The 144179-nt window shown below is 37.1% G+C and overlaps 2 protein-coding genes across 2 annotated transcripts; both read left to right on the top strand.

Annotated features, from left to right (window-relative positions):
* Positions 1-77767: 77767 nt before the first annotated feature.
* LOC126766124 (uncharacterized) lies at positions 77768-137007 on the top strand. The gene is made up of 5 exons (XM_050483974.1): positions 77768-77908; positions 83343-83944; positions 130632-131060; positions 135231-135327; positions 136225-137007. The coding sequence occupies exons 1-5, from the start codon at positions 77842-77844 to the stop codon at positions 136995-136997; spliced, it is 1968 nt and encodes a 655-aa protein (XP_050339931.1). The 5' UTR covers positions 77768-77841; the 3' UTR covers positions 136998-137007.
* On the top strand, positions 136998-137891 carry LOC126766068 (zinc finger protein castor homolog 1-like; the record flags this gene model as incomplete). The annotated part of the gene is given in 1 exon segment (XM_050483768.1): positions 136998-137891. A coding segment is annotated over 1 exon segment (894 nt), but the record flags the coding sequence as incomplete, so codon positions are not given.
* Between the last annotated feature and the right edge of the window lie 6288 nt (positions 137892-144179).

The following is a 144179-nucleotide window of genomic DNA, read 5'->3' as shown; positions in this document are numbered from 1 at the left end:
CCGTCCTGCTACATGATGCAGAGGCATGAACATTGACAATATATGATAAGTCGGCATTAGGAGTATTCAAGAGAAAGGTTTTGCGGAAGATTTATTGTCCTTTGCGCATTGGCGGCGGCGAGTACCGTAGTCAATGAAACGATGATCTATACGAGATATACAGCGACATTGACATAGTTCAGTGAACAGGAGATAACGGCTGCCATGGTCAGCTTATGCCGTTTGGATGGAAGATAACATTTCAGCTCTGAGAATAGCAGTACGTGCCGAGAAAAGCAGAGGAAGAGGTAGACCTTTAATCCGTTGGAAAGGCCAGGTGGGGAAGAACCTGGGTACACTTGGAGTCTCCATTTGGCGCCGGACAACGATAGGAAAAACGACTGGCGCGCTGCTGTAAGCTCGCCTATAACCGCGTAACCGGGGAAGTATATCTTTCAAAATACTGCTTGCGTCAGAGACATAAGACTTTATATACAGAATGGAAAAAGAGGGCTCCATAAGAAAAAAAGTATGAAAGATGGATGATGAGCGCGGCGGCGCTCACAAATCTCTAGACATTCCTCTTCCTGTTTTATCATCTACGATTCCAGTTTTCCATAATGGTCAATTCACCTCTTTACAGATGTATAAATTGTATATAAATACCTTGTAGTCCTTTTATAAGTCCATTTGGGTAAGTGTTTGAGAGATGGTAGAAGATCTTGACATCTCTCGCGAGTCCGTTCAAACGATTTTGGTAGATATTTTGGGTATCTTGCTCGACTCGCTCCGATAGAGTAGAATTTTTTGTAAAAGAGTATCGTAGACTTCTTGTGGGGTTATTTGAAGTCATTGACCTTTGGTAATGAACCAGACAATCTTCAAGCTTTAGTAGTCAATATTGAACGTGCTATTCATAATATAAGATTTGATTTAATGGAATAAGCACCCGAACATTGGCTTCATCGAACTCGATTCTGAAAAAACTGTCGTGGAAGCCATTTAAATGTTGTTATATTTAGAACTGAATTATATCGATTGTATTTCACATTAAATAAAATCATATGAATTTTCTAAACAATTAGAGTTTTGAAAAGAAATTATACCACTCTTATTGGAAAACCTTGTATTTTGGAATTAAATATCAACATTTCAATATTTTCCGGTTAAATAACTCGTTTCTAGTATAATTGTGTTGCAAATTTTGTACCAAATTTTTATTTATTAATAATTGTGTATCCGCATATAATTGAATTTTACCATTGCTAATATCTAACAATTGTTCGGATAATCTTGACGTTAAAGGATCATTTTGAAGTTGAAGGCGCATATTAAGAGTAAAGCATAATTTAATAATTTAGTAAATTCTTGTATGTTATTGTACATTCATCGCAGATAATAATTTTGTATTTGCTCAATACTTCAGCAATGCCTGAATGCTTCTTTATGTTACACACTGCTTCGGGATTTGTATGAATATCCAAAGGATATTTTAAGAATGTGTAGTCTGCCCACCTTTTATTAAGGTAGCTTCAATGCCTGATGAAGTTATTGCCAATGCAATATAATTTTGAGATCAAACATTTACTACAGCTTCGCTCTAAATTTGCAAAACACTAACAAAAACTGTAATTATACCCTATGGTAATAAGTCTTATCATAAACTTTGAGTGAATGTCATTTCCGGGGTGGGAGGAAGTGCTTGACCTCACGCTATCAACAGACACAGACAGTCTCGTTGTGGATAACTGGAGGGTATTCGATGAGCTTTCCATGTCGAATCACTCCTGGATACTCTTCAGCATCCGCGAGAAATACAGTGCTCCTCTCACGTACCGGAACCCTAGAAGCACAGCATGTGAAAAATATACCAGAATAGCAACCAAATGCCTCGAAAAGGGAGGCAATAAGAGTATCAGAAATCCTCAAGAACTAGATTCAGAAGTAGAGAAGTTGGAAAAAATCTTAACCACAACTTTCAATAAATCTACTCCGCTAACAGTTTTGAAAAAGAGAAAGTCTCTCCCTTGGTGGAACAGTGAACTCAAGAATTTGAGAACACAGCTAAGGAAAGCTTTCAATGAGAGTTTTAGAACCAAAATATGGCAGCCACATAAAGATATTATGAAAAGATACAAAAAAGCAGTCAGGAAAGCTAAAAACGCCTCTGGGCGATCTTTCTGCACATCGATAGAAAGTTGCAGAGAAACCGTTAGGCTGAGTAAAATGCTATCCAATGATCATATTAACACTGCCTACATTAGGACGGAGGGAAGTGATTGGACCTCCTCGGCAAAAGAGTCTCTGGAGGTACTAAATACAACACACTTCCCCGGGAGTCAGAAAACACCTTCAATGAGGGTTCAACCAGAACCACCGTTGAACGCAGCTGATTATCAAAGTCACATATGTAATAGACAAAAGCAAAATCAAGTATGCCATAAATAATTTTGCACCATTTAAAGCGGCAGGTCCTGACGGGATTATGCCCATAATGTTGCAAAAACTGGTAGAACCAATGGCTCAAAGACTTGAAAATATATACAAAGCTAGCATTCTATTATCCTACATCCCAAGAAGTTGGAAAAGAAGTAAAGTTGTGTTCCTTCCAAAACCTGGCAGAAGAACACACGAAAATGCCAAGGATTTTAGACTTATAAGCCTTACCTCCTTTATGCTGAAGGTACTGGAAAGACTAATAGATCTACATGTAAGAACAATAATGGCGGAGAAGTTATCGCAGTCCCAACATGCGTACATAAAGGGCCGATAAACCGAAACTGCTCTCCACGAGGTGATAAGTGTAATTGAAAAATCACCACACCACAAACAATACACCATGGCTGCTTTTCTAGACATAGAGCCTTCAATAACATAGAAGTAAATGCGATAATTAACTCTCTGGCACATGGTGGCATAGATGACACTGTGTGCAGTTGGATACTATCGATGCTTGAGAATAGGAAGATTATAGCTTCGCTGGCGCTGCAACACAAACAAGCTATGTGAGTAGAGGGACGCCTCAAGTAGGGGTCCTCTCTCCGCTCCTATGGGTTGTAGCGCTGAACGAAATACTCCTCCAACTAAACGGTGGAGGAGTGAAAGCAGTGGCGTATGCAGACGATATAGTGTTGTTGGTATCAGGCATGTTTCCTTTAACAGTCAGCGAGATTATGGAAAGAGCACTGCGAAGGTTAAACCTATGGGCTAAAAACAATGGTCTAGGAGTTAACCCGAACAAAACAGAACTGATGCTATTCACAAGCAGAACCAAAATACCTCAGTTTCAACTTCCGGTACTAAACGGTACAACACTTACTCTATCCCCCACAGCTAAATACTTGGGGGTGGAGATTGACACCAAACTGTCCTGGAAAATAAATATAGAAAAAAGAATAAACAAAGCATATATGGCCTACTATACTTGTAAGAGAATCGTCAACAAGAATTGGGGCCTCAAACCAAGTATAGTCATGTGGATGTATACGGCGGTCATAAGACCTATACTTACATATGGAGCTCTGGTATAGTGACCAGCGCTAAACAAACAATACAACATTAAAAAATTAAATGGTATACAAAGAGCAGCATGTGCGGGTGTTACTGGGTCAATCAGGTCATGTCCGACTGATGCGCTCAACGTGATCCTGCATCAACTACAAATGGACATTTTTATTAAAAAAAAAAACAGCAGCTATTGCGGCGACAAGAATAAAAGAATTGGGAGGTTGGAACCAGCAGAACTACGGACAAAGTGTAATCCTAAACAAGCTCACCATTAATAAATCAGATTACGTTCTCCCAAAGCTGGATTTCAATAGACACTTGCAGGTGAGGATACCATCTAGACGAGAATGGGGAAGAGGTTGAGTAGAAGAGGAGGATACCATCTCAGTCTATACCGAAAAAGCAGACGAGTTGGCAAAGGCAGGAGCTTTCCTCAACGAATCCGAGGCGGAGATAATACCAAGTCCGCTAGGGTCAATCATAGGAGATCTCAATAGACAATTTCAACAAGTTGCAAATAACAGGTGGAAAAACATTACAAAATGCGTCATAACTACACAATTATGGCCAACATATGACAGGAAAAGAACCAACGACTTATAACGACTTATTAAATAGGTCAAGAAAAAGTATTTACAGAGTAACAGCTACCACAACGGGGCACTGGCCATTTGGGGAACACGCATCCAAAATGGGTATGCCCTACAACGACATCTGCCGTGGCTACGGAGTAGCAGGGAACAAGGAAACAATCTTTCACTTTCACTTTTCAAGAGAAGATGAAACGTAGTAGCAGATACAGGAGGTTCAACGAACAGTGCATCAAAATGGCACATCAAGTGCTAATTGAGCCCGATAGGGCTGCACTCCTACCTACCTACCTATCTACATACACCACAAATAAGTTATGCACTAACCTACATATATATGTGTTAGATTTGTTAGAAAAACCAAAATCATTATACATAGTCATTATACAAAATCAGCCGGATGTATGAAAATCCTGGTATTGGTTATATGGGGGCTAGGTCAAGTTTTCGCCGAATTGTATCCATTTCAGGCACAATGATATACGTACAGTTATGAATAAAATATGTTCTGAAATTATCACTGAGATATCACAAATATTGGCCGATATATCCAGCATAAAGTCACCAGGAAGTTCGAAAATCTTTATATTAGGTTTTTGGTGGCTCAGGGAAGTATTGACCTGATTTCACCCATTTGGGATACACAGAATTACTACTGCAGGAAATTCTATTGCATATTTCCCACATTGATCGATATTTTCGATCAAAAGTCAACTATAGGTACTTGGTACATATTCGGTACCTAGGGCCTTCAACAGTTTTGGTTGGATTTGAACATTTGTTTGTCATAAGATGGCATACACCAAAGGCATTATTCGTGCAAAGTTTAATCCCATTATATTAATTGTTTCTTGATTTGTGAACTGGAAAGTAAAAAAATTAAGTGGAATTTAAACTTGTGCTACATGAGAAGTAGGCGTGGTCATTGTCCGATTTCAATCATTTTCACACAGTGACATAGGAATATGAAAAGAGTGCCACGTTCTAAATTTTGTCGCAATTGGTTAGTCGCGTCCCGAGATATAGGATTTCACCAAAAAGTGGGCAGTGCCACGCCCATCGTCCAGCTTTCATCCCGGCCCCTAGAAAAGCCTTGTCATACTATCATGATTTATCGCGCTTTTAGTAGTTTTGAACAGTAGCGTTATATGGGGAGTGAGCGGGGTTTTCAACCGATTTCATCCGTTTTCACACTATCGGTAGTAGTTCTTGAGCACGGCCCATCTACAAACTTGAATTTTTTTTGTACTAAGGAACTTGTATACCAAGTTTCATCAAAATATCTCAATTATTTCTCAATTTACAGTTTGCCCCGACGGACGAACGGACAGACAGACAGTCAACCGGATTACGACTTTCTCGTAATTTTGATCGTTTATATACAGCCGTTGACAGGTAATTAGAAACGCTCCCTTTTTGTACGTGGCTGATGAGTATAATGATAAAAAATTTTAATATACCGTTATTTATATTCCTAAAAGTCTTGCATTGTTGGTGTTACTCTATTTACTACAAAATTCACTCTGTTTTGTAGTTCTGAAGTTAAAATTCTTTTATTTTTTTCCCAAATAGTAAATGCGTTACGATATACATAGAAGCTGAATTCAGTGCGACAGCTTATTAGAAACAGTTGTTTAAAGAATTAAAATTCCTCAAGGTGTAAATTTTTTTAATAATATTATTGATTTCTGGTAAGGGTGCGTTTCAAAGTTAAGGTTTAAAATATATTAAAATGTATTATTCAAGTTTTTTAATGAGTAAACGCTCCCCGCCCTTCGTAGTTACATTTTTGACTTTCGTCAGTCTGGAAAGATGTGCTAAGAAATTTCAAATAAGGTCAAATGCTCAAAAGAAATTGTTTTCAATGCCCGTAAGCATACTTATAAAGAATTTTAAAACTATTTCTAACGTTGCACGCGAAGAAAAAACCCGAAAAACTTCAACAGACCCAAAAAAAGAGTTCCACTGACATTCTACATAAAATTCAAGACGAATATAATGTTCCAAATATCCAAGAAAACAATTGCCCGGGGTTTAGTCGAATTTGGATTTCACGGCAGAACAGCACGCATGAAACCACTTCTAACTAAAATTCAAAGGAAAGAGTGTGAAGACTTTTTCAACTATTATTCATCTTGGACAACAAATCAATGGCAGTATGTTGTTTGGAGCGATGTAACCTAAGTTAATCGCATAGATCCTGATGGTCGAAGGTATGTTCGCCGACCAATCTACCAAGAATTTGATCCTCGCTATGTTTCACGCGTAGTGAGGCATGGCGGAGGATCAATCATGGTGTGGGAATTTTGTTCCTGGGGGGGGGGTGTAGGTCCGCTCCATATGATTGATGGAATTTTAAATAATGAGAAATACGTCGACATCCTAAAAAATTTCATTCTGCCAAAGACTAAGGACAATTTGTCTGTTATATGGAAATTCCAACAAAATAACAATCCAAATCACATGGCAAAGCCAACACAAAAGTTTTTTGTTGAAAATTCCATGAATGTTTTGGAGTGGCCTGTAGAGAACACTTCTCTGTTGATGTCAAAAAAGCTGTATGTAACAAAAAATATCACATGTATGGATGTCCCTTTTGATGAAATTAGGACGGCATGGCAAGCAAGACTAGTGGTGTGCTGTCAGAGTCTTACAACGTCCAGTATGTGAAGCAGTATTATAGTAAAAGGGTTAAGCAACAAAATATCAACTGAAAGTAAGCAATATTTTTTAATAGCAGTATTTTTTTGATGATAAAAAATTTTCGTTTCTAATTGATTTCACACATTTTTGTTAAAATCTTAAAAAAAAAACGGATTTTTAATTAAAAGTCTTACTATTAGAGTTTAAGTTTAATGTCAGTTTCAATAAAATGAGTGAAAACACGGTAAAAATCAGTAATTTATTCGAAAATAATTTCAGTCACTTTAAAATCAATCGCGTTTCTAAATAGCTGTCAACGGCTGTATATAAGTTAGCACCCCAAACATTCAAAATGTATCATATGATGCATTAATATCATATGGTACAAAGTAAAATAATATGACACCACTAAATCGCTGAGAGTGCGACACGTGTAGTGGCAAGCTGTGGGAAGCGCAGCGTCAGCAAACTCCGTACCCGTTGCAGTGGCAAACATAGGTCTAGAGTTAAGTATAATTAATTGTAAATTTTAGTTCTTAAGCGGAATTCAATAAAGGAGCATAGCTCCCAGAAAACATTTTTTTTATTAAAACTAACTAAACGTTTTTCAACGGGCCAGCGCAAGTAGTAATAGCCTGAAAACCAAAAAGTAAGGCTTCGCGAGTGGCGAACGGTAGTGATTATGAATAAAAAAAAGTAAAGCTTGACAATAAAAAAGTAAGGCTCCGCGAGTTAAAAACAAAAAAAAAGTGTGTAAAAACAGAAAATACAATAAATACTGTGCTAACGAGCGGCTACAACGCACAACGTGGGATTCTTAAACGCCGAGGGACCTCAGTACTGGTAAAGAAAAGGGACAACCCCGGAGCGCATCACAACATCCTATGGAAAGCTGGAAACACCTAATGTAAGATTTATAAAATATTATATTTTAAGACTATTATAAAGAATATCATAAAGAATACGGAATTTGAATTGAAAGAAAATAATTATTCGACACAAAAAAGAAAAAAAAAAGAAATTATAAAGAATTTTATTATTATAAAGAATACGGAACTTGAATTGAAAGAAATTAATTATCCGACACAAAAAAGAAAAAAAGCCTTAAATTAACGTAAGCTTTACAAAAAGATTCCAATATTGTCAAAGAAAGTACTATTACAAAGAAATTAAAAAAAAAAAAACTAATTAACTTAAAAGAAAAGATTGTTATAATGCCGGATACCTCCGAAGAGCTAATTGAACAATTAAATCAAATGAGGTTAGATTATGGGCAAACTACCCATCCTTCAAATCCTTCAAACCATCCTTTAAACCCTCCCACCCCTAACCCAACTTCCATAACGACAATAGTTCGAGAAGTACTCGAACGAATGAGTACTCAGATCATAACCGACTTTACCGAACCCGACCACAGCGTGACACTGAACGCGAATAACATAAACGAACTAGATAAAATTCCGGATATGGTTAAATGCCTTAGAGAATTTTCAGGACGACCAGGTGAATTTAACTCCTGGAGGAAGAGCGTAGACAGAATTTTTAAAGCTTATGAGGGAGTCAAGAATACTCCTAAATACTGCGCGATACTCCATACGATCAGGCATAAAATAATTGGCGATGCCGACACCGCATTGGAATCGTACAATACTCCACTTGATTGGAGTCAAATTCGAAAATGCCTTATGATGCATTATTCGGATAAAAGAGACATAGGTACCCTCGAATACCAGATGACCACTCTGGTCCAACTACACGGCGACATTCCAAGCTTCTACCAAAAAGTTTACCAACACTTTTCCCTTATATTAGACAAAATTTCATGTCTCGAGTTAAGCGACGAGTCCATACGGAATATGACCAATTCATATAGGGACAAAGCGCTTGACACCTTTATTAAAGGACTAAATGGTGATTTACCTCTTCTTCTCAGCATGAAAGAACCGACAACCTTGCCCCAAGCACTACATTTACGTCAAAAACTTGACAACATGACGTATAGAATAAATCATGCGAATAATATGCACAAAGTCAATATTCAACCACCACCACGACCTCCCCGAAATAGAGGGAACTAGAGAAAATACCTCCTTTAATAACAGACCGAATCTACCACCTAAACCATCGACCCCAATGGAAGTAGACCAGTCCATACGGTCAAGACAAAGTAATTATCAAAATAGGCCCAATATATTCCAGGACAATCGACCACCGAAACGTCCTATTTCCGCACAACTGACTCACCCTCCAAGCAAAATACAAAGAAATTTTTGTACTAACGCAGTCGAATTAGACCCGAACGGGATATACGATGACAATTCCCATAACAATTATGATAATGCAGGTAAAAATGAGCCTGATACTATTAATTTTTTAGATTAGCGCCGTCTTCGCTGCCTTATTACGAATTTAGAAGAAGTAGGGAGAATAAAATTTTTCATATTACCAACTTTAAGGTCGTTCCACGACATAGTAGGCAACGACACACTTAAAGAATTAAAAGCAATTATTCATACCGATAAAAATTTAATGTCGATTTGTCAAAGTATAAATGTAATGTTAAAACAAAGAATATCACACGAAGTGAATAATGTGGCAATCAATATTCCACACCTCTCTTTACAACAACAAAACAAAGTTAATTATATTGTTGATAAATGCCCAAACCTTTTTTCTGATCCTGATGAAAAACTCACCTACACCACTCTCGTAAAAGGTGAAATCCGGACAACAAGCCATACCCGTAACCGATGGCATTCAAATACGAAATCGAACGCCAAATTGAAGAACTCCTAGATAACGGAATAATAAGGAGATCGAAATCTCCATACAACTCCCCAATATGGATAGTTAACAAAAAGTCAGATGCCTCTGGTGAAAAAAAGTATAGAATGGTCGTTGATTATCGTAAACTTAATTCGGTTACGATCCCCGATAAATATCCCATACCAGAAATTAACGAAGTCCTTGCAAATCTGGGAAACAGTAAACTATTTACTGTTATTGACTTAAAAAGTGGGTTCCATCAGATTCCACTCCGCGATACAGACATTGAAAAAACCGCATTTTCCGTAAACAACGGAAAATACGAATTCCTCCGCTTACCCTTCGGTCTGTGGGTTTTTTATGGTCGTCAGCTTATGGTTGCTTCCGATTCTGTTGGCTTTTCTTTACCTTGATTAAAACACGTCCTTCAACTTTTATCTATACTAATACTTTTATTTGGAAAGTGGCGTGTTTTAGATGAATATGCGTAAAAAAATAAAAGTGGTGTGATCTCTGTAAGAATGCGCAGAAGAATGAGAATGAAATAATAATGACAGTTCTGCTAACTGTGGTGCAGATAAATTAATGAGTGCTGCCAATCCATTGAATTGATGGTGCTGCCCTTGTCTGATAGGTGTGCTCGCGTACTACACTGCCACAACCAGCCCTCCTTTCAATCTGTGTGTGCTTACAGACACGTTGAAGAATGGATTTCAGTTCACTGTCCGCATTCTGTTCTGCCGCAATGACCTCGTAGTCGATAGGTTCGCGTTGCATTTCATTTATTCGTGAAAGGAAATCGGGTACTGTGTTTTCTTTACCCTTTACGTAACTTACTAGTCGTAAATTGGCTGACGTAATGCAAGGAGGATGGGGTCATGTGTAGAAGTTCACGCAAGTGAGGAAAGTTCTCTGATCGCCATTCACTCGGGAGTGGCCAGAAACGATTCTTTTACATATGACTCAAGCAGCTCACGACTTCCGGTCTTTGACCAAGTATCCTCTGGGTAGCCTAAGAACATCCGTTCGAAGGTGAGCTAAAGTGAGAAGGCGAAACATCCCCTGCATAGGGTTGTGCGCTGGGTTTGGGACCCGCCACGTAAAAAGCCTACCCCAATGAAAAACGACAAACAGCCTCGGATGAGAAACCCTTCTTTTGATGACGACCATGGCAAACGAAATAAGGACAACGATATCAGGACATGCACCTGGAATGTCCGGTCCCTTAATTGGGAAGGTGCCGCTGCCCAGCCGGTTGATGTCCTCGTGAAAATAAAGGCTGACATCACCGCCGTCCAAGAAATGCGATGGACGGGACAAGGAGAGAGACGAGTAGGTCCTTGTGACATTTACTGCAGTGGCCATATAAAGGAGCGCAAGTTTGGTGTTGGATTCGTGGTGGGAGAGAGACTCCGTCGCCGAGTACTATCATTCACGTCTAGCCACAATCCGCATCAAAGCGAGGTTCTTCAACATATCGCTGATCTGCGCCCACGCTCCGACGGATGAGAAGGACGATGTGACCAAAGATGCCTTTTATGAGTGCTTGGAACGCACTTATGAGAGATGCCCCCTCCACGATGTCAAAATCGTGCTTGGCGACTTTAACGCCAGGGTGGGCAAAGAAGGTATCTTTGGCACTACAGTCGGTAAATTCAGCCTCCACGAGGAAACATCCCCAAATGGGTTGAGGCTGATCGACTTCGCCGGGGCCCGAAATATGGTTATCTGTAGTACTAGATTCCAGCACAAAAAAATTCATCAAGCTACCTGGCTGTCTCCGGATCGAAAAACTACCAACCAGATCGATCATGTTGTGATAGACGAAGACACGTCTCCAGTGTTTTAGATGTGCGTGCGCTCCGAGGTTCTAACATCGACTCGGACCACTATCTTGTTGCAGCTAAGATTTGCACCCGCCTCTGTGCAGCAAAAAACGCGCGCCACCAAACACAAGGAAGGTTCGACGTCGAAAAGCTGCAATCACAACAGACTGCCGAACGATTTTCTACTCGGCTTGCACTCAACAACTCGGTATAAGGGAACTGTGGGACGGCATTTCAAACTCCTTACGTACAGCTGCATCCGAAACCCTTGGTTTTCGGAAAGTGCAAAAGAACAACTGGTACGACGAGGAGTGCCGCGCCGCAGCGGAGAGAAAACAGGCTGCCTACCTCGCAACGTTACGATCGACCACAACACGTGCGGGATGGGATAGATACCGAGATTTGAAGAGGGAAGCGAGACGCATCTGCAGACAGAAAAAGAAAGAGGCCGAAATGCGTGAGTATGAAGGGCTTGATAAGCTGGCCGACAGGGGTAATGCTCGAAAATTCTACGAAAAAATGCGGCGGCTTACAGAAGGTTTCAAGACCGGAGCATACTCTTGTAGAACCCCCAAAGGTGATCTAGTCACCGATGCCCAGAGCATACTTTAATTATGGAGGGAACACTTCTCCAGCCTGCCGAATGGCAGTGAACGCACAACACCAGGAGAAGGAGAACCCGATTCCCCAATCGATGACGATGGAGCAGACGTTCCATTACCCGACCATTAAGAAGTTCGAATAGCAATTGCCCGCCTGAAGAACAACAAAGCGGCAGGGGCCGACGGATTGCCGGCCGAGCTATTCAAACACGGCGGCGAAGAACTGATAAGGAGCATGCATCAGCTTCTTTGTAAAATATGGTCGGACGAAAGCATGCCCAACGATTGGAATTTAAGTGTGCTATGCCCAATCCATAAAAAAGGAGACCCCACAATCTGCGCCAACTACCGTGGGATTAGCCTCCTCAACATCGCATATAAGGTTCTCTCGAGCGTATTGTGTGAAAGATTAAAGCCCACCGTCAACAAACTGATTGGACCTTATCAGTGTGGCTTTAGACCTGGAAAATCAACAATCGACCAGATATTCACCATGCGCCAAATCTTGGAAAAGACCCGTGAAAGAAGAATAGGCACACACCACCTCTTCGTCGATTTCAAAGCTGCTTTCGACAGCACGAAAAGGAACTGCCTCTATGCCGCGATGTCTGAATTTGGTATCCCCGCAAAACTAATACGGCTGTGTAAACTGACGTTGAGCAACACGAAGAGCTCCGTCAGAAGCGGGAAGGACCTCTCCGAGCAGTTCGATACCAAACGAGGTTTCAGACAAAGCGATTCCCTATCGTGTGACTTTTTCAACCTGCTTCTGGAGAAAATAGTTCGAGCTGCAGAACTAAACAAAGAGGGTACCATCTTTTATAAGAGTGTACAGCTGCTGGCGTATGCTGATGATATTGATATCATCGGCCTTAAGACCCGCGCCGTTAGTTCTGCTTTCTCCAGACTAGACAAGGAAGCAAAACAAATGGGTCTGGCAGTGAACGAGGGCAAGACGAAATATCTCCTGTCATCAAACAAACAGTCGTCGCACTCGCGACTTGGCACTCACGTCACTGTTGACAGTCATAACTTTGAAGTTGTAGATAATTTCGTCTATTTAGGAACCAGCATTAACACCACCAACAATGTCAGCCTGGAAATCCAACGCAGGATAACTTTTGCCAACAGGTGCTACTTCGGACTGAGTAGGCAATTGAAAAGTAAAGTCCTCTCTCGACGAACAAAAGCCAAACTCTATAAGTCGCTCATAATTCCCGTCCTGTTATATGGTGCAGAGGCTTGGACGATGTCAACTACTGATGAGTCGACGTTGCGAGTTTTCGAGAGAAAAGTTCTGCGAAAGATTTATGGTCCTTTGCGCGTTGGCCACGGCGAATATCGCATTCGATGGAACGATGAGCTGTACGAGATATACGACGACATTGACATAGTTCAGCGAATTAAAAGACAGCGGCTACGCTGGCTAGGTCATGTTGTCCGAATGGACGAAAACACTCCAGCTCTGAAAGTATTCGACGCTGTACCCGCCGGGGGAAGCAGAGGAAGAGGAAGACCTCCACTCCGTTGGAAGGACCAAGTGGAGAAGGACCTGGCTTCGCTTGGAATATCCAATTGGCGCCACGTAGCGAAAAGGAGAAACGACTGGCGCGCTGTTGTTAACTCGGCTATAATCGCGTAAGCGGTGTCTACGCCAATTAAGAAGAAGAAGAAGAATGCAAGTATTGGAGGTATCGTGGCTCTGCCTTTTCGGGTTTCTGTTTAAAAGCGAAAGTGATTGGTTTGTGGTCGGTGTAGATCGAGCAACATCTACCTTCGAGTTGGTCGGCGAAGTATTTAACGCTTTTATATACGGCGAAAAGCTCTCTTGAGTATGTACTCCAATTACGTTGAGATGTTGTTAACTTGCGGGAAAAAAGTCCTAGGGGCTGTGCCTCGTCGTTTTTTATTTGGTGCAGCATGCCTCCGATACAGTTGTCTGATACATCGACTGATAGTGTGAGTTGTGTGTTTTCTTGTGGATGCGCGAGCAGGGTTGCATTAGCTAATTTTAGTTTAAAATCATTCAATGCTTTTCGCGACTCTTCGGTCCACTGAATTTTGCGTTTGTCGTTTTTGATGTTGCCCCGAATAAGCTCTTGCAGGATATTATGAGTATGTGCAGCGCGGGTATAAATCTTCGGTAGAAGTTGATAATTGCTATGAAGCGTCGTAGGTCCCTTGCGATGGTCTGTTCCGTGTAAGCGTTTATTGCCTCTACTTTTTCTGGCAGTGGCAAAATACCGTTGGGTGTGACTAAATGACCGAGATACCTCACGTTTGACTGACCAAAAACACATTTATTGCCCTTAACGGGTAAGCCGTTTTGCTTTAAACGCTCGGACACAATTCGAAGGTGTTGCTTATGTTGAGCTTCGGTGCAGGACGCGATGCAGATGTCGTCTAGGTATGGTACGACAAAGTCTAATCCTCGAAACACACTGTCAATGAGTCGTTGAAATGTTTGGCCAGCGTTGCATAACCCAAATGTCATGTATCGAAATTCGAAGAAGCCAGACGGAGTTGTATGGCCGTTTTTTCGATATCATCGGGATGCATGGGTATCTGGTGGTACGCCCTTTCTAGGTCGATAGTTGAAAATATGCTTTTGCCCGCAAATACTTGATGAAATGTCTGGATATTTGGAATGGGGTTCCTGTCCTTTTCGGTGACGGCGTTTAGTGCCCTATAGTCCCCGCACAGTCTCCAAGTATTGTCCTTTTTAGGTGCCATATGAAGTGGCGAAGCCCAGTGACTTTTGGGCGGCTGGCAAATACCAATGTATGTAATCTCGTCGTTTTATCGATTAGTAATTTGTTTTTTAAGTCTACTAGCAGGTCGTAGTGCGTTAGGAAGTCCGCGCCGATAATTGGCGATTTTACGTCGGCTATGCAAAATGTCCATTCAAATGGGCGACGGAGGCCGAAATTTAGTTTCAGAGTTTTCTGTCCGAATGTTTGTATTGGCGATCCATTCGCCGCGTAAATTGACTGGGTAATCGTCGGTTTATGAGTGTTGTTTGTTGCTGGTATCACCGATATATCTGCTCCGGTGTCGATGAGGAAATTTTGATTGTCGTAAACGTTTTTTATGAAAAGGCGGAGGTTGTTGTTGCCGTGGCCGAGCTGGCAAGCGCCTCCCATGGCTTGAGCTCGGGGTACTTGTTTTTTGGGTCCTCTTGTGTGCTGCCGGCCGTACGGTCAAACTTGCATGGTGGCCTGCACTTACGAGCGCTCGTCCCGTATTTGTAGTGATACCAGCATGTATGGTGGTGTTCGCGACTTCGTGAACCCGATCGTGTAGGTGTTGGTCTTCGTTGGTTGTCACGGCGTGGCCATTTGATGTCTCGGAGATCCCGTGAGAGCGCATTGATCTGGCGTTGCATTTCTAGAATTGCTTGACTTGCAGGTTCATTGCCGGCGCTTTGCTGTGGGTGTGTGTTTATTGTCTGCTGAGGGCTTTGTTGAGTAGCCTCCATGATACGATCGGCCATCGTTGCTGCGTTGATGCTCTAGCCACATTCCAAAGAGAACTAGACTATATCCTACGACAACATATAGGAGTAAGATGCTATGTTTACATTGACGACGTAATTATATTTGGCAAAAATGAAGAAGAGCATTTTAAAAATATACAGTTAGTATTCCAAAACGCAAATATGAAAATCCAATTAGACAAATGTACATTTGCTAAAGAGGAAGTAGAATTTTTAGGATATGTAAGCAGTTCAAATGGGATAAAAACCAACCCCGAAAAAGTAGCAGCGGTAGCTAAATTTCCAGTTCCACAAACTCTCAAAGAATTAAGATCCTTCCTAGGTATGTCCGGTTATTACCGACGATTTATCCAGGATTACGCAAAAGTAGCTAAACCATTAGCAGCACTATTAAGAAGAGAAGCCGGTCATGTCTCCAAACGGAACTGAAAAAAAATAGAAATAGAATTAGACAACGAGGCCTTAGAGGCATTTAATAAAATAAAAAATGCTTTAGTATCCAAGGATATAGTTTTAGCGCACCCAAATTTCGATAAAGATTTTGAACTAACGACCGACGCCTCAGATTTCGCATAAGGTGCCGTGCTATCGCAAGACGGTAGACCAATTACTTTCATATCGAGAACTTTAAGCAAAGCCGAAGTGCATTATGCTACCAATGAGAAAGAAAGGCTTGGTATAATATGGTCACTTAATTCATTTAGAAATTACCTTTACGGTTAAAAAAATTTTAAAATTATCGCCGATCATCAACCTCTTACCTATGCCTTAAGCCATAAGAATACTAGTAGTAAAATGAAGCGATGGAAAGGCATTTTAGAAGAATATAACTACGAACTAACTTATAAACCTGGTAAAACAAATGTAGTTGCAGACGCCCCTTCAAGGATACCAATTCAAATAAATTCACTCACACCTACGATTCATAGCGATGAAAGCTCAAGTCATAATTTAATCCCTTGTATAGAAGTTCCAATTAATGTTTTCAAAAACCAAATTTTTTTCAAGATTGATGAAATATCTTCATATCAATTTAAAATAATTTTTCCAACAGTTCATAGACATATAATTACAGAACCAGAATACAACGAACAGTTATTGATTTTTTACATGAAACGATACCTTAACCCATCTGTTATAAATGGAATTCATACAGAAGAAAGGATAATGGGTATGATGCAAAATATCTATCCTTTTCATTTTAGTAACATTAAAAGCCGATATACCCAAAAATTAGTTGAAGATATTAGTTACGAACAAGAACAGGTGAACGTCATATTAAAAGAACATTTAAGAGCACATAGGAATGCCACTGAAAATAAAACAAAAATTCTCGAAATAAAATATTTTCCAGGTATGTTAAATAAAATAAAACGAATAATAGCCAACTGCACCGTTTGTAAAGAAAATAAGTATGAGAGACATCCCAATCAACCGAAAATTGCAGAAACTCCATTACCAACATATCCAGGGCACACAGTCCATATCGATATATATTTAACAGAGGAAAAAATAGTCATGACAGCTTTAGATAAATTTACAAAATACGCAATAACAAAAAGCCTAAATAGCAGAGCAATAGAAGATGTCAGAAAACCTTTAAGAGATATTATATTTTTCTTCGGAGTACCAAAATTAATAGTTATCGACAATGAGCCATCTTTAAACTCAGCTTCTTTAAAATTTATGATGAAAGACGAATTAGGAATAGAAGTTTACACTACTTCTCCATACAAAAGCCAAGCTAACGGACAAGGTTCCACTCTATTTTAATCGAAATAATGCGTTGCATAAAAGAAAACGGTGGACACAGAACTTTTAGAAAGAGCAGTAACTGAGTATAATCATTCAGTTCATTCCACAACATTTAAAAGACCAGTAGACCAATTTTTTCATAGAAATGTTACATTTACCCCTGAGGACATAGAAAGAACTAGACAAAGCAATTTAGAAAAATGAGCCGAGAAACAAAGAAAGGATCTCGAATACCATAATAAAAATAAGAAGGAAACAAAATCATATCTACCAGGACAAATAATATTTGTTAAGAAAAATTGGAGATTAGGAACTAAGTTAAGTAAACCCTACAGTAAGGAAATAGTTAAGGAAGATAGAAATAGTACCGTGTTAACTGAAAAAGGACAAATAATTCACAAAAGTAGAATACGTAACTAAATATGTACGATATTTTTTCCAGAATACTACTACCGCTATGCCTGGCGGAAGTACAGATCCTCGACTATTCAAACTTCCAACTAATAACAATAGAAAAGGGAACGGCTAGACTACAAACAGGAACATTTAGGATAATACATGAAATTGACATAGAAAAATACACGGACACACTCGACCACATAGAATCGACTGTCAAAACCGAAACTATCCGCAAAAACCCTAATTACCCCTTCATATCCCACTTGATAACACAGATCAGAGCCCAACTTAACAATCTCAAAGTAGGACAAAAAATAAAAATATCAATAAATTTCCTGGGTAGCGCATGGAAATGGATTGCAGGAAGTCCTGACCATGAAGACTACGAAATAATTTCAAATAAAATAAAGAATGTCTTACAAAATAACAATAATCAGGTATTAATTAACAAACTTACAATTGGCAAAATTAGCGAGATAACCAATATTACAAATAATATAATTAAAACCATGCAAAATGAAAAAAGTTTAGAAATTGAAGCATTTTTACAGCTAAAATATAAATTAGAAATAATTAAGGAAGAAATTTTAAATATTGCATACGCAATACATTGGGCAAAAGCCAACATAATAAATTCTTTTACTTTATCAAACGAAGAAATAAATATTGTGAAAGAAGTAATAGACAATGACAATATTCCATATGTAAATTTAGACGAAGCATTCGAATTTTCCGAAATAAAAATTGCAACTAATGGCAAAATTATAATTAATATTGTTAGCCTCCCAACCGTAGATAACCAAAATTGTAAATCATTGGATATTAGATCAGTAAACAACAACTGGAGGATCAACAAGATCAATTCTAATACAATTTTAAACTGCGAAAAGGGAATTTATGGAATAGAAAATAATTGTAAGAAATACAATTCCCTACAAATATGCTTAAGCAATAATGTAGTAGATTTAAGTAATGATACTTGTACAAATAATATTTTAAAAAGTCGTTTGCCTAACTGCACGGAGGTCAACAACCAGCTTATCCCAACTATAGAGGAAATGGGACCAGGAATTTTACTTGTAAATAAAAACAACGGAGAAATTTTAATAAACAACGAATTTACATTTCTAAACGGGACCTTCATCATTTTGTATACTAACGTAACCATTGTTATCAATGGGAAAAAGTTCTATAACGAAGAAAGAACAGCAAGTAAACCACTACCAGCAATCCTACAACCATCATCCGCACCACTCAATATAGAAGAATTCCTCTCCCTGGAGATGCTGAAACAGCTTAACTTCAGCAATACAAAGGAAGTAAGTCTGTTAGAAGCAGCAAACAGAGTCAAATACGGAATCAGCATCACTCAAATCGTCATTTTAATAATCACCGCCTTAATTTTCGGGAAGAATCTTCTGATGAAGCAAAAAGAAGATGAACCCAATAAACTGTCACAACCGGCAATAGAAGGGCTCAACCAAATTTTCAATACACCTAAAGATTCAAACGAGGACGTTTGAATTTCAAGGGGGGACTAGTTAGCACCCCATAAATTCAAAAAGTATCATATGGTGCATTAATATCATATGATACAAAGTAATATAATATGACACCACTAAATCGCTGAGAGTGCGACACGTGTAGTGGCAACTTGTGGGAAGCGCAGCGTCAGCAAACTCCGTACCCGTTGCAGCGGCAAATATAGGTCTAGAGTTAAGTATCATTAATTGTAAATTTTAGTTCTTAAGCGGAATTCAATAAAGGAGCATAGGTCCCGGAAAACATTTTTTTATTAAAACTAACTAAACGTTTTTTAACTTATATAACCCTATATCTACCTCGATTAGTATTAGGTGATACGTACAACCGTTAGGTGAACAAAACTATAATGCTCTGTAGAAACTGGTTGCAGGAGCACAAAAATAAAATGACGAAAAGAATATGCTAGAATAAATTTTTTTAATATTTTAGTTTATATAAGTTAATTTAATTTGCAAAGATAATTTTTTTCTTTTACATTTACATTACAGTATCCGGATGATTTTATTATTAAAAGTTGAGCGTAGCGCGCAGGATTGCTGTCGGTCGATGTAAATATGCGAAAAAAAATGTCGACACGGCGCAGTGTGTAAGCGAATGAAGATGATCGAATTGGATGTGACGAATTGAGTCCACTTTCTCTTTTTTCCATCCCTTTTGATGAGAGGGTTGATGTACAGCTGTGGTGAGATGTGTTGGTGTACTGTTGTGGTGTCATCAGCTGTGGTGAATCGAGCTGCGTTTTATTAAGGTGCGTCAGTTTTGCTCAGGCTTAACTCATTTAAACATCCTGGGCCCCTAGGCGTATATTTTGCCTAGTATTATACGTATAAGTACGTATTTCGGCGTACTACTTGTGGAGTAGCTGAAGCGAGAAGCAACTTTACTTTGCGGGCTTAATTGATTTTCCTGTTTCGACGACTCATTATTATAGCAAACAAGTGTATGCGTTGTTTGCTTTTATTCATTTCATTAGCGGTTATTTGACAACTGTTTATTATTTCTCTATTCTTTATTATCGCCTTTTGAAGGATAGTAATTCCACGCCTGGATCAGATGTGGCCAGAATGGGTACTCCTTAGCCCTGGAGTTAGGACTATGAAATAAGAGGGATATTGCGAGAGAGTGGCCGTGAATGGAGAACGGCTTCGATTCGTGGAGTAGAGGATACTTCATACTTAATTTGACGCTTTGTATAGCTGATTCCCATAACCCACTCATATGAGAAGCGCTTGGATAGCTGCGATAAGAGCGACCTTTAGTGGAGTGAGATCGGATATCTGCTGTAATGAAGCATTGAATGGTGTCATTTGTGACAATATAAGCAATTAAATTTGCTTTTGCAAACAACAAAGCTTGACAAAGTTGTTCCTTTCGTTAATACTCGTATTTGATTTTTTAAACTTCTAGGAAGTTTTGAGCTTATGCCCTCTTGTTCACGATTGAACGATTGTGTTTTGTTAAAAATTCTGTTTGAATTGTTTTTGGTTCTTGCTTGGGGTCTGTTTAAGCTATGATTTTGGACGTGTTGAATTTTTTTCGTTCTGGCTATTTTTTCTCTACTCTTTCCGCTATTTCATATTAGACAGTCAGAAAATCTTTCATTTGTTGCCACGTTGGGCACTGATGAGAGCGATTGCTCCCACAAAAGTAACGATTTTTTTTGGTAAAGCTGCGGTGCATATGTTTACCAGAATAGGGTCCCAATTGTCTGTGGGAATATTTAGTGTCAATAGAATCTAAAAACAATTTGAAACCGTGGATTCTATTTTGATGAGTTCTATACATTTTTCTTTTTTAATTTTTGGCAAATTCATTAGTGTCGTTACTTGTTTATCGACCAGTATTCTTTCGTTTTCGTATCTAGCTTTTAAAGCTTCCCAAGCCAAATTGAAGTTATCGTCATTTAGTACGAACTGTTTGACTATTACGCTTGTTTCGCCTTTGGTTTTGTATCGGAGGTGATACAATTTTTGTGCTTTTAATAGCTCTGGATGGTTGATGTAAACGGCTGTAAACATGTCCCGGAAGGACGGCCATTCTTCATAACATTCATAAAATATTTCTGTATCGCATGCGGGCACCTCGAAGTGGATGCCTGAACTTGCCTTCTGATTGTCTTCTTGTGGTAGCTCTACTCTCGGATGTGGAGAAGGTGCAATTGATTTTATTAGCTTTATTTGATCGGAGATCATAGCTTTTGTTTCTTCATATTGGTCTAAGCAGTTTTCGTACATTTCGTAAGATTTAAAATTTTGTGGTAGATTTGAATTTTCAGAATCTACTATGGCGTCATGAGCCGTTTGGAGACGAGTCCAAAAATTTTGACTTTTTATTTCTAATAACGATTCCGAGTTTTGGTGAATCGATAAAGAGGCAAATCTAGTACAGTATCTTGCTAAACTGTCACTTTCTGAAATAAATTTAATAGCCTTTTTTGAGCGTGTAGCTCCAGCAGGTGTATTTTGATTTTTGTTATTGTTCATTATTTTTACTGTATGGTAAAATATCTGTCTATATGAATATAATTTTTCTCAGTGTTCACCGAATACTCTTTAAATAAATGAGAGTTTATTTCGCATAACACGGAATCTTTATTTTTTATTATTAACGTTTCTTATTTACTTGCAGTTAAAATATTTTGTTTACATAGTATATTTGATTATAAAAATATGTTTTATTTATTTAAACGGATTGTAATTCATGTAATTGATGTATGGTGCAGAGGCTTGGGCGATGACAGCAACCGATGAGTCGACGTTACGAGTTTTCGAGAGAAAAATTCTGCGAAAGATTTATGGTCCTTTGCGCATTGGCCACGGCGAATATCGCATTCGATGGAACGATGAGCTGTACGAGATATACGACGCCATTGACATAGTTCAGCGAATTAAAAAACAGCGGCTACGCTGGCTAGGTCATGTTGTCCGGATGAATGAAAACACTCCAGCTCTGAAAGTATTCGACGCAATACCCGCCGGGGGAAGCAGAGGAAGAGGAAGACCTCCACTCCGTTGGAAAGACCAAGTGGAGAAGGACCCGGCTTCGCTTGGAATATCCAATTGGCGCCACGTAGCGAAAAGAAGAAACGACTGGCGCGCTGTTGTTAACTCGGCTATAATCGCGTAAGCGGTGTCTACGCCAATTAAGAAGAAGAAGGATTGTAATTTGTAATTTCTTAACGTAATAATTAAGAACCACGCTGTTAATTAATTGGTATTTCTTATGTCCGAATGTTTAGTAATTAGGTACACCCTAATTCGTGGACTTCGTTATCTATGATTGAGAGCTCGCTGATGAGATCATTGTGCTATTTACATAAGTATGCACGAATCGTTTGAGTGTTTATGATTATTCATATGTTCTTAAGCAATTGAGAGCTCGTTAGAGAGATCAATTCGCTTTTTGTATGCAATCCGGCTTGTTTTTGTTTGCCAAAGAACAAGGGGTGTTTATTTTCGCAGTTTATTAGGGTATTCCAATCCCACTCACACCCGCGGTGAAAATTCCAAATTAAAATACGCGGGTAATTGGTTGTACTCCGCACAGTACTGCCGTCTCTTCTTTTTTACTTCCGACATTGTTTTGCTTTGAGAAATACGTTTAACTTCGCGAGTAGTGTAAAGGAGGCGTAAGTAATGCTCATCTATTGCGCGCAAAACCACAAATGAATATAAAATAAATATGACATTGTTTATATAGGAATGCTTAAGCACAATTATTATATAGTACTCGTAGTCCAAAAATATGAGTTCTTATTTTTCCTAGAAATACATTTGTAAAAAAAGGATCTTTCTCCTTTTCGTATTATCTTATTTTTCCCAGAAATACATTTGTAAAAAAAAGAATCTTTATCCTTTTTTTATTTTCCCCAGAAATACATTTGTAAGAAAGGATAAAGATCCTTTTTTTATTTTCCACATAAAAGATTTAAGGAGTTCAAAAGCTCAAAACGTGCGTTACATCAGCTACCTACCCGACGTCATTTCGCAAGTGATAAAATAAATTATTCAAGAGCTCAAAGCGTTCGCTACATCAGCTCGAACCTACCTACCCTACACCTTTGCGCAAATGAATATATTATGATAACAAATGCCCACATACAGATTTGGCAATGGCAATAGCAATAACTTTAACAGTTAGTATTCTATAAATTCTATCCTGTCGAGATGCCCCGTTATGAAACGGAGCGACCGATTGACATGATTTTCATTTTTTCCATATTCAATAAAATAGGACAGATATATGAACTACGCGGAGAGAAATATAGAACCGAGTTTGAGCAATCTTTTAATTCATATTAGTTGATGTTCACAAGTTGTTGTTGAGAGTCGAGAGCTCATGTAGTCGTTGTCTAAGAGGCCTCCTAGCTAAATGAAATTGCAAATAACCCCCCAGGTCTCTACACAACGCCCCCATTTTCTTTCTGGGTCTCTTACCGCCCCCCTTGATACCTGCAGCGCCCACAAGGGGGCGTTATCGCCCACTTTGGGAAACACTGGTCTAGAGATTTGTGAGCGGCGCGCGCTCATCATCCATCTTTCTTACTTTTTTTCTTATAGAGCCCTCTTTTTTCATCCTGTATATAAAATCTTATGTCTCTGACGCATGCAGTAATTGATTTACCAAACTTATAGTAGCTTTTAACAGAACCTTTGCAAATTTTCTGCGAATTTGGGTGATATATGTAGTTTTATAGATTTGAAAGATATACTTCCCCGGTTACGCGGTTGTAGGCGAGCTTACAGCAGCGCGCCAGTCGTTTTTCCTATCGTTGTCCGGCGCCAAATGGAGACTCCAAGTGTACCCAGGTTCTTCCCCACCTGGCCTTTCCAACGGATTAAAGGTCTACCTCTTCCTCTGCTTTTCCCGGCACGAACTGCTACTTTCAGAGCCGGAATGTTCTCTTCCATCCAAACGGCATGATCTGGCCAACGCAGTCGTTATCTTTTGTTCACTGAACTCTGTCAATGTCGCTAAACATCTTGTTTAGATCATCGTTCCATCAACTGCGGTACCCGCCGTTGACAATGCGCAAAGGACAATAAATCTTTCGCAAAACCTTTCTTTTGATTGCCTACTCAGTTAGAAGTAGCATCTGTTGGCAAAAGTTATTCTGCTTTGGACTACGATTTCAAAGATATGACTGCCAACAGTGACGTGGGAGATGACGGGAGATATTTCGTCTTGCCCTAGTTCACTACCAGACCCATTTGAATGAAGAAGTCGCACGATAGGAAGTCGCCTTATTTGAAGGGTCCTTCCCGATTCTGATGGCGCTTTTGGTATTGTCCAACATCAGTTAACAACACTGTACTAGTTTTGCAGGGATACCAAATTTAGACACAGCGGCATAAAAGCAGCTTCTTTTCGTGCTGTCAAAGTTTTGAAATCGATATGGCGGATGGTGAATATCTGGTTCTTCTTCTTCTTAATTGGCGTAGACACCGCTTACGCGATTATAGCCGAGTTAACAACAGCGCGCCAGTCGTTTCTTCCTTTCGCTGCGTGGCGCTAATTGGATATTCCAAGCGAAGCCAGGTCCTTCCCCACTTGGTCCTTCCAACGGAGTGGAGGTCTTCCTCTTCCTCTGCTTCCCCCGGCAGGTAGTGCGTCGAATACTTTCAGAGCTGGAGTGTTTTCATCCATCCGGACAACATGACCTAGCCAGCGTAGCCGCTGTCTTTTAATTCGCTGAATTATGTCAATGTCGTCATATATCTCGTACAGCTCATCGTTCCATCGGATGCGATATTCGCCGTGGCCAATGCGCAAAGGACCATAAATCTTTCGCAGAATTTTTTTCTCGAAAACTCGTAACGTCGACTCCTCGGTTGCTGTCATCGCCCAAGCCTCTGCACCATATAGCAGGACGGGAATTATGAGCGACTTATAGAGTTTGGTTTTTGTTCGTCGAGAGAGGACTTTATTTTTCAATTGCCTACTCAGTCCGAAGTAGCACCTGTTGGCAAGAGCAATCCTACGTTGGATTTCCAGGCTGACATTATTAGTGGTGTTAATGCTGGTTCCTAAATAGACAAAATTATCTACAACTTCAAAGTTATGACTGTCAACAATGACGTGACAAGTCGCGAGTGCGACGACTGTTTGTTTGATGACAGGAGATATTTCGTTTTGCCCTCGTTCACTACCAGACCCATTTTCTGTGCTTCCTTGTCCAGCCTAGAGAAAGCAGAACTAACGGCGCGGGTGTTGAGGCCGATGATATCAATATCGTTGGCATACGCCAGCAGCTGTACACTCTTATAGAAGATGGTACCTTCTCTGTTTAGTTCTGCAGCTCGAACTATTTTCTCCAGGAGCAGGTTGAAGAAGTCGCACGATAGGGAGTCACCTTGTCTGAATCCTCGTTAGGTATCGAACGGCTCGGAGAGGTCCTTCCCGATCCTGACGGAGCTTTTCGTGTTGTTCAACGTCAGTTTACACAGCCGTATTAGTTTTGCGGGGATACCAAATTCAGACATCGCGGCATAAAGGCAGCTCCTTTTCGTGCTGTCGAAAGCAGCTTTGAAATCGACGAAGAGGACTGACAGAATCAGACAGAGTAACGGATCAATACCCGATTTGAACAAAAATTTATTACTCGTTGCAGTACTCTGGCTACTACCATGGAATCAATTAAAGTCGAATGCGCCATTTTTAAGCACTATCGTTGGACCTTATAATCTTACTACCCTGCTTCATGTCAAATATTCAGTTATAGGTTAGGTTAGGTTAAACTGGTAGGCCAATAAGCCACGCATAGTTTTGTTCCTTTGCGATACCAGATGGAGTTCAGTTCCTAGGTTAAAAAGAAGTAGTAATCCCTTAGGATGCCTGCGCTGGACACGAATTTTAACAGACCCTGGGGTCTCACTATCCTCCTTCAGAGTATCATACTGCGGGGACCCCTGTTGCTTACAGCGTAGTTTTGCCAATGCGGGACAAGTGCACAAGAGATTCTCCCTTGCATCCCTGGTGCCCTGCTCTAAACATTTCCTGCAGTCTTCTCGATCTGTTAGCTCCATTATGCGGGCGTGTGCCGCCACCTGACAATGACCAGTTAGTATTCCGATCATGTTCCTACAGTCTCTTCTATCGAGTGTCCATATGAATTTTGTGTACTTCCGATCTACCGTTTTGCACCTCAATTTTGCAGTCCTGCACCCATGATGCACGTCGCATTGTGTTTTGATTTTCTTGACCGTGCTTCTGTCGAGATCGTAGTATAGACAATACATCGGTTTTCCAATGTTTATCACGTTTTCGGATGTTAGTCGTACACCATTCTTGGCAGTCTCGTCACTATTTCATTGCCTTCGATATTTTTATGGCCTGTTATGCACAGCACAGCGAATTTCTGAACCCTTTAGAAAGAACAGAGAGGTTGCGCCGAGCATCTGCCTCCACGCATATAAAGCTTTGCTGGCTTTCCTCACTATTTCTAACACGTTGTACTTCCAAAGCAGTTTGCAGTCCAAGACTACTCCAACTACTTGGTGCAGTCCTTGAGAGAGAGTTGTGCGCTATTTATCGAAGGCAACGTCCATGGACGAATTTTGTGCTCTTTTGTGAACACGATCAGTTCCGTTTTCTCTGGGTTCAAACCCAGACCCGCTTGCGATGCCTAATCTTAACTGCACTAAGAGTGGTGGTTATTAAGATGGCAATGTCGTCCGAATATGGCACTATCCTATAGACCTTGTCGTTTATTCACCACTACTGTCTATAGAAGCGGAGTACCTCTGCAGACTTCTTTCGTCAATCCAGCACCATTCCATTCTGCTTTTATCCTTCTAGTGGTCAAAAGGCTTCTGATCCAGCGTTGTATAGCACGACAAACACCTACTGACTGGATACTAATTAGAATAGATTCCGTAGAGACGTTGTTGAATGCTCTAGAAATGTCGAGGAATGCTCCAATAGCGTATTCAGTACATTCAAGAGTCCGTTCGATATTAAAGACCAGTATATGTAGTGCAGTCTCTACTGATCTGCCCTTATTCTAGGAAGGAAGTTAAGCTTATAGGCCTTAACTCTTTTGAGTAGGTTGGGTTGTTTCAACCAGCCTTTGGCATGAAAGCTACCTTAGCATCTCTTCATGGCACATAGCTGAACTTCATGCATCCCATAAAAAAACGCTCTTAGCCATGGCACGAAAATACAGAGCGGATTGCCCACTCTACTTTATTCTCCGTAAAGATGTGTTCGGGAATGTTTACCTCTGCTCGCTTCGTAGCTAGGACTTACCACGTCCTTATAGCCTGAAAAGTGCACAATGACTAGGTCTTCCAATGAGTCTTGGCAGTTGTCTGTCCACTTTCCTCTGCTTTTGCGAATTAGACGACGAGGAGGGGATTTTCATTAATAGTTTCCTAAGTCTCGCCACCTCGTTGGTTTTTCAAATCCACTACAAACGTTTTTCCAGGATTCTCGTTTTGTTCAGCGCACCAACTTGTCTTGTAATCTCTCAGATGATCCTTACGTTTATTCAAATAGTCTCGCTTTCGGTTAGTTGGCCCTGTTGAAGCATTCTCGTAGTTTACGTCTGCAAGACCCCAGCTCCTTGTTCTACCAAGAGCTGTATTTAGGGCATTCGTAAATATAGTAACATCATTTTCAAGCTCACTCTCATCTGAGTTTTACACGCCGAGTTAACAACCGTGAGTTAACAACGGTTTCGTCTTTTGGCAAGGTGGCGCCAATTAGAGATTTCAAGCGAAGCCAGGTCCTTCTCCACCTGGTCCTTCCAACGGAGTGGAGGTCTTCGTTTTCATCCGCTTCTCCCGACGGGTACTGCGTCGAATACTTTCAGAGCTGAAGTGTTTTCGTCCATTCGGACGACATAACAATGTCGTCGTATATCTCATACAGCTCATCGTTCCATCGAATACGATATTCGCCGTGGCCAACGCGCAAAGGGCTCAGACGCTGTCTCTTAATTCGTTGAACTACGTCAATGCCGTCGTACATATATCTCATACAGCTCATCGTTCCATCGAATGCGATATTCGCAGTGACCAACGCGCAAAGGACCATAAATCTTTCGCAGAACCTTCTTCTCGAAAACTCGCAACGTCGACTCATCAGTTCTTGTCATCGTCCAAGCCTTTGCACCATATAGCAGGACGGGAATAATGAGTGACTTATGCAGTTTTGTCCCTTTTCAACTCTCGGTATCTACCCCATTGCGCACGTGTTGTGGTCGGTTGTAATGTTGCTAAGTAGGTAGTCTGTTTTCTCTCCGCTGCAACACGGCACTCCTCGTCGTACCAGCTGTTCTTTTGCATTTTCCGAAAACCAATAGTTTCGTTTACAGCTGTACGTAAGGAGCTTGAAATGCCGTCCCACAGTTCCCTTATACCGAGTTTTTGACGAGTGCTCTTAGAAAGCAGTAGTGTTAGCCGAGTAGAAAATCGTTCGGCTATCTAACGTGATTGTAGCTTCTCGACATCGAACCCTTTTTGTGTTTGTTGCCGCGCGTTTTTTGCTGCACAGAGGCGGGTGCGAATCTTGGCTGGTCCGAATCGATGTTAGAACCACAGAGCGTACGCATGTCTAGAACACTGGAGACGTGTCTTCCGTCTATCACAACATGATCGATCTGGTTGGTGGTGTTTTGATCCGTAGACAGCCAGGTAGCTTGATGTATTTTCTTATGCTTAAACCTAGTACTACTGATAACCATATTTCGGGCCCTGGCGAAGGCGGTCAGCCTCAACCCATTTGGGGATGTTTCCTCGTGGAGGCTGAATTTAGATATCTTCCTTGCCCACTCTGCGTTACAGTCACCAAGCACGATTTTGGCATCGTGGCGGGAGCTGCTCTCATAGGTGCGCCTCAAGCGCTCATAGAAGGCACCTTGGGTCACATCGTCCTTCTCTTCCGTCGGAGCGTGAGCGCAAATCAGCGATATGTTGAAGAACCTCGCTTTAATGCGGATTGTGGCTAGACGTTCATTCGCCGGGGTGAATGATAGTATTCGGCGACGAAGTCTCTCTCCCACCACGAATCCCACACCAAACTTGCGCTCCTTTATATGGCCACTGTAGTGAATGCCTAAGTATCTTGCTTAATAGTATTCGCCTGTAGAGATTCCAGTTTGTATTCATGGGATTTCTCCTAACTTCGTTTCTGATCTTTGCTTTCAATCTAATGGAGAAGCAGATGCACCTATGGTCAGAGAACGGCGGCGTGCTTAGCACTTTCCAGTTTTCTACCAATGCACCTATACTTGTATATAGAGTTATGTCTAGAACGTTTTTGGAAGTGGGTCCAATGTAGGTGGGATACTCTGGAATAGCTATCACTATACTACTTTGTAATATATAAATGATTAGGGACTCACCTCGTTGATTAAACTTGGGACTGCCCCAAACCGTATGACGGGCGTTGGCATCAGCGCCCACCGCCAACGCCTGCTGACTGGGTTCATTCTCCACCTTTTGTAAGACAAGTGAAGTCGCCATGATCTCTTCTATGCCGAGATCTTTTTCTACTTCGTCCGTTTCCAACGTTTTTGTTGCCGTCAGCGGGGTGACGCTTCTTGAGGCGAAGGAACACAATTCCAACGCCCCACGCCATCTTCCCGAAACTTGCGTACAGAATATCCTCTGTCGCCTTATTGATCTGTAGGATGTAGCTTTTACCAAATCTTTTTAAGATCTCCCTCTCCCGTTTCCCACTCCGATACACCCCGATGGTAACAAAATTTAATTATTTATATTAAATTAAAAAGTTGATAAACAAAAAATGGGATTTTTTGAAAATTATTGAACTAAATCAAAAACTGATTTTTCATTTGAGGGCGAGGCAGGGATCACAACTTTTTGGATAACTTAAATCGATGTATAAAGAAAAACATACCACTCAAAAGGGCACTTATAAAACAATTGTTTTAAAATAATAAAACAACATATTATTACATAAAAACGACTTTGATATATAACATATACCTTTATTATCAATGCACATTTCGATTTATGGGGATTAAATACGATTTTATATTGCAATTTAATTTATTATAAGAGATAATTTTTAAGCTATTTTCACTGCACAGCCCGCGTGTGTCTTACTTCTCTCGCTTTTCGTAGCCCCTACGAATGGGATGGATCAAAAATGTATTTACCGTTAGTTTTATTGATGTGTTAAATTTCAAACTTTTATTTTTTGATTTTTGGCCTATGAAATCGACCAGTGTGCAATGAATGGAAATGAGAGGATGAAATCTAAACACAAAAATTATTTTCTCAAAATGGGCTCAGTGATTTGGTACGTGATAAAATTGTAATAATTAAACAATCCGTCCAAACGTTGGACGTGGATATTGTTTTAATGCCATTTTTCGAAAATTTGCGAAGTTTAGTATGGAAGAGTTTAAGTGGAAAATATTTTATAAAGCATTTAATGATACAGATTTTATTAAAGTTATGTTTATTTAAGTAGTGGCACCGTTTTGTTTTGATAGTCGAAAATTTCCTTCATACGTAACGTAAAAATACCAAATCATGGGGAAATTGTGCAATGTTGATGGGATCGTCACATAATGATAGATTACTGCTGGTTCTTAAGCTCATAAAATCATTAAAATATTAGTCTCCTATTACTTCGAAGTATCCTTAAACTATACACTGCACGTCATCAGATTATCACACCTCAGGTGTAAGTAGTTTTGGTTTATTTCTCTCAAAACCAAAGAAGCTATAAGTCGAAAATAAAGTCAAGAGAGCAAAAGAGAGAAAAGTTGTGAGAGAAATAAAAAAGAGAGTGTACAATTTACTACCACGTCACAAGTTAAAGGTTAAATAAAGCACAATTTCCGGCTAAACAGAAGAAAAACTGAACAATACTTTCGCATGTTTTTTACATACTTTTTCACACAAAAATGAGAAAATTGTAAAACAATAAAGTAGCAAGGTAATAACCGAAAAATCAGAAGCAACAGTATTGAAGATTGCTGATGTAGACGTGCTAACCTGGTGACGCCCACTGTATATAATACCATGTTCATTCATTAGTTTACATTCAAATATTGCTTGTTAGTTTAAATTTATCAGTAGTTGCAATTTCAATGAAATGTAAAACCATCATTTATTGCGTTTCAATGCAAAAAAAAAAACATATATATATAGTATTTTGTAATAAAAGCCGTATTCTTCTAAATATTTTTCATATAATGGAAATAATGGACGCATTTTTTCATTTGGGAAGTCGATTTTAAGGTGAAATTAGATTCATTGCTGTAAAAAAAATTTGTTTGTTTGAATTTTTTTCTCTTTGTAGTGTCGAAATCAGCTGTGTAATAATGTAATAGATTTCCAGTGCTGACGAGTAGATGGCGCAAAATCAGAGTCGGACAGAGATATTTAGCGTGCATCAGTTTCAAATCACTCCGATGAAGTGATTTCGAACTGTAATTTTTGTATGGCGAAATCTTGATAAATTTATAAGATTAGTGGGATAAACCACTCAGCAGCCGAAATTGTGTGATTAAGTGTCGGTCTGAACATGGTATAAGGCAACAAAAATAAAATTTCTGAATTAAAAAATTTGCAAGCCTGTTTGCTTTGCCACAGAGACTACTTAAGTATACAACGTTTGATGGCACCAGAGTTTGAAACCAGCATTAAACATAGTGTGATGGAGCGTGGCTTCAATTATGCTCAATTACAGCACCACCTATATAACAAAATTTATTTGCTAGGTAATTTAATAGAGTATATAATACAGTCGAACTTCCATAACTCGAACTTCTTTAACTCGAATTTTCTCTAACTCGAACTAAATGGGTTGGCAGTAGCATTAAGAGAGTAATTAACATATAAATTTCCTTCCGTAACTCGAACTTCCATAACTCGAAGTTCTCCATAACTCGAACGAAAATACATAATTATGACTTCTATAACTCGAAGTAATGTGCTTTTCTCTCATTCTACAACTCGCAGTATCCTGGCCTACAACTCCAAGGCCTGGATGACTGGCCAAATTTTGAAGAATGGGTTCTAAATTTGGATAAGCGCTTTCAAAGTACTGGCCGAAAAATTTTATTGTTTATTGATAATTGCCCAGCACATCCAAAAGACGTACAAAGCAAACTGAAAGCCATTGAACTGGCATTTTTTCCACCGAATATGACCTCTAAATTACAGCCGCTGGATCAGGGAGTAATTCAAAACTTGAAAGTTTTTTATCGTACCAGAATAGTAAAAGAAGCACTAAAGCCTTTAGAGGCAAACGAAAAACAAGATATTACACTTATGGATTGCATCAATCATGTAACAAAAGCTTGGGATATTGACGTCAAAAATCAAACCATAGCGAATTGCTTCAAAAAAGCTGGATTTGGTCAATACTCTGAATGAGAAGAGGAAGATGACATAGCTCTGAGTTTTTTAAGTACTACTGATTAATATCAAAATGTAATTGAAGCTGATTACGAAGCATGGTTAAAAGCAAACAAAATAACTTGCAGTGCTACTCTTCAGGATTATATTGCAGTAGATAATAACCTTTGCACAACTGGCTTTCCTACAGATGCTGATATTGTTGAGAATTACTGCCCTGAATTAGATGATCCAATATTAAGCGGAACGGAGAGTAACGGCGAGGGATCGATAGAAGAAACTATTCACCAGCCTCCAAATGCTTTCCGAACATTGAGTTTATATTTGCAAACAAATTACACTACAACTGATGAGCACTATACGGCTTTAAACAAATTAGAGTAATTTTTTACTGAAAATACAAAAAAAAGAAAATTTTCAGTTACTAATTTCTGAATACTTCACTTCACTGTAACTGATTACAGTTTTCTGTAATGTGTGTTTTAAACAAAAAATACATATTCATCATTTAATATACTCTAAAGTAGCAATTGAGTTTTTTTTAACAAAAAAATTTTTTCTATAACTCGAAGTTTTTTTTGGGATAATAGTGATTCGAGTTATGGAAGTTCGACTGTATATAGTATAGAGTATATAATACCATGATTAAATTACATTCACTAATCAGCCCGTTCTCACTGCCGTTAGAAAGATGAAAAAACAGCTGTTTTTGCCATTCATAAATTCACATCGCTTAATATTTATTAAAAAAAAAACATTTTCATATAGTATTTTGAAATAAAAGCGGTCTTCTTCTAAATATTTTCCATATAATGGAAAAAATAGACGCATTTTTTCATTTGTTAAGTCGATTTTCGGGTGAAATTAGATTCATTGCTATAAAAAAAATTTGACTGTTTACATTTTTTTCCCTTTTTAGTATCTAAATCAGCTGTGATAATGTAATAGATTTCCAATACTGGCAAGTAGATGGCGCAAAATCAGAGTCGCACTCCGATGAAGTGATTTCGAACTGTCATTTTTGTATGGCGAAATCTTGATAAATTTATAAGATTAGTGGGATAAACCACTCAACAGCCGAAATTGTGTGATTAAGTGTCGGTCTGAACATGGGGCACAATTCCGATTGATTTGAAGGTACCGTTGGAAAGAGGAAATCCTCCTGATTAAAAAAATATATAGGTACAGCAAACGGTTAGTTTACGAGATATTCGACCTTAAAGTTCAAAAACTCCCAAAATTCGAACATTTCAACAAGCAATTTTACCACATTAAGCACACTTTACTCACATTTTTCACTTCAAATTAATTAAATTAAACTATAAACTTTTAAATAAATCCACATTTTACACTTTTAACAGGTTTTTTTACCGAAAGAATCTTTATTTTAAAAATTACATTTTGCACTAGTAGTGAACATCATGTGTGTGCTAAAAATTACGAAGAAATGGAGCGCTGCCATGTGATAATAAGGAAATTCGCTGAAATTCCTTTTTTCCCAAAAATTCCTCTATCCATTCAAAAGGATATGTTCTTTATTTAATTTAACCATTTTATAACGAAAACTCAAATTTTGTTTCAATATCAGTGCAAGATTACCAAAAAAGATAACCACTTTATAACGAAACTCAATATATTTTTTTTATTTTAACGCAGAAAGGAGTACTATGCGAAAGTACTTCAGTCACCCCTGGTATTCGCTCGACCAGGGTTATTTTTTTAAAGCACGGACGAAGGCCGCCAACGCAGAAAGGAGTACTATGCGAAAGTTCTTCAGTAACCCCGGGTATTCGCTCGACCAGGGTTATTTTTTTAAAGCGTGGCCGAAGGCCTCCAACGCAGAAAGAAGTACTACGCGGAAGTACTTCAGTCACCCCGGGTATTCGCTCGACTATGGTTATTTTTTTAAAGCGCGGCCGAAGGCCGCCAACGCAGTAAGGAGTACTACGCGAAAGTACTTTAGTCACCCCGGGTATTCGGTCGACCAGGGTTATTTTTTTAAAGCACGGCCGCAGACCGCCAACGCAGAAAGGAGTACTACGCGAAAGTACTTCAGTCACATAAATCACATATTACACATATACTATACTTGTACATATGTAGAAAGTATTTTTTTCTAGTTAATATAGAAAAAAGAATCAGGCGAAAAAACAAACAAAGAAAAATTGTTAAAAATCCTACATATTTGCTGTTTAAGATGTGGCAAGGCTCGTCTTCCTCATAATTGTAAGCAATCTAACCTTTTCAACGATGAGTGTGCTAAGTGTTTTTTAAATTAATAAATTTAGGTAAAATATAGCAAAATAAAAGTGAAATGTGAACTTATTTCAATGTTTTGAGTGTATGTATACAGTCGAACTTCTTTAACTCGAATTTTCTCTAACTCGAACTAAATGGGTTGGCAGTAGCATTAAGAGAGTAATTAACATATAAATTTCCTTCCGTAACTCGAACTTCCATAACTCGAACGAAAATACATAATTATGACTTCTATAACTCGAAGTAATGTGCTTTTCTCTCATTCTACAACTCGCAGTATCCTGGCCTACAACTCCAAGGCCTGGATGACTGGCCAAATTTTTGAAGAATGGGTTCTAAATTTGGATAAGCGCTTTCAAAGTACTGGCCGAAAAATTTTATTGTTTATTGATAATTGCCCAGCACATCCAAAAGACGTACAAAGCAAACTGAAAGCCATTGAACTGGCATTTTTTCCACCGAATATGACCTCTAAATTACAGCCGCTGGATCAGGGAGTAATTCAAAATTTGAAAGTTTTTTATCATACCAGAATAGTAAAAGAAGCACTAAAGCCTTTAGAGGCAAACGAAAAACAAGATATTACACTTATGGATTGCATCAATCATGTAACAAAAGCTTGGGATATTGACGTCAAAAATCAAACCATAGCGAATTGCTTCAAAAAAGCTGGATTTGGTCAATACTCTGAATGAGAAGAGGAAGAGGACATAGCTCTGAGTTTTTTAAGTACTACTGATGAATATCAAAATGTAATTGAAGCTGATTACGAAGCAAGGTTAAAAGCAAACAAAATAACTTGCAGTGCTACTCTTCAGGATTATATTGCAGTAGATAATGACCTTTGCACAACTGGCTTTCCTACAGATGCTGATATTGTTGAGAATTACTGCCCTGAATTAGATGATCCAATATTAAGCGGAACGGAGAGTGACGGCGAGGGATCGATAGAAGAAACTATTCACCAGCCTCCAAATGCTTTCCGAACATTGAGTTTATATTTGCAAACAAATTACACTACAACTGATGAGCACTATACGGCTTTAAACAAATTAGAGTCATTTTTTACTGAAAATACAAAAAAAAAGAAAATTTTCAGTTACTAATTTCTGAATACTTCACTTCACTGTAACTGATTACAGTTTTCTGTAATGTGTGTTTTAAACAAAAAATACATATTCATCATTTAATATACTCTAAAGTAGCAATTGAGTTTTTTTTTAACAAAAAAATGTTTTCTATAACTCGAAGTCTCCGTAAGTCGAAGTTTTTTTTGGGATAATAGTGATTCGAGTTATGGAAGTTCGACTGTATTTAAATATACAGAGTGAAAAACGTGAAAAATTTTAGTGAAACATAGAGAAATACCATGTGTTATTAGTGCAAATTTTTGAACTTTTAATCGTGAGTATTTTAAAAAATTAAAGTTATTTATATATTATTTTTGGATATTTCTTCTTTGGAGAAGCTCCCCTATCCGCACATATCCTATTTATACGGAAATTCGGTTTTTTTACCCCTCCGCCAAAGTAATTGGAATCGTGCCGAACATAGTATAAGATAATTTATTTGTTCTCACTTTTAGACACATTTGGAAACTGAACAAATATGTCTGTCTATGTTTTTAATAATTAAATTAAATTTAGTTTTACATATATATATTATATACGAGTATATACATACATATATAGTTTACCAAGAATTAAGATTTATGTGAATATAATAAATGTGGCAGCACTGGATTTTGGATCGAATTGTGTGCAAATGGTGCTGCGAATGACGTGCAAAACATGCGAGACAAGAGTATGGGTATGTAAATCCAAAACTGTGAGCAGTTGTATCATACAACTTAACCATCGGACAACCAATGCATAGAATTTTTAATTGCTACTAAAGCACAGAAGTGCGGCGCTGTGCCCTAAACATAACGGAAATGTGCACATGCTTCCAACCCATTTATAAATGCGATACAAACTGAGAAAGTGCAGATACAGAACGTACATATCCGGTAGCAGTGCTTGGTTAAAAAAATTGTCGAAAATATATTTGATGTAATAAAAGACGAATAATATTCTCTGTAGTGTCCAGTAATACTTATTATATGTGCATACATCAAATAAATGTTAAAAATCTGTTTATTGAGAATTACGAATGCGTAGAGGGCTGAACAAAGTTAGTTTTACATTCTTTTTCAACTTTACACTCTCAAATGTTATAAAGTACGTAAAAAAAAAATATTTATCAATCTTTAAGGATTCGTTATTTTTATTTAAATTTCGTAAACAACTAACGTGGGATAAACTTTTTTTAAATTGAATTGATAAAAAATATAAATTTTCTCTTGAAAATAAATAAAAGTAGTGACGCCTTAGAGTTGAGCAACAAGGCTCATCTTTGATGAGGATTTTTATTCTTAACTGAAATAAAAACATATTTTGAATTGAAACAAATCAAACAATTTTTAAGCACCGTCGTTAATGCATATAGTTATAAATAAATAAGAAATAAAAACTAAAAGTGTGTTACTAAATGGGCTAACATCCGATGGAAATTTGTGCTTTCTTGATGAGTTGTAAAAATCATGGTAATTGTAGTCTTCAATATCAGTATATTTTCAGTGTTAACATGAATGTTCCACATCTACAGCAGCTAATTGTGAATGTTTCATTCTTAATCATATTCATGTTAAACATATTAGTCTACGACTTGGTTTCTCACAATGTGGTCTTCTAGACAAATTGGCAATTAATATCTGTCCTTCTGGGTGTTGCAAACTTCGTGACAAACGTAATATACCCTGTTCAGGGTGTAATAATATCAAGTTAATGGTACATAATTTGGGATAGCTGTAATATGAAATATTATCTAAAATCGAGTGCCTCTCACAGGATTCTCAACGATTTTAAGCACAATTCTTGTTATAGGGATGGACATGATTATTATCCCATTTTGGCATTGAGTTCTAGAAGCTGTTTGATCTAAATTCCCTCATTCATTCAATAAAAGATTTTCTCCATAATTTTATAACATACTTAATCTCACAGATTGACTGACATTCTCGATAAAAAGTTTGTAATAATAACTGGGGCCCATATAATTGGTCTCTGAGGGCTTGAATAGCTTTAACCCAACTTGAACAATTTTTGTCCATAAGTTGGCACACCTCAAAGGAACTATTCGGGCAAAGTTCCATCCGGGTACATTGATTACTTCTTGATTTGAATACTGAAAATAAAAAGTTTTTGATTTGTATTTCAGTAGTATAGTGAACGAATCTGATGGTATTTGAAATTGTGTTATATAGGAAGTATGCATAGTTTTGTTTAATTTTTTATGAAGCAACCACACATGCATTTTCGTTATACATGTTTATATAAGTGTCAATTTTAATTAGCCAACAAATAAATAAATGTTTTACACAGGAATGTTGTTGGTTTGATTTAAGTACTTTTTCATTTCATTGGAAGTTGGAGTGGTTTAATAATGATTGAACATTAATATTATTGAAACGAATTTTACTACTAATATTACCAAGGCCGGTACACTGTATGTTACCACTTTATCGTTGTATTTTATTTCTTTTAGATTATACATATATCGATGTTTATTTTAATTCTTCTAAAGTTAGAGTGGCGTTAAAAGTAAAATTGTTGGATTGTGGTAATATAAATTTGTCAATAAACATTTTGTAATTGTTTGAAAATTTCTGGTTTGCTAATTATATTGAACAGTTGTTATATTTTATTACATAATTTCAATTTAATTGTAATGTTTTGAATTAAGTAATTTTTTGCGTTTTTTCCAATTATAATTTCGTTATTCATATTAATTATTTCTGAGTTAACATTTGTAATTAATTCATTCATTTATGTATTTATTCTCCTTGTACTCATATATCTTATCATTCTATTTAAAAACATTTGAAATTTCAGCGTTTATTTCCTTATTTGAATAAAGGATAGGTATTATAGTTATTACTTGTGTATTAAAAAATATTTTAGGCACTTTGATTACAAATATTAATTCTCTTTATTTTTAAAATATTGCCGTTCTTAAGTATTTAATTTTTTAATGTTGATATGATAATAATCTATTTCATTTTTTGTAAGGATAGTAGCATCACTTATGCCATTTTGTGCTATAGTTATATACTTGTATATTTGAATATGCTCAATATGATTTTGAATTGAATTTAACATAAGTAATTTTTCTAAATAGGTATTTTGTAACAAAACATCTTTTATAGTTTTATGCAATCTTCCTATCTGATAAAGAACATTCTTCTAATTCTGGTTTATTGTTTCTTTAATAAGCTGTATTGTTGAGTTAGTGACTGTTAATTTTTATTTGTTGATTTAATCCTGTCTTAGAATTATGTAAGTTAGAATCGACTGTGTTAAGGTGGTTGGTGATATCTTCTTGGTCAGTATTATCCATTGCAACAAAAAGATACATGCATTGCCTGCCTTTATTAGTCATCTTTTCTGTCTACTTTTAGGTGTTATTGTTATACTCTCGCAACAATGTTGCTAAGGAAAGTATTATAGTTTTGTTCACATAACGGTTGTTTGTAAGTCCTAAAACTAAAAGAGTCAGATATAGGGTTATATATACCAAAGTGATCAGGGTGACGAGTAGAGTCGAAATCCGGATGTCTGTCTGTCCGTCCGTCTGTCCGTCCGTCTGTCCGTCCGTCCGTGCAAGCTGTAACTTGAGTAAAAATTGAGATATCATGATGAAACTTGGTACACGTATTTCTTGGCTCCATAAGAAGGTTAAGTTCGAAGATGGGCAAAATCGGCCCCCTGCTACGCCCACAAAATGACGGAAACCGAAAACTTATAAAGTGTCATAACTAAGCCATAAATAAAGATATTAAAGTGAAATTTGGCACAAAGGATCGCAATAGGGAAATATGCCCCATTTGGACGTAATTTTTTTGGAAAAGTGGGCATGGCCCCGCCCCCTTCTAAGTTTTTTGTACATATCTCGGAAACTACTATAGCTATGTCAACCAAACTCTACAGAGTCGTTTCCTTCAGGCATTCCCATATACAGTTCAAAAATGGAAGAAATCGGATAATAACCACGCCCACCTCCCATACAAAGATTATGTTGAAAATCACTAAAAGTCCGTTAACCGACTAACAAAAAACGTCAGAAACACTAAATTTTACGGAAAAAATGGCAGAAGAAAGCTGCACCCAGGCTTTTTTTAAAAATTGAAAATGGGCGTGGCCTGGCCCACTTATGGACCAAAAACCATATCTCAGGAACTACTAGACCGATTTCAATGAAATTCGGTATATAATATTTTCTTAACACCCTGATGACACGTACGAAATATGGGTGAAATCGGTTCACAACCACGCCTTCTTCCAATATAACGCTATTTCGAATTCCATCTCATGCCTTCTCTGTATAATATATGTATACATTAGGAACTAATGATGATAGCGGAATAAAACTTTACAAAAATACGGTATTTGAAAAATATATAAATGACGTATAATGAAATCTCGATTATCACTTTATCATGCGAGAGTATAAAATGTTCGGTGACACCCGAACTTAGCCCTTCCTTACTTGTTTTTATTTTACTTATGAGTGTATCTAATTTATTTATTATATAATTTCTTAGACTTTCGCTAAAAATGTCCATGTTATTTTTCATTTATGCGAGTAGATTTTTTGTTTCATGAATATCTACTTTATGTAAAATTAAATCGGATTCTATGGGTATGCTTTGATTGTTATTATAAATTTCTAGAAAGATAACATGGATATATAAAGATGATGAGATTAATAATAATGACCACATTACCTGTAAATTTAAATTAATGATTTATTGTAATGTAGATGCTCGATGATTAATTGCGAAATTTGGAGGATCTTTTTATGTTAATGTATGGATTCGTTGTAAGGGTTTTTTTCTTTTAAACTTTGGTTCCTCTTTATGTTTTACACTTTTTTAGTGTTTTATAAATCCTTCTTGTCTAGTTTCTGTGTATTCTTCCCAATTCATATTTGCTTTATTTATTTTTGATTGCTTTATTTTACAAAGCCTATCATAAATTATTGTATGATTTATTATTTTATTTTGTGTTTCTTTTGGAGTGCATTTAATTGTGCTGTTATAAGTATCTTGTACTATGTGATAGCTCTAAAAATTTGGTCTGTAATTGGTAAATAGTGCACAAGATTTAGAGTCCGAATTTTTTCTGTGATTGTATTATTTAATCTTTCCACATCACTATTTCCAGTGTGACTATTCGGTTTAGTTATGTGGTATTGTATTCTTTCTCTATTTAGAAAATCTTCAATATTTTGGCGCTAAATTCATTGTTGAACACCATTTTATTTACCTTTCCTTTTATAGATAAGAATATTGAGCTCATATTCTCATTATTTTTATAATAACTATATGTACATACAAAAAGGCAAACTGGAAAAAAGATTGTAGCATTAAAAGAAAACCACAAAAGCACCTGTCATGAATTTTCGTCCATGTTTTGCCCAATATATTATTTTGATATCTTGAAAGCTCTTTTGATATCTTGATATCGTGAGTAACTACCCTATTTGAATGACCACTACTCGAGTGTTTTAATATTTAATTCTCATACGACTACATTATAGATGCTTTTACCTTTTTTTTCAAAATAGGTAAGCTTGTGTCACTTAAAATGCTATATCTTGTGAACCAATAATAAATGTCCTTCGAACATTCAATTAAAACTTTTCAGGCCGCCGGGTAAATAGGTTAAATTTCCTTTATACCACTAACAAGTTTTTAATTTAAAATAAGTTTTTATTTTCAATCTTATGAGTTATGAGAGGAGTCGTCAAAACAGGATAGTCCCGACGGAGATTTGCTCAAATATATACCTAAATATCTCAACGAATTTAAGGCTGAGAATCGCTTTGATGTTCGAAAGAGAGTAGACCGGTGGAATCAAGGTTAGTATCATTTTATAATAATATTTTATGAAATTTCTCCAAACGATATTTTACATAACAGTTTTACGAAGATCTCCAAAGTTTTCAAATAATGGTAGTCGAAAAAGTCTTTTCGTCTTTCAAATCAAACTTCAACTTATTTTTTATATTTATACCAACAAAAAAAGGAAGTATGTACCATTTTGGTCAACTACTTTTTTAAATTTTTCCACTAGAGACATTATTCCATCAGTGTAAATAGAAATTTCGAAATTCCCAGAACGGAAGCGAGCGGGCCATTGTTATGTTACACGAACTGATACAGCATCGTCTTCGTAAACTTCACAAATTTCGTTGGCGGCTTGCGTGGCATTCTTCCTATTTTTATACAAAAATTTCAAAATGTAGCAAGTTTCTTCATTATTTTCACTCATTTTTGAACAGGTTTAACTTTTTTCAACTTTCCCGAATTTATGTACTCAATGAAGATTTTATCAAACCTTACCACTGGTGTGGGGAAATGAAAAGACCTTCACTGAGCTGAGAAATATTTCATTCTGATTTTATTTAGAATTTTCACTTATTTATATACAATTTTAAGAACTATCTTAACTATCTTAATATATGTGTATGTGTGTATGTTCATATGTACTATATGTAGCATATTGTTTATGCTACATGGTATGGTATTGTTTTCAAGTGCACATGTTGTGTGAACTTGGATTTGTTTACATTTACAGACAGTTGCTACAATGTATTCTAAGAACCCATGGGTTATCATATGTAAACATCTTATCCTTTGTAATGTTTGTGTTATTGTCTGTTGAATGCTATTGGTTTGCATGACAATGCATTTTTAGTATGTGTTTATGTTTATGTGCATGTATGTTCAATATATTTGAACATAGATATCTAATAATAGTGGACTGTATCAATAGTAAGATTTAATAATATATAAACGTTTTTAAATATAATGTTGTTGTCCGTCCTTTGGCAGCAACGAACATGTTCAATTTTGAACATTCTCCCGGGCGGCAAAAGTGACTTCAGGGAAATTGATTGCAGCTTGTAGTCGTCGCCTGGTTTTCAATCGATAGTAAATATAGATTGCTGCTAGCACGCCGATTATAAATAATAGCAATGATATGTGTCCGGTAACATGATGTATTTTTATTTCTTTTAATTTTATGTTTTCTTTCTTGAGTTGCTTCACTATGACTTGCAATTCTTTGATGTCTTTTAAACTTGTAGTTAAGGTCTCTGGTTGAGCAATTACTTGAGGGATAGATACTTCATTTATTTCCATCATTGGTTGATTCATAGGTGCCTCAATTAATTTTTGCGTGTAATATTGTTGTGGAGCTGTTAGAATAACTCCTTTATAACGTCCAGTGCATCCTTCTCCCTAATTTCATTATTCCTTTCGATGGTATGTTGAAAAATTCTTTTAATTTGCTGCATTCTGCATCTATAGTTCCATTTGAAAAAATGTTGTAAAGCCAACTATTACCACTTTGAAGCTTTATCCAATAGCTAGTCCAATGACCCTTTTTGAAGAGACAGTTCTTTGTTGCCATGCCACGTAATACCGAGATTTCACATGACTGGTCTGATGATGGTTTCCATGGCCAGCTTCCTTTACATGTGTAATGGTTCTCCAGACTTGTTTCACATTTATCCAATTCCATTTTTTTTAAGTTGATTTCCAAGTTCATTTCCTTTTGTTTTTTTAATACCCGCAAAGTATCGGTGACATCAAAGAAAAGATCTTCTAATTCTAAAATATTACATGGCTTGTTGTACTTCATCGTCAATTCGTCGATATTTTTCTCCATGTAGCTCCATAAATTCTTGAGAAATTCGATTTCAGTTTCGTCTCCAGCATTTATATTTATTTTTGCCTCTGCAATTGTAGATCGAATTCTTTCCGATCTTTTTTTCAATTGCCTGCTCTATGAGGTCTATCATTTTATCAGTTGGGCTATTTCTTCCAGCCTTTATGGCCATCTCTTTGGAAATTATTTCCTTTTCGAGCTCCTGGATTTGCTTCCTATTATCTTCAGCTCTCCTCCATATATAATCTAGATTTATTTTCTCAAATCTAATATCTTCTACGCGCAGCTTCTCAAAAGTGATACCTTCTACGCGTAGAACGCCTTTCCTTTGTAACATGTCCGCAGTGTTCGACATTTCAACTATTTTTTTAATGAATTGTTTTTATTCTTTAAAAAAATCGTTGGAGGTAATTGTTTTGGTCGCCTGGTTGACCTTGCTGTGCCTCGATTCACAGCCGCAGAATATTTTTTTAAATAACAGTTTATACACAGCGTTTAGTTTCGTACTAAAACGGCTTATGTGATCATATATGTAAATATGCGGGAATATGGACCCGTCTTACAATTTCTTTACTGATTCGCCTGTGTAAACAACAGGGCTTTTATATTGCCTGTATACATACATATATAATAGGACTTTTACATATAATATATTGCCTGTATTTTATTTATACAGGTCTTACAATTTTGGCTCGAGCAACAATCCGGCTCGAAGGACCAAATGTTTGAATTATAAAATCAAACTGTTTGATTTGTAAGATCAAACTTTAAAAACTCAATGAAGATTTTATCAAACCTTACCACTGGTGGGGAAATGAAAAGACCTTCACTGAGCTGAGAAATATTTCATTCTGATTTTATTTAGAATTTTCACTTATTTATATACAATTTTAAGAACTATCTTAACTATCTTAATATATGTGTATGTGTGTATGTTCATATGTACTATATGTAGCATATTGTTTATGCTACATGGTATGGTATTGTTTTCAAGTGCACATGTTGTGTGAACTTGGATTTGTTTACATTTACAGACAGTTGCTACAATGTATTCTAAGAACCCATGGGTTATCATATGTAAACATCTTATCCTTTGTAATGTTTGTGTTATTGTCTGTTGAATGCTATTGGTTTGCATGACAATGCATTTTTAGTATGTGTTTATGTTTATGTGCATGTATGTTCAATATATTTGAACATAGATATCTAATAATAGTGGACTGTATCAATAGTAAGATTTAATAATATATAAACGTTTTTAAATTTAATGTTGTTGTCCGTCCTTTGGCAGCAACGAACATGTTCAATTTTGAACATTCTCCCGGGCGGCAAAAGTGACTTCAGGGAAATTGATTGCAGCTTGTAGTCGTCGCCTGGTTTTCAATCGATAGTAAATATAGATTGCTGCTAGCACGCCGATTATAAATAATAGCAATGATATGTGTCCGGTAACATGATGTCTTTCTATTTCTTTTAATTTTATGTTTTCTTTCTTGAGTTGCTTCACTATGACTTGCAATTCTTTGATGTCTTTTAAACTTGTAGTTAAGGTCTCTGGTTGAGCAATTACTTGAGGGATAGATACTTCATTTATTTCCATCATTGGTTGATTCATAGGTGCCTCAATTAATTTTTGCGTGTAATATTGTTGTGGAGCTGTTAGAATAACTCCTTTATAACGTCCAGTGCATCCTTCTCCTAATTTCATTATTCCTTTCGATGGTATGTTGAAAAATTCTTTTAATTTGCTGCATTCTGCATCTATAGTTCCATTTGAAAAAATGTTGTAAAGCCAACTATTACCACTTTGAAGCTTTATCCAATAGCTAGTCCAATGACCCTTTTGAAGAGACAGTTCTTTGTTGCCATGCCACGTAATACCGAGATTTCACATGACTGGTCTGATGATGGTTTCCATGGCCAGCTTCCTTTACATGTGTAATGGTTCTCCAGACTTGTTTCACATTTATCCAATTCCATTTTTTTTAAGTTGATTTCCAAGTTCATTTCCTTTTGTTTTTTAATACCCGCAAAGTATCGGTGACATCAAAGAAAAGATCTTCTAATTCTAAAATATTACATGGCTTGTTGTACTTCATCGTCAATTCGTCGATATTTTTCTCCATGTAGCTCCATAAATTCTTGAGAAATTCGATTTCAGTTTCGTCTCCAGCATTTATATTTATTTTTGCCTCTGCAATTGTAGATCGAATTCTTTCCGATCTTTTTTCAATTGCCTGCTCTATGAGGTCTATCATTTTATCAGTTGGGCTATTTCTTCCAGCCTTTATGGCCATCTCTTTGGAAATTATTTCCTTTTCGAGCTCCTGGATTTGCTTCCTATTATCTTCAGCTCTCCTCCATATATAATCTAGATTTATTTTCTCAAATCTAATATCTTCTACGCGCAGCTTCTCAAAAGTGATACCTTCTACGCGTAGAACGCCTTTCCTTTGTAACATGTCCGCAGTGTTCGACATTTCAACTATTTTTTTAATGAATTGTTTTTATTCTTTAAAAAAATCGTTGGAGGTAATTGTTTTGGTCGCCTGGTTGACCTTGCTGTGCCTCGATTCACAGCCGCAGAATATTTTTTTAAATAACAGTTTATACACAGCGTTTAGTTTCGTACTAAAACGGCTTATGTGATCATATATGTAAATATGCGGGAATATGGACCCGTCTTACAATTTCTTTACTGATTCGCCTGTGTAAACAACAGGGCTTTTATATTGCCTGTATACATACATATATAATAGGACTTTTACATATAATATATTGCCTGTATTTTATTTATACAGGTCTTACAATTTTGGCTCGAGCAACAATCCGGCTCGAAGGACCAAATGTTTGAATTATAAAATCAAACTGTTTGATTTGTAAGATCAAACTTTAAAAACTCAATGAAGATTTTATCAAACCTTACCACTGGTGGGGACATGAACAGACCTTCACTGAGCTGAGAAATATTTCATTCTGATTTTATTTAGAATTTTCACTTATTTATATACAATTATAAGAACTATCTTAACTATCTTAATATATGTGTATGTGTGTATGTTCATATGTACTATATGTAGCATATTGTTTATGCTACATGGTATGGTATTGTTTTCAAGTGCACATGTTGTGTGAACTTGGATTTTTTTTACATTTACAGACAGTTGCTACAATGTATTCTAAGAACCCATGGGTTATCATATGTAAACATCTTATCCTTTGTAATGTTTGTGTTATTGTCTGTTGAATGCTATTGGTTTGCATGACAATGCATTTTTAGTACGTGTTTATGTTTATGTGCATGTATGTTCAATATATTTGAACATAGATATCTAATAATAGTGGACTGTATCAATAGTAAGATTTAATAATATATAAACGTTTTTAAATATAATGTTGTTGTCCGTCCTTTGGCAGCAACGAACATGTTCAATTTTGAACATTTTGTTTAAATGAAGCTGAAAATCTCACCTTTCCAACACTATATGGTGTGACACATTTTGGTTGGTAGCACTGGAGATATACAACTGCAACGACATCTATGTATTGACGAGATACGAGAATACTTTTTCAACTACCCAATATTTATTTTTAAAAGTGGGCATACATATTTACTAACTAGTTTATGGTACCTTCACGGCCAATGCCAGGAATTCCATGGTTTCATACCGTCTAAGAAGGGACTAATTAAGTTTAAAATCGAAATCAGCAGGGCAGCATTTGCCTTCATCTAAATTCAAATTTTATAAACACAAGCGGGGGATTAATTTTATCTAGCATTACAGATTTTAATACATTAGTTTTGTACCTTAGTTATTCTTTAAACTCCAAGAAGGTATACATTATGATATACGGTATTATAGATATTTTTTTAATACAGTAAATACAAGTATATCCTTACGCATTAAGAAAAAAACGTTATAGACCGTAAATTTTTAATTGATTGGCTTACAATTCCACCTAAAATGTTAAATTTCGTATTTTAACGTGTGATCCAATTAGGGGTATTTGTTGCAATATCCTTTTCTTGACAGATCACGCGCGAGTCGTGTCAAGCTCTCATGTTATATTTCTTCAGTATTCTTTGGCATTTCATTATGGAAAGACTTACGAATTGTTCAACTTTATTACGAACATTCACGTTCTGTAAAGCATGTGTTTCGCGAGTTACATACAAGGAGCTTTCCAAAGTAAACAGGACTATATGTCGACTGAAGCGATAGAATCTGCTATATTTATCGATTGTCCAGTTCTGTGAATTTCATGACATTTCATTGATTGTAAGTAAAGTTATTGCGTTTTAAGTGTCAGTTGTGCTAACGGTGCGAAAATGAACTTCGAACAAAGAGCCAACGTTAAATTTTGTTTTAAAATTGGTAAAACTTTTACCGAAACGTTTCAATTGATGAAACAAGTTTATGGCGATGATTGCCTATCCTGTAGCAGAGTGCACGAGTGGTTTCAACGTTTTCAAAATGGTCGTGAGGACATAAATGACGATCAACATGTGGGCCAATCAAAATCCGTGGTCACCGGAAATTCCTTCTAAACTATACGTGAATTCATCAAAAATCAGCCAAAATCATCATGGAAATGGAGTTGAATATCTCCAAAACATCGATTTATCGCATTTTGGGGGAACATTTGGGCTAACGAAAGTCATGTGTTTGGTTTGTTCCATACAAATTGACTGACGACCAAAAATTGCTCAGAATCCAACATTCGAAGGACGATTATTTGACCAAAAATCACATTTTAACCATTATTTGCCCATGAAAGGAAAGCGTTTTTCAAACGTAGAGGCCATTCAAAAGGCTTCCATCGGCATACTGGCGGCCATACCAGTCAACGAGCTAAAACACTCGTTCGACATGCTTTTGGACCGTACAAAAAGCTGTATTGAAGCAGAAGGAGACTATTCTGAATAAAATAAATTGATTTTGCCGAAAAAGCCATTTGTCCACCTTGTATAATATATAAATAACCCAACAACAAATATTAAAAAAGATAAAGTTGCTAAATTTCTTAATGAAATTAATAAAACAACTGGAAATCAATAAATTTGTAATATGAGACCATTTCAAACAAAATCACTTTGTTGACAATATTTCCTAGAACATATATTTGTACATACTTTAATAGAAAACCTATGTAATAAGTAAAATAAGTAATTATGATTCCTAACTTAACTTAACTTCAATCATTATAATTAATAAATTGAAAATTCAGTCTGGTTTAACCATCCAAACCAACTGTTATCTCTTTAGGTTTTAATTCAGTTATAGCTTAAAAAAACGCTCGAACGGGAACTCAAAATAAAATTGGTGGAGTCGGCAGGATCCTTAAAATGTGGAAAAAATAATAATAAGGATCCAGTGATACGAACCGTGTTCGGAAAAGAAGAAACAAAGACTGTCGTGACCGAAAGCCGTTAAATCCTTTTATATAACCCCCAATATAATTCTGCGATTCTGTAGCCAACTCAGGAGTTGACCAGACCCTCCAGAATATAATAAAATAATAAAAGCAACAACATTTTTTTCTAACTATTTATAAAGATAGACACCACCGAAGATGTAGTGAACATTTATTGTGAAAGTGAAACTAAATTTTGATAAAGGTGTGCAGTGAACACTAGCGAAGTTGACACCACACTAAACGCATATACATTAGGCCGGGTCGATTTGTGGGGAGGCAAAAAAATCGCCCATTCCTCTATGAAAATCATATTCTAGGGATCAAAATAAGAAACTTTGCCGAAGGAACCATACCTCTGAAACGAACCCCCAATTTGAGTCGAGCAAATTTTGAAATAGAATTGAAATTACCATTTCATTCTTATTACCTCTGAAAGTGAGGAGAACTAAAGCAATAACCACTATGGTATTTCAAAAAAAATAATAAGTGAAGTGACCATTCCAAATCAAAAAGTTTACAATGAATCCACCATCCTCTACACCGCGAGATGAAGCAACTACATCAACAACTATCGAGAACCCAATGAGTCATATACCCAAGCATGATGTTACTGTTTTTGGTGTGTCTACTGATTTGACTGATCTTAATTTACCAACCCATCTGGATATCTTGAGATATTATTTTTACTTAGGCGAACGTGCTAAAACAGAACAAAAAAAGTTTTCCCATAAATCATTCACTATTCAAGTACAAGATAAGTTGATTGGAATTTGGGAAAAACTTGGTATGGAATTAATGCTGAAAAAAAGTGTATGTAATAAATTGAATAAATTCCTTGACAAGTATCAAGAGCAAATCAAGAGAAGAAACAACACCCAACAATTTACAGAGTATGTAAAATCTCTGGAAACAATTTTTTACATTGGAACATGTAAATGCGATTTTAACTCAGCTCCATGTGCATGCGGCTGGGTTCCCGAACGCCTCAAATAGTTCATGCACGATCAACATAATCAGAGAAGACTAACAATGAATGCATTTATGATGGAAACTGAATAGCAAGGAGCAACGTCTATGTCATCAATGGCAACATACCAAGATGCTGATGATTCAACATACGCACCGCCACCGGTTCAAGAAGATATGGATAGAAGCACAAGTTCACAATACACAGAGAGATACGATTGTTTTAACTTTGCCTTGGTATGTGACAGATTTGGTGTGCCTGACAGAGTAGCATAAGCATTGGGAACCGCTCTTTTGCAAGATTTTAAACACACTGGCCCACACGGTGGAATTATACGACGATTCGAATTGCTGTTAAAAAGACCATTGCATTGGTTTGTTTGCCTTCTACACTTCAACGAACTTCCGTTTCGGCATTTGTTTGAAGCTTTGGATAAATCAACCAGCACTGGATCAAGATCGGCAACCGGAAAACTGAGCCGTCAAATCGAAACTTGTGAAACTCTTCCGGTAAGTTATTGCTATCACTCATTTATTATAATTGTCAACCATTTTTAATTATTTTATTATTATATATTTTTAGGTGGTGGACGGCTTCCAGAAAATTGAGTTGCAAAATATGCCCCCTGCTCCAGAAAAAAAAGAATTTTCCACCGATTCGAAGTACTCATACGACATGGCCCATGCAATTTCTAGCGGCGTGGTTCCGGTGAATCTGGCTAACATCAAACCAGGGAAAATTGTACATTCTCGGTGGCTCACCAAGGCCGCTAGATTATTGCGATTATATGTGACAACGGAAAATCCGGATGAAAATTTAAGAATTCTGGTTGAATTTATAATTAAATGTTATGTGCCAATGTACTTCAATATCAAGTATTACAGCTCTGTCGTGTACGGCAGTGCATTATTTTTCAAGTTCATTGGTTGGTCACGATTTCTAGAACCTCGTTTACGCAAAATTGTCAATCAAGTAATTAAAGATAATTCATATTATGCACATAATTCCATCACACATACAAGGAACTTTACTTGGAAGTAAAAAAGACTTCAAACAATAATTTTTTTAGTTTCTTTTCTATAACTCACTTAAATTAATTTTTTCATTTACATACATATGTTCTGACTAAATAAATTTCTTAAGAGAAAAAATACATATTATTATAAATAAATAAATAAAAATAAAGAAAAAACATAGCCATTTAGCTGATTTTTTCATGTAAAGGCCAAAAATGGTGATTTTTTTAAATGATTGTATGGGGAACCCCCCAGGGTAGTTCCAGGGGGTGTGCCACTGGCATGGGTGGATCGGCCGTCCAAAGTTAGTGGGTGTCGGCCATACATTTGGACTCGATTGGAGCACTCTAAATGGGTCAAAGTGGGATTTTTCAAAATTTGCCCCTACCCAAAATTTCGACCCAAATTGGGGGACATCAAAATTCGTTTTAGAGGTATCGTTCCTTCGGCAAAGTTTCTTATTTTGATCCCTAGAATATGATTTTCATAGAGCAATGGGCGATTTTTAAATCGACCCGCCCTAATATACATATATAATAATAAATAAAAGGATTATTAAAGTCGACACCATTGTGCAGTGCAGTGAACACATAAATCGTTTAAAACATCAAAAACGGCAAGAAAAAATCGACAGAGTATATACGACCAGAGGAGAAACAGATTCAGATGGCAGCATTGGATTTGGTAGAAGAACTTGTCCGCAGGGAGCAGCAACTAGAACAAATGCGGCAAGCCTACCTTGAATTAAGAAACAAAGCAGAAAAAAAGGGCAGCAGGCAGGCCTTACTGAAAACCGTTAACGAAATTCCCATCTTTACAAGAACAGGAGTAATCACAATCAGCTCTTTTCTCAGTAGCACTAAGTACCTACTATCAACCATCCATAACGGCGACCTGCAGAAAGAACTAACAAGAGCAAACTTCTATCGGACAATTCAAGGAGAAGCAAAAGATATAGTCATCAACATCCCACAACCAGATAATTGACAGCTAATTAAAGAGACTTTAAAGCTTAGATATAGACCAGACGTGGAGACGCACCAGCTGTATAAGAGAATCGGGAACCTGAAGGTGAATTTAGTTAATGAGCTAATTACGGAAGTACAAAATATACTATATAAATCGGACGAATTGACAGTTTACTATAGAGGTGACCGCTACATTGACTTAAGCAACATGGACAGTATATGTATGCATAGTATTAATAAATACTTTAAAAGAAGTGACATTGGGCGTTTTGTCAGATAAAATTTATGAAGAAGGAAATTTTAATAATATAGTGAAAATAATAACAAGTAGAAGTTTTGAGGATAGCAGCATTAGAACAGAAAATAGAAAGTTTAAATCAAGAGGAGATAATCCGACAGAAAAATGGACTACTAGAAATCCTGATAGAGGACAGAGATATAATACAAAATTAAATGTTAATAAACAAGGTCCATTCAATCAAATAAATCGAAATGATGCTAAACATAATACATCAGAACGATCTAAAGAAAATAATAGAGGTAGATATAGTAATCATTATAGACCAATAAACACATATTTCAACGGCTTATGAATGAAATCCAGAGGGACTATATAAACAGACGATATCTTAACTTTTAACACGCCACTAAACGAACATATTAAGGCAATAGGAGAAATTTTTAAAGTTCTCGAGAGTAAAAATCTGAAAATTCAAATTGATAAATGTAATTTTTTAAAGAAACAGTGTTTTTAGGACACATTTTAACAGAGAATCACATGAAGCCAAATTCTAATAAATTTAAAGTCATTGAAAATTAACAGATTCCAAAAACAGAAAAACAAGTTTTTTAGGAATTACTGGTTACTATGGTAAATTTGTAAAAGAATACGCTAAAGTAGCCCAACAAAAAGATCACCCAATGTGTTATGCTTCAAGAACTTTAAATAACCACGAAAGAAATTATTCCGCCACTAATAAGGAATTTCTTGCAATAATATTGAGTACTAATTATTTTAGGCCATACCTTTATGAAAATGAATTCAAAATCTTCACTGAAAACCAGCCCGAAATCAAAGATATATGAGATATATCAGCCCGAAATCAAAGATGTTTATTAAAGCTTGGAGAATACTAATTTGACATCGAATATTTAAAAGGCAAAGGAAATAAAGTAGCTGACCTTTTAATTTTTCTATAAAAAATATAGAAGATGAAGAAACCTTAGCAACAGTGCATTCAGCAGAAAAAGAGTTAGACGACCATTTTTATATCAAAGAGGAAATAGTTAAATATAAAATGCAAATTATTTTAACAAACAACTAAACTGAAGAGGTAAAAACTAAACACGGTAGAAGAATTATTTTAATTTCTGAATATAATTTCGATAATTTGAGTGAGATACTAGGAAATATATCACAAAAGATAAAATTTTATTTATGAATTTCAAAACGTCAATACAATATAGTACAAAAAATTTATCGAAATGTTTTCTAACGATAGTCAATTAGAATTCATAAAACGTACAATGAGAGCACAAGATATTGAGACAGAAGCAGAAGCAGTCAAACAGATTTCTTCATATCACGTTAGGGAAAGCTTTCATTCAGGTATTCCGGAAACATATAGCCAAATTAAAAGTATATTTTCCAAAATTAAAATAGTAAATAATCAATAGAAAATATGTCAGGGGGTGAAGTACGATATAAATCATATTAAACCAGAATTGAAATTTTCGGAGACTCTTTCAAAAATTAATGATATTGTAAATATAGACACGTACGTTATGAAAAGGCATTATTTTTTGACAGTCGTAGATAAATTTTCCAAATTTGGCGCAGCTTACTCATTAAATGATAGAAACCATATAACATTATTGAGCAGCTAGAAGATCATTTGGCTAAGTTAGGAAAACCCAGACAAATGATTGCATACAATGAATTCAAAACCATAAGAATAAAATAATTTTTAGATAACGAAAACTTTGAGATTTACCTTACAAAATTTTAATGTATTTAACACAGGTAATTCGGATGTTGGAAGATTCTACTATACCATAGCAGAAAAATTTTAAATCTTGTATAAATTGAACAAAGAACTACCAGTAAAACAATTAATACAAAAGGCCATTAGAAATTATAACGACAAGTTTTATTCAACTATTAAATGTATACCAAATCAAGTACAACATAAGGAAGTAGATGACGAAATAGTAAAAAATAATTTAATAGCAGCAAAGAATAAAGTACTTGATTCAAAAAAGAGAAAGTTATGAAGAAAAGAAAATTCAAGGATTTATAAAAAACTATAAAGTTGTTAGGCATTCATCCTTTTAATAATAAAAAACCACTAAAATTTTCAGATATTTCAATTCATGGTAGTGATAATGATATGGACATCATTGATTGAAGGAATTTTGACAATTATAGAACTAACAGAACAGTTAAGATTTATAAATATTGAAATTAGGACACAAAAAATAGACAAAGACGTGGACATAATAATACACCTTATAAACATAGAAGAAATGGAAAATATAATTAACGATACATGTCCGTCATATTATTCTAATGAAAACAGACAATAAAGACAGTATTACAAGCAGAATTGATAGAAACATTAATGACGTTAATACCAACTAGAAAAAAAGAGAAGTTTCGTAAATGAAGTAGGCAGTATATATAAATGGATATTTGGTACGATGGAGACGGACGAGACATTGTTTCATGTAAACGAATATTTTAATTTAGCATTAGAACAAATAAAAAATATTGTAAAAAACGATAGAAGAGTAATTGAAAAAGTTTTAATATGATAAATAAAATAATTGACGAAGAGTATGAACCAAATATGTATTCAGAGGAAATTACAAAAATTCAATTGTTAAAAAATAAAGTTGAACAAATTCAAAATAATGAGTTTCAGCAAAGTATGGGATTTTTAACCCAAATATTCTAACTAATCATGAAATAACGAAATATAATATTTATTTTAATATTTTAAAATATTTGCAATTGGGAACAGCAACTTTTAACAATACTGATTTAATACTTGGAATTTAAATACCAAAAACTTGTATACAAGTCCAAATCAGAAAAATTGTTCCAATACCAAATAGAAAGCAAAAATAAATCTTTGCAAAAATAGAAGAAATTTTAACACATGAAAATAAAACAATGTTATTTGAAGAAAATAGACCCATTCGACTATTTAAACCCATTTCGCATTGTGTAATGAAAAAGAATTGTAATTTAATAAAAATATAGTAATAAGTAAGGAAAAATCAGTTATTGTCAAAAATGCGAATAATCTATTAATTAACATCACTTATAATAATAACGATACTATTTTAAGCGGAAATTTTGTAATACAATTCAATAATTGTTCAATAAAAATAAATGATTACTATTTTTCTATTTTAATTGAAACAGTCGAAGGAAATATTATGAACATGAAATACGAAGATTTTAAAAACCTTAAAGAAAAACTAACATTAAAGCAAATAGATGAAGAAAAGAAAATAAATTTTAAAAATATTTCTCATTTGAATTTTCACAATAACGTAATATTCGGTTGTAACATATTTATTACAATTCTGGTAATACTCCTTATTCCAATCGTAAAAACAGAATTAAATAAAAGGATTCAGGAGAATTCGGATTTAAAAGAAGTAGATACATATTATATATAAATAACCCAACAATAAAAATTTCCTAATGAAATTAATAAAACAACCGAAAATCAATAAATTTGTAATATGAGACCATTTCCTTCGCTATTGCAAAAATCAATGCAATTAATACAAAACAAAATCACTTTGTTCACAATATTTCCTAGAACCTGAATAACTTATTAAGCTATGAGATTATTAAATTTAGTCAGCATTTAAGTAAATATGATTTAAAATCAATGGTAAGCAATATGTAATATTAACTTCAATCATTATAATTTATAAATTCAAAATTCAGTCTGATTTAACCATCCAAACCAACTGGTATCTCTTTATGTTTTAATTTCGTTTTAACTTTTTAAAAACGCTTGACCGTGACCTCGAAATAAAATTCGCGCGCTTCGCTCAACCTAAGGTCAACATAATCGGCTTACTGAGCATGCTATTGGCAACACCATAGCCCATCTTGAGACCTAGCATTCAGTATTGTATAATATTGGACCGAATAGACCACGTCCAGCACGCAGTGAAGAGAATATAACAGCCGTGCATGAAAACCGTGGAGAATCGATTCGGCGCTGTTCGCATCAACTCGGAGTGACGTAAGGAACGACCTGGCACATTTTACGTCAAGATCTTAAATTTAAAGCGTAAAAAATACAACTTGTGCTAGAACTGAAGTCACGCGAGCTTCGCAAGCGACATCGCTTCGTTCTATGAGCTCTTGAAAAGTTCCAAGATGATCCCGACGTTTTCGAGCCAAATTTTGTCCAGCGATGAGGCCCATTTCTGGCTCAATGGGTAACTTAACAAGCAAACTTGCCACATTTGGAATGAAGAGCAACCTGAAAAGCTGCCATACTAAAAAACAATGCTTTTTTGTGGTTTGTTGGCCGGTGGAATCATCGGTCCATATTTCTCCAAAAATTATGGCGGTGAGAACGAAACCGTCAATGGCGATCTTATCGGTCCATTATAACCGACTATTTAATACCTGACAGCCGAACGATTTTCTACTCGGCTTGCACTCCTGCTCTCTGAGAGCACTCGTCAACAACTCGGTATAAGATATACGTAGAGCTGCTATCGAATAGCTTGATAAGCTGGCCGATAGGGGTAATGCCCGTAAATTCTACGGAAAAATGCGGCGGCTTACAGAAGGGTCCAAGATCGGAGCATACTCTTGTACAACCCCCAAAGGTGATCTAGTCACCGATGCCCTGAGCATACTTAAATTATGGAGGAAACATTTCTCCAGCCTGCTGAATGGCAGTGAACGTACAACGCCAGGAGAAGGCGAACCCGATTCCCCAATCGATGACGATGGAGCAGACGTTCCATTGCCCGACCATGAAGAAGTTCGAATAGCAATTACCCGCCGGAAGAATATAAGGAGCATCAACTTCTATGTAAAATATGGTCGAACGAAAGCATTCCCACCGATTGGAATTTAAGAGTGCTCTGCTTAATCCACAAACAGGGAGAGCCCACAATCTGCGCCAACTAACGTGGGATAAGTCTCCTCAAAATTGCATATAAGGTTCTATCGACCGTATTGTGTGAAAGATTAAAGCCCACCGTCAACAAACTGATTGGACCTTATCAGTGTGGCTTTAGACCTGGCAAATCAATAACCGACCAGATATTCACAATGCGCCAAATCTTGGGAAAGACCCGTGAAAAAAAGGATCGACACACACCACCTCTTTGTCGATTTCAAAGCTGATTTTGACAGCACGAAAAGGAGCTGCCTTTATGCCGCGATGTCTGAATTTGATATCCACGCAAAACTACTACGGCTGTGTAAACTGACATGGAGCAACACCAAAAGCGCCGTCAGGATCAGGAAGGACCTCTACGAGCCGTTCGATACCAAACGAGGTTCCAGACAAGGCGACTCCCTATCGTGCGACTTCTTCAATTTGCTGCTGGAGAAAATAATTCGAGCTTCAGAACTTAATCGAGCAGGTACAATCTTTTATAAGAGTGTACAGCTGCTGGCGTATACCGATGATATTGATATCAATGGCCTTAAAACCGCGCCGTTAGTTCTGCTTTGTTCAGGCTAGATAAGGCAGCGAAGCAAATGGGTCGCGGAGTAAACGAGGGCAAGACCAAATATCTCCTGTCATCAAACAAACAGTCGTCGCACTCGCGACTAGGCTCCAACGTCACTGTTGACAGTCATAGCTTCGAAGTCGTAGATAATTTCGTCTATCTTGGAACCAGCATCAACACCAACAACAACGTCAGCCTCGAAATCCAACGCAGAATATCTCTTGCCAATATCTGCTTCTTCGGACTAAGTAGGCAATTGAAAAGTAAAGTCCTCTCTAAACGAACAAAAGCCAAACTCTATAAATCCCTCATAATTCCCGTCCTGCTATACCATATAGCTTGGGAGATGACAACAACTTATGAGTCAACGTTGCGAGTTTTTGAGAGAAAGGTTCGGCAAAAGATTTATGGTCCTTTGTGCATTGGCCCCGGCGAATATCGTTTTCGATGAAACGATGAGCCTTATAGCCTTGACAGACGGCAGCGTTAATCCGGATTAACTGCGCACTTAATCAGATCCAAATTTGTAGGTGACAGACGGCAGCTATGCGAGTTTGAAGCTCTCATAAACAGCTCATTGTCCTTTTTATAGTATTTTCAATGAAAATTGATAGAAAATAAACATTACGGTTGTTAGCCGACCAATTTTTACCAAACCATTTTTTATTACAAAAACATATAAATACATTATTTTTAAAACTGCATCATAACATAGAAGTTTTATTGATATTATATTGAGAATTTGATAAACAGCTGTCAGGGTTGCTTGTATTTCATTCACAATAGATGAAAATTGGCCATTTTTAACAATGTTGCCAACGAAAATCTCACAAACTCCCTAAAATTTTGAGAGTTTTTTTTGGATTCAGCAACGGAGTTAGCTGTGGTAACTCCTGAATTAATCCCGAAAAATGCAATTAATCTGGTTTAACGCTGCCGTCTGTTAATGCTATTACGAGATATACGACGACATTGACATAGTTCAGCGAATTAAAAGACAGCGAAAACACAGTACCCGCCGGGGAAAGCAGAGGAAGAGGAAGACCTCCACTCCGTTGGAGGGACCAGATGGAGATGAACCAGGCTTCGCTCGGAATATCCAATTGGCGCCATGTAGCGAAAAGAAGAAGCGACTGGCGCGCTGTTGTTAACTCGGCTATAATCGCGTAAGCGGTGTCTACGCCAGTAAAGAAGAAGAAGAATTTAATACCTGAAATTTAAAATAGTGATCTCGGCGAAGTTTGGTTTCAACAAGACGACGCTATTTTCCACACATCGCATCAATCAATGGGTTTATTGAGAGAACACTTCGGCGAGCAGATAATTTCACGTAATTCGAAATCCTTGAACCAGTCATCGAAAATAACACTCAACGCATATACCATCTGAAACGGTTTGGCCAACATTTGGAAGAGATAATCTTCAAAAAATAAATGCCAACGAATGTTCTTTCGAATGATAATAATTATTTCCCACTAAATTTGAAGTTTCTTTCGTTTTCTTTAAAAAAAATAGGGAACATCACCCTTTAATACAGTACCTTTATACAGTTTTTCGAACTTCCGGGTGCCTAAACCGCATACATCAGTCAATATGTAAATTATATCAATGAAAATGAAGAAGCTTATTTTACTCATAACATTGTGTCTTTGTGCCTTAAATAGATAAAATTGGGAAGAAACTAATATCACGATTTTCGAACATCCGGCTGACTTTACACCATATGATTGCATATTTTATGTGAGGTTTATTAGTATGTGGCATGTTTATAATATGTAGTATTGGTATGTATTATTCCAGCAAGTTTTATGCCGAGTGTATCAGTCAGTGAGTATGATTTATATATGAAACTTGTTTGAAATATTATCGAGTATATTTGACCAATATCAAAATTATTTTAAGCAGCCCTTTCCTCTCTTTGGCCCTCATATACTCGTTTTAAACCACTGAAAATTTAAACTTTTTAACCGAGATATGATCACATATTACACATATCACATTTGAAGATATTTTTAATATAATTTTAGCCGACTTGATCTTAAATATGTATGGCAGTAAAACTAAGCCAAAATTAATGACATTAAATAAGTCACGGATATTCGAAATTTTATTGCAATTTACTCACAATTTCTTCGAATAATGATTGTTGAATTCTTTGGGAACATTTTTTAATATCAAGTTTCACCAGCGCCTGAAGTAATTTTCGGAGCTTTGACTCATGTAGTGGCAAGAATATAAAATGTTAGGTTAGATCCGAACTAAGTGATTTGTGTTTTATCCCTGAACAAAACGTTGTTCATTATATTTAAAACCTTCTTAACAACCATAAATACCGTGTATGAGTCAGGCCTAAATTAAAATTATTTAAAATACATTCTTGACAACTACCGAAAGTACGGAGAGTAAGTGATAATGGTTCTTCATCTAATTTAAAAAAAAAAATAAATGTTTCCTTTTTTACATAAAAAATAGCACTTATGAATCTGCAACAAACATTATTTAAAAACGATTCTGATCATAACTGTCAGCAAAACTTTTGCTTACTTCATGTTAGGGAGTTCATTTAATGCTTATTCACAATTTCTTGAGTAATAATTAAATTGAATCGTTTTTGTTTTCGCTTAGAAAATTTCACATTTTTAATTATCTGTCAAATCTTCATTCTTAACTTGGCTATATCAATGAAACTTCGACTAAAAGTAATTGATGTTCGTGATATCAAAAAATTGTGGTGCTGATCTGAAGTGGAATTGCTTGAACTTTAATTCAACTAAGTGTAGTTGAAAACCTCAATAAGGGCATATAAATATATTGAACGTGTTTATTTATTAAAATTACCTTTTCAAAAGTTATAAATTTTGTCGTTAAGGTAAAATAAGCTTAGAAATTTGTCTTGGGCCGGTCTTGAAGCTAACGTTTTATACGATTATTAGCACACAAAAACTTTATTATCTTATACTCTTTACAATGATGATGAGCAGTGAGAGATTGATACTGATAACAATCGTTTTAGTATGGCAGATTTGCGTTCTAGATTGAATAACAGGATAGGCATAGCGACAATGGTAAAATGAAAATGATCGATTCTGCAGACCCAATACTCCAGTGAACCTTGAGCGAAAAGCATTCTCTTACGATCCGGATACAGATTACCATGCCGATAAATCGGTAACAATTGGGGAAATATCATTTACTAGCTGTGCCGTCGACTTCGTCCGCGTGAAATACTGATTTTGAGCTTCGTCTTTATCTTCGTCCGCGTCAATTTCTGTTATCAAAGAACTTCTGCGTAAATTATATTTTTTGTTTTATTTTCTGGTGGCAAAAGAACATATTGATTTTCTCCGCAACCTGATCTTGACAACGCGACATATAATTGACCATGTGAAAGCAGTCTTGGCGTAAATCGATCCCCACGTGTTTAAATGTTTGCCCCTGCGGTGGTTTCAGATTTCTAAGTAAAATTATTGGGGCGCCTATTTTTAGCTTAAGGGAATGTGGAGGAAGGCCACTTGGGTTCAAAGAATTTAGAAACTCCTGTGTGTAATGGACCACATCTTCTTGATCCATTACATTATCAATAGATGTGTATGTGACTATATCTCCTTCAAGTTTATTTAAAATTATGTCATTAATTTCGTCCACGCTACTGTTTCTCGCCGCCAATATTGCCCTTTGACACATCCATTGGTGATCTTTATTTTCTATTTCGCTGATGTCAGGGTAAACTTTTGATATTAAATCCTCAATGTTACCTACTCTTACTCCTAAATCGCGGTCAATTTCTATTTTATTTTGAAAATGAGGTAATTTCCCGTCTCCTACTAAAAGTAATTTTGGAGGGAAAGTTATACTACCTCCCCCCAAATGGGCTCTCATATTTGTCAATAATTTTAAAATATGTACAAACTTCCATAATGGAGAATATCTGCTCTAGTTCCCCTTACTATTACGGGTAAAGTTTGTCGAAAGTCCCCAGCAAATATAACAGTAGTCCCACCCATAATTTTATCACAGCTTCTAAGATCTCTAAGAGTTCTGTCGAGAGCTTCTACGTGAGCTCTATGGATCATGGTACATTCGTCCCAGATTATTAAACTGACATCTTGTAAAACTTTTCCCAAAGGGCCATTTTTACGTATAGAGCACACGCTATTTTTCTCTAAAGAAACACTTAGGGGCAGTTTAAAAGTGGAATGAGCTGTGCGTCCACCTGCTAATAAAGTTGCAGCGATACCTGACGACGCTACTGCTAAGGCTAGCTGTCCCTGAGACCTTACTTTTGCTAATATAAGATTAGTAACGAAGATCTTGCCGGTCCCACCGGGAGCATCAAAAAAAAAAATTCTTCCTTCATTGAAACTAACACTTTGCAGAACACCATTATACGCTGTCACCTGGTCATTAACTAATCTTGGTTCATTTTGCATAATATACTCATTTAACTCATTTATATCATATGGTTTTCGCAATGCTACTTCTAACGGGTCCAAAAGCGAATGATTTCTTTTTGATGCAGGAAGCCCAAAATCAGTTAGGGATTTGTCGCAAATCTCATGAATTTTATCTTCAATTATGATTAGTCCATCATTGTATACATCATCATTATATGCTAATGTCATATCCTGATTCTCATTACGCAGTCTGTTTAATATGTCTTCACATAAAGCATTACGAAATTTATTCCATAACTCTAGGGGGTCAGATGGTTGGCAAAATATAAGGATGATGGTAAATAATTCCCTTAATTTTGTAGCTGACTCGGATATGACAGCATCGGACATGGTATTTTGCCAATGTTCATCTCCCTCCAGTAACCTAATTCCTTGCAAGCGCCTTGATAAGTTTGGAAAATAACACCATTCACGGTCCTTAGATGTTCAAATGACACTGGACCGCGAACATATTGCAGTAACATCCTTAAATAAAAACATTCAGTTTGAGTTGGATGAATGTTGTAAACACGGCCTAAAGTTGTGTCTTTTTTTACACCGGGATAACCTTCAACATCTTGCCCACGTTTTCTTCTAGAAAATGAATTTCTTTGCCACACGTAATACTGAGAAACTTCGTGATATAAAAGGGTTTTTGCAAAATCGTCGCATCTGCAAAGATCAAAGAACGCTGTAAGTGTCGTTGATGAAGGATTGTTAACACGATCTTGGAGATTTTCATTATTATAAAAATAAACTCTTTGTCCATTTTCCAAATGAACTGCTAAATGAACTACTGCCGGAAAACGTTCATGAATAGAAAATTGGAAAATTCTCCAGAACGCTTCCGAAGAACTTATATAGCGACCATTTAGGTATCTTTCTACTTCATCGTTATTCATTTGTAACGAAAATGTGGCTTGATCAGAACCTTTATGAATATACTTACAGATGTACTTAATAGCTTTGACCGATTGACAAAACTCTACGTTAATGTGAGCATTGAAAATTCGTGATAGCACTGGATTATAGGGAACCACCCAACGATTATCCACGCTCATTTCTGTACCTTTGACACGAATTACTGCTATGTTTCCACCATTATCTGGAGACCTGCGTCTGTAGATTGGGTAACCGTCATCACTGGTTTGTGTTTCCGAAATAAAATGTTTAGGGTACTTTTTAGAACAAACGTTTTCTTTCATACATGGTGACGCAGGATTATGAAATCCGCAAGGACCATGTATCATATTTTTTATGACAATATTATGAAGAATTGGATCTTGTTGTTTGTCAGGTATTTCAGCCGATATTATTGCATCTATAGAATCTGGTTGTACTTTGTTAGCCAGCCACAATAAAATGTGGGCGTGAGGTAAACCTCTTTTTTGCCATTCTACGCTGTAAACAAAAGCTTTCGATGGTCCAAAAATATTCTTCTTCGTTAGTAGGTCTATCATTTTCTTGAGTTTTAAATGAAATACTCTAGAAACCAAATCATGTCTGTCGTAAGAATGTTGATTAGGTAATAACTCAATTTTTATTTCCGGCCATTCTGAGTTACATGTAAATGTAATGAAGAGATCAGGTCTTCCAAATTTCCTGACATATGTCATGGCATCTTGACTTTTTTCATTCATGAATCTGGGGGATCCTGTAAATGACGACGGCAATATAACGTGCTGGCCAATATTAGAAGCGTTTATATTCCCATCATTTACGACGGCATCTCTTAAATGGATGTATTCTTCTGCTCTCAATTTTTTTTGATTTCTTTTGATGAAGTCAAGCCTCTCTGAAATCATTTTTGCCGCCATATCAACACAATATTGGTTGAATAATCCTTTGAAATAATGTATGCTGTTAAAGTCATTTATTCTCACCATGAGTCTAAATGCATAAAACTGCATACATGATACTGTTTTAGATCTAGCAGTAGTATCCTGCTGTGGAATATTAATACAGTATCCGTCGTTTCCAAAGGGAAATAGTAAGGGATATTGAAGCGGGTCATAAGATCTATGAGTTTCAGAAACTCGTTGAAGTCGACCATCTCTCTCAGTCAACACAATATCTCGGGGACCTTTGTCTTCGTCAATTAAAATAACAGCTACCTCATCTACTACCGGCGCATTATACCGACCTCGATGCTCGTTGGTAGGTTTCACATCAGCATGAATAATAAGTTTTAAATCAATGGGCGTTCTATTTTCTAGATTGTACTTAAAACTTTTAATATACGTATTATGATCGTGAAGATATGTTTGGAGAACGTCGATAAGATCGATTTGCAAGCTAGGGTTTAAATTTGAGCGCAAAGATACCTGATCTGAATGGGAAACAAAATATATTTGCAAAAATTCGGGTTGCGCCCTTTCAGCTGGAAGAAAGTCACCGATCAAATGATAAACTTGCCCTTGGACCTTAAAAGTGGGCATAAAGTTTCCCTCACGAATTTCTTTGGCACCAAGTGAAGTCATCTGAAATAGTGTACTATATTGTCTTGAGTGATTTAAGAAATGCTTTGATGATGGATGTGAGCCTGATATCAGTTCTTTTAAAACTGATGTAGGTTGCGGAATTATAGGTATATTTACTTTGCCACCACTACAAAACAGTCCAGGAGCTTCCGCCGCCCATTTTTTTGCTTGGCATAAGTTGCAAATTTTATCCATTCTACCAATATCAATATCATTTAACTCAGTATAGTCAAGGGCGAATATGGTACGACCCATATGTTGTCGACTTCGATGTGTTGTTAACTTCGATATTCACGCCTCTAAATTTAATGCTAAATGTTCTGCCATTGTCATCTGGTGAGCGACGCTGATACATTGGATATCCATCATTTCTAGTTTGTGTTTCCGAAAGAAAAGCACCTGGATAGTGTTTCGTACATTTATTGTCAGACATACAAACCGAAGTGGTATTGTGATGTCCGTAAGGTACATGAACCATATTGGTTTCGTATAATTCTGCTTCTATCTCTGGATCAGGAATTTCCGCAGAAATGATTTCATCAATTTGATTTGGTGTAACCACCATCCACCATTCAAAGAAGAATATGTGCGTGCGGCAAACCTCTCTTTTGCCACTGAACAGAGTACATCCAGCATCTAACAGCACCACATATACGTTGCTTTACGATAAAGTTTACAAAACATTGCAACTGTTGTTTGAAAAGTTGTCCTCTGACATCGTGACGATCGCCTGCTGATTGCCCGCGATCCATAATTTCATTCGTATGTCATCGCATCCTGGGAATACTCGGTCATGTGCCATGGGCTGTCAATATACATACTTATGTTGATGCCAAAACGAACGCGACCTCTTCGTGGCATCGTAACATATTTCAATCTGTAACTGAGCACTTTGTGTGAAACACACCTAACGTTTTCACGGAATAAATTTCAATAATTTTTTTTTTTGAATAACCGGAATAAAGAAAGCAAACGACAAATTTGACAATTGAAAAATAAAAGGAAAAAAGTTGAAAAAAAAATGTTTGTATGAAAAAAGTTATTGTTCTGGAATTGTCCAACTTTCCTACTTTTCCTCACGAAAAGCATACGGTTTTTTTATTTCTAAACTTTCCTCGATCCACAGCGAACCTCTGAAAACTTCATCAAGATTGGTTCAGCTGTTCTCGAGCATTAGCGTTACTAACAGTATTCATTCGTTTGTATGGGAAAAATAAAAGGGCTCATTTTAGGGGTTTTCCGGCAATTATTCGAATTTTTTCGCCATAAAAACCGTCCTTAAGCCTCAACGAACATTTTAAAAAAAGAATTGGCAAAATTGGTCCAGGCGTTTTTGAGTTAAGCGCCAGCATTTAAAATCATGTTCGTTTTTGTTTCCTTTTTAAAATCGTATTTGAAAATTTATTTTCTTCATAATTTTTTTTTGGAAAATTTTCCAGAATTTTCTTAAGTATTTTCCTTGTTTGGGCGGAGACCTGTCCGAATTTTTGGTAATCACCGAAATCGGTCGAGGCGTTCTCCAGTTATAAGCGTAGTAACTAACGTAACTTTCTTTTATATATATAGACTAGCTGTGCCCGCGACTTCGTCCGCGTGGAATAGTGATTTTGGGCTTCGTCTTTATCTTCGTCCGCGTCAATTTCTGTTATCAAAGAACTTCTGCGTAAATTATATTGTTTGTTTTATTTGGCAAAAAAACATATTGATTTTCTCCGCAACCTGATCTTGACAACGCGACATATAATTGGCCATGTGAAAAGCAGTCTTGGCGTAAATCGATCCCTACGTGTTTAAATGTTTGCCCCTGCGATTTATTAATTGTAACGGCGAAGGATAGCTTAAGGGGAAATTGAATTCTTTTGAAATTAAAAGGTATATCATTTGGGATCATCGGGATGCGAGGTATAAGTACTGTTTGACCAACTGCTGGACCAGTCAAAATGATTGCAACGATCATGTTATTGCGAAGAAATTTGACTTGAAGTCGGGTTTCGTTGCATAAATTAGGTGGTTTCCGATTTCGAAGCAAAATTATTGGGGCGCCTATTTTTAGCTTAAGGGAATGTGGAGGAAGGCCACTTGTGTTCAAAGAATTTAGAAACTCCTGTGTGTAATGGACCACATCTTCTTGATCCATTACATTATCAATAGATGTGTATGTGACTATATCTCCTTCAAGTTTATTTAAAATTATGTCATTAATTTCGTCCACGCTACTGTTTCTCGCCGCCAATATTGCCCTTTGACACATCCATTGGTGATCTTTATTTTCTATTTCGCTGATGTCAGGGTAAACTTTTGATATTAAATCCTCAATGTTACCTACTCTTACTCCTCAATCGCGGTCAATTTCAATTTTATTTTGCAAATGAGGTATTTTCCCGTCTCCTACTAAAGTAATTTTGAAGGAAAGTTTACTACCTCCCCCAAATGGGCTCTCATATTTGTCGATAATTTTAAAATCAAAGTTCGGGAATTCTGTGAGGCCCAACGTTGAGATCGTTCAGCGCTTGATTCCCGTTGTCGGTTCGCCAAAGTTCGGGAATTTTGTGAGGCTAGATGCTGCGAACGTTCAACGCTCGATTCCCTAGAACGGTTTTGTTCATGATTGCTCGTTGAGTACCCAACCTATGCATATTCTCATCCTCAGTTTCATTGCTGCGCAGTCTGCTGAGAAAGCTGAGTTCTTTTTCTAGGCATTATAGTGACAAAGAAAGAACGTAGAAAATAAATAAAAAGAATGTAGAAAAAAGAAATGTAAGATTAATAATCAGGAACCTAATTATTTTTACCTGCACTTGGTATTTACGTAAACTGAATATTATGTCAAAAGAATTACCGAACAACACATTTATTTGGATAAAGATTAATATTATTATGTTAATACAACTCTAACAAATAATTTCGATCAAATTAGTTATCACAAAAACGGTACTCACAGACTTTTTTTTAGATCATTAAAAGAGAAATAATTCTTTCATACATAACTTTTGTGTATCTTGAACCGCTTTCGCAGCGCAAGGAACGGAAACCCTCAAAGATAAATAATTTCCTCAAGATTTGCCTGAATCGAAGCGGAATTGTCTATGGATAGACTTTAGCCTTTACATATCCCCAACGATCTTGGTAGCTAATCGACTGGCCTAAACCGTGAAATTATCTGCTCACCGAAGCGTTCTCAATAAATCCATTGTTGTTGAAACCAAATGGCGTCGAGATCACAATCTTCAATTTGCAGCATTAAATAATCGATTACCATGGCGCGATAACGGTCGCTATGGACGGTTACTCAGCGTTCTCCCCGGCATCATTTTTGAAGAAATATGGACCGATGACTCCATCGGGTCACAAACCAAATTGTTGTTTTCTCAAGATGAAATGGCAGCTCTTGAATCTCTTCAGGTTGCTTTACATCCCAATTGCCACAATTTTGCATGTCTATTGAGCCAGAAATGGGCGTCATCGCTGAAAAAAATTTGGCTCAAAAACGGCGGAACTCCTTGCAACTTTTCAAGACCCCACAGAGCGAAGAGATGTCGCTTGGGAAGGTCGAGCGACTCCAGTTTCCGCAAGTTGCATGTTGTACGCTTTAAATTTAAGATCTCGACGTAAAATGCGCCAAGTCGTTCCATACGTTAGCCCGAGTTGCTGCGAACAGCGCCGAATCCTTTCTCAACTATTTTTGTGTACACTCTCACCTACGGCTGCTATATTTTATTCACTGCGTGCTGGACGTGGTCTATTCGGTCGAATATTCGCTATTGCTAATAGTACACTCAGTAAGACGATTATGTTGACCATAAGCACGCGGAAGACAATCTTTACAGAGAGTGAATTTTCGTAATAAAGTTGAACGTTTTGTTAACTCTGTTCAGACGTAAGTTTTTTCATGATAAAATGCCACACAATACTGAAGAAAAATAACATAACAGCTTGACACGACTTAAGCGTGATCTGCCAAAAAGGCTATTGAAAAAAGTACCTCTAATCACCCGGTTCTGAGATATGGGGTTTTACCCAATAATGGGCGATGCCACCCCTATCGTCCGACACCGAGTCGTATAAAGCCCTCTCAAACCATCTTGGGGGTAAAATTTTATGTTTCTGGCGTATTTACTTAGTAATTTATTGCGCTTTTAGCAGTTTTTAACCGTACCGTTCTATGGAGAATGGGTGGAGTTATGATTCGACTTTAGTCATTTTCACACTGTCGTTAGGGGTTTATATAAAATTTATCTTGAGAGAATTTGGCCGTCGCACAGGCGACTTGGCTCCCTCGTTACTGTTGACCGTATTAAGAGCAATAACATTGTCAGCCTCGAAATCCAACGCAGAATTACTCTTGTCAACAGGTACAACTTCGGACTAAGTAGGCTATTAGAAGTAAAGTCCTCTCCTGACAAACAAAAACCAAACTCTAAAAGTCACTCATTATTAAGGTCCTGATATATGATGCAGAGGTATGGACGATGACAACATCTGATGAGTCGACGTAACAAGTTTTCGTGAGAAAGGTTCTGCGGAAGATCTATGGTAGTTTGCGCATTGGCCACGGTGAATACCGCGGAACCACGCCCTATTTTTAAAAATTTTTATCCACGTTTGCCCTTAGGCAAATAACAGTCTTATATTTTATTTTTGTGTTTAGTTATAGCCCTTTTTGAGTTTTTCTTTAATGGCGTTTTGTGGGCGTAGCAGTGGTACGATTACGCCCATCTACGAATTCCGATTTTCTTTTTGTCAAGGAACATGTGTACCAAGTTTCATTAATCCTAATTTTTACTCAAGTTACAGTCATTCTGATCTGTTGTACATATATATATGACTAGATCTCGCTTAGTTTTAGGTGATACATGTAACCGTTAGGTGAACAAAACTATTATTCTGTATAGAAACATGTTACAAGAGTATCAAATATTAAAGATAAAAGTATAAAACCCCATTGACACAGAGTTGAAAACTGTAATGCCACAAAAAAATTTAAGCTAGACAACACATCAACCGAAGTTTGTTTGACGGTTTGAGTAGATATTATAATATTACTAGCTAACCCGGCAAACGTTGTTTTGCCATGTATATTATTTCTAGGAAACATTTTTTTAGTACAATAAAAATAACTATCTACTACTAAGTGTGCGGGGATGTACTTATAATCGAAAGCATTATAAACAATGAAAGTATGCTTTATTTAAGTTAATAAATTAATTTTAAATTACAATTTTTGATAGCTTTCTAAATATCAAAAATAATTATTCATATTATCCTATCAATTATGGCAATTGAAAAAAAAAATTAATCTCCCAGTGCAATAGAGTGTACAATATTCTTGGTTAGTCCGTCTTTAGCCAACACAAACAAACTGGAGGGGTTTCCCACGCGAGAACATGCCACATATAGTTGTCCGTGGGAAATGCAAGATGTTTCCAAATCTAAGCCACATATGGCCAATGCGATGTCATTTTTGGATCGTATCTCGGCCAGAAGTAACGAAATAAGGAATGTTTTTCCAGTTCCACCTGGTGCATCAAAAAAAAAATAATCCTCCTTGTCCTGCCGAAACTGCCAGCATGATGCGGTCGTAAATAATTTTTTGTTCGTCATTTAGTAGTGGAACATTGCGACTAACAATGCCTGCCATTTCTACAGTATCGTACTGTTGATATCTGGTTGAGTAAATCAGATGCACTTCGATTCGGGGAGCTCATACCGAAATGACTGATTGGCAATTTCGCAATAGCAATGCAAAGATCCTCGATAGCAATCAGTGCTTCATTGTACATTGCATCACTGAATGATATCGTTAGATCATTGCACCTTGTACGATGTCGATACAATATATCATCAGTCATTGAATCTTTGTGATTATCCCACAACATTTGTGCTCGGGCCTTGAAACATGTAGTCAGTACCATAGCAAATAGTAGACGAATTTGTGATCCTGTGCAGTTTAATGTTGCTTCAGCAAGCGTACTGTCCCAATGATTGTCGTCTTCTAGCAGGCCTAGATCAAGGCATGCATCTTTAGACGTAGGATACTGCTGTCCATCTACCTTACGTATATCTTGAAATGACAATGGGCCGGTGACATTAACCACCAATAGTCGCAGGTGAAAGCACTCAGTCTGCCTTGAATTGACTGTATATACACGACCCAAAGTAATTGATTTAAATAAACTGGGGTGCGCATCAACTGGTGTCCCTTGCTTGCGGGGTATCCATTTTTTTGTTTGAGCCCATGTAAAATACCGTGGAACTTCAGAGTAGAGAAGTGTTTGTGCGAAGGCACCAAAAGCATCCGCACGATTGCACAGTTCAAAAAATTCGGTCAGCGTAGTTTTTGGTGGATTTATAGCACGATCAAGCACTGTATCGTTCGTGAAATATACGCGCTGGCCGTTTTCAAGGTGGACAGCTAAATGGATAACTGCTGGATCCCGTTCATGAATTGGGAAACCGAAAATACGCCAGACAGCTTCATTGGAACTGACATACCGGCCAATTTGGTAATTCGTAATTTCATCATTTTGATTCAACGGAGGAGAATGTACATTAGTATTTTCAATTGTAAATACAGCCATATAACTCCCTTTATTCACATATTTGCAAATATATTTGATACTCTTCACCGAACTGCATGACTCAACATTAATATGAGCATTGAATGTTTTGCTCAGCAGAGGTGAATATGGTACCACCCACCGATTGTCAATGTCGATGTCTGCGTTGCTGATAGCTTTAATGAAAGATTGTCCGCCATTTTCGGTACTTCTTCGACGATATATTGGATATCCGTCAACATGTGTGACCGTATCGTTAGTAAAATCTTTAGGAAATGGCCGTTGTTGACGGTAGCTTACAACACGTGTTTATTTACATGATATCACTTAATAAACTGAGAGTTAAAACTGTCTTTGTCAGATTAATAAATTGTAAATAAAAAATTATTGTACTGGAAATGAATGATAAATTTATGATGACAGTAAAATTAACATGAGAGTTGCACAGAAAAATTAAAGAAATAGGTATAACAGTGACTGCTACGATTGATACACAAATAAAACCAAAAAAAATGGCTGAAAAATGTATAGTGAGTAAGACAGGAGACCGACATCGTCCTCATCCCTACTCTCATAATTAATGGAACTTGAAATTATGAACTATGAATAAGAATTTATCGTACTACAATTGAAATATTCGATTGCCATCTTGCAACCCTATTGCGGATATGCGGATAGAATTTCGTCAACGATATCTCACGAACAAATCAACCGATTTTGCCACGGTTTGCGGCCATCGACGTGATTTTTCAGAGTCGAAAGCTGATAAGTCTTCAGAATTAATCGGTCGAGTCGTTTCAGAGTTATTTCAAAAAAATCTATTTTTGCGATTTCTTTCGTCAACGATTTCTCGCAAGAAAATTGATCGATTTTGACCCTGTTTGCGGTAATCGGCGTAGTTTTGTGAGGTTGAGTGCTGATTAGTTTATGGAATTGATCGATATAGCCATTTAGAATTTATTCCTAAAAAACCACTTTTGAAAATTTTTTTCGCTGTTTTTTTTTGAGTTTTCTCGAAATCTAGCGATCCGAATCGGCTCAAAATTTTAGAAAATCTAAGTTAAGTGAAACTCTTTGAAATGCCGTTGGGTAGGGTTGAATCGCTATATCCGTTCAAAAGTTATAAGCTGGTCCAATAACTTTAACAACCAATAACTTCCCGATTTTAGAAAATTTTTAATTTTCTTCGCGGAAAGTTAAAAAAATTTATGGGTGTACCACCCTTAAAATTTAGGATGATGAAAAATAGATGTTGTCCGATTCTCCATCCTAGCCGATATGCACGCTAAGATTCACAAAAATCGGTCGAGCGGTTTCAGAGGAGTTCAATAACGAAACGGAGTTCGACGGGTTTTCGTGCATTTATTGTCAGACAAACAACTCGAAGTGGGATTGTGGTGTCCGCAAGGTCCATGAACCATATTGGTTTTCAACATTTGGTATAATACTGTATCTTTCTCTGCATCAGGAATTTCCGCAGAAATGAGTTCATCAGTTTGATCTGGTGTAACCACCATCCAAAGAAGAATGTGTGCGTGCGGGTAACTTTTTTTTGCTACTCAAAGAATACATCCAGCATCTAACAGCACCATATATATGTACTATATGTTGCTTCAAGATAAAGTCTATCAAACAACGCTGCTGTTGTTTGAAAAGTCGTGCTGTGACATCGTGACGATCGCTTGCTGATTGACCGCGTTCCATAATTCCACATGTATGTCGTCATCGAATCCTGGGAGTAGTCGCCCATTTGCCTTTGGGCTGCCATACGTTGATGGCAAACGGAACGCCGACCGATATTAGCGCGACCTCTTCTTGGCTTCGTAAGAAATTTCAATCTGTAATTGATCACTTTATGTAAAACATAAAATTTTCACTGAATAATTTTCAATAATTTTTCTTTTGAAAAGCCGGAATAAAAAAGCATGCGACCGAAATTGAATGATTCAAATATTTGACAAACAAAAATTTTAAAAAACAAAACAAACAAAAATTGAAAAAAAAATTTGTATGGAAAATGTTACTTTTGGGAATTTTCCAATTTCAATTTCCTTAACATTTAGGAGGATGAAAATAGATGTTGTCCGATTATCCACCCTAGCCGATATGCACGCTAAGATTCACGAAAATCGGTCGAACGGTTTCAGAGGAGTTCAATAACGTACACCGGGACACGAGAATTTTATATATTAGATATATTTTCGTGCCTCTAATTTGAAGAAAATCATACTCAACTATTTTATAGTTAAAAGTTTGTGCCACTTCATTTTCAATGGATAAGCTACGGAGTAAATAAATTTATGAACGTCTAGCCGTGTAATTTTATGCGTAATTTTTCTGTCCATGATTTTTGCTTCGTTGCATAAATCTGTTGCATCTACTACATATAGTCAATCCACCGTGGGTTAATGACATTTATAATTATTGACAATGTTCAAAAATCGCTGTGTACATAAAATTTGCTGCTTATCAATATTAAATAAAAATCATAGATGGCGACATAATTTTAATTTCAAAATGTTTTAACCGAACGTTTCTGAAATTACATAAATACATATGTGATATTTAGTGTACAAATGGACGAAATATTCGTAATCAACGACTATCAACGTACATTATACACCACAAGGTGCTATGCTCCTATATGGACAGGCCGATTCTTATGTTGTCAATTCTAAGCTCTTCTTTAATCTAGATCTATAAGTAATTATTCCAAAAAATACGGGTCGAATATCGGTTTGTATGTGAAAATAAAGTTGTCGTTTTTAGAATTTTCCCGCAAATTTCTGAGCTTCCAGAAATATTTCAAAATTACAATTAATATTTTTGCATTTGCTCGTTACCTTCTATTACTGTCATGATGTAACAACTAGCGGGAGTATTTTTCCAAATTATTAGTACCGTTATGCAATTAATGCTAGGATGCTAGACCGTTTCTGATTAGTATTTTGCAGTTGAGGAATGTGAAGGTCATCATCACTATTTAATTTGTGGTTGGTGCACGGTTGCTGCGTTTGACAACCGAGCATCAAAACTCTTACGTTATCCCAGGAAAAGGAAAATGGAGAACAAAATTGATCGGTCAGAAGCGATATTGCACATAACCCAACATACGAAAATGGGTAGCAAAATCGATCATCCAACGATTAAGATATCATCAAGATTAAGGTATCATACGAGTACAAATATATAGACTACAAGTCCCGGCAGTGGCTAAGGTGTACATTAAATGATATTAGAGTAAATATTTTAAAGTAATGAAAATATTCGTACGCATAAAGACATTATTGATATATTTTGGCAAATCTGTATTAAGGGCAAATCAACATACATTTTTAGCCTTGTATTTTATTAATATTATTTTGAAGATTGTAACAAATATATAAATTATAAAGTTGCTAGTTGATAATATGCAACATTTAATATTACCTTTAAACTTCGTACATTTACTACAGCTCAACATTTAAACTTAAAAGTATATTTTTCTCTACATTGAATACAACAGAGTTAGTTATCATCTTCATATTGACCAAAAGATGTCCTCTGCTGTACATATAAGCTGGTTATACTCGTACAGTTAAGTAATTTCTTGCGGTGCGTAAATATATAAAGATGATGGTTTTCTAACGGGCAGGCATGCAACATCAGGATTTGATTCCGCAACTTGCATGTGCAGTCGCTTTAGTCAGTAGGAGCTTTATGTAAGGTCGTTATTTTTCTTTTTTTATTCTCCTGACTGAGTGGCTACATAGCATAATAGTTTTGTTCATCTAATGCTTATTTGTATCACCAAAAACTTATCGAGATAGATATAGGATTGTGTATATATAAATGATCAGAAAGACGAGTTTAAACTCGGGTGGCTGTTCCTTGGCAAAAATGAAAGGAGATGGGCGTAAACGAACCACTGCCCTGCCGACAATTAAACGAAAACTACAAAATGCTATAACTAAGCACTAAATTAAAATTTGGGGCTGTCGGCACCTGGGGGCACCTGTGGGTTAAAAATTTTGAAAAAGTATGCGTGGCCCAGCCTTCTTATAGGTTTAATGTACATATCTTCTAAATCTCTAATGCTACAACAACCAAATTCACTCAGGACAAATCTTTTAAATACCAACTAATGCGGTAAAAATCAATGAAATCGAATGATAACCTAGTCCACTCCCCATATAACGGCACGAGTGCTATAAATCAATAACTAATACGTAACATAAAATTTTACACCCGAGATGTTATGAGAGGGCTATAGGATCCGGAGTAAAAACTAGACGATGAACGTAGCATAGCCAATATTTAGGTGAAATCACATAACTCCGTATCCGCCCGATCTATTTCAACCAAATTTGGTACGTGACATTTTTCTCGCATTAATATGTATGTTACAGTGCGGACTACAGCCACGCCTACTTCCCATGTAACACAATTTTTAATTTCATCTGATCTTTCACTTTTCATCGTCTAAATCGTTAAGCAAATAAAATAACGACCACCTTATGACCAAAAATTGTCCAAATCCAACCAAAACAGTTCTTACCCAAAACATCAGTCCATGTGTAAGATATATGTATATTGGAAATTCAAGGATAATCCTTACCTGACAACGGTATGTCTGTGTATTAAAAATGGTTTGTATAGGGTCAATACTTACCTTAGCTCCCATATACTTAATACAAAGATTTTCGAATTTCCGGGTGACTTTATACTGCATATACTTGTCAACATGTAAGTTATCTCAATGAAAACGAGAGAGCGGTTTTTACTAATAACAGTATATCTTTTTTGATTGATTCTGATTGGTGATGTTAGTTGAGGTACCTTAATGAAACAGGGAACATTTTATTAGTACGTGGCATGTTAATAGTATAATAGTTGCAAAAGTATAAAATGTTCGGTTGTAGCCGAACTTAGCCCTTCTATAGTATGTTTTTGAAACCATTTTCGAATTTCATTTAAAACCTTAATTTTTACTCCAGTTGGCTTATACGGCCCGAAGGTAGTCAAATACAATTCATATCGCGGTAGATCGCCTTTTGCCGCTTAACAGCGGAAACGCGTTCCCACTTTCATTGCCTCGCCGCGATTTGCCACACTTTTGATGATCGCGCGATATTTAGTCGTGGAGAATTGTTAAAGCATATGCAATGCTCTCGTAAAGAATCCTATTTGCATTGCAGCAGCTGTCAAATAGGAGTGATTTGTAAAACAAAAGAGGCTTCGAACACGTCGACCACCGGGGATGTTGGCTCTCCAGTTTATCCAATGCTGAGCAGGAGTAATGCAACATTGGTATCAATAACAAAAATATCCAGAATAGAGAAAACTGAAGACACACTCGCAGACCCCGAAGCCTTCAAGTAAGAGAAACGCAGAAATTTACATGTCATGTGAAAAAATTACAGTTTGAAATATGAAAGAGTTAAAAACATTCTTCCCAAAAATATTATATCTAAAAAGCTTAAGTACCATTTTTATCGTAGATAGGGATATTCATTAATAAAGCATTAAAAGTTACTATTTATTTCAGAACTCAGTTTATTTGTTAAAGTTCAACTGATTTTTATAGAATTTAAAAATTTTTTCAGTTTGAAAATTCAGACATGAAAATGGCAGTGATTGATATTTTAGTTGTATTCGAGGATATACTGCGAGTTGAACATTGTTTTGAGTAATGTATCCAATATCTGTAAGCCATTGCATTTCTCAAAAATCGCGACTGGAATAAAAGCATAAGACCATATCAAGTCCATAAATACCGCGCTCAATAAAGTCAATGTACGGCATCATAAAATATTAAGGAACAAATCTGATTAATTTTAGTCATCTTAATTCCTTTGTGTTATTAGAAATAACAGTTGCACATATGAGGAAATAACAATTTTATACGGAGCGTGTGAAAAGTAAATATTTAGTTACCTGTACATAGGTGCAATAAAAATCCAGCTGTAAATCGTTTAGTAGGTCTTTCTGATAAAATTTCAACAAACCTAAAGTCTACTAAAAACATATTTTGTAGTGAGAATCTTTGATTGGAAATTAGAGGTTTTTTCGATTTTAATATTTGGACCTAATATTATTAATAGAAACTGACGGTGTGCTTTCGGCTTAAGAAGGAATTACACATAATTTTCTTATACTCGTATTCTATTAGTTGGATATATTTGAGCTGGTCCATTATGTTTTACATTCTATGTATAGGATATGTACGACAAGCAGAGCGAAACCAGTACTTTATATCCTACATCCTTTTCGGTGAAAACAGTACACTGAGACAACTTATGAGAACAATTCAAACCATTTCGACTTTGACTACTTTACATCGATATTTGTACACCGAGATATGTTTTTCTAGTGCTACATAGTTAAAGGTGACAAAGTTATGTGGGGTTCTGACATATAACTTGAGGTCTAATGAATGTATTCTAATTGTTCTGAGACACATTTTGTGACTTTACTCTTCCTAAATTTCGTTAGTGTTAATATTTGGATACCTAATTAAACGACTTTTCCCTCGGTTACTTTTACTACACCCAATTTAGTATTTATATTATATAGTACATCGTTATTTTATGCTAACACATTTTCGGGTTTGATAATAGATCAAAATTCTGCACTAACTCATATTACCACGACAACTGCTATTAATATGAACTTACTATACACACGTACCTACTTATAAATTTATTGGTATGCATTACAGCCCTACAGTTTTATATATGGATTCGCTAAAACATCTGTTGAGGGCGGACATTGATCAGGATGATAGAGATCATCGAAAATATTCCAGCGAGGAGATGCAACATTTCCGCTGCAAAGAACACAAAAACTGCAATTTTGATTGTTGCAACAACAAATATTTAGGTATGTAATTAATAAACATGCTAATTGTACAATGCTAAGTGTTTTATTTGACCGTTATAAGCTAAATCGTTGACACATAAAACACACTGTCTTCGTCCATGACTCTGCACCAAATAACAGGACGAGAATAATGAGTGACTCATAGAGTTTTGTTTTTGTTCGTCGCGAGAAGACTTTACTTCTCAATTGTCTACACAGTCCAAAGTAGCTCCTGTTGGCAAGAGATATTCTGCGTTGGATTTCGATGCTGACATTGTTGTTGCTGGTTCCAAGAAAGACGAATTGATCTGCAACTTCGAAGTTACGTCTGTCAACAGTGACTTGGGAGCCATGTCGCGAGTACGACGACTGTTTGTTCGGAGATACTTCGTCTAGCCTTCGTTCACTGCCAGACCCATTTGCTTTGCTTCCTTGTCCAGTCTGGAGAAAGCAGAACTAACGGCGCGGGTGTTGAAGCCAATGATATCAATATCATCGGCATATGCCAGGAGCTGTACACTCTTATAGAAGATTGCACCTGCTCGATTAAGTTCTGTAGCTCGAATTATTTTCTCCAGAATCAGATTGAAGGAGTCGCATGATATATAGGGAGTCGCCTTGTCTGAACCTAGTTTGGTATCGAACGAATCGGAGAGGTCCTTTCCGATTATGACGGAACTTTTGGTATTGTTCAACGTCAGTTTACACACCCGTATAAGGTTTGAGGCATACCAAATTCAGACATCGCGGAATAAAGACAGCTCTTTTTCGTGCTGTCAAAAGCAGCTTTGAAATCGACGAAGAAGTGGTGCGTGTCGATTCTCCTTACACGGGTCTTTTCCAAGATTTGGGGCATGGTGAATATCTGATCAGTTGTTGAATTTCCAACTCTAGAGCCACACTGATAAGGTTCAATCAGTTTGTTGACAGTGGGCTTTAATCTTTTACACAATACGCTCGATTGAACTTTTTATGCGATATTGAGGAGGCTTATTCCACTGTAGTTGGCCCAAATTGTGGGGTATTCCTTTAAGTGGACTGGGCAGAGCACACTTAAATTCAAATCGTTGGGCAGGGCAGTCCATCGGCCCCCGCTGCTTTGTTGTTCTTCAGAATGGTAATAGCCTTTCGAACTTCTTCATGGTCTGGCAATGGAACGTCTGCTCCTTCGTCATCAACTGGAGAGTCGGTTTCGCCATCTCCTGGTGTTATGCTTTCACCGCCGTCAGCAGGCTGGAGAAGTGTACCCTTCTTAACTTTAGTATACTCTGTGTACCGGTTACTAGATCACCTCTGGGGGTTCTACAAGAATATGTTCCGGTCTTGAAACCTTCTGTAAGTCGCCGCATTTTTGAGCATTAACCCTGTCAGCCACCTTGTCAAGCTCTTCATACTCACGCATTTCGGCCTCTCTCTTTTCCTGTCTTCAAATGCATTCTCGATCTATCCCATCCCGAAAGTGTTTTGGTACCAGCTGTTCCTTTGCTTTTTCCGGAAACTAATGGTTTCAGTTGCAGCTGTCCGTAAGGAGCTTGAATTGCCGTATCACACTTTCCTTATACCGAGTTGTTGACGAGTACTCTCATCGTGGCGGGCAGCTCTTTTGGGTGTCCTCATAGGAGGCAAATCAGCGATAAGTTGAAGAGCTTCGCTTTGATGCGGATTGTGGCTAGACGTTCATCCAACGGGTAAATGACAGCACTCGGCGACGGAGTTTCTCTCCCATCACGAATCCTACACCGAATTCTTTTTCTTCTTTACTGGCGTAGACACCGCTTACGCGATTATAGCCGAGTTAACAACAGCACGCAAGTCGTTTCTTCTTTTCGCTACGTGGCGCCAATTGGATATTCCGAGCGAAGCCAGGTTCATCTCCACCTGGTTCCTCCAACGGAGTGGAGATCTTCCTCTTCCTCTGCTTTCCCCGGCGTCGAATGCCTTCAGAACTGGAGTGTTTTCGTCCATTCGTACAGGTCTATAATAGAAAAATATTAAAACAATTGTTCATATTTGTGTAAATTTTTACTCAATACCCGCCTACAAAAAGACGTAATTCTGGTTTATTTACAGTTTCGTCTGTCAAAATAAGATTTATTTTTAATGACTACTACTTTTTTTGCAAAAATTGAACTATTGTAAATAAAAAAAAGATAAAATGGCTCTAGTTCAACACACAAGCTAAGATAGGTTTTGGAAAAGTCTTAGATACAAAGTAAGATAATAGCTTAACGTCCTGGTCAAATAAAACACGCCTATTGTCTCACTACATACATATATATTTTATTTGTATAAAATGAAGTAAAATTCAATTTTGCAAAAAACATTGTATGAATATTACCAATTCATTTACATTCATAAACATATTTCGTCAGAATATACTAGTTGAATGATTTTATACACTGGGGTCAAACAAACTAAACACAACTTTCTTTAAAATTAGAATGCATAATAAGCCTAGATATTTTTCACGTTTCTTCCGGCTGTCAATTGTATATTTCTGAGAGATATACCGCACTTCTTTTAGTTCGAAATAGACAAAACATAACATTTAGGCTGTGTGGCATGCATTAACATTTTACTATAGTTGTGAAAAAAATCTACAAGTATGGCGTAAAACATATTTGAAAATGGAATGCAAAATTTTCGCAACTGTATTTAAAAACATACACTCATGCGATGAGTGTTTTCGAATATTTACGTCTTACAACATACACGTTACGAGCGATTTTTTTTACCTTTACTCTTAAGACTAACTTATTACATGGTTCTTACTTACCAGACCTTTCAGGCCTGGTTAAGTGATATAATATGTTAAACAATGGACAAGCCAGTTAGGATGGTGAAAGTATAAAAATTGCTCACCAAATCACTTGAAGCACCATGAATCTTTTATCCCTTGTTATGGGTCAGGGAGGAATCTTAATCGTCTATCCTGGTTTATAGAAAAAATAGTGTCATTCGCCCCTTAATAATATACGGTTCGCTGGCGAGATGGATGACTTTCTCGAAAAAGTGCCACATTAAGCCCTTGAAACAGGTGCAACGGGCCTGTTTTCTGGAGATTACGGGCGAAGAGAACTACACTAACAAAAGGCTTTGGAGGTTATTCTCGATATCTGGCCAATATATTTTCAAGTGAAGTATGATGCAATGCTTACTGCTCATGATTATAGGCCATTAGAGCCAGACTCGGGTCACTACGGGCATGGTATCATACTTGACCTTGTTAAAGAACTTAGGATAAAATGGAATTCCACCGAGAAAAGTAGGCTTTTGAAGAATTAAATACACCTTTTTCATTTCCTTATAAAAAGTAATGGAGCAATCGGCTGGTCCAAAGGTAAGATCTACATATTCACCGACTGATAAAAGGATGAAACAGGAAAGAATTCGGGCTTTTTCTGTAGCATTCCATACGCAGAAGGTTGCTTAAAACTTAATGACTACAATTCAGTATTTGAGGCTGAAATTGATATATACGAGTAGTATATATGTGCAGCTAGCTGTCCTTCTATATAGGCTCTTCTGGAGAAAATGAATCTATACGAAAAATTTCCTCATCTTTTGGGATTGATGACGGAGGAATGTTAACCAATATTACTCGCAGATTATTCAAGGCATTTTTAAAACAACTCCATTTATACTCGTATATATATTGTTCAAATAATACTGAGCAAACGTTCAATAAACTGCCATTTTGTGTAGGTTACGTAGATGGCATTGAAGTAAAACTCACCGAATCCCCAATAAAAAATCATGAAGTGTTCTTTTCCATAAATCATATATGTACAAATATGCAATTAAAGATCAGATGGTTTGCGACTACAAGCTCAAAATTCGCGATGATGTCGTTGGTTGCAGTGGCTCTTCTCACGATGTCAAAATGTTCAAAAACTGTTCACTAAACAAATATCAGCCAAGATTCTTTTCAGGACAGGAATGGATTGCTGGAGACTCTGCTTACCCATTCAGTAACATTATTATTATGCCTTAAAGAAGCAACTCTCAAGAAATTCAACAAACAGCATAGCAAATATCGCGTAAGAATTGAACACTGTTTCGGCTTATTAAAAGGGCAATTTTGTAGTCTAAAAGAGCTCAGGATTCGAATTCGAAATACAAGTAGCCAGAAATACTGTAACAAATGAATAATAGTATGCTGTATTCTTCACAATAAACTACTTGTATTATAGCAGTGAAAATAAGAATTTCGAAGAGAGTACACATGTAGACATTTATGAAGAAGTGGAAGAAACGATCTCGAATAGTTTTGAATTAAAAAGATAATCGTTATATTATCTTATGTTTCCAAACACAGTTTAATTAAATTAAAAATTAATTTTTCATTCCGGTTATTTACATATAAAAAATATGTATCACTTCCAGATATCACATTTAGATACATTTGTACATTCTTAAAAATTATGAAACACAACAATGGCATTTAAAATTCCGCAGATGATTGTACGTCTCTATAACACAATTGGCTTCGGATTTTCCTCCAAATAGAACCGAGAATCGTTCATAATTTTGACACATCGGTGAAAGTTTTTCTGAAAGAACGTGAAATTTAAAAAAAAAAACAGAAAGTTTCACTTAACATTAAGGTCGCAACTACCTTTTATCGTGGAAACTTCATCGCCAACGTCTATTTCAACACCTGTCGATTTGCGCCACTCCTCAGCTATACATTATAAATCTGCTTCCAATACCGGACCTTACAGTGCATCATGTCCGTAGTCGCATCACTATTGGTTCTTTCAATTAATTTTTGGTAGTACATCTGGGAGTTTGGTTTCTATAAAAAAACGTATTAAAGTGTAAAGTTAAAGCTTATTGCATAAAGAACTACCTCAATTTCCACATTTTTTAGCAAATATTCTAACAGCAAATGGTTTTTCTCCTCACTCCATTTTTTTGAGGCCTTGTCCTCCTGCGAATTTTCCTTTGAGGTTCCACTGAAAATAAGTATCTAATGAAATAAGAAATAAAGATTTGTTGAGAAATACTTACTTTTGCAAAATTTTTTGTGAAATCACGAAGCTAGCACCAAATTTATTTTCCCGGTTAAAATTTAAAAGACAACGAACACCGAATTTAATTTTCCGATAAAAATTTATAATGCAACGAACAACAAACAAACAACTGATGTGATATTACCGAGTAACGAAAAAATTATCAAGCTTGCATATTGATAGTTCATTTCTCGGTAGAACGATAATCTGTTAATTTTTCAAAACAAACAAAATGTATGTAAACAACTACCGAATAACGACTAACGAGTTAGCAAGGCCCTATGGTATTGAGACCCCATTTGCTAATGTTTGACACATATGTATATTTTAGCTATTATGTTACGTGAAATATATGTAGTATATGTATGTATGTGTATAGTAGCAACTTTCATAAACTTTCAAATATCTTACTTAAAATTCAATATTTCATACTAATTCAGCAAAAAATTACCAAAAATTCCCAAAATCTGCCCGAAGCCAGAAGAAACTTGACAAACCTTCCCCACCTCTATTTTCTGAAATCGATGCTAATGATAAAAAAAAATTTCCGCGGACCGTGAGAGAATCTACCCAAAGCGATAACAAACTTTTCATCCGGCAACAACAAGATCAACACAATCTCTATATCCGATACAGAAAGCTAGCAGCGAAACTGTTATACACGTCAACCACGACAAGTGAAACATACAGCTTGACGCCGTCTATTGCGAATGGAAGAGCGAAAAGTAGGAGTATCTTTTCTGAAATCGATAGAGCTAATTCGGAAAAATTCGCTATACAACAACACGATGTACAGTCTGCTAATAGCTATGATAACTCATTAAATGAGAATGCATCTGAGGCACCAAAGCTGAGCTTCGACGCTACTGCTCTGCAGAAATGCAATCATTGCAATGACATTGATCTGGGTGATATAGACTCTACCATACCTTTAACTATGCCTATGGAAAAGCGCCCTATTCAAATTACGTCCATAGATGGGTTTTTCAATCGCAAACGTGGAAGGCCACCAAAAAACCGCTTTGTTGAGGTATACAAAAATGTAAGTATTATTTTGCTTTATTTATGAATATTTCCCTAAATATCTTTGTCATGAAGAAAATCATGTTGCCTCTAGCAAACAAAAATAAATTCATATTAGGACGTCAGAGCCAGGGAAATACCTTACCTTGTAAAACGTCAACCAGAGGATCGGAATCTAAGCAATTTTTTTATATACATACAGCATATATAACCTATACACTGATCTACATATATATTCGGCATAAGATTTGTTAGAAAAACCAAAATCATTATACGTAGTCTTTATACAAAATCAGCCGGATGTTCGAAAATCCTGGTAATGGTTATATGGGTTAGGTCAAGGTCAAAAGAATGCTACGTACTAAATTTTATCGAAATCGGTTAATCGGGTTCCGAGATATGGTATTTCACCAAAAAGTGAGCCGTGCCACGCCCATCGTCCAATTTTTACACCGGCTCCTATAAAGCTCTTTCATACCATTTAGATGGTAAAATTTAAGGTCTCTGGCGTATTTAGTTATTGATTTATCGCGCTATCAGTAGTTTTGAACAGTATCGTTATATGAGAAATGAACGGGGCGCACTTTTGGTAGGAGGTCTTGGTATATTCGTGATGGGCGAATTTGTAGCTTTAGTGGTTTAGGAGATAAGCGCGTTAATCATATTATGGGGCGGAGCCACCCCCCTTTTTCAAAAATTTTTACCCACAAGAGCCCCTTGATACTACGATCCCCTATACCAAAGTACAGTTTTATATCTTAATTTAGTCCTAAGTTATGGCACTTTAAGTGATTTCGGTTAATGGCGATTTGTGGGCGTCGCAGTAGTCTGATTACGCTCATCTACGAACTCGAATTTTTCTTTGTACTAAGGAACCGGTATATCAAGTTTCATTAAGATATCTCAGACAGTCATCCGGATTTCGACTTAACGAACTTTTGGTAGTTTTCTAAATAGCCTTTGTATGATAGGTTGCCCTTTCCTCCTTAAGCTTAGTACGCAGCTCGCAAGAAACGTAAAAACTTCATATAAAAAAACGCTTAAGAAACGGTCAAGATACTTTCCTGCGACAAACTTACTTGTGCTAGTACGCAGCTCTCAAGAAATCTAGTACCAATTTTTGATACTTTTTTTCAGTAAAATGTGAATATGGCAAACCTTGTTTTGCGAAGAAACATCAAATCAACAATTGTTTCTTGAAGGAAATTCGAAGTAATCGTCAAATTCATCCTAAATTAGTTGAAATCATTATTATGAAGTATATTCCATTTTGAAATGTTGTATAAAACCTACCAATCATCAACAACATTTCTTAAATCTCAATGAAAATATTTATGTTACCATATACATACACACATACATATTACGCACAAAGTTTGTTTTCTTTGTTTATTCTCTCTTGCTCTTCTAATGTAGATCATTCACAATGCGTAACCAGCTGCCAAAATTACTTGAGAAATAATGTATTTTTTTCCTTGAGCAATTACTTGAGAGCTGCGTACCAACCTTTAAGTTTTCTTTCTTTATTTCTGGCAAAGGTATAGCACTTTAGAGTTTTTTGCATGACAGTGGCAAATTGGGAATACCAAAATTCTCATAGGACAGAAAGACATGTATCAAGTTACTTCAATATCGTTATCGCTTGCATTGGTTTTAGATGTTTAAAACAAGCGTTTTTGTGAATGAAAGTAAAAATTCTTAATGTATAATAAATGTACTGAGTGAGGGATGCCACACCTTAAGTTTATAATAGGACATCTTCAGTAATGGTTAGTTTGTTTAATGTTGATTTTTAAAAGAAAGAATTTGATGAAAACTAAATTGGTGCCATTTCAACGGTTGTACATAATTAGTACCTAATAGTTGCTGCGGAATAAGATTTTACCTAAAAGTCATGCGCACTTATCTCATTTTCATACCAATTTACATGTAAATCAGCGGAACTAACTTTAGTTGAATTTAATGCCTAGAGTTTTCTCGTTACACAGCCGCACATTTAGTAGTATTAAACATAACACATATCCCCCTTTTTTCGTATTTTCATAGTTTACCATAAAATCTGCAAATAAATGAAAATATTATACTGTGCAACATGTTGCAAGAGCATACCAATAATATATTCCAAACTTCATTTTGCATACATTTTCGTAAACGTATGGGTTTCACTGTTGTAACTCTGCCGACATGTTCATGAAATAATGTACGTTCATAGAAACGCATGATCAGAATTAATTTCTGTGCTATTGCCTATTTCCTCAATCCTTTTTGTCGTTGATGTCCCACACAATGCCGAAGAATTCGATTTAATATTTATTAGTGTCACAATTTTTTTACTAATAAGGTCTTAAATGTTTTAACTATAAATTTTACGTCTTCATATCCGGATGTAAAGTTCACAAAATTAAATATATGTCTACCATATAAGTGAGGGAATACTTATACATATTGTATGTACTTTTATGAATAATTGTTAATGCCAATTATTTTACTAATAAGGCCTTAAATGCTTCAACTATAAATTTTACGACTTCATATTTGGATGTAATATTCACAAAAATACATTCATTTGCATATGTCTATAAGTGTGGTAGTACTTAAGACATATGTATATGTACTTTTATCCAAATACATGCTAACGGAATTACTTAAATGCGTGAAATGGTAAACTTGAAAGTATACAAGTATATTCGTACATATATACTATATTTATGTATACATGGGTATATGCATAAATACAATATATGTATATTTCAAGAGAACCTCTCTTTCGATACATAGAAATAAATAATATCTACAACAGAAGACTTAACTCATACTTCTGTAGTGTTTTTCAAGAAGAGTGCTACAAAAGCCATTATGCATGGAACTTCATTTCTCTTTGGCCACCAGCCTGACTACAAATTTCGGTAGCAAATTTTAATAATTTCGACTGGTTGTTTGATCATATACCTTTCCATGATGAAATGGCAAACCTTACTGAATAGAAATGTCAAAAGAGCGGGAAAAAATATGGCGTCGTTTGCCGTCTCCATAATTCTACTTTCGTAATACCTTATTGAAAAACTATGTCATTAATAAAATAATTTAATTATTATTTGAAAAGTTCTAATTCTCCTCAAAGTGCTTCCTATTAGAACGTGTTCTGTCCGAACAATTCAATTAACTCTCCAACTATTTATTTCATTTAAATACCATAAGTTAAAATCCACTTTCAATTGTGGTTCAGATATGATACCCTCATGCTTCCTCAAAAGTATTGCCAAATATATCTACTTACCTTTGACGAGAATATTTAATTCCTCTCCTAAACTTGGTATATTTCCATAAATATAGAAACTGTCATTTATGATCTCCAATAATTTCTTGTTCTCATCGTGGAGGTATCTTCTTATCTTTATATTACTCATACTGTTTCCATTTCAAATAAAATACTTGGTCTGATGAGAAGTGTCTGTTGTAAACAGACTTAAACATTTTGGTAGCTTGGTATGGTAGAAATGCATTGCCATTGAATCTCAAAAAATGTAACACGATGCGCTTTTCCCCGCAGATCTGTGCGCCTTCTCCCTATGCAATAAAAACTTATAGACTGGAGCAACTAACTTTGTTGATTTGGGAGTTAATATGGAACTAAACATAATTCTAATCTTCATATTAATATCATGATTTTGAAAGAAAAGATGTTGTAAGACGTTGGTCTAAAGAATTTAGAGATCCGTGCGTTACTAAAACTCTTTTTGAAACTTTGATTAGACCTGTATTGGAATATTGATCTCTGGTATAGAACATTAGTTACCAAGTCTATTCTGACAAAGTAGAGTCTGTTCAAAAGTAATTTTTACTTTAGGTCTTCTTCCATACACTAGTCGTTTAAAGTTACTAGACCTAGAGAAATGCTTGGCATGACATTCTTGGTGAAAATTCTGAGAGAAAGAGTTTGCAGTTCTTTTCTCTTTAAGTTGAATTGAATACCCTGGCACGCTTTTCGAGGCAGTTTAGTCCTTCATTTTACTATATCAGTGGGGGATTGAGAGGGGGCAATGGGGGAAATTAGCCCAACACCAAAGGGGTAAATGGCTTGTTAGTAATTGTATTACTCTTAAAAAATATGAGGTAACAGGAATATAATCCAGAATCAATCCCGTTTAGAATATAATAAATAATACTAAGATACCATTGAAGTTGCGAAGTGTAGCATTGTATGCAGATTAAATTGTTAATAAATCCAATCAGATCCTTAACTGAAAGTACTAAATTTGAAGTGACACATCTAGATAAAGTACTTAAAATAAGCATTGAGCTCGAAAATTTTTGCGTGAGAACCTGCAAAGAATACTACAAATTTCACAATAATTAATATAAACACGGTGAGAATGATATATTGCGATTTACCAACATAATAACAAAATTCCAAAATAACACTAAGACAAAATAATATATACACTATCACAAAAAACAAACACTCCTTGATTCCTTTATAGCTGGAGACATGTTCCTTGTTGATATTTTCTTCAATATATCAAAAGTTATTTCTGACTTGTATCAACAAATTCTCGTAATTTACTGTTGTACGAGTATAAGCACTCGCATCTCTTAGGATAGTCGATGAAAAAATGTCCTTTACTCAATTTCTGGATTTATTCCTCCACTCTAAGATAATGGGTCTAATTATTCATTCCGTATCGAAATCTAATTCACTGTAGAATTTCCGATAAACTCGTTCGCCACAGGTAAACGTTATCAACAAATTTGACGAGCTTGAAAAATTTAATTGTCTTAGGTTTTTGATTCGCTTCTCCAAATATTTAAAGTAGATGCAATTGCTTTATTTTTTAAGTGATAGTGACTATGATATAGACTGTCTCCCTTTTGGAATATAACAAATAATTGTAAGATACTACTGAAGTTACATATTTTAACAACGTATGCAGATTAAATTGTTAATAAATCCAATCAGATCTGTAACTGAAGAAGCTAAATTTAAAACGACGCAGCTTGATAGAACTTGAAATAGATGCTGCATTCAGCTTCATCTGTGATCTGTCGATTTATATATTCTCCGCGGTTTATCATCTAAGTTTTCCAACATAAAAAAGCCAACAGCTGACAGCTAAAACCATTGTGCATCGAGCATTCTGACATTTTACAGATATCGGAGCGGTCAACGAAATAAGAAAAGAAGTGAAAAATTCTGCAGTAACTCTCTGTTATTTATTCCCACAAACTGAGCAGGAGTATTTCCAAATCTGTTAAAATACGATAAATAATAAGCGTTCGACCGCATTGGGAAAAAGCTTGGCGAACAACTTACCCTGTTATGTGAAACAAGATGGGTTTAACGGCACGATGCAGGTATCCAATTTGCCGCAAAATTGTTGTTGATCGTCAAAACTCTGACAAAAATTAATAAATGGAAAATAAGGAAACCGCGGGAAAAGCAACAGTACTCATCGCAGCCGTGTGCAAATATGATTATATCTCTAACTCATTCATTCAGTTTGATTCTTCAGAAAGAACCTATCAATCTGGAAAATAATCTGCGGCCGACAAACAAAACGCGAAAATTTCTGTGTAAGAACTTGTGAAGAATACTACAAGGTCTCAGTGTACATTCCTTAGTTGGATACAATCGCCGAAGACTTGAAGACTCGCTTTTCTAAAGAAGTATTGAACGAATTTCAACTGAGTTTGCTGCTTCCAGAAAATGTATGTGCTTTGAAAACCAAAGAAATGGAAAATCGTATTGACTGCTTGATAGATAGATTCAAAGGCCTTTTGGATAATGAGAACGTCGTGCGACGTTTGAAGCTCAAAGTTGAACTTTATCACTGGGAGTGCCATTGAGGGCAGAAGCAAAAGTCAAAAGATAACAAGTTACCGACACATGCATCATGACATTGAAGTCACTATAGAAGAAGTTCTCGAAAGATTCTCAAAACTAGGCCCACACAGTTTTCTTTTGTAAATTTTTTCTATTCAATACACGACTGACAACGGTATTATACGTTGTAATAAAGAATGTCACCCGCACGTCTACGATTTATAACGGGGCTCTTCAATTTGATATAAAAGGGTCGATTTGAATTTTTTTCACCATCATATTAAACTGTATAAGGATATCTTTAATATAATATTATTCATGTGTTAATTAAATATTGTATGAAAGTAGGTGAGCTTGCGATCGAAGAAAGCGAAACATTTTTATTTCATATATCTATCTTGTAGACGTATGTATATATGTAAAACCACTCCTATCTATAAATACTAGCCAACTGGGGCTTATTCAATTAGTTTCTTTATCAAGTAATCGTTTGCTGAACCAAACTTATTTTATGAGAGTATGTAAATAAAAACGTAGAAATAAAATTGAGTCAGGCTGATACAACATGTGCAAATTGTGTACATTTACATATATGTATATGTATGTAGGTTCAAATTTTGGTGAAACTACGTCAAATTGTGCACTAGTGTTCTGGTGCTAGAGTTTTCAATAGTAAATAATTTCGATATTTATAAATTTCACTGCATTATTGACTGCTTGTATAGTATTATTTGATATAACAACAATAAGGAAGTATGTTCCGCAGACGATAATAATTTTCTTCGACTAACAGTGCCTTGTAACACCTACAACTCAAAAAGATAATAATATACAAGTACAATACTAGATTTTCCCTCGTTTAGCTCGCATTGAATTCTACTCGAATTGATTTACATTCACATTTGGAATATTAGTAGGAATTAGCAGACTAATTTCGTTTCTTTTGATTATTTTTTTGGTCTGTTAGTGCTGAAATATTTTAATACAATTATACGGAAAGATTCGGATTTTAGGTTTTTATATTCGTATAAAATCAATCGGACCAAAATTTTATTGTTAAAAGAAAATTTGATTAACTTCCCTTAAGTGAAAATTATATTAAAATCATCCTCAAATGATATCTAATATATCCTTAACCGAAATTACTAAACTTGATATATTTTTGCGTTGATAAGCAAAATGTCAACCAGAAAATCGGAATTGATGATGTTGACCAAATATGTTATGTGTATATTAAAAGGCCCATCGACAGTTAACAGGTATATGAGAATTAGGTATAGTATTGACTCGTTTTTATCTATTTTTGGCAATGCTGCTTCTATTAACAGAAATAGATGGTCTCTAAGATTGAATTTAAAATTGTGTCTATGGGTTCTTATCCATTTTCGGTCTGTAAGAAGGGAATATCAAAATATTTGTATATACCAAATTTAGTTGAAATAGGTAAAGTATTTCACATAAAAGTGGGCGGTGCCTAGCCCATTGTATCATCCCATGTGTGAAATCTCATGACGTTGGCTTATTTAGCTATTGATTTATCATACTTTCCGTAGTAACAAAACCGTTATATGGGGCTGATTATCATCCGATTTCACCTCTTTCAAATTGTCGGAAGAGCTGTCGAAATTATTTCTCTTCTGAAAATTTGGGTGATATAGCTTGAATGGTTTGGGATATTTAAATACACCTTACTTTTTTAGCAAGGAACACGTGTACTAAGTTTCATTGCAATATCTCAATTTTTACTCAAGTTACAGCATGCACACACATGACGAACGATCAGACGGACAGACAATCACCTGGATTTCAACTCCGCTTGTCATCCTGATCATTTGTATATATATAATTCCATACATATCTCCATTAGTTTTAGGTAATACGCACAACCGTTAGTGGAACAAAACTGTGCACACAAATACGTTAAAAAAATTTGTAAAATTCGACAAACACTACTGAGGTCGACTGACATAAACAGATGCTGTGAACACACTGGTTGACAGATCGCGCCAATTGTTGGCATCATAATTAAGAACAGTTGTACAAGCCTAGGAAACGCAGTCGAAAATTTTCTAATATTCTTATTTTGAACTGTCACTATTTGCTCAAAATTCACTATTTGCCTTATTTGGCTTTTTTATCATGTGACTACATTATTCTACCATTATTTCTAAAACCGTTAGTCTCCGCACGTGTTTATTACAGTATTTGTGGTATTTTCTTTTGAATAAGATATGAAAACAAGTAAAGTTGAACATGGTGGTGTCAACAGAAAAGAAAGCAGATATCGTAGCTATATGTAAAATAAATTATCCAAATGTAAAAATAGCTCGTGAAATAAAAAAAATAAATAATAAAGTATACGTATTTTAATTGATTGGCTCGAAAAAAGGGCAGTGGACGTCCGAAAATAGTAAAACCTCGTCACGAACGACAAATTAAACGAATGTGCAATAGTGATCGCTTTCAACATGCTGGAACAATCAATGCAACATTTTACGAAACCACTGGGGAAAAAATAACTACACGTTCTATGCAAAATGTGCTGAATAATCTAGGATTCCGAGCGCGACGTCCAGCCAAAAAGCCACTTCTCATTACACGAATGAAGAAACAGCGACTAGAGTGGGCAAAAGTACACAAAACTTGGACTACATCAGATTAGGAAAATGTTATTTTTTACGGTGATTCCAAATTTAATTTTTTGGAACCCGATGGAAATGCCACAGAGCGTCGTAAGGAAGGGGAGCGTTTTTTGGAAAACTGTGTTTGGCCCACCGTAAAGCATTCGCCTTATTTAATGGTGTGGGGAGCTGTAACCAAGTTTGATGTTGGGCCGCTAATTATTTTAAAACGATCTGTGAATGCCGAAATATAAATTGGAATTTTGAGAGAAGGCGTTTTGCCAACTATTGAACAGCTGTCCGAACACGCCCAAAAAGTTTATTTTCTGGATATTTCAGCCCCTTGTCATAGAGCCAAAGCGGCACCCAAAGCATAAAAATATTGAAATTGATTTTTCAATTATTTATTACAAACATTTACAGGTTTCAAAACAAAAAGCTTTTATGGAATAGAGTCTCTCACTTGGCCAGGAAACAGTCCAGATCTCAATCCAATTGAGAACTGCTGGCATTACATGGGCAAAATGATGGGCAAAATGATAAGAGAAAAGCGTCCAAAAAGTTTAAAAGAAATGGAAAACATTGAAGCTGTGCGGAATGAAGAAATTAATAACAATTATCTTCAACGCTTTTTTGAATCCATGCTTAAACAAATAACAGAGATTATTAAGAGAAGGGGTGTTCTACAAAATACTAAGAATTTCTCATACAAAATATGTTATTTTGATTTGTTATGTTATCTATTGCTAAAAAAATCATATAAAACATAAAATATGTAAATAACTTGTTTAAAAATTACATTATTGTTCATAACAAAATTTACTTCAGTGGTTTGTTACGTGTGTGTTATTACATTTTTCAATAAAATAAGTGTTAAGCTATAAGTTTTTTTTATATAAAAATGCTTGAAACATAAACAAAATAAAAGTGGTTGACCCTCAAGGAAAAACTTTTTTTTTTAGGATAATTTGAATCTGAGTTTCGCGCTATATAAAACCACTCTGTAGAGTGTGTGGGTTTTTTTTCGCTGAGTGTATGTGAAAAATATTCGCTTCAGATCGCTTGACCGCAATATATTTTAAGTAAAACCTTTTTATCAACGAACGTTTTTGGCTGTAATTGTAGATTTCGATTGAATCGTGAATTCCATATTTATTCATTAAGTTTTTAACAAATATGGCTACACACTTATTTGTACATTTATGTAAGCTTATATGTATTTATAAGTAAATATAGAAATCAAATTTCCGACTGCTGTAGGTCGATGTCAGTCACACCAATTGCAAGGCTGTCATTCTCCTACGCAATTGGCCTAATATTGTATATCCTCTTAATAGAAAGTATATTAAAAACGTACTTATTACGCATCTTAAAAATGACAATTTTACTTTTATAAATAATAATCCTCTAATTAGCTAAGCTTTTAAATATTTCCATAAAAAATTTTAATGACGAACAAATGTGATGCTTCTTCTCTTCCACATTCCACTATATTTTACTAGTTTGTCATTATTGTTTTTTTGGGGCTTGGAATGTTGCGGAGACGCAACCCGTCCCCCTCTTTATTAGAGACTTTCCTGAGTTTCAGCTAGTATATTAAAATCTAAAATTTTACGACTTTTAAAATGTAAAAATAATTTATTACATTACGGCAATAATTATTGCAGTGATGAGGATAGTAGTAGCGAATATTGTCCAAATGATTGGTTGAATTTTGGAATATTCTATTTCTTTTATTTTGCGATTTGTTGCACCATTAATTCTTCGAATGTCAGTTTGGTTATTACGTTATTTTTTTGAAGTTTGTAGGTAATATAAAATGTTCTTCCAATTGTATTCTCGTATTTTAATAAAAAAAATTTCGTTTATTTTTTTAATGCAATGAATTCTTTGATCACATGTTCTACTGATAAATGTTTTTGCATAATTTTTTGATAACAATAATCCATCTTTTAATATTATTTCTTATACCTTTATAATTTCATATACTTTCACAATTGTTAATTAGCATACATAGATTTGTTTCTTCAAGGTTTTTTACGTTTATGTTTTCTTGAAATGAATAGTATGTGTTATTTATTTTAACAACTTCTTCTGTATTCTTCTTTATTGGCGTAGACACCGTTTATGCGGTTATAGCCGAGTTTACAGCAACGCCGACTGTTTGTTTGGTGACAGTATATAATGGGTTGTCAAAAAGTCTTGCGGTATTTTTATTGAATTTTTTTTTTTTATTGAAATAGAAATGAATTTTTGATGACTCATGCCCAGCTCTTGACAGATGCTACGGCTGCTACTATGCCGGTCTCTTTCGACAAATTCAGCGATTTTATCGCAATTTTCGACGACAGGCCTTCCGGAGCGTGGCGCATCTTCGACCACCTCTACACCAGAACGAAAACGTTGAAACCATCGCTGTGTGGTGGAAATGGAAACTCAGTGGCGTAGCTAAGGGGGGACGAAGGGGGCCGTCGCCCCGGGCGCAACGTCTTGGGGGCGGCAAAGCGATCTTCGCTGTTTTTTAATATTCAGAAAAATACTTCAACAATTTTTTTTTACAAAATTTATTATAAAAGATAAAAAGTTGTACACTCACGATGTAATAATCTGAATAACAATGAAAAATATTAATTTTTACTCGAATACTCTTCAGTCTTTGAACTTGTCTTTTATCTTTTGGCTTATATCTTTCTTCAAAATAGTGATAGAAAAGTGTACAAGATATAGGGCGAAAATGGGTTTTTTCTATGGCTTTTATTAACATGTCTTGTAAATTTACTATCAATTTCCTCAAAAACCGTATTGTGATAATTTTGGAACTTCAGAATTTGCGTGGCTTCTAGTTCCAAAATTTTATATACTTAATATCGAAGATATTTTGTAAAAATTCACTTTTGTTCGAACCACCTCATGAAACTTATAGGTAGGTAGATAAAGGGGGGCGGCAGAACATCCTTGGCCCCGGGCGCCCGAAGTTGTAGCTACGCCACTGTGGAAACTGTATCGGGTCCATAAACTGCACAAATTTTATTGGCGGCTTGAGATGCATTTTTGCCTTTATCGTAGTAGTACTGTAAAATATGCCGTATTTTCTCTTTATTTTGCTCCATGTTTGCGACGCTATAACTCACAAACCACTTAAAAGAAACGACAATCAATCAAACACGTGTTAGCGCGTGAAATGAGCTTTCCAAAAAAGTGCGGCATGACCCGATGCGACGAATAAAACTAGAACTACGCGCTTTCAACGCCAACTAGCGAAAATACCGCAAGACTGTTTTGACAACCTAATATTTCGTCTTGCCTTGCTCTTTTGTTCAACCAAAAGAATGCAAATCGAACGAGGCGGTTGTTATCACCAATGATATCGATGTCAACGGCGTACGTCCGCAGTTGTGCATTCTTGTAGAAAATTCAGATCTGCAGCTCAAACTATTTTCTCCAAGAGTAGATTGAAAAAGTCGAACGATATGGAGTCGCCTTGTCTGAAACCTCCTTTAGTATCGAACGGCTCGAAGAGGACTTTCCCGATCCTGATGGAGCTTTTAGTATTGCTCAATGTCAGTATTCGCAACCGTATTAGGTTTGCGGCGTAAAGCAGCTCCTTTGCAAGCTGTCAAAAGCAGCTATGACGAAAAGGTGGTGTGTGGCGATTCTCTTTTGACTGTTCATTTGTCAGTTGTTGATTTTCCGAACTAAAAGACACACAGAATAGGTCCAATCAGTTATTTCACAGTACGCTCGACATAGCCTTATATGCGATGATGAAGACGCTTGTCCCACTGTAGTTGGATTGGGGAGGTCACACTTAAACTCCAATCGTCGGGCATGCTTTCTTGGGACCATATTTTAGAAAGAAGCTGATGCATGCTCCTTATCAGTTCTTCGCCGCACTATTTGAATAGCCTCTGCTTTGTTCTTCTTTAGACGGATAATTGCTATTGGAATTTCTTCATGGTCGGGAAATGTCCCCTCCATCGTGCTCGATTGGGACAACGGGTTCATTATCTTCTGGTGTTAGGCTTTCACTGCCATTCAGCAGGTTGGAGTAGGGTTCCCTTCGAAATTTCAGTATGTTCTGTCTCTATCTCCTGTGTTAAAACCTTCTGTTAAGCGCCGCATCTTTTCGTACGAGCATTACCCCTGACAGCCAGCTTGTCAAGATTTTCATACTCACCCATTTCTCCTATTTGTCTGCAAATGCGTCTCGCTTTGCTCTTAAACTCTCGGTATCTATTCCACTATTAGGTAGTCTATTTTCTCTCCCTTCGACATGGCTTCCTCATCAGAATATAAGAAGACATAGAAGGTGAAGAGCTGATAATTAGCCAGAATTTACCATTCTCGCTGCTATTTAGCACGTTCTCTGGCAGAGATATATGTAAAACGACAGATCTCACGCGAGAATGAATAAAGAGAAATGCTTTGAAGAAAAAAATATGCAAAGTCATATACGTAATTATTTTTTGTATTATAACCATTTTTCCAAAAAAAATGTAAAATTTTTAAAATTTTTTACAAAATCGGGAATAATTTGATAAAAAATATATTTAAATAAATTAATCTGTTTCAAATAAATTATATATATTTCGACTATTACAAGATGAAGATGTGCCAAATGAACTTAAATGTGCTCATATAAACACGTCTTGGGTCATTCCTTTCATTTTTTCAAAAAAAATTAATGACCTTCATGAAATATGCATATTCGCATTATTTCGTTATCCTATCTTTCATTTGTAACAACAGAATTTCTATGGCATATACATACTTATATTATTTCTTTGGCACATTTGTCTGTATGTTTACGAAAGCAAATACGAGCCACATATGTACACATGCACAAACATTCAGGCCGAAACTCACGTTTTGTCAAAGAGTCAATCTGTCGAAGCACTGACGCGACAACAAAGTGCCACAACATTGTGTTGTTGGTAGAAAATCCGAGCTGTGCCGAAAGAAACTAACAAACGATCGCCGATTGTCACCGCTTCCCTTGCTGCTCGAACAGCTTCGCCTACAAGCTATCGTAAATATGTATGTTTTTGTATGAGCTTGCATACATTTCGACGCTGATTTTTGCAATGTTGTCACTTTTGTCATTCCGTGTTTTTTTTTGTGTTTTGCGAGTTTGCATCAGAAAGTTGTTCAATTTATGACCGCACGAAAAGACGCTTGTTGGCAAAGGCATACTCGGGGAGATGTTGCGGCGTCTGTTTTTATAAATGAAGCGAGGTCGCTTGTGGAATATGCGCCTGCGTTTATGTTTCATCCGAACGCAAACATTATTTGAGCTACATGGACATTTATTCGAAGTTCGCTACGTTGGAGCAGATAAGGACAAAGGACTGGATGGAATGTAAAAATGCACTTCTGCGCATATTTAACCAACTGGTCAAGCCTAGACTATTGAAGGCAGACAGAGACGGCGCATTTTGCAGCCTGGCACTTAAGCGATGGCTTGAGAGTAAGGAGGTTGATTTACAGCTCAACACTACAAAGACAGGGATAGCAGACATAGAAAGACTACATAAAACAATTAATGAAAAGATCCGCGTAATTAATATATCTGGCAATGACGAAGCCAAGTTAAGCAAGATGGAAAAAATTCTTTACATATACAATCACAAAACCAAATATGACAGCACTGGACGAACCGCGGCACACACATTTCTTTACGCTGGACACCCAATACTTGACACTCAGGAAAACAAAGAAAATAAGATAAACAAAATGAACATAGACAGACAAGAATATGAAGTTGACACCAGATATAGAAAGGGCCCCTACAGAAAGGCAAATTAGAAAATCCATTTAAACCAAACAAAATTGTAGAACAAACAGACGCTGATTCTTACAAGATCATTTACAGAAACAGAGTTACCCATTATTACAAAACACAATTTAAAAAGCGTAAGAAAGTTAATCAGATCCCAACTCCACAGGTACTTGGTGCAGAGTAGTATTGCTGCTCAGTTTGACTGGCACAGGCCACACACAACAAATCCAAATAAATGAAATTACCACCGGCTACGGATATCTCCTTTTTACGGACAAACCACTCCAGGTACCATCATCCTTTGAACACCATTGTTTAACCATCAACTTGACAAAAATAAACCAGGTAACAGATTACTTTGAAGAAAAGCTGCGTGGCGGTTACCAGGCACCACAAATTAATTTTTTATACAATAAACTAAGAAGAGAGTTGAATAGTATAACCTTACACCATAAGAACAGGGAGAAACGTGGACTTTTTAACATTGCGGGCTCATCCTTGAGATACCTTTTTGGAACACTTGACGATAACGATCGCTCAGAGATACAATTGGAGGCAAAGACGCACGACTCGGTGAGGGTACATGAACTAAACGACGCCATACAACTAATAAACTCTGGAATGCAAAACATGGAAAACACTATAAACATTCAGAACCAAATTAACGCCTTTTTATACAAACTAATGCAATTTTTGGAATACATAGAAGACATAGAAATGGGAATGCAACTCTCTAGACTAGGACTGTTTAACTCTAAACTATTGAATTACGACAAACTCGAAAACGTTGACAGCCAAAATATTTTAAGCATTAAAACATCCACTTGGATAAATTACAATGATAATCAATTATTAATTATATCGCACATACCTACTAATTATTTACTAACAAACACACTTAAAATAAGCCCCTACCCAGACCCCAACGGCTATCAGCTAGAATATACAGACACACAATCCTATTTTGAAAGAATGAATAAAGTTTATAATAATGAAAACAAAGAAAGAAACAATGAATGCGTCACCAATATTATCAAACGTTTAAATCCAATTTGTAACTTCAAGCCAGTAAACACAAGAGATATAATAAAATACTATAGAGCCTAATATAATCATTACTTGGAATTTGACCAAAACCAGTCTCAAACAAAACTGTCAAATAATACAGAAATAAAAGGAAACAAAATGATAATGGTGAAGCAACGCAAAATATAAATTAATAACATAATCCTAAGTGAAAACTTTTTAAGTCCAGAAATAGACTTAACCCCATTATATACACCGATAAACGTAACAAAAATCAAAACTGTACAACACAACGATATTGTCGAACTCATTTCACAAAACAACACTACACTTTATATATAGGCTTCTCTTTAAGGGAAGGGCAGCGACGTATTCTGCCATATACACACGGTTTACAAAATTTGTTTACCGTATTTTCATCTTAATGCTCAAGTGCTCTGAGTGCGGCTAAGGAAAAACTGCTTTGTTTGCAGTTTTGGTTTATATTTCAATAGAAAGAATTTAGATTCTTTCCTGCGGATGATAAAATGTAAATTTAGTTAAGTCACCATCTAACAAATAAAGACGCACTCAAATTTTAAACAATTTTGAGTTTTTTTTTTTTATTTTTATGGCATAGGGCCATAATATCGTAAGTATATTTATGTCTCTTCATATATTTTGTACACATTTTTCGCTGTTTAAATGGAATATCAAAGAACTTATTTTTCTTCAATATTCCCAGATTGCGCATACATGCTATGGCATCATATGCATATATTATTTCTCTTCATATTCACTGGTTGAGTATGTGAGAGAACTGTTAACAATGTTAACATTTCACAGCGTGAATTCTGTGGTTGTGAGGTGATTTCCGTACTTCAATTTTATAAAATGTTCGAAATCGAACCTGCACGTTCTCTATGTCTTTACATTCTCTGGTTCGGCTATCTGATATCATTGCAGCTTCTCGACGTCGAACCTGTCTTGTGTTTGTTGACGTGCGTTTCTGGCTAAGCAGAGGCGGGTGCGTATCTCCGCTGGAACAAGAGCAAAGTGTCTTGATAAATTTTCTTATGCTGGAATCTAGTACTACAGATATCCATATTTCGGTTCCCGGCGAAGTCGGACAGCCTCAACCCATTTGAGGATGTTTCATCATGCAGGCTGAATTTACCGACCGTTGTGCCAAAGATATTGTTAAAGTATTATAATAATTATTATCGATTACATTAAGCCTATAAGTTGCAATAATATTTTCTATTTGAACAACTTTATCCAGGAATATTATTACTTTTTTCGGTGAATCTAGGTAAATAAGAGAGATGTTTCACTAGGCGCCTGTTTTTTACGCGTGGTACATTTATACTAGCTGAAATTTTTTATCGTCCTTTTCATCTTTTGGATTTTTGAAAATATTTTGTTGAAAAAAATGGTTTACTTGTATATTTTTGTTTATGTTAGAAAATGTGCTATGATTACCTTTAGATGCTCTTCTATCTCTATTCTATCTTGGTCACTCATTGTGCCGAATAAAAATTTCATTCCTCTTCCTACTCTATTAATAAATCCTTTTTGGTGCTTAGTTCATTATGCAAGTAGTCGTAGTTTTCGTTGCGTGTTGAAATTTCGGTGTTTGGCTCTAAAGGTGATATGATGCGTAACATTGTGTTGTAATTATGAATCTATGTTTTCTAATAAGATTTCTGTGTATCCTTCGTTATTTTAAAGTTTTTCTATGATGAGTGTGACTTTAATTATAAGTATGTGGTGTTGTCATCAGTATGAAAAGTATTAGTGTCCAGACTACCTTAAAATGTAGCTGCTCCTTTTGTGTTTGCTGGGTGTATATTATCTAAGTGTAATTATAATCTTCTTCATATGTTCGGTTGTAATTTTTTTGATGATATTATCAATTATACGTTTTTGTGTTTATGCTCTTTCAACATATTGCAGAGTACAATAGTTATGTTCACCTAACGGTTGTATGTATCACCTAAAATTAATCGAGATTGATATAGTTTTACCGAAAACCTATAAAGTGCCACAACTAATCACTTAATTAAAATATAAAACTGTAATTTGGCACAAGAGATTGCAGTAGCAAGGGGCCCCTGTGAGTAAAAAGTTTACTATATATACATATCTCTTCAACCATTTAAACTACAACAAACAAACTCATCTCATGCAAATACTACCGATAGTGTGAAAATGGATGATAATCCCGCTCACTCCCCATGTAACGGTACTGTTAAAAATTACTTAAAGCGTGATAAACCAATAACCAAATACACCAGAGACTAAATTTTAGCTCCGAGTTGGTACGAGTGGGCTTTATGGAAGCCAGTGTGAAAATTTACGATGGGTGCCGCGCCGCCCACTTTTTGGCGAAATCTCATATCTTGCATTCCTTTCAATCGGGCAACAACCCCGCTTATTTTCATATTTTTTTTATTAACTTTACTTTTATTTATTGAATCTACCCTACTTAAGAGCCTATCAATAAGTTTGCGAATCTTAAACTACTCACTTAATTTACACCCTACATGGGTGATTATTCTTTTAAACTGGGCCTAAAATATATTACGTCTGGGCTGGTAAGTCGTTTCTACGTAATCTTGAGCTCCTGTTCACACGAAATAACGATCTTGCTAGTTGGTTTGGGTGAACCGATAGTTTCAATGCATATTTCGCGCTTCGTTGCTCTATTTCAGTTCGTACGTCTGGAATTCTTAAGTCGCGTTGGATGGTCTCATTTCGGATATACCACGGTGCTCCGATGATTGTACGAAGAATTTTTGATTGCGAACGACGAAGAATTTCAATGTTGCTGCTACTCGCGTTGCCCCACAGTTCACACCCATAGGTCCAGATTGGTTTTAAAACTGTGTTGTATATAATGACTTTATACTCCTGACTCAGGGCTGAGCGGGAGTTAATAAGCCAGTGCAAAGAACCTGCCTTTAACTTAAGGTAAGTCATTTTAGCCTCTATGTGGTTTCGCCAAGTGAGCCGTCCAGATGGACCCCCAGGTAAGTAACATGATTGCTTTGTGGTATTTGTACGTTGTTCAATGTCAAAGGCGAACAGCTTCTTTAGTTTAGGGTAAATGTAACGTCCTTACATTTTTGCTCGTTAACCTTTATCCTCCAGTTTGCGAGCCAGTTGGCCACCATGAATTGGGCACTTGGAGCGGCTGATTATTGCAGTGTCATCGGCAAAAGTAGACATAATCAAGCGGTCGTTTACTGGGATATCTAAAGTTTATAAAACATATAACATTGGGCCAAGAACACTGCCTTGTGGTACACCAGCTTCAATCGTACGTGCTTCAAATGTAGTAGTGTTATATCGAACTACAAAATTATCATAATAACGGTAGGACTTAAACAGTTCGTGGGTGTTTTGCGTCAGTACATAAGACAACCATACTCGATCAAAAGCCTGCGCGACATCAAGAAATTTTTCAGAGCAATATTCCTGTTTTTCAAAAGCTGTTCGAATTTCAGATGTGATCTTATGTACTTCCTCGATCGTTCCATTCTTTTTCCTGAAGCCAAATTGGTGAGATGGTATTATGTTGTGGGTTTGAAGATGTGGCTTAATGCGGAGCATAAGAAGTCTTTCAAATAATTTCGACATGCAGGGTAACAAGTTGAGGGACTTATAGGAGGATAGCTGCGTTTTGTCCTTGCCAGGCTTAGGTATCATCACAATAGTTGACTTTTTCCATTGTTGAGGAAAGTGAGCTTGTTTTGTGATTGAGTTGAAAAACATACAGATGCAGATTATAGCACAATTCGGTAGCTCAATAATCATTGTTGGAGTAATTAAGTCGTGCCCAGGAGCTTTTCTTGATTTCAATTTCTCCATAATTATTTTTGATATCTCTTCAGGCACGAATTTCACTGGCTCAGATTCCATCAAATAGGGTAGTTAAGCTATGCTTTTTCTTTTCCATATAACCTTTTTGAGGAGTTGAAATTTTGGCGGCTGTTATAATGGTTGATTCGAATGCTGCGATGGTGTTTTCAATATCGACCGGTGTATCTAAATTTTGTTCGAGTTCTATGTGTGCTAATGTATTTTTTGTACTTTAACCAGTTTGTAGCTTTTGACGTGAGCATATGGGGTAACTCTTATAATGTGACTGATGCCGCAAAGTGAAGAGAACTGGTGAGTGGTCTGATGAGAGGTCTGCTCTTGTTTCTGCAGTAATAAGTCTGTGAGGAATTTTCCTAGTTACTGCGAAGTCAATTAAATCTGGCAGCTTTTTCTGGTCTGCCGGCCAATATGTAGGCTTTCCAGGAGACACGTAGTCCAGTTTGTTTCTTTTAGATATAAGAGCGTTACATAATTGCTTTCCTTTAGGGTTACATAACCGGGAACCCCAGTGAGGGTGTTTCGCATTATAATCACCTGTAGCAAGAAAGCACTCTCCCAGTGAGCTGAAGAAATCCATAAATTGCTTTTCTGTAATCGTGAAACGTGGGGGACAATAAACAGCGGACAAAGTAATGTCACTTTGCTTTGTTTGCTTTGTGTTTAATGCGACTCCTGATTAAGATACCAGTTCCACCATGCGCCTTTCCATCTGGATGATTCGTACAATAGAAGATATATCCCGATACATTAAAGTTGTATTTATTAGTTAGGTGAGTTTCTGCAAGGATTATATCAATTTCCTTGTCGTTGAGGAGTTTTGACAGCTTAGCTTAAAACAATTTTAAGCGAGCTCATTATTTTGAACTTTGGTTAGCAAGCAGTTGCAGCGGTGTGTTTTGATTTCGCATCAGTTCTTGCATTGTGTTCTGCATGAATGTTATGAAGTTCATCTTGCTATGTTGCATTGACGCTATCATTGCTTCGATATTCAATTGACTACCGAATTGAACGTGGGGCTGCTGTCCTTGCGGCTCAATAAGACTCGCAGTTACTGTAATTGTGGGTTTTCCCAGGAATGATTTTAGGACGTTTGCAAACGATACACCCTTGACGGTTTTTGATGGAGATATCAGCGGATTCATATTGGAGAATACAACGTTCTTTACATTATTATTGCGTTCGGAGACTACACGTTGGTTGATACGATTTTTTAGCTCCTTGTAGACTGGACATCCGCTGTAGTTTGCTGTGTGGTTTACACCGCAGTTTTTGGCATTTGGGTCCTTTTTGTTTGAGGTGCAAGTGGCAGCATCATGCAACTCTCCACAAGCTACACACACTGCGCGAAGTGTGCAGTAAGACCTGGTGTGACCATACTCTTGACAGGTGGTGCATTGTACAGGGCCCTTTCTTTTATGCGGTTCCTCCACAGTGATTCTTCGATGTAGCAAACATTGTAGTTTGTAAATGGGGTGGACACAAATTTCTCCAAATTGTTTGTGTTCCGGTTCTAGCTCAACTTTGAACATAGGCTGTGGGATTTTGTTTTTATTAAAGATATTTGCAACATTTTTGGGGTTAAAACCGTTATCTTTAAGTGCTTCGTGGATTTCCATGGGTTCAGCACTTGGCTCAATACCTTTAAAAACAACTTGCAGGCCTTTCGCACTTTTAAGTTGATAAGTGTAAAATTTAATATTTTTCTCATTTAGATATTTGGACAATGTACGAAAGTTCTGTTCGGAGTATATTTTCACTTTCGCTTCTCGAATGTTTCCCTTCGACAGCGGAACTATATGAAAGTTATTATTGCCGATAAGTTGAGTAAATATTTTCACGAGAGCACCAGAGTTTTCCTCTCTTAAGTATATTGGCGGTAGTTTGGTGTTAGTGACTTTTGTAAGACTTTCAGGAGTTTTATTACTTTCACCGTCAACGTTGTCACTTGAAAGTCCAAATCGATTTGTGCTTAATGGCTCAGTTTCATTTCCTCGGTTTATTTTTTGCTTAGCGTTTGATGGGTTTGGCGGACTAAGCTTACGCTTGATGGTAATGTACCGATCCATTCCGGTCTGTATAGCCACTTTTTGAGGTGTTTGGGTTATCCTATCTTGCGCTTTGCTTTTGTTTCCGCATGTACCGACCTCAACTTGTACAACATCAGCCATAACGAGCTCTGCCATTGGAATCGTTGACGTTCAACAAGATCGGACTTTTAAATTTGGAGGGGGTTGAAGGATGGACGATGAGTTTGACTTTATGCTTTCACTGTCACTCTGAGACCTGACCGAAAAGTATGCATTGTCGCGCTGGACGGAGAGCCGGCGTGCATCTTGTCCCGTTGTCTCTGGGCACGGATATCGTTTTGGCTCATAATTTTATCATTTAGTTTTTTTGTTTCGTATTTTTTTATTTTATTTTATTTTTTATTTTTGTTTTAAGAAACACTTACGTGCAGTGTTTCTTTATGTTTAGCGTTCACCTTATCAACTGCTTTACCGACTGAAATGATCCTGACCACTTACAACTCTGCGTAGACAGATGGTTTGCCGTGTGAAAGAAACAGCTGATAACCACTTCAGATATACAAAGGAGAATTTTTCCGCGAAAATTAATTGAGTGTTTTTTTTAATTAGATTTGTTTTGTTTTTTAATTCGATGTTTTTATAATCCACTATTTATGGATTTTAAACACGAATGCAGATAATTTGTGGTAAATTGTTGTACGCGAGGTGTCAATGGTGCTGAGGATCTCCAGCGAATCTGCCTGCGAGCCACAGCCTGGAATTCACGTAAGTTAACACAAATTGAGGAGCACACTCGATTGTTGACTGTACACTTTGACAGATTTATCGCATAAATCCTTAAAATTCTTAAGAACTTCGCACTTAAAAGTCAAAACCGCTATGAGTCATATAGCACAATTTTAAATTCCACTTAATTCGTTCAGTTTCCAGTACACAAATTAAGAAGCAATTAATATAACAGAATAAAACTTTGCACAAATAATGCCTTTAGTGTATACCACTTTATGACCTGAAATTGTTGAAATACAAAAAAAAACTGTTCAATTCGCTAGGTGCCGAATATTTGGACTCCAGAACCCATACTTGTCTTTTGATTGAAAATATCGGTCAATGTGGGAGATATACAATTGAAATTGAGGGATAATCCTTTTATGACAATAGTTGGTCTGTCTTTCAAAAATGGGATGAATCGGGCCCCCATACCTAATATTAAGATTTTCGAACTTCCAGCTGACTTTATACTGGATATATCGGCCAATATTTGAGTTAGAAATTACAGAATGTGTTTTACTCATAACAGTATATTTTTGTGCCTAAATACAATTGGGCAAAAACTTGACCTAACCCTATATAATTATTATCACGATTTTCAAACATCCGGCTGACCTTTATTGGCTTTTTGTATGTTGTGCTTTTAGTGTGTGGTTTTGGAAGAAATAAGTAAAATCGGGTCGATACTACGCCAACTCCCATCTCTATCTGACAGTGTATGATCTTCTGGTTGACGTTTTACATCTCAAGGCATTTCCCTGGCTTTGAATCCTGCTATTTGCAACAGTATAAAATGTTCGGTTGCACTAAAATACATTTTACTTGTTTAACCGACTCTGCCACTTAAGTAGACAAAACAACAAGTGTGTTATCAACATTAAGAAATACGATCACACTTTGTGTTGCAAAAATGCATTTGTAATAATTTTGATGAAATCAGCCGGCCATATCCAACTATGTACTATGGCATATAGGTACAGCTGCCATATTATATTTAGAAACCTTTTTTTTTGAATAGAAGTCTTCACGAAGAATAGTTTATTCAGATCGGATCACTATAGCATATAGTATAGCTATCATACCCATAAATACCAAGTACTTTTAAAGAATTTTTTGTATTGAAGAGTATTATAGCTTCGATGCAACCGAAGTTTTTTCATTTTTTTATTTTATTTTTAATGTCTCAGCCTCTACAAGGTGGGTTCCAAAGTAAACAGTACTTTTTGAATGTAGTGCTCCCTGGTGGCGCCATCTATATGTCAACTGGTGCGTTAGAATCTGCTATCTTTATTAAACAAAGAGCCAACATTAAATATTGTTTCAAGATTGGTAAAACTTTTACCGAAACGTTTCAATTGATGAAACAAGTTTATGGCGATGATTGCCTATCCCGTAGTGAGAACATAAATGACGATCAACATGTGGGCCAATCAAAATCCGTTATCACCGGAAATTCCATCGAAACTGTGCGTGAATTCATCAAAAATCAGTCGAAATCATCATTGAAATTCATGGAAATGGAATTAAACATCTCCAAAACATCGATTTATCGTATTTTCCGCATTTTACCGAATTGAAAGTTGGCGTTTGTTGCACGATAATGCGCCGTCTCATCGATCGACGCTTGTGACCGATTATTTGACCAAAAAGCACATTTTAACCATTAACCACACCCCGTATTCACCTGATATGGCACCGTGCGACTTCTTCCTTTTCGGAGAAATGCATTTGCCCATAAAAGGAAAGCGTTTTGCAGACGTAGAGGCCATTCAAAAGGCTTGGTACAACACTCGTTCGACATGCTTTTGGACCGTACAAAAAGCTGTATGGAAGCAGAAGGAGACTATTTTGAATAAAATAAATTGATGTTGCCGAAAAAACCATTTGTTCTGTTTTTTTAAGTCCTGTTTACTTTGGAACACACCTTGTATGTATATTAGGGCAACAGGCAATCGCCTTTTATATTATTAAATAAGCTCCTACCGACAGTGTAAAAATGATTGAAATCGGATGATAAGCCCGCTCAATCCCCATATAACGGTACTGTTAAAAACTACATAAAACGCGATAAATAATTATTTAAATACGCCAGAGACATTAAATTTTACCACCAAGATGGGATGATAGCGCTAATGGAGTCAGAGTCAAAATTGGACGATGGGCGTGGCACCGCGCACTTTTGGATAAAAAAACGTAACTCGAGACCGAATTCGGTATATGATATTCTACTGGCAGTGCCAACATGAAAGAAATCGGAGTGCAATCGCTCTTACTTTCTATATAACAAAATTTTAATTTCCATTTGATTCTTTTACACAATTTTACACTAATAAATAACAAAAGTATGCCATCTTATGACAAAAAACTGCCCAAATCCAACCAAAACTGTTCAAACCCCTAGGTACCGAATATTTGGACAACAGTACCTATATTTGACTTTTTACCGAAAACATCGGTCAATGTGTGAGGTTTTTAATTAAAATTCAGAGAGAGTCGTTTCATTATAGTGGAATGTCTGTGTGCTATAATGGATTGAATCGGGTTAAAACGTCTCTTTCCCCTCATACACCTAATATAAAGATTTTCGAACTTCCAGGTGACTTTATACCGCATATATTGACCAATATGTAAGTTAATGAAATTGAGAGCGGTGCATTTCCTTAGACCCTATATAACTAACAAGCCTTACGAACCTGAAAGTATTACCCCAGCTTTAATGCTTGCAAGTATGAAATGTTCATTATGACCCGAATTTAGACTTTCCTTGCTTGTTACAAATAGCTACGCGCAAACGACAGCTAACACTCAAGTGGTATTCCTTGTTAACAGTTTGGCCGGTTTGAAGAAATTCGGAGTGCGCCACACCTCGATAATCGAAGAAACCTGTCAACATAACTTTACTTTGGCGTGGTTTCTTCGGCTTCGGTTCATTTTTGCCACGATATTCGCCCAATTGATCATCTGTTTTAGGGTCGTAAGTATAGGTCCAAAACTCAACGGCAGTAACAATACGTTTCGTGGATCCTGGTAGTCGGAAAGCAATATTTCACAGGCGTTAATACAACGCTGTTTTTGCGGAAAAATTTAGTTATTTTGGAACCAATCTTGCTTTCACTTTTTTAGAACCAAATTATCTTTCAAAATAGTTTTCACTGATCTTACCGAGATCTCTGACTGTTAATCCTTTCAGGACCACACCTAAACCAACTACCCGAAAAAAAAATTTGTTTTCTTTATTTTCTGACTTAAGTGCCTCAATTAACTACCAAAACACATTTTAGCTCTCCAGCTTGAACAGGTTAAAAGATATTGAAAGCTGCTTATAAGCAACTTTGGGCATTTAGGGCAGTATTTGAGTGATATATATACATGGAAAGAAAAAATATATATACAAGGGATTTATCTTTATTTATCATAAGCATATATATGTTTGTTTTGTATTTTAAGTGTTGTAAGATAAAAAAACAGTTATTGTGCGTATTGCAACATATGTAGATGAACACCACATTTTTAGCATTTTGAGAGAGGTGTTACAAAGACGGCATCGTCCTTTCTCTCCCCAACCTATCCATTTTGATCATATCGCTTTGAGTTGGGGGTTCTTCAACATCATGACGGCATTTCGAACTAGACGTTTCTGAAAAAGAAGGTGAATCCGGAGTTGGAGTTTTCTACACAAATGTGGACAATAACTGTACTGGCTTATTATCCATCCAGCGCACTGCAGCAATGCCAAGATTAGATTCACATTTTATTTCATAGGATCCCCTGCCAAACTTTTTCAAATCTGACCCAGACTTTAGTTCACACTTTCACATTCGACTTCTTCGGACCATGCCGATGCAAAATATTCCCATTTCTTTTAGAGCCATAAAAAGGATTACTGAAGTGAACCAATTATCAAAATACAGTTTGTAATTTTTAAATTTTGGTACTGGGGATGCTAAGTATAGCACAATGTCCGATGATATGCCGAGTCCAAATGAAAGGCAAGTTCCATCACCAACGTATAGCGCAAAGTCACGAATAATTCCTGAGGAGCCTGCGCGAGTGAATATTTTCAGTCCTCATTTGTAGGGCTTGGCAGCATTTTTTTTGGTTGATGGATGATCTTCCTAAAATATACAATTAACCTAATAACCGAAAGCTTTATTTTTTGCATTTGCATACCTCTGAACTTACCTGCTACGACCTGCTGTTCAATTCTTTGTTGTTCATCTTTAGGTAGATTGTTGAATTTTCTTTGAACAACGATAATAGTTGACGAATTTTGTATAATTTGTCATATCAGAAAAACAGATAAATTTCCTTATTTTCCCAAATTTATTTTTCGGCATTCAATCTGTTATTGTTGTTAACTTAAATTCTTGGGACCATGGCATCATAAAAACCGGCAACTGGACTACGCGCAAGTACAACAAAATTCCAAGAAATCGACGAATGGCCTCATTTGAGCAATTGAGTTCACTGCCGGACTCTTGGAGGGAGTACAATTGATCTGTTCTACAATCAATTTGATTAAAGCATCATCAAAAAGAATGATGAAATATTGAATTGGCTTATTTACTATGGCAATGTTTTCTTCTGACTCTTTCCAAGTAACGTCTTGAAAGTCGATTGGTATTTTTCTCCATTTCAATTGGGATACATCAACTTTTTCAATAATTAAGTCATCCATATTTTCTGATTCTTTGGAAATTTCTTGGTTGGTAGAAGTTTTAGTAAATCGATTCTTAATTCTTCACCATTTTCTAAAAGCTCTTTCAAATCTTTCTCAAGAAGCTTTTGTCAAAATATGTGTCTCAATCCATCTTCAAAATCTGCTGTATGTCTTCATTTACACAGCACTTTTCGTGATTTACTCATTTTAATATTTGTATGACTTGCACAAACAAAAAAATCTAGCAGTACAATAAAAAAATATTTTATAATTTTTTCACTTGTATTTTTTTTTCACTATTTGTTCGTAAAACTGTATAATTATTTTTTTCAAATTTATCTTTTAATTATTTTAATTATTTTTTTTATAAACGATGTCCAACATAGAAGTTGCTTATAAGCAACTTTGGGGCTGAAAGGGTTAATTTTCGATTCTGAAACACCAATTCCTTTATTTTATTGACTATTGGTCATCAGTCAGCGTTCTCGACCCTCTTTAAATAATATACATAAATATTACCAATGAAAAAACACTCAATCAAGTTAAATATTATTAATAGTTGTTTCTTTATATATCCTTTGAGAATAAAAACATAAATATTTAGTTTACTTAGAGGTGAAGGTTCCTTCATCACTTTGCCTATTTATTGATACAATGTTTAAAAAATTTAATATTTAATTACAGTACTTGTCCAATAAATTACGAACTAAAAAAAAAATTTAATATTTGTAATATAATTTAATAATATTGAATGTGATTCAATACAAAAATATGACAATTTAAGTTTAATGTATATAGCATATAAGAAATAATTTTCTTTTAAAATACGCCAATTATTTATGTTTTTATTAATGATTAAAGTTAGAACTCCGGATAATTTTTTTTGTTCGTTCGTAATTTATTGGACAGGTACTGTAAGTATAGACACAACAGCAAATGTACGATAAAAGACACGCATACTTCATTTGCTCTGCTTTATATACAATTCTTTGTATTCTGCAGTAGTTGTTTGTTTATTGAAGATAAATTGTTATCATCTGAATGTTGGTTGAATGCCGTTTTAGCACGGATAAGATATGTATATGTATTAACTCTTCCGGATGTTATAGAAAAATATGTCTTGATCTTATACTCTGGTGTCTTTGTTTGAATGTTTATCATTGTTTGTTCATAAGTTCGTTGACATTATCTTTGATATATGTATGTATAATATTTCTATAGATAGCGTCTAATTTGGTAGCAGCAAATACAAGGCAGGCTTCGCTTAAGCGGTTTCTACGCCAATTAATAAGAAGAAGAAGAAATACAATGCAGATAATTAGTAATATAATTGATATTAGTATAAATGTATTCCTGATAAGATGTTCCTCCAATGGAATTGTTAACTTGTGATTGTAATATATCAAGGATATGGTTTCTTTCGTATCCTTGCGCTTCTATATAGTTGTTCACTTCTTCATCTTGATTATGATAGCTATTTGAATTTATGTTTACTGATTCTTTAAATTGTACTAAGTTAGTACCTACAATTGTTTCGTTATTTACTTGATGGTTTCCATCAGTTACACTATTTATCATTAATATTATCTGGTCTAAGAGGATAGGTGTGGTGCAATTATCTCTTTTGATTTGTGTACAAATGTATATACTTAAATTATTTTTACAATTTTCATTTCTAGCAAAATTAATTGTAGTAGTCAAATCAAATAGTTCCTTATAAATATCCTGGGGTATCGTTTGGGGACTCAACGTTTTTATATCAAATTTATTAATTAAATTTTTAAAGTTTCAATTTATTTTCCTTTGTAAATTACTATTGTTAATTATATCATTTAAAGTCGTTTTGATCTCTATTAAGTCGTCATGATCCTAATATGTCTTCTGATCTTTTATTCCTATCTAATCTAATAGTTGTACCTTATATATTATGATTCTTTAGTGTTCCGTCTGTAGCGCCTGAAGACTGCTTATTATCTGACCCATTGTTGTTGTTATCAGTGTTAATGTTAGTATCGTCAACATTGTCGCTGTTTCGAAGGTTATCTTTGATGATGACTTTCCCCCTTGTTGTTAGGATCGGGCCGTCGCGATCTTGTCACTTTGATAAATTTGTGTGAGTACTTCTTCTAACACTCTAAGAAAGTTTCTTTTCGTGTCTCTTGTATGCATATTTCGAATATCTGTCTATGCTGGAGAGATACACCCAACTCTTTTTTGTACACGGTAGATACGTTCCTCAGAAATCCGTGTAAAAAAAAAGGTGTAAAAAAACAGGCGTTTCCTATAGTAAAATGGGGGATACGTTCCATGTCATCTGAAAACCGTGTAAGATGAAATTAAGAACTATATGTACTTCGAAAAACTCTGTAAAAAATGTTGAAGACTATAAAATTTCGCATATGCTTACAAATTGTATGTTCATATGGCATTTTATTGAACATTAAAACTTAAAATACATAATTCATACAGGTGAAAAATTGGTAGAGCAAGCAAAAAACAAAAGAAATCTGTTAATCCATAATTAGGAACAGAAAAATTAAAATAGAAATAAGGAAACAATATTGATAACAAGCGCAATTGTAGGCGACGAACTGGACTAAAGTCGGTATCATCGCTGGAGATATCCATTTCAGCAATGTAAATATCATGCGAACAAAATGTGTAGGTAAGAGTTATGGAATAAGGGGATTTCCCAATTACTACTATGTATGTTCATTTCAACAATGGTGCTAAGTGTGGTAAAAATAAACATAATTACAAGACAGTGATTTTGAAACCGTACTAGATTAAAAAATTTTTACAAGAAAAAATTTGTTTCAACTGTGTAACTTTAAATCCGTGTGAAAGAAACCGTGTAAAAAAAGAGTTGGGTGTATATGTTATTTGTAATATGGAATATGTCCATATGCTTTCTTTGTTGGTTTTTGATCATATTTGTTCCCTTTTCGTTTCTAAAATTTCTTTTATATTATTAATAGTTTTAAAAATTTAAGCATACAAAGGAATGTATATGTATTGATGTCTTTAATATGTTGTTCAATTGTAGCTGAATATATTAGGACATCATCGTTAAATATGTATGCACATTTCAAAGCAAGGTCTAAATTTATCATCTACACATCTCTGGAAGATTGAGGAAACATTCTTAAATCCGAATGGTAAACGAAAGAATTCGTATTTTGCACTGTTAATTGCTGTTTTTTCCCTATCTTGTTTCCTAATCCTGATCTGATGAAATCCGGATTCCAAGTCGAGAATAGTAAAATAATTTGCTTTGCCTAAATTCTTTAAGGTCATGGTTATATCAGGAATAAGATATTTATCAGATATTATTAATATATTTAGTTTCTGAAAATCTATGACCACTCGTCAATTTGCCTTTCCTTGATCATCTGTTCTTATTTGGGATCCATAATGGTGAATTGTAAGGACTTCGACTATGTTGAATTACATACATACATATATGCTTTTCTAATAACTTGATAATTTCTGACTCTACAAATTCTCTATCACTTTGTGGATATAGATATTGTCTTACCCAGACTGTCACGTTGTTTGTCCGCGATGGACATACAATTCATAAATAAACAAGTAAGGAAGGGCTAAATTCGGGTGTCACCGAACATTTTATACTCTCGCATGATAAAGTGATAATCGAGATTTCATTATACGTCATTTACATATTTTTCAAATACCGTATTTTTGTAAAGTTTTATTCCGCTATCATCATTGGTTCCTAATGTATGTATATACATATTATACAGAGAAGGCATCAGGAATTCAAAATAGCGTTATATTGGAAGAAGGCGTGGTTGTGAACCGATTTCATCTATATTTCGTACATGTCATCAGGGTGTTAAGAAAATATTATATACCGAATTTCATTGAAACCGGTGGAGTAGTTCCTGAGATATGGTTTTTGGTCCATAAGTGGGCGAGGCCACTCCCATTTTCAATTTTTAAAAAAAGCTTGGATGCAGCTTCCTGCTGCAATTTCTTACGTAAAATTTAGTGTTTCTGACGTTTTTTGTTAGTCGGTTAACGCACTTTTAGTGATTTTCAACATAACCTTTGTATGGGAGGTGGGCGTGGTTATTATCCGATTTCTTCCATTTTTGAACTGTATATGGAAATGCCTGAAGAAAACGACTTCATAGAGTTTGGTTGACATAGCTATAGTAGTTTCCGAGATTTGTGCAAAAAACTTAGTAGGGGGCGGGGCCACGCCCACTTTTCCAAAAAAATTGCGTCCAAATATGCCCCTCCCTAATGCGATCCTTTGTGCCAAATTTCGCTTTAATATATTTGTTTATGGCTTAGTTATGACACTTTATAGGTTTTCGGTTTCCGCCATTTTGTGGGCGTGGCAGTGGGCCGATTTTGCCCATCTTCGAACTTAACCTTCTTATGAAGCCAAGGAATACGTGTACCAAGTTTCATCATGATATCTCAATTTTTACTCAAGGTACAGCTTGCACGGACGGACGGACAGACGGACGGACGGACAGACAGACATCCGGATTTCGACTCTACTCGTCACCCTGATCACTTTGGTATATAACCCTATATCTGACTCTTTTAGTTTTAGGACTTACAAACAACCGTTATGTGAACAAAACTACGAGACGAGAGTATAAAAATAAATACAGTGAAATGGCTCGCTCTATTAAGCAAACAATTCTAAGGCATGTATCCACAGTTCCCAAAAAACTTTCATAACTCAAACTTCTATAACCCAAACTCTTGAATTGGCAATAGAACTGAAATTGCATACAAATTTTCTGCCATAACTCGCAGGTTTTATGGGGATTATCGTGATTCGAGTTAGAAAAGTTCAACTGTAATTATAATTTTCAGTAAAATGGCAAATCTTAAGGGTCATTTCCTCAATGTCTGTTTAACAGCCATTTGTCAGTTAAGTTCTAGTAAATTTAACCAAGGTTCCTTCTTTCGATGAAGAACGTTTTTTTAAATAGACCTGACAGATGCTGTTAACCTAACTCAGAAAACTGCCTTAAATTCGTATTTTTTCCATTGAAATTTATTCGTATAACATATCCAAAATTAAACCTCAAGTACAATCTCCTGGATTCTTATACCGTCAAAAACGGTTTCGCATTTATTCGTAAATGAAATTTTCACTGTAATGGATAGTTTATTATATGAATGCCATACAAGTATCGGGTGATTTTTTAAGAGCTTGATAACTTTTTTTTTAAAAAAAAACGCATAAAATTTGCAAAATCTCATCGGTTCTTTATTTGAAACGTTAGATTGGTTCATGACATTTACTTTTTGAAGATAGTTTCATTTAAATGTTGACCGCGGCTGCGTCTTAGGTGGTCCATTCGGAAAGTCCAATTTTGGGCAACTTTTTCGAGCATTTCGGCCGGAATAGCCCGAATTTCTTCGGAAATGTTGTCTTCCAAAGCTGGAATAGTTGCTGGCTTATTTCTGTAGACTTTAGACTTGACGTAGCCCCACAAAAAATAGTCTAAAGGCGTTAAATCGCATGATCTTGGTGGCCAACTTACGGGTCCATTTCTTGAGATGAATTGTTCTCCGAAGTTTTCCCTCAAAATGGCCATAGAATCGCGAGCTGTGTGGCATGTAGCGCCATCTTGTTGAAACCACATGTCAACCAAGTTCAGTTCTTCCATTTTTGGCAACAAAAAGTTTGTTAGCATCGAACGATAGCGATCGCCATTCACCGTAACGTTGCGTCCAACAGCATCTTTGAAAAAATACGGTCCAATGATTCCACCAGCGTACAAACCACACCAAACAGTGCATTTTTCGGGATGCATGGGCAGTTCTTGAACGGCTTCTGGTTGCTCTTCACCCCAAATGCGGCAATTTTGCTTATTTACGTAGCCATTCAACCAGAAATGAGCCTCATCGCTGAACAAAATTTGTCGATAAAAAAGCGGATTTTCTGCCAACTTTTCTAGGGCCCATTCACTGAAAATTCGACGTTGTGGCAGATCGTTCGGCTTCAGTTCTTGCACGAGCTGTATTTTATACGGTTTTACACCAAGATCTTTGCGTAAAATCTTCCATGTGGTCGAATAACACAAACCCAATTGCTGCGAACGGCGACGAATCGACATTTCACGGTCTTCAGCCACACTCTCAGAAACAGACGCAATATTCTCTTCTGTACGCACTGTACGCATTCGTGTGGTTGGTTTAATGTCCAATAAAGTAAACTGAGTGCGAAACTTGGTCACAATCGCATTAATTGTTTGCTCACTTGGTCGATTATGTAGACCATAAATCGGACGTAAAGCGCGAAACACATTTCGAACCGAACACTGATTTTGGTAATAAAATTCAGTGATTTGCAAGCGTTGCTCGTTAGTAAGTCTATTCATGATGAAATGTCAAAGCATACTGAGCATCTTTCTCTTTGACACCATGTCTGAAATCTCACGTGATCTGTCAAATACTAATGCATGAAAATCCTAACCTCAAAAAAATCACCCGATATAAAATGCATACCACAGCAACGCGTGGCCGGATCCACTAGTATAATATATATATTTTTCTGGCTCTGACGTCTAATCAAATAATTCAACTCTGGCTTTAATCTTTCTCAAACTTTCCTAATAGAAGATCAATCAATCAATGAATCTCCAAGAAATCTATATCAAAACCCAACAAATTAATTTCTCTTTTGTAAAGTATTTGATTTAATATTTTTTCTAATTTAATTCTGTTTGTGAATTTGTACGATCTCATTGCATAGCACTGGTAAACAAAAATCCACTTTTTTATGCGACATGAACAGAACAAAGTATTTATTATGTAAAAATTGCCACAAAAGCAGAAAATGGCTACAGATTTTTGCTTCAGATACCCAATAACCCTCTTACATTTCTGTCCATTGCCTTAACAGAATTCTTCATTGAACCCAATTTTATATGAAAAGGTGGTAGTAATACCTTTTTGGGAACAAATAGAGCTTCACTGGTAACGTTTTTTTGTCCCGGAATGACAGCTTGACGTACTGGCCACTGCTTCTGTACATAATGATAGTCTTTCGCACGGCTGTCCCATTCGCAAAGGAAGCAACAATATTTCGTATATCCTAGTTGCATTCCAAGAAGAAGGGCTATTACTTTTAGGTCTCCACATATCGCCAACCATACTCATGATAACGGTGATGTGCTCTAAAAGAACTCTCACATTCTCATATGATTCCTTCATATGAACCACATGAGCTAAGGGCATAGATGGATATTTGTTATCGTTATGAACCAATACCGCCTTTAAACTAAGCTTAGAGGAATCAATGAATAGATGCTAATTACGTGGATCATGTTTCTGTCCTAGTGTGTTAAACTTCTGAACAGTATACTATATCTCCTTCTTGAAGAAAGCAATTTGTGAGGTCTTTCTGCCTTTTTCTGCAAAAAGTAATATTTACATCACTTTGGAGAAGGTTTCAACCTTTTATTTTGGATGCTAAAAGTTCGGACTGCCGTAATGAAAGGCCTAAATCTCGAACTAAGTCATTAGTTCACCCTGTGGAATTAGATGCGGCACTGTTGAACATCCTGGTAAATCAAATAAAGTATCGGTTGCCATTTCCATTGCGGTTTCTGTAACTTCACTTGAAGAGCTAGTCGATTCTAGTTCTTCATCGAGACTCCAAGATTCAAGATTCAAGTGCTTAACAGGTCTTAAAGCTGATGGTAAATTACAGTATGTATGACTTCGTTTGAGGCAAATATTGCAGTCTGTAACACGGTCTTTAGGTTCTCTCCAAACCACTGGCACTGCAAAGGGCATTTTACGATTTAAACCTTTTAACTAAGCTGTTAACAATGTTACACAAGTTTTACAACAGATGTGAGGGGTCCATGCTCGGTTTTGGTCCCCGACTTTAACACCAAAATACAGTTTGTAAGTTTTTGGCACGAGCGGAGTAAAATTACGTTTTTGCGATTTAAAAGTTAGATCTCCGCACACATAACAAAAACTGTTGATATTATTTACGCACTGCCTAGGCATTGTGCCTAAAAATCTTAAAAACAGTAATTTCAAAAACGTAAAAGAATGTGAACTCAAAAACGTTTTGCTATCCAAACATAGAATAAGTAACCGATTCCAACGTCGTTAGTCTACTGATAAATTTTGTAAAATAAAATGATCGCGAAATATACTGTTTACTTTAAACAAGCAGGCAGAACCGGTCTAAGCCGGATAAACCCCTGATCGTACAAAAATATGATATGATGCAATATAATGAAATTGTATATATTGTAAAATCTAAAGCCACAGGTTACAGAATATCTGTGGGTGATAGAAAAATTCTGTTTTCAGATTTGACTTCAGGGTATAATTATATAATTCTGTTATGATAATTCTGTTGTTGATTATTATCCGTTGGACGTCTGAACTGATCGATTTCCATCGGTTCAACTGATTGATGATGTTATCTCTACCTATGTTACGCACGCTACCTGAACTTGTGCGTTTGTATTATAATATATTCATGGAGGAAAGAAGACATCTTTGATACTAACGTCAAATTTTTAAGAAATACAAGGTGGAAGACTGATTAAAGACCGGAGCATATTCTTGTAGAACCATCAGAGGTGATTTAGTCACCAGTGCCCAGAGCATACAAGAATTATGGAGGAATTACTTCTTCAGCCTGCTGAATGACAGTGAAAGGAGATGGCGAACCCTTTCCCCCAATTGAGGACGATGGAGCAGACGTTCTATTGCCCGACCATGAAAAGTTCGAATAGCAATTACCCGTCTGAAGATTAACAAAGCGGCGGGGCGATGGATTGCCGGCCGAGCTATTCAAACACGGAAACGAAGAACTGATAAGAAGCATGCATCAGCTTCTTTGTAGGATAGGATCGGACGAAAGTATGTCCAACGATTGGAATTTAAGTGTGCTCCGCCCTGTCCACAAAAAGCGAGACCCCACAATCTTCGCTAACTACAGTGAGATAAGCCTCCATAGCATTGCACACAAGGTTGTGTCGAGCGCATTTTGTGAAATATTAATGCCCACCGTCAACAAACTGAATGGACCTTATTAGTGTGGTTTAGACCTAAAAAGGGTACCATTTTCTATAAGTGTGTGCAGCTGCTGGCGTACGCCGAAGATATTGATATCATTGATCTTAACAACCACGCCGTTAATTGTGCTTTCTCCAGAGTGGATAAGGAAGAGAAGCACAAGAGTCGGGGGGTGAACGAGGGCAAGACGAAATATTTCCTGTCAACAAACAAACAGTCGTCGCACTCACGACTAGGTTCCCACGTCACTGCTGACAACGTCCGGTGTGTTTAACGTGGGTACCTGCTGACGACAGCCTTACTCCACAGCGCTGAAAAGCACAGCGGATCAAGTCAATTTGTTGATCAGCGCCCAGAGAATGCTAAGCATTTTCAGTACCAATTGGCAGTGTGGAATGGACATACTAACCACCTTGGTCGTGTTCGAGTCCCATCTAAAACCTCTGCCGTGCTTTGGGTCCGGCATCCGGTTGCAATGCAACTCCACATTCAACTGACAAAGTCAGTTTTTCCCGCATTTGGGTTTTAACAACAACCACCACGATACTCCCCTAGGGGCCAGTCCGCAGGAGCAGGTTGGAGTTACCTCCAAGGGCTCCTGCTCCCCGTGGTACCAGAATTAAGTCTCCCGTCTGACTTCGTAGCTGCAGCTACTACCAGTTGAGCTCACATACGGCTCTGGACTGGTGGCCAGGGGTTGGACCCCATACATACATCACATACAAACACCAATCATACAAAACCTAACCCTAATTCCCAGCTAACCGTCTTCGCCGCTTAAATAATTCACGCGCAAACGACCCTAACTGTTCGGTATTCCGACTAGTGGAGATCACACCACTCACATCTAATCGTCCATCAGTCCAGCTAATCCCCATACCACCCAGATCCCTAATGACCGAGTACATCGGGAACTCTGCAATTAAATGCGACCAATTTTCTAACCCCGCCCCACAAAAACACCCCGACGTCTCCGTAATCCCATGCCCCGTAAGCAGAAAACCCAGGTAGGTAGGTAGGTAGGAGTGCAGCCCTATCGGGCTCAATTAGCACTTGATGTGCCATTTTGATACACTATTCGTAGAACCACCTGTATCTGCTATTACGTTTCACCTTCTCTCTCAAACCATTTTGAGGTTTCGATGAAACTACTTATGTCCGATATGCTTTTGGTGGAAATCCATTCAAGATTTGGTGCTTGGTGGATTCCGAGTGTTTTGTGTCGGATCTGTGCTAGAGCTGGGCATTCGCAGAGAAAGTGGAAGATTGTTTCCTTGTTCCCTGCTACTCCGCAGCCACGGCAGATATCGTTGTAGGGCAATCCCATTTTGGACGCATGTTCCCCAAATGGCCAGTGCCCTGTTGTGGTAGCTGTTATTCTGTAAATACTTTTTCTTGACCTATTTAATAAATCATTTGTTCTTTTCCTGTCATATGTTGGCCATAATTGTTTAGTTATGACGCATTTTGTAATGTTTTTCCACCTGTTGTTTGCAATTTGCTGAAATTGTCTATTGATCTCACCTTTTATCGATCCTAGCGGGCTTGGTATTAGCTCCGCCTCGGATTCATTGAGGAAAGCTCCTGCCTTTGCCAACTCGTCTGCTTTTTCGTTACCGAAAAAGTTCCTATGTCCGGGAACCCAGATCAAGTTTAGCTGGAGCTTGTCTTTAATTGAGCTTAGTGCTCTCTTGCAGCTGTGAACTATACTGGAATTTGTCATGGGTGAAGACAATGCCAGGAGGGCCGCCTGGCTGTCCGTAAATATAGTTGCTTTATGTATATTTCCGTGGTTTTATAATAGAACCTCGCAGGCTTTTTCTATGCCTAGTACTTCCGCTTGGAAGATGCTAGCCGAGTTCGGTAGACGTATAGAGAGAGATATGCCTAGATCAGCGGATAATACCCCCGTGCCCACTCCGCAGTCCATTTTGGACCCGTCCGTATAGACTGAGGTGGTATCTTCCTCTACTATTGAACCTCTTCTCCATTCTCGTCTAGATGGTATCCTCACCTGGAAGTGTCTACTGAAATCCAGCTTTGGGAGAATGTAGTCTGATTTGTTAATAGTGAACTTGTTTAGAATTACACTATGTCCGTAGTTCAGCTGTTTCCAACCTCCCAATTCTTTTATTCTTATCGCCGCAATAGCTGCTGTTTTGTGAATAAAAATGTCCATTGGTAGTTGATGCAGGATCACATTGAGCGCATCAGTCGGACATCACCTGATTGCACCAGTAACACCCGCACATGCTGCTCTTTGTATTCCATTTAATTTTCTAATATTGTATTGTTTGTTTAGCGCTGGCCACCATACCAGAGCTCCATATGTAAGTATAGGTCTTATGACAGCCGTATACATCCACATGATTATACTTGGTTTAAGGCCCCAATTCTTGTTGACGATTTTCTTACAAGTATAGTAGGCCATGTATGCTTTGTTTATTCTTTTTTCTATATTTATTTTCCAGGACAGTTTGGTGTCAATCTCCACCCCCAAGTATTTAGCTGTGGGGGATAGAGTGAGTGTTGTACCGTTTAGTACCGGAAGTTGAAACTGAGGTATTTTGGTTCTGCTAGTGAATAGCATCAGTTCGGTTTTGTTCGGGTTAACTCCTAGACCATTGTTTTTAGCCCATAGGTTTAACCTACGAAGTGCTCTTTCCATAATCTCGCTGACTGTTGAAGGAAACATGCCTGAACCAACAACACTATATCGTCTGCATACGCTACTGCTTTCACTCCTTCACCGTTTAGTTGGAGTAGTATTTCGTTCAGCGCTGCAACCCAAAGAATCGGAGAGAGGACCCCCCTTGAGGCGTTCCTCTACTCACATAGCTTGTTTGTGTTGCAGCGCCGTTTGAAGCTATAATCTTCCTATTCTCAAGCGTCGATAGTATCCATCTGCACACAGTGTCGTCTATGCCACCATGTGCCAGAGAATTAATTATCGCATTTACTTTTATGTTGTTGAAGGCGCCCTCTATGTCTAGAAATGCAGCCATGGTGTATTGTTTGTGGTGTAGTGATTTTTCGATTACACTTATCACCTCGTGAAGGGCGGTTTCGGTTGATCGGCCCTTCATGTACGCATGTTGGGACTTCGATAACTTCTCCGCCATTATTGCTCTTACGTGTAGATCTATTAGCCTTTCTAGTACCTTCAGCATACAGGAGGTAAGGCTTATAGGTCTAAAATCCTTGGCATTCTCGTGTGTTCTTCTGCCTGGTTTTGGAAGGAACACAACTTTACTCCTTTTCCAACTTCTTGGGATGTAAGATAGTTGAATGCTAGCCTTGTATATATTTTCAAGCCTTAGAACCATTGGTTCTACTAGTTTTTGCAGCATTATGGGCATAATCCCGTCAGGACCTGCCGCTTTAAATGGTGCAAAACTGCACGATAGTCAGCTGCATTCAGCGGTGGTTCTGGTTGAACCCTCGTTGAAGGTTTTTGCTGGCTCCCGGGGAAGTGCGTTGTGATTAGTACCTCCAGAGACTCTTTTGCCGAGGAGGTCCAATCACTTCCCTCAGCCCTAATGTAGGCAGTGTTAATATGATCTTTGGATAGCATTTTACTCAGCCTAGCGGCTTCTCTGCAACTTTCTATCGATGTGCAGAAAGATTGCCATGAGTCCCTTTTAGCTTTCCTGACTGCTTTTTTGTATTCTTTCATAATGTCTTTATATGGCTGCCAGATTTTGGTTCTAAAACTCTCATTGAAAGTTTTCCTTAGTTGTGTTCTCAAACTCTTAAGTTCACTGTTCCACCAAGGAAGAGACTTTCTCTTTTTCAAAACTGTTAGCGGAGTAGATTTATTAAAAGTTGTGGTTAAAATTTTTTCCAACTTCTCTACTTCTGAATCTAATTCCTCAGGATTTCTGATGCTCTTGTTGCCTCCCTTTTCAAGGCATTTTGTTGCTATACTGGTAAATTTTCCCCATGCCGTTCTTCTAGGGTTCCGGTATGTGAGAGGAGCACTGTACTTCTCGCGGATGCCGAAGAGTATCCAGGAGAGATCCGAAATGGAAGGCTCATCGGATACCCTCCAGTTATCCACAACGAGACTGTCTGTGTCTGTTGATAGCGTGAGGTCAAGCACTTCCTCCCACCCCGGAAACCTATCCGAGCTTGGGAAAGTAAATGTTGGCTTATCGCCCTTGTTGCAAATACTTAGATTACTATTCAAAATATACTGCAAGAGTGATTGTACACATCTAAGGTTGTTATTGGGCATCTCGGGTTTCTTCGATGCCCACATTCCTTAGCAACTGGCTGGCGTCGTCGACCTCTTCCGTCTCGTCTTCGTCAGCCGCTTTGTCGCCTTGGAAGATTTTTAGTCTGGCCTTGCGGATTCCGAAGCTGATTTTGTAGTCAGTCTTCTTCAGAGCCTCAATGGACTCATCACAAATGGCCACTAGTATTGGCTTACTTGCTTTATTAGGTTTTTCCTCCTTGATTAGCTGCCACTCATCTATACCTGGTATAGATTTGTTCTGCAGCTTAATGCACCTCAGGAGTTTTTCGCCTGGCTCCTCTAGAGGGGGTAACCAAATTCGAGCACGAGGTCTCTTTGGAATGTCCCTGGCGGGTATAAGCCTCAATTGGAGGCCTACGAAGGCGTTGCTAATTATAGCAACACTACCCGTCAGGAAATCTAGCGAGGCCTGGTCCGCGCATTTGATGACCCTGTAGCCCCTGAGGGTCTCAGAGGAGTCAAACTCCGGGTGAGGACCCGCAGGATTGTCGAGTACATAGCTTAGCACCATACTCGACAATCTGACGTCGATCTCCACCCATCTCTCCTGTATTGTGCCCGGAGAGGAGGAATTTCCATCTATAATGGCCACTTGCAGGCTATCCCTGGCTACATCGCAGAAATGCCTTGCCGTTGTTGTGCTGCTGTGTTCTCCTTCACTCCGCCTCGGTTTTTTGGGCTGAGTTCCGGGTACCTCTGTGATGGAGCGATTTCTCTTTTGAGAAGTACACTCTAGTTTGTTCTCTACTTGAGGTTGTGATTGCTTCCTTTTCAGGTAGCCTTCATATTCCTCTACGATGGATTTGAGGCGCTTTGTTTCAGCCTCATCAACTGGGGTACCGGCTGCGTGGTCTTTGGCTATCTTCCCTAGTATGAAGACCGCCCTCTGGTACCGGTTTTTCCTCAGCTGATTTTGGGATTTCTTGCGCTTCTTTTTGTTCTCACTTTTAGCCGCCAGTGCACTTTGGTTGGTGCTCATGGCAGCCTTGGAGGTGGACGCTTCGTCCCTTACCTCTGTGGTTTTCGCTGCTGTATCTACCGGTATACTTTGTTTGGTATGTTCGGTAGTACTCTTACTCGTCTCCTGGCTGGAGGCAAGTAGTTCGTCCTCATCGGATTCCGTTATAGGATTCCGATAGCTCATGTCCTTAGTCGTTGCTGTTGTCGTCAATTTGGTTGTTGTAGTTGGTGTTGTTGTTGTTGTTGTTTTTGTATTGTTTGCGTTCATGTTTGGTCCCACGAGTAGTCCGGAAAGGGTAGTCACCCAGACTCAGACAGAATCTGAAGACTCTTGCTCCCTGGATATCCCTCGCTCTCCACATCATCGTCGGAAATCCAGTCATTCCGCAGCAATGATACACTCAAGCCCCTTCATAACCTGAATGCAACAGCACACTGTATGACAATCAGGTCAAGAGGGGGTGCACCTAACAAAACCCACATCGCATCCGTTGAGACGGTGCAACATACAGGCAAACAAGCAAGCATCATACAACGCTGAATTGAGAGGAGTTTTTGAGACCCCCAGACAGTCGTGGCTGCCTCCCCCATACAGGGGCTCCATATGTGGCAGAGGCCACAAACAAGCCACGATATATGCTGCGGACAGCACGACGTCCGAGACCCCATTCGCTCCTCAAAATGCGGCGTACTTTGTCTACAGTTGCCTGCCGTCGCTCCTTTGCCAAGTGTGGAGTAAAACACATTCTTTCTTGCATCATATGTGATGCTGACCCCATTCACACGGACAATCGGTGGACGAACCGGTGACAATCTGCCCTTAAGCAGCATTGTTACCGTTTTCCCTCGATATGTATACCCGCACACCTACACCCCAAATTTTCACGATCCCTAAGAGATCTCCTCCCGCCCGCTCTAGTTCAGATCGCGAGCGACCTTCGAACATAAGAAGAAGGTCGTCCGCATACGCACAACACTTACAGAGTGGCTCGAGCTGCCCAAGCAGAGTGTCCATCATAAGGTTCCAAGTATATGGACCACAGATGGAACCCTGCAGGCAACCACGAACAACTCCAATCTCCACACTCTCATTCATGCCGTCAAGAGAGGCCTTTCCGTGCAAAAAAAAAAATCCTCCAAAGAGTAATTTCTGGACAGCCAAGCTCCTCCAGCCGTTGTACCACTCGATCCCAGCTTAGGTTGTCAAACGCCCCCTTGAAGTCAACAAATATGCCAAGGACATACTTGTTGACATTCTCCCTAACAACATTCTGAACATAATACCTCGCATCCTCTATACTGCGTTCTTTCCTGAACCCAAACTGCCTATCCGATCACATACCCCCGTTCCACCATGACTTTTTCCAGCACTTTTCCAAGTGCTGGAAGGAGACTGATGCCCCGATAAGATCGAGGATCGCTCCTGACCTTATCAGGGGACTTCAGGAGAGGAACAACCCTAGCGCTTTTCCACTCGCGTGGAAAGTATCCCTCCCAGACGCAGTTATCATAAATGGCTTCCTGGTATTCTGGAATGAACTTCCATAAGCTTTCACACATCTCTCCGTTTAAACCATTAAAACCTGGGAACCGTTTAGACCTAACCAGGCCAAAGGCGTACCGCAACTCCCCATCATATAATGGAGGGACAGGCACCTCTTGTGCTTGAAGTACCTGCACCTCTGACCTAGGAAAGAACGCACCTAACAGAACCCCGCACACTCTGTTCACGACGATAACAGAGTGTCACCGACGCGAAGAGAGGTGACATCCTTCTTCCTACGACCCCGGCAGATCCTATAGACCTGACCCTTGGGGTCGTTCCTATTTTCCCTAACAAAGCTCCTCCAATCTTCTTCTTTAATTTTAACTAACATTTCCTTATACTCCCTATCTGCACAACTAAATTCATACCTAAGCTGAGGCATCCTATCCGAATTGGACCGACGGCCGCGTTGAAACTTTCTTATAGCCTTCACACCTCCTATCATTTAATCTCCAAACTACATCATATAGACGAGCAATGTGCTCGTCCACCCCCAACTCCTCAAATTCTCTAAGCGGGGTACTAAATGCCTCTTCCCTAACCGAAAGTCTATATTGGTTCCAGTCAGTACCAGTGGTACGCCATCGCCGCATGGACTCTCATAAGGCGAGGGAGGGGATTGAGGGGTAACCATAATTTGAATCAAATTATGATCATTTAATCCCCACCCTCCCCTAACCCCCATCTAACGCTGAAAGCCCTACTTGCTGCCTCATTCATTAGCGTCACGTCAATGTCGCTCACGCTCCCAGGCCCATCGAACGTATAGCATTCGTTCGGCGCATTCAAAATGTGGAGGCTATTATCCACCACCCATTCGCTTAATACCTTGCCTCGACTGTGGCTTTGGTATCCAGGAGTAGAGCAATACCACACCCGCCCTCAACCCTGCTGCCCCCCAACTCGCACATCACGGCATGAGAGCCCTGACAGTTAAGCTGGATGATCCCACCCATCAGTGTCTGGCGAGGGCGCTCAACAATGCCACAATAGTTAGGGCAGACAGCTGACATCATAAGATGCCCAGCTGGTCTACCCTTAAACTCACAGTTGCGGCAATGTGGTGCATTGACGCAACTAGCAGCTTTGTGGCCTTCTTGACCGCACCTCCGGCAGACATCTGCCTTAGCCCTACACTCAGCCTCTCTGTGATCAAATCCCATGCAACGGAAGCAGCCAGCGACGGGGCTATCCGGTCGCACCCTGAAAGAAAACCACTTTATGTAGCATTCACCTGCCTCTAGGAGGGCGGACATCAACTTGTCCGTACCCTCCAGGACGACATTGGTGCTACCGTCAGCGGTCACCCTCCAGGGACAACTGACCATCCTTACGTCCGACCTCTGGGACGCCGGGCAGAAATCCTGAAGGTTCAGCCGGAGTAGTTCCTCCATGAATTCCTCATGGGGGATCTCCGTATAGAACCCCTGGACCACCACCCGACGATCCAACCTCCGGTTGACAGTCACGTCCAACCCCACCTCCTCGAATTTCTTGTTACTCACCGCTCTCTCCCTATCTATAGTGCGAATAACCGCCCCACCACCCTTAATTGGTCTAACTTCGTGGACCCTCACATCAAGTGAGGGACCCACCTCTTTGACCACCTTCTTTATAACTCCCTTAGAGGAAGTTGCAGGTCCCTTACTCCTTACCACGACCGACCAGGTCTCCACAGGCTTCGGCGTCACCGGTGCGATTGCTTCCAGCACAGGTGCTGGAGGTGCAGGCATCGGTGCCGACGGAGCCGGCATTAACCTGCTCGGCGTCGAGGAGTGTCTCCCGCAACTTCCCTTAAGGCCATCTACCTGGCCGCGAAGATGGGCATTCTCGGTTATGACCGTCATCAAGAGCGCTTCATATTTTGAGGCAAGCTCCAGCAGCCCCTTCGCGGTCCCTACATCGAAATTTGTGGCATCGAATACCAGCTCATTCAATGCCCCCGTTATCCTCTTGGCAGCCGCCACATGGCTGACTGCCCCTCCCCCAACAACAATCGCTCCCCGCGAAATATCGCGCTTTATCTCGCCCCTTTTTCTGCCGCCTTCTTTAGTGCGCCCGACGACCGTTTCTTTACCAACCGTTGTAGACGGTTGGACAACCGCTTTCTCAGCGGTGGCCACACTGGCACTCCCAGCACAACTTTCGCTCCCTCCCTCGCTTCTGCTCTCATGACGCGGCGACCCCAAACACGCCTTACTCCGCGGTGGAGACCTTACCGTCGCTCCCGTCGCTTCCCCTTCGCCACCCGACGTGGAATCATCCACGACTGTAGAAGCAGCGGATTCTCCGCTTCCAGCAAGGGTCTCCGTCCTCCTCTTCCGTCCACGAGGCATCTCGCTTTCCGACTTCCTTCTCAGTCGAACTGATACGCTGGCGTACCACTGACGCAGATGGCTCTTCGATCGAAAGATTCTGAAGTAGCTGTTCTCCATGTGCGTTCGTCTGAACGCGCTGAAAAGTGCGACTCATGCGTAGGCCCGTTTAGTAACAGCGACCACCCAAACGGTCGATTAACGCGTGCTCGCTGTGGCACAGCCCACAACCCCAATTAAGGCCACTCAATTGGCCGCCGGCCGGACAATGTCCCCGTAACCGTCCGGAGTCGACCGATGTGGCGCTGAGCCGAATCGCACCGTTGGTTAAACGGTTCGCTGATACGACCTTTGGTCCTCGCAGGAGTCGCAATCTCCAACGCAGGACAGATGCTTGCACCCTTTGAGCAATCCTGTCCAGATCCTGCTGACACTGAGCCAACTAAACGTCAGATGCTCAGCACAGAACTACTGTCAGGTAGTTCAGTCAGCAAAAATGCCAACAACACGATGCTGCACTGGAACCGTGCGAAGCTTCCACCAATAACAACAACGTGGATGACCACGTTGTCCGTATATTACTTAGTAATAATAAAATGACTTACCGCTATATCACGACGATTTTGTACACAATTTACACATATTAATGAATCATAGTGAACCTATAATATAAGTAAATAAGATGTCGTATTATTCTAATATACCCACGGTTTCATCGAATAAGGAATGTTGAATTCCTTCACAACATTTGAAATTACCTAATTCAAGAACTAATCAGCCACTTTCAACAAAATTTTTATTTTTTTGAACTATTCCTTTTTTTCCCCATCATGAAATTTCCTTGGAAATACCCTAAAAAAAATCCCTGAAAATTTGAGCCCTTAACATTAATATTAAAGAGTGGACCAAGACATGTAAAAAAATTCCATTGAAAATACACGACAATCGTGATTTTTTATCTTTAAACTTCTATAGATCAGAGGCATTTTATGGCATCGCTTTGACTTTAGACACATATTCCTCAGAATTGAACACTCTACAAAACTGCCCATTGCGACAAATTAGAAACTCACACCGGCGAGGTAGTACGGGGCTCTAAACCTGATTTTTCCACGAAATTCGCATTTTTTTGTATTTATCTTGTAAATGACAAGAGCTATAGAAAAAATGTACTTGTAGGAATTTTTATTTGCTACAAAAAAGGTCCGAGGTCAAAATCTCTATCATTAATGCTTCTCGAGATATTCGACTTTTTAAGTAAGGCTGTACACGTTGTGTGTTTGCTAAAAAATCTATGACAATTCCATAAAGCTTTTTTACCGGAAATATCGGGCATTCTGCGAGATCCCTTAGTGAAAATCAGGAGCATTCTTTCTCCCTTCTCGATTTCTTAAAAATAATGTGGTTTGATGTTGCCTGTGAGTCGAAATGGTCTTAACCTTTACCTAAACTTCATATCCCTAATATAATGACTACCAATTATTTAGTTACTTTTTCCTCGTATGCACAATATTTGAAATTTAGTCTATATGGATGAGTTTACATATATCACGTAATTATCATTTGAGTTATGGGATTATGATTAGGATGATTTTGAAACACATTTTGAATATATATTGCGAAGACGAAGCAAAATGTTGTTACGAAACTACTAACCTTGCAAGTTGCAAGAATATAAAATGATCGGTTTCACCCAAACTTAGCACTTCCTAACTTTTTATTTGTTCTTTTAATACATTAATTAAAGATATTTCTTTCTAATTTACAATCAAATCTGAAATGTATCACTTAAGTTATTCTAATGGATTGAATTAAGAAAATGGATGGTTGGTGTTTTGTTTTACATCGTAATCCATTACGCTCTATTCTTCTTTCAGTCATAGACTCCATACCTTAACACTTTCAATAAGTTAGTTTTTTCATATCTGATTTTTGGAGTTATAACGGTTCAGTTTATCTTCGTACTCTCAAAAACTTTAAAATTAAATAATTGAAATTATTTTCTGTATTTCATAGACAAATCAATCACCTCAAGCTGTTTTCACAAGTTTTAAACTGGAAAAAAATGCAACGCCCAATGACTCCATGACTTCAATGAATGACAAACGAATATTTGATTACGGCGGTGCTTTTCATAACGCCGTTAGAATGGTCACAATACTACCTGCAACAATAAACCCGCGATTTGCGGCTATTTCTCAATTACCAATAGATACCACCACCGACAGCACTGCAAAATTAGAAGCGGAATTAGACTTGCAGCAGAAGCAAGAAGCAACAGCAACAATGAACACAGCAATGAGGTTTATGAAAGGAGAGATCGAATCATTAAATAAACGGCATGATCGACCCAGTCAACATCGGAATAAAGGAATATTGAATACCAATGATCTGGAATATAGAGAAGGATATTATCACATAATTCCCGCTAGTCTTCAACGAACGGTAAATGTTTAATACATACTAAGCTACATACAGCATCAAATAAAAAATAAGAAGTACAAGAAGCGTTCCAAAGTAAACAGGACTTAAAAAACAGAATAAATGGTTTTTTTGGCAAAATCAATTTATTTTATTCAAAATAGTCTCCTTCTGCTTCAATACAGATTTTTGCTCGATTCAAAAGCATGTCGAACGAGTGATTTAGCTCGTTCGCCGGTATGGCCGCCAGTATGCTGGTGCAAGCCTTTTGAATGGCCTCTACGTCAGCATAACGCTTTCCTTTCATGGGCAAATGCATTTTTCCATAAAGGAAGAAGTCGCACGGTACAGGTGAATACGTGTACCAAATATTTAATTTGATTTATGTTGCTAATATGCGGGAATATACACCCAGCTTACAATTATTTTTGTTTTATGTTGCCAGTATTTTAAACAGGGCTTTTTTATATATTGCCTGTTTTGTAAATACAGGACTTTTTAATTTGGCCGAGCTTTAAATCCGGCTCGAAAGACCAAGTGTACAAAAACAAGATTTTATCAAATATTTCTTACCACTGGTGGGGGAAAATATATGATAGTCAAGTCTTGTTCTGTGAGAACTACATATTTCATTCTACGAGAAGTGTTTCATTCTACGAGAACTATTTTAGTCTCCTTCCTGCCTATATTTTTCTTCATCTAGGTCTTTTTTAGTTGGCTGAGCACTCTTCTTAGGCCGTTAATCTTGCCTGTTTTTTCCTTCATACAGGTCTTTCTCTTGCCTCTATTTTCCTTATACAGGTATTTTTCTTCCCTGTAGTTTTCTTCATACAACACTTTCTCTTGCCTGTATTTTCAGTCTAATTTTATTTAAAATTTTCACGTATTTATATACAATTTAAGAACTATATTAACTATCTTAATATATGTGTATGTGTGCATGTTCATATATATTGCAGCATATTGTTTATTGCTGCTTGGGGTTGTTTTTAAGTGTACAATTTATTACATGTGTAAATGTACATGTTCATATGTATGTAGCACATTGCTTATGCTACATGGTATGGTGTTGTTTTCAAGTGAACATGCACATTTGTATTCAATTGCCTAAATGCATATCTGAGGTCAATATATTATCTTAAGTAAGTATGTTTGTTTGTTAATTGTTGAGTGCAATATAAATGTAGTATGTATCCTTATGCGTTTGTTTATGTATTTGCTTTGTACTGTCTCAGCATTGGCGAAGATAAGCCTGTTCAATATATTTGAACACCGTGTACACATCTTTCGTAAGCCCAAATGTTGGGTCAAAATGCGATAAATCGATGTTTTGGAGTTGTTCAATTCCATTTCCATGAATTTCAATGATGATTTTGGCTGATTTTTGATGAATTCACGCACAGTTTCGATGGAATTTCCGGTGATCACGGATTTTGATTGGCCCGCATGTTAATTGTCATTTATGTCCTCACGACCCCTTTGAAAACGTTAAAACCACTCGTGCACTCTGCTAGAGGATAGGCAATCATCGCCATAAACTTGTTTCATCAATTGAAAGGTTTTGGTAAAAGTTTTACCAATTTTAAAACAAAATTTATTATTGGCTCTTTTTCGAAGTCCATTATTGCACCGATAACACAAATATACTGACACTTAATACGCAATAACTTCACTTCCTATCTATGAAATTCACTTACTGGACAATCGATAAAGATAGCAGATTTTAACGCACCAGTCGACATATAGATGGCGCCACCAGGGGGCGCTAGATTCAAAAAGTCCTGTTTACTTTGGAAAGCACCTTGTATTTACTAAAGGACTAAAAGGCTTGGATTACAGTTCAAGAAAATTCGCCTCTAGAAGCTTTTAGAAGTCGTACTACACTTGAACAGTTGGAGTTTACATGCAGTAAGAACCACATCATTTATTAATAAAATGAAACTTATCAAATCGAATTCGGTTTAAGACCTACAAAATATTGGTCAAAAACCTTTCAGTGATGCAGTACTTATTTTCTGATTTAATATTATGTTCTTCACTGGCATAGAAACCGTTTCTGCAGATATAGCTGAGTTAGCAACTTCGTGCCAGTCGTTTCTTCTTTTATTTCTTTCCAACGGAGTGCAGGTCTTCCTCTCTCTCCTTCAGCGAGTACTGCGTCGAATACTTTCAGAGCTGGAGTGTTTTCGGCCATATGGAAAACATGACTTATCCAGCAGAGCCGCTATTTTTGTATTCGCTCAACTATGTCAATGGCGTCGTATATCTCATCTAGCCTATTGTACCATCGAATGTGATATTCGCCATGGCCAATGCGCAAAGGAACATAAATCTTCCGCACAACCTTTCTCTCAAAAACTCGCAACGTCGACTCATCAGATGTTGTCATCGTCCATGCCTCAACACTATATAGAAAGACGGGAATAATGAGTGACTTATAAACTTTGGTTTTTGTTCGTCGTGAGAAGACTTTACTTCTCAATTGCCTAATCAGTCCGAAGTAGCAGCTGTTGGCAAGAGATATTCTGCGTTAGATTTCGATGCTAACATTGTTGTTGCTGTTAATGCTGGTTTCAAGATAGACGAAATTATCTGCAACTTCGAAGTTTCGTCTGTCAACAGTGACTTGGGAGCCTAGTCGCGAGTACGACGACTCTTTGTTTAATGACAGGAGTTATTTCGCCTTTTCCTCGTTCACAGTCAGACCCATTTCTTTTGCTTCCTTATCCAGTTTGGAGAAGGCAGAACTAACGACGCGGGTCTTGAGGCCAATGATATCAATATCACCGGCGTACGCCAGCAGCTGCATACTCTTAGGGAAGGTGTCACCTTCTCTATTTAGTTCTGCAGCTCGAATTATTTTCTGCAAGAGTAGATTGAAGAAGTCGCACGAAAGGGAGTCGCTTTGTCTGAAACCTCGTTTGGTATTGAGCGGCTCAAAGAGGTCCTTCCCGATTCTGACTGAACTTTTTGTGTTCAGTTTACAGAGCCGTAATAGCTTTACGGGGATACCAAATTCAGACAACGCGGCACAGAGGCAGGACCTTTTCTTGCTTTCAAAAGCTGCTTTGAAATCGGCGAAGAGGTGGTGCGTGTCTTTTTCTCTTTTCGCGAGTCTTTTCCAAGATTTGTCGCATGGTGAATATCTGGTCAGTTGTTGACTTACCAGGTCTAAAGCCACACTGATAAGGTCCAATCAGTTTGTTGACGGTGGGCTTTATTCTTTCACAAATACGCTGGATGGAACCTTATATGGGATGTTGAGGAGGCAGTTGGCGCAGATTATGGGGTCTCCTTTTTTCCTCATTGGACAGAGCACACATTGCAATCGTTGAGCATGCTTTCGTATGACCATATTCTATCAGTTTTTCATCGGCCTCTGCCGCTTTGTGGTTCTTCAGGCGGGTAATTGCTATTCGAATTTCTTCATGGTCGGGCAATGGAACGTCTGCTCCATCGTCATCGATTGGGGAATCGGGTGAGCCATCTTCTGGTGTTATGCTTTCACTGCTATTCAGCAGGCTGAAGAAGTGTACCCTCCATAATTCTAGTATGCTCTGGGCACCGTTGACCAAATCACCTCTAGGGGTTCTACAAGAATATGCTGCAGTGTTGAAACCTTTTTTTAGTCGTAGATTTTCCGAACATTACCCTTGTCGGTCAGCTTGTCAGTCTGTCCGTACTCACGCATTTCGGCCTCTCGCCTTTCAGCAGTCTGCTTTCCTTCCACTGCTTCACGGCACTCCTCATTGTATAAGCTGTTCTATTGCATTTTCTGAAAACCAGTGGTCTCGTTTTCAGCTGTACGTAAGGAGCTTGAAATGCCTTCCCACAGTTCCCTTATAGCGAGTTGCTGATGAGTGCTCTCAGAGAGCAAGAGGGGAAGTCGAGTAGAAAATCGGTTGGCTGTTATGACTGCAGCTATTCGACGTCGAGCACTCTTTGGTTTTGTTTACCTGTTTTTTTTTGCTGCACATAGACAGGTGCATATCTTGGTTGCAACAAGGTTTTAACTTTAGCCTTAGTAGTAATTATTTGAACAATGTACTAAAAATATATGGCTCAAGGAGGTTTTAATAAACTGGTGAGGGATGTTTTCTAATAACTACGTTGTACAATAAGTTTCTTGTATAAGTTTGATGTGTTTATTTGAATAATATTTGTTTTCTATTTCCTAAATATTAATCTGCACAGCAATTGAAAGATAATCAGGCCGTTAGCTTACCAAGCATCAGAGATAAGCCACAGGACCATGGAGACACAAAATCACAAACTTTGAAAAAATTTTCAGGTAAATATATATTAAAGCTCATTTCAATTCAATATTTATATACGTAAGTGTTGTATTCAGCACTTTCCATTCCGCTAGCTGACTGTGCTGGTAGTCGAAATGAAAAAAATAAGATTTTCTCCGAATGCATCATGTCGTATGAGCAACACAGAATTTATAATTTAATAGTGTGACTAACACCGATACGAGAACAAAATATAATCGACGATAAATTGCCGTTATTAACTAGACAGCGTTCGAGGGGCGAAGTTTTGTTAACGATCTTCTATCTAAGGGCTGCCGGATTTGGCAATAGAGATAGTTCTAATTAGAGTGCTGCTTAGTTAAGCGCATAAGCTAGAAGTTGTACTATGTACTCGAATAACGAGTAGTAAGCGTTAGGCTGCTTAAATAAGAATAAAATTGTGTGTATAGCGAGTAAATTGGGACTTTTATTTAACAATCCAGTGATGGAACTTAGAACTGAGTTAAAAGGTAGACGATTTATCGATAAATTCATTATAATATGTACCAAAGTCATTTGATGTCCAACTTTAACTACGTATATTTTTATAAAAAACCAATAAGGCCTTTTTTGTAGATCGCTGCATTTTATACTAGAATTTTTTTCAATTGAAGACACTTTAATCCTGTGGTATAAGAAAACATTCAAATAGTATGATCCATTCTACACGATATTTGTATTCAAGTATAGTACACCGTGTCAATTTTAAGACGTGGTCATACGTTACGATCAGGAAGAAATTTATTTATCGGGAATCTTCCATCAGGTTTTGAGGCCACGTATTTCGAAACGCTATATAAAACATGAATTATACTTACACATCCAAAAAAAAATCTAGATCTTTAATGTTTATAATTTAATAAAAGTTGTAATATTAACATTGTATTCTCCAGTTGTTCGCACTGTCGGCACCTTCTTTCCAGAATGCAACGAAATTTCTGGTTATCCGAGCGACAACAAGTTACACCATGAAAACTGCTTTGACGCAGCAACAACAAAACCAGGCATTTGGAGTACGCAGAACGTGAGTTGTAAACGCAAACGCTTACAAACTGACAATAAAAATATGCCATACGAGTCCATAGCGAAATCCTTAGAAGGTAATGAGTTTATTCTGCCCCAAGATTTAAGTATGCGCATTAAGGAGAAAAATCCAACTTCAACGGTGTGCGGTCATACCGAGACCAATGTTTTAACCAATGATTCCAGTCGTATGTCGAAGAACTATGATGCCGAAACAGCTATAGAAAAAAAAGTTATAACACCAGGAGAAGCAGCAAATACAAACGCTTTTGACGTTGAACTCGGATGGCAGAATAAAGAAGGAATTGGTTTGCAACTAAAACACCTGTTCAATCTTTACCAGATATCGAATCAGCAGAGTTTTGAAACGTATACTCAGCTTCAAGATCAACATTCACCCGTCATTACCAGTTCTTCTGTAACACAAGCCGACAATAACATTTTGCCCTATTTGTCTTATTTGTTGGCTGCGTCAAACAAATTCCAACCACGACCATTACCACCAATGCAAACACCAACGACCGTACCTGCTATTGTTACCCGACAGCATAACGTTTCCTTAGGCTTCGACCCCGCATCACTTTCTAAGACAGAAATTCCTACATCAACGATGACTGACGGACTTACAGCTATTACAGATTAGACTACCGCAGGTGTCGCCCAACAGAAGCTGCTCGATGTAATTGGACTTGGAAAGAATATAACTCAGCAAAGAATTCACAAAAACTTTGAAACTGCAACCGCATCTTACACAAATGTAATACTCACTACGAGCGCTAGGGACGGTAGTGTCTTATTCCCTACATCGTTACAAATAAATGATAATGTTAACAAGCCCGCCGGTCATCTGAAGTTTCTCTTTAACGAGGATTGCGGTTTTGTGAACTGTGGTTACCGACAGCGACAGTCACACTATAGCTTCTGTGACAAGACTCGATTCGTTCAGCACACGGCACGACATGAGCGCTTTGACACACTAATAGGCGAAGACTTTCAGCAATATCCCTGTAATCAAACGCGCGGTTTTAGAAACTGTGCCTACCAACGGAATAAAGAGTCTGATAACACCAACTTTGGTACAAACAGAAAGTCGCATTTTCATTATTTGAAATGCTCATTTATTTGCACTGGGTCTAATAAAGTAGTGGCACATCGTCGCCTGCATAATAAATTTGATTAAATACGATCAGCAGAGTTCGGTAAGGTGCTAAATACAGGGAACAGTACTCAGTGTTGTGCGGCTTTGAGTGTAGGTGGCCCTGATATAGATTACACAAGAACTGGTGACGGGGTGTATGAGAGTTTGAAGGATACATCTTTGGCAGTTACAAGTAGCTGTATATATGAGTACAACAAGAAATTTACGCATTTTCATTGTCTTTTGTGCGGTTGTGGCGTGGTGTCGCCCTCTCAAATGTCAGCGCATCGGCAGAAATCGTGTCATACTGTACTTAAACATGCGAAATCGTCAGAAGACATTGTAGCTGTTACCTCAATAGTAGCAGCAACAGAAACTAACATAGATCAGCTGCGGTAGTCACCACCGTCACAATGTCACCAACTGCAGCGCCACCCAGCTAATGGTTTTATACAGACCAAATCGATCGAAAAGTTTACAATATTATCATAATAGTTAACTTAGTGCTATTTGAAAATTTAAACCTAATACTGATATTTTTGATAAAAAAGACCATATTTATTAAAAACGTATTAACACAAATAAAAAACGATATACTGCAGATACTGAAATTATTGGGGAGTGAGTCCTTCAGAATTCTGAATTCAATTTAAGGTGTATGAAGAAAGAATCAGCTAATTTGAATCATTTTGAACATTTGGTACTTGTTACCTAACTCAAATGCGTTCTCAGCTAAATGAAAAACATTATTAAACAAAACAAGTAAGGAAGAGCTAAGTTAGAGTATAACCGAACATTTCATAATCTTGCAACATGAAAGAATTATGGCGATGAAAGCATTTTATGCTACATAAGGCTTGATAGTTATATGTATATGGATAAAGGGAAGAATTGACCCGATACAACCCATTTGTAACACACAAACGTAAGAAAGATTTATTCCTAAATATCAGTTATGTGTCTCATACATTGACCGATATTTTTGGTAACAAGTCAACTATAAGCACTGGGTTCAGATATTCAGCACCTAGGGGCTTGAAAACTTTTGGTTTAGTTTGGATTTTTATGTGTGAAAAGTGAAATAATCAATTGGAATTTAAAATTGTCTGATATAGGAAGTAGGCGTGGCTGTTGTCCGATTTCACCCATTTTCACACTGAAACATGAAAATTCCGGAGAAATCTCACGTACCGAATATGGTTGAAATCGGTAGAACTATCTCGAGATATGTGATTTCTGCTAAAAGTAGGTCATGCCACGCCCATCGTCCACTTTTAAACCGGCTTCTTTAAAGCCCTCTCATACCATCCCGGGTGAAAAATTTAATGCCTCTGGCGTATTCACTAGTTTTTACAGTTATAACGGGCGTGAGCTCGCGTGATAAGCCCATCCGATTTCATCTATTTTCACTCTGTCGGTAGAAACTCTTAGCGTTTTGGGGCGTGACAGTGGTCCGATTACTCTAGGCTGAGTAGCTTTGCCTTTTTCAACGCACATTCCAAGTTTCATCAAGATATTTCAATTTTTACACAAGAGGGACGGACAGACAGTCAACCGAATTTCAACTCTTCTCATTATCCAAATCATTTACATATATGTATATAAGTGTATAACTATCTCGATTAGTTTTAGATGATACATACCATTTTTAGGTGAACAAAATTATTATACTGTGTGGCAACATTTTGCAAGGGTATAAAAGCGATCTAAAAAGAGAAAACTGCTGTTGTAGTAGTGTGGTAGCTTTTTTTAATCAACGCATTACATTATTATTATGTTTTTTTGTTTAGCAAATTTTATTTCATTTTATATAGTCAATTATTTTTAAAAATTATGGACCGTAAGCAACCACCAAGCTTAGGCACGAACTTGCGATACATAATTAGATATGTAATTATTGATTACGGCCTGAAAGGTTGAAATCAAGATTGACTCAATTTTCCATTTAATGAACTTCTTCTTTTTCTTAATTGGCGTAGACACCGCTTTCGCGATTATAGCCGAGTTAATAACAGCGCGCCAGTCGTTTCTTCTTTTCGCTACGTGGCGCCAATTGGATATTCCAAGCGAAGCCAGGTCCTTCTCCACTTGGTCCTTCCAACAGGGTGGAGGTCTTCCTCTTCCTCTGCTTCCCACGGCGGGTACTGCGTCCAATACTTTCAGAGCTGGAGTGTTTTCGTCCATCCGGACAACATGACCTAGCCAGCGTAGCCGCTGTCTTTTAATTCGCTGAACTAAGTATGTCAATGTCATCGTATATCTCGTACAGCTCATCGTTCCACCGAATGCGATATTCGCCGTGGCCAATGCGCAAAAGACCATAAATCCTTCGCAGAACTTTTCTGGTCGGTTGTTGATTTGCCAGGTCTAAAGCCACGCTGATAAGGTCCAATCAGTTTGTTGACGGTGGGCTTTAATCTTTTACACAATACGCTCAATAGAACCTTATATGCGATGTTGAGGAGGCTAATCCTACGGTAGTAGGCGCAGATTGTGGGGTCTCCTTTTTTATGGATTGGGCATAGCACACTTAAATTCCAATCGTTGGGCATGCTTTCGTCCTGAAGCTGATGCCTGCTCCCTATTAGTTCTTCGCCGCCGTGTTTGAATAGCTCGGCCGGCAATCCAACGGCCCCTGCGGCTTTGTTGTTCTTCAGGCGGGTAATTGCTATTCGAACTTCTTCATGGTCGGGCAATGGAACATCGGCTTCATCGTCGTCGATTGGGGAATCGAGTTCGCCTTCTCCTGGCGTTGTACGTTCACTGCCATTCAGCAGGCTGGAGAAGTGTTCGGTTACCCCATCTTGCTGGAACCAAACGCCAATGAAAGGGATCCGTCTGCGGCGAAGTTCTGGGTAAGGAAACTCATTCATTTTTAAATAACGGTGCCCATTGTTACACCGTTTTCTTCAAAAAAGTATGGCCCGACAATACACTTTGAAGAAACTGCGTACCGCACAGTGATTCGTTCAGGGTGAAGTTCAGTCTCGTGGATTATTTCTGGATTTTATTCACTCCATATATATATTTTAGTTTTGCTTGTTTACGTTTCCATTTAGATCTAAACGGTCTTCATCAGACATTAACAGGCAATTTATCAAGTTACTGTTTTCTTCGTCCATTGAAATAATTTGTTTGCAAAAACCCATGCGAACTGCCAAATCTAGAAGGTTTAACCGGTTTGTTATTTGAACTTTGTATGAAAACAGGTGTAAGTCGTCATTAACCGATAATTGTATACCCTCGCAAATGCCAAGGATCAAATGTAGGGAAGCATATCCAATCGTTGATAAACTTTATATTAAACAAGTGAGGAAGAGCTATATCTGGGGCTGGGACTGGATTCATTGATCTATTTTACTTCTTTTGCGGAGATTTCTTATACATAAATTGGCAGATATGTATGTAGAAGTTAACACATAAGAATAATATAGTCTGCAGCGCTAAAAAAAAAGTAAAAGTATTTTGTAAGCCACGCAAGGAAAACTTCATGGAAAACGCCCGTGCCGACAAAATGTAAATACCTTCGAGAATGAGGTCCTGCAACGATTCACAGCGAACTATCATTAATCTAAACGATTGAAACGACTGCGAAACCCTTAAATTGTGTCGCATATTGTATAATAGGTGCCGATTTTTCGATTTTGTGGAAAATTTTGTATATGTAATAGTATTTAAGTGCGTATGCACTAATTTGACAAGTAGAAGTACCCCATCGCTCAAGGATTGTTCAGGATTGTGTTTTTTTTTCATTATTGGCGAAAGCCATCCTGCGGGGTCGAAAATTTGTATGTGTTTTTAACATTGGGACTATCAGAGGTAACTGTTTTATTTATTTTACTTTGTTTTATACTAATTTTGAAGATGGTGGCTTGGGTGGTAGTCGTACGACGTACCGGCCTTTATTTGATCGAATAGTTGTGGCTTTAGAGAAGTGCTCACAATACTGATCTTTTATAGTTTTAATTGTTTTTGGAAGTTTCCTTAACTTTTGCAATTTACTTAAATGTGAATTAATATATTTGTTCACAACTTGAGTTGGTATGGTGGTAACTGGTTTTGTAATTAGTCCACTTTGTGTTTCGCTGTGCAGCGTTTGAACTTTTTGTGCCTTTGAGCAACATTGTGTCTCTTGGCAATTTTTAGTATTTTGGCTTTCGGGATTTGCTTTTGTAATTAAACCCGTGGTTCTTTTTGTATATGCGCTCCTTTGAGGTGAGATGTAATATGTGCTGTAATGAAGCATCGTATGATGTCTTTTAAGACAATATAAGCAGTTAAGTTGATCTGACAAAGTTGTTCCTTTCATTAATGTGTAATTTTTTAAACTTCTCGCAAGTTTTAAGCTTATGCCCTCTTGTGCATTGTTCGCATGACATATGTTTTCTTTGTTCCGATGTGAACGATTGTATTTTGATAAAAATTCTATTTGATTCGTTTTTGCTTCTAGCTTGGGGTCTATTTAAGCTTTCATTTTGGTCGTTCTTAGTTTTGACTATTTCTTCTTCGACCCTTTCCGCAATTTCATATTGGGTGGTTAGAAAATCTTTCATTTGTTTTCACGTTGGGCACTTCTCTCGTGATGAGAGCGATTTCTCCCGCAAAAGTAACGATTTTTCTGGTAATGTGGGGGTGCAAATGTTTACCAGAATTGGGTCCCAGCTGTTTGTGGGGATAGTTAGTGTCGATAGAACCGACAAACAATTTCAAACAGTGGATTCTAGTTTTATGAATTCTACACTTGTTTCTTTTTTAATTTTTTAGTAAGTTCATTAGTGTCGTTACTTGTTTATCGACCAGTATTCTTTCATTTTCGTATCTAGCATTTAGAGCTTCCCAAGCCAAATTGAAATTATCATCATTAAGAGCGAACTGTTTTACTATTATGCCTGCTTGACCTTTGGTTTTGTATCTGAGGTGAAACAATTTTTATGCTTTTGATAATTGAGGATGGTTTATATACACGGCCGTGAACATGTCCCGGAAGGACGGCCATTCCTCATAACCTCCGTAAAAGGTTTCTGTGTCACATGTGGGCACTTCGAGTTGGATGTCTGAACTTGCCTCTGGATATTGTTGCATTTGTGGCAGCTCTACTTTCGGAAGTGGAGTAGGTGCAATTGCTTTTATTAGCTTTAATTGATCGGACATCATAGCTTTTGTTTCTTTATATTGGTCTAAGCAGTTTTCATAAATATCGTAAGCCGATGATTTAAAATTTTGTGGTAGATCTGAATTGTCAGAATCTACTATGGCGTAATGAGCCGCTTGGAGGCGAGTGCAAACATTTTTAGATTTTGACTTTTATTTCCAATAACGATTCCGAATTTTCATGAATCGCTGAAGAGGCAAATCTAGTGCAGTATCTTGTTAAACTGTCACTTTCTGAAATAAATTTAATAGCTTGTTTTGAGTGTGTAGCTCCTGCAGGTTTATTTTGATTTTTTTCGTTGTTAACCATTTTTGTTATATTATAAAAATATTTATATTTCTTATTTTATATATTTATATCTAAAGTATTTGTCAAAGTTAATAAAATTTTTCTCAGTGTAAACTGATTTGTAGTATCTAATCGAAGCGATATAGTGTAACAAATTGTACACTCTTTTAAATAAATAAGAGTTTTTTCATATTATATCAGTACAAACGTATATTTTATTAACACCGTTTTGTATATACTTGCATTAGTATATTTATTCGGAATCGATCTTCAGTAGTCGAAGTCGATTAAGAATCGATTCTTGACATTCGAAAAATCGATTATTTTACGAGAAAACTCGATTTTAGAGTAGAAGTGGAATCGAGTTTACCATCCCTACTGGCAGCCATCGCGTGCACATATAATAACCTTCGCACAAAAACCACCACAAAAAAATGATTCTTTTCCATGTAATTTATATGGAAACCAGAAAATTTTTGAGTGACTTTCTTTTTCACATTTTCGAAAGTTTTTAGCCTGTTTTTCAGTTGAAAAAAAAAGGTTGACTCAGAATGACACACCCTAATGTACATATATTAATAATATTTGAGAAGAAATATATTTCCACTGGGTATATATGCGAATATGTTTGAATGTCTGTTTTGTTGTTTTAAGTATTTTTTTTTATGTGCTGCTTTTTATGTTATGATGTTTTTCCTTCGCTTACAAATCTTAGGTAATCCTGCTTATTACTTGATCAAGTATAAGATGTATTGCCGGATACTAATAAAGAAAATTCTTGAATTTTTATATTGTTGGAAGGTTATTATGCGTATACACATATGTATGTATATACGGTATATATGGATTTATATTGCACTAAGCGGTATTGCGGCTTTTTACCGTGTTTGTTTTTTTATCTCAAATAAAACTGTCATATTATTCATACATATTTGCATTTATTAAATTAAGATGAACATAATATGCTCACTTGGTGCTCGGTTTGGTATGTTCTGTTGGGTGTAGGCATATACTTATGCTGCCTTAATGCCTTCTTCTTGGTTTGTTCCCCGTCCTGTGCTCCAGCTGGCTTCCTCCTTGTGCTGTTGTTTTGTTTTATGTATGTATGTATATGTTTTTATGTTCGCGCCCGTTTATTTTGTTTTTACTTTTATTTTATGTTTTGGCTTTCGCGCCCTGTTTATGGTTTAGTTAGTTAAAACGTTTGTATTTTTGTATTTCTTGTCTTTGGGAAAAACTTTAAATAT

Source organism: Bactrocera neohumeralis, unplaced genomic scaffold (genome assembly GCF_024586455.1).
Source record: "Bactrocera neohumeralis isolate Rockhampton unplaced genomic scaffold, APGP_CSIRO_Bneo_wtdbg2-racon-allhic-juicebox.fasta_v2 cluster11, whole genome shotgun sequence".
Classification (NCBI taxonomy): Eukaryota; Metazoa; Arthropoda; class Insecta; order Diptera; family Tephritidae; genus Bactrocera; species Bactrocera neohumeralis.
Note: the sequence above shows the minus strand (reverse complement) of the source record. Positions and strands in the feature narration are given on the sequence as shown.

Excerpts from the sequence above, each read along its gene's own strand:
- LOC126766124 (XM_050483974.1), top strand. The coding sequence starts at position 77,842 with ATGCAACATTTCCGCTGCAAAGAACACAAAAACTGCAATTTTGATTGT. Across the intron at positions 131,061-135,230 it reads CCGCTAGTCTTCAACGAACG|CAATTGAAAGATAATCAGGC; the intron begins GTAAATGTTTAA and ends TAATCTGCACAG. Across the intron at positions 135,328-136,224 it reads AACTTTGAAAAAATTTTCAG|TTGTTCGCACTGTCGGCACC; the intron begins GTAAATATATAT and ends TGTATTCTCCAG.